We start from the raw sequence: 144179 nt of genomic DNA on the forward strand, positions 1-144179 counted from the left end.
CTCCATAAACTCCCAGTGACACAGGAACGTACCAACGCAGAACTCCACACAAATATACCCTTAACATTTACCCTGCATAACCTCCCTGTCTCACTGGAACGTACCAATGCAGAACCCCACACAAATATGACCTGAATCTGTACCCCTCCATAACCTCCCTGTCTCACAGGAACGTACCAATGCAGAACTCCACACAAATATGCCCTGAACCTCTACCCTCCATATCCACCCTGTCTCACAGGAACGTACCAATACAGAATTCCACACAAATATGCCCTGAACCTGTACCCGCCCATAACCTCCTTGTCTCACTGGAACGTACCAATGCCAAACTCCACTCAAATATGCACTGAACCTGTACCCTGCAAAACCTCCCTGTCTCACTGGAACGTACCATTGCAGAACACCAGACAAATATGCCCTAAACCTGTAACACTCCATAACCTCCCTGTCTCACTGGAACGCACCAATGCCAAACTCCACTCAAATATGCACTGAACCTCTACCCTCCATATCCTCCCTGTCTCACAGGAACGTACCATTGCAGAACACTAGTCAAATATGCCCTAAACCTGTACCACTCCATAACCTCCCTGTCTCACTGGAACGTACCAATACAGAATTCCACACAAATATGCACTGAACCTGTACCCGCCCATAACCTCCTTGTCTCACTGGAACGTACCAATGCAGAACTCCACACAAATTTCCCCTGAACCTGTACCCCTCCATAACCTCCCTGTCTCACTGGATGGTACCAATGCAGAACTCCACACAAATATGCCCTGAACCTGTACTCCTCCATAACCTCACTGTCTCACCGGAACATACCACTGCAGAACTCCACACAAATATGCCCTGAACCTGTACCCATTGCATAAGCTCCCTGTTTCACTGGAACGCACCAATGCCGAACTCCACTCAAATATGCCCTGAACCTGTACCCTACAAAACCTCCCTGTCTCACTGGAACGTACCATTGCAGAACACCAGACAAATATGCCCTAAACCCTTAACCGTCCATAAACTCCCTGTCTCACTGGAACGTCCCACTGCAGAACTCCACACAAATATGCCATGAACCTGTACCATCTATAACCACCCTGACTCACTGGAACGTCCCACTGCAGAACTCCACACAAATATGCCATGAACCTGTACCCTCTATAACCACCCTGTCTCACTGGAACGTACCACTGCAGAACTCCACACAAATATGCCCTGAACCTGTACCATCCATAACCACCGTGTCTCACTGGAACGTACAAATGCAGAACTTCACACAAATATGCCCTGATCCTGTACCCTCCATAACCTCCCTGTCTCACTGGAACGTACCATTGCAGAACACCACACAAATATTCCCTGAACCTGTACCCCTCCATAACCTCCCTGTCTCACTGGAACGTACCAATGCAGAACTCCACACAAATATGCCATGAACCTGTACCCTCCATAAGCTCCCTGTCTCACTTGAGAGTACCAATGCAGTACTCCACACAAATATGCCCTGAACCTGTACACTCCATAACGTCATTGTCTCACTGGAACGTACCAATGGAGAACTCCCCACAAATATGCCCTGAACCTGCACCCCTCCATAACCTCCCTGTCTCACTGGAACGTACCAATGCAGAACTCCAAACAAATATGCCCTGAACCTGTACCCCTCCATAAACTCCCAGTGATACAGGAACGTACCAACGCAGAACTCCACACAAATATACCCTGAACATTTACCCTCCATAACCTCCCTGTCTCACTGGAACGTACCAATGCAGAACTCCACACAAATATGACCTGAATCTGTACCCCTCCATAACCTCCCTGTCTCACAGGAACGTACCAGTGCAGAACTCCACACAAATATGCCCTGAACCTCTACCCTCCATATCCTCCCTGTCTCACAGGAACGTACCAATACAGAATTCCACACAAATATGCCCTGAACCTGTACCCGCCCATAACCTCCTTGTCTCACTGGAACGTACCAATGCAGAACTCAACACAAATATGCCCTGAACCTGTACCCCTGCATAACCTCCCTGTTTCACTGGAACACACCAATGCCAAACTCCACTCAAATATGCCCTGAACCTGTACTCCTCCATAACCTCACTGTCTCACCGTAACATACCACTGCAGAACTCCACACAAATATGCCCTGAACCTGTACCCATTGCATAAGCTCCCTGTTTCACTGGAACGCACCAATGCCGAACTCCACTCAAATATGCCCTGAACCTGTACCCTACAAAACCTCCCTGTCTCACTGGAACGTACCATTGCAGAACACCAGACAAATATGCCCTGAACCTGTACCACTCCGTAACCTCCCTGTCTCACTGGAAGGTACCAATGCAGAACTCCACACAAATATGCCGTAAACCCTTAACCGTCCATAAACTCCCTGTCTCACTGGAACGTCCCACTGCAGAACTCCACACAAATATGCCATGAACCTGTACCATCTATAACCACCCTGACTCACTGGAACGTCCCACTGCAGAACTCCACACAAATATGCCATGAACCTGTACCCTCTATAACCACCCTGTCTCACTGGAACGTACCACTGCAGAACTCCACACAAATATGCCCTGAACCTGTACCATCCATAACCACCGTGTCTCACTGGAACGTACAAATGCAGAACTTCACACAAATATGCCCTGATCCTGTACCCTCCATAACCTCCCTGTCTCACTGGAACGTACCATTGCAGAACACCACACAAATATTCCCTGAACCTGTACCCCTCCATAACCTCCCTGTCTCACTGGAACGTACCAATGCAGAACTCCACACAAATATGCCATGAACCTGTACCCTCCATAAGCTCCCTGTCTCACTTGAGAGTACCAATGCAGTACTCCACACAAATATGCCCTGAACCTGTACACTCCATAACGTCATTGTCTCACTGGAACGTACCAATGGAGAACTCCCCACAAATATGCCCTGAACCTGCACCCCTCCATAACCTCCCTGTCTCACTGGAACGTACCAATGCAGAACTCCAAACAAATATGCCCTGAACCTGTACCCCTCCATAAACTCCCAGTGATACAGGAACGTACCAACGCAGAACTCCACACAAATATACCCTGAACATTTACCCTCCATAACCTCCCTGTCTCACTGGAACGTACCAATGCAGAACTCCACACAAATATGACCTGAATCTGTACCCCTCCATAACCTCCCTGTCTCACAGGAACGTACCAGTGCAGAACTCCACACAAATATGCCCTGAACCTCTACCCTCCATATCCTCCCTGTCTCACAGGAACGTACCAATACAGAATTCCACACAAATATGCCCTGAACCTGTACCCGCCCATAACCTCCTTGTCTCACTGGAACGTACCAATGCAGAACTCAACACAAATATGCCCTGAACCTGTACCCCTGCATAACCTCCCTGTTTCACTGGAACACACCAATGCCAAACTCCACTCAAATATGCACTGAACCTGTACCCTGCAAAACCTCCCTGTCTCACTGGAACGTACCATTGCAGAACACCAGACAAATATGCCCTAAACCTGTACCACTCCATAACCTCCCTGTCTCACTGGAACGTCCCACTGCAGAACTCCACACAAATATGCCATGAACCTGTACCCTCTATAACCACCCTGTCTCACTGGAACGTACCACTGCAGAACTCCACACAAATATGCCCTGAACCTGTACCATACATAACCACCGTGTCTCACTGGAACGTACCAATGCAGAACTTCACACAAATATGCCCTGATCCTGTACCCTGCATAACCTCCCTGTCTCACTGGAACGTACCATTGCAGAACACCACACAAATATTCCCTGAACCTGTACCCCTCCATAACCTCCCTGTCTCACTGGAACGTACCAATGCAGAACTCCACACAAATATGCCCTGAACCTTTACCCGTCCATAACCTCCCTGTCTCACTGGAACGTCCCACTGCAGAACTCCACACAAATATGCCATGAACCTGTACCCTCCATAAGCTCCCTGTCTCACTTGAGAGTACCAATGCAGTACTCCACACAAATATGCCCTGAACCTGTACACTCCATAACGTCATTGTCTCACTGGTACGTACCAATGGAGAACTCCCCACAAATATGCCCTGAACCTGCACCCCTCCATAACCTCCCTTTCTCACTGGAACGTACCAATGCAGAACTCCAAACAAATATGCCCTGAACCTGTACCCCTCCATAAACTCCCAGTGATACAGGAACGTACCAACGCAGAACTCCACATAAATATACCCTGAACATTTACCCTCCATAACCACCCTGTCTCACTGGAACGTACCAATGCAGAACTCCACACAAATATGACCTGAATCTGTACCCCTCCATAATCTCCCTGTCTCACAGGAACGTACCAGTGCAGAACTCCACACAAATATGCCCTGAACCTCTACCCTCCATATCCTCCCTGTCTCACAGGAACGTACCAATACAGAATTCCACACAAATATGCCCTGAACCTGTACCCGCCCATAACCTCCTTGTCTCACTGGAACGTACCAATGCCAAACTCCACTCAAATATGCACTGAACCTGTACCCTGCAAAACCTCCCTGTCTCACTGGAACGTACCATTGCAGAACACCAGACAAATATGCCCTAAACCTGTAACACTCCATAACCTCCCTGTCTCACTGGAACGCACCAATGCCAAACTCCACTCAAATATGCACTGAACCTCTACCCTCCATATCCTCCCTGTCTCACAGGAACGTACCATTGCAGAACACCAGTCAAATATGCCCTGAACCTGTACCACTCCATAACCTCCCTGTCTCACTGGAAGGTACCAATGCAGAACTCCACACAAATATGCCCTAAACCCTTAACCGTCCATAAACTCCCTGTCTCACTGGAACGTCCCACTGCAGAACTCCACACAAATATGCCATGAACCTGTACCATCTATAACCACCCTGACTCACTGGAACGTCCCACTGCAGAACTCCACACAAATATGCCATGAACCTGTACCCTCTATAACCACCCTGTCTCACTGGAACGTACCACTGCAGAACTCCACACAAATATGCCCTGAACCTGTACCATCCATAACCACCGTGTCTCACTGGAACGTACAAATGCAGAACTTCACACAAATATGCCCTGATCCTGTACCCTCCATAACCTCCCTGTCTCACTGGAACGTACCATTGCAGAACACCACACAAATATTCCCTGAACCTGTACCCCTCCATAACCTCCCTGTCTCACTGGAACGTACCAATGCAGAACTCCACACAAATATGCCATGAACCTGTACCCTCCATAAGCTCCCTGTCTCACTTGAGAGTACCAATGCAGTACTCCACTCAAATATGCCCTGAACCTGTACACTCCATAACGTCATTGTCTCACTGGAACGTACCAATGGAGAACTCCCCACAAATATGCCCTGAACCTGCACCCCTCCATAACCTCCCTGTCTCACTGGAACGTACCAATGCAGAACTCCAAACAAATATGCCCTGAACCTGTACCCCTCCATAAACTCCCAGTGATACAGGAACGTACCAACGCAGAACTCCACACAAATATACCCTGAACATTTACCCTCCATAACCTCCCTGTCTCACTGGAACGTACCAATGCAGAACTCCACACAAATATGACCTGAATCTGTACCCCTCCATAACCTCCCTGTCTCACAGGAACGTACCAGTGCAGAACTCCACACAAATATGCCCTGAACCTCTACCCTCCATATCCTCCCTGTCTCACAGGAACGTACCAATACAGAATTCCACACAAATATGCCCTGAACCTGTACCCGCCCATAACCTCCTTGTCTCACTGGAACGTACCAATGCAGAACTCAACACAAATATGCCCTGAACCTGTACCCCTGCATAACCTCCCTGTTTCACTGGAACACACCAATGCCAAACTCCACTCAAATATGCACTGAACCTGTACCCTGCAAAACCTCCCTGTCTCACTGGAACGTACCATTGCAGAACACCAGACAAATATGCCCTAAACCTGTACCACTCCATAACCTCCCTGTCTCACTGGAACGTCCCACTGCAGAACTCCACACAAATATGCCATGAACCTGTACCCTCTATAACCACCCTGTCTCACTGGAACGTACCACTGCAGAACTCCACACAAATATGCCCTGAACCTGTACCATACATAACCACCGTGTCTCACTGGAACGTACCAATGCAGAACTTCACACAAATATGCCCTGATCCTGTACCCTCCATAACCTCCCTGTCTCACTGGAACGTACCATTGCAGAACACCACACAAATATTCCCTGAACCTGTACCCCTCCATAACCTCCCTGTCTCACTGGAACGTACCAATGCAGAACTCCACACAAATATGCCCTGAACCTTTACCCGTCCATAACCTCCCTGTCTCACTGGAACGTCCCACTGCAGAACTCCACACAAACATGCCATGAACCTGTACCCTCCATAAGCTCCCTGTCTCACTTGAGAGTACCAATGCAGTACTCCACACAAATATGCCCTGAACCTGTACACTCCATAACGTCATTGTCTCACTGGAACGTACCAATGGAGAACTCCCCACAAATATGCCCTGAACCTGCACCCCTCCATAACCTCCCTTTCTCACTGGAACGTACCAATGCAGAACTCCAAACAAATATGCCCTGAACCTGTACCCCTCCATAAACTCCCAGTGATACAGGAACGTACCAACGCAGAACTCCACATAAATATACCCTGAACATTTACCCTCCATAACCTCCCTGTCTCACTGGAACGTACCAATGCAGAACTCCACACAAATATGACCTGAATCTGTACCCCTCCATAACCTCCCTGTCTCACAGGAACGTACCAGTGCAGAACTCCACACAAATATGCCCTGAACCTCTACCCTCCATATCCTCCCTGTCTCACAGGAACGTACCAATACAGAATTCCACACAAATATGCCCTGAACCTGTACCCGCCCATAACCTCCTTGTCTCACTGGAACGTACCAATGCAGAACTCAACACAAATATGCCCTGAACCTGTACCCCTGCATAACCTCCCTGTTTCACTGGAACACACCAATGCCAAACTCCACTCAAATATGCACTGAACCTGTACCCTGCAAAACCTCCCTGTCTCACTGGAACGTACCATTGCAGAACTCCAGACAAATATGCCCTAAACCTGTACCACTCCATAACCTCCCTGTCTCACTGGAACGTACCAATGCAGAACTCCACACAAATATGCCCTGAACCTGTAACCGTCCGTGAACTCCCTGTCTCACTGGAACGTCCCACTGCAGAACTCCACACAAATATGACATGAACCTGTACCCTCTATAACCTCCCTGTCTCACTGGAAAGTACCAATGCAGAACTCCACACAAATATGCCCTGAACATGTACCCATCCATAACCACCCTGTCTCACTGGAACGTACCATTGCAGAACGCCACACAAATATGCCCTGAACCTGTACCCTCCATAACCTCCCTGTCTCACTGGAATGTACCAAGGCAGAACTCCACACAAATATGCCCTGAACCTGTACACTCCATATCCTCCCTGTCTCACTGGAAAGTTCCATTGCAGAACACCACACAAATATGCCCTGAACCTGTACCCGTCCATAAACTCCCTGTCTCACTGGAACGTCCCACTGCAGAACTCCACACAAATATGCCATGAACATGTACCCTCCATAACCTCCCTGTCTCACTTGAAAGTACCAATGCAGAACTCCACACAAATATGCCCTGAACCTGTACACTCAATAAAGTCATTGTCTCACTGGAAAGTACCAATGCAGAGCTCCCCACAAATATGCCCTGAACCTGTACCCTCCATAACCTCCCTGTCTCACTGGAACGTACCAATGCAGAACTTCACACAAATATGCCCTGATCCTGTACCCTCCATAACCTCCCTGTCTCACTGGAACGTACCATTGCAGAACACCACACAAATATGCCCTGAACCTGTACCCCTCCATAACCTCCCTGTCTCACTGGAACGTACCAATGCAGAACTCCACAGAAATATGCCCTGAACCTTTACCCGTCCATAACCTCCCTGTCTCACTGGAACGTCCAACTGCAGAACTCCACACAAATATGCCATGAACCTGTACCCTCCATAAGCTCCCTGTCTCACTTGAAAGTACCAATGCAGTACTCCACACAAATATGCCCTGAACCTGTACACTCCATAACGTCATTGTCTCACTGGAACGTACCAATGGAGAACTCCCCACAAATATGTCCGGAACCTGCACCCCTCCATAACCTCCCTGTCTCACTGGAACGTACCAATGCAGAACTCCAAACAAATATGCCCTGAAGCTGTACCCCTCCATAAACTCCCAGTGACACAGGAACGTACCAACGCAGAACTCCACACAAATATACCCTTAACATTTACCCTGCATAACCTCCCTGTCTCACTGGAACGTACCAATGCAGAACTCCACACAAATATGACCTGAATCTGTACCCCTCCATAACCTCCCTGTCTCACAGGAACGTACCAATGCAGAACTCCACACAAATATGCCCTGAACCTCTACCCTCCATATCCACCCTGTCTCACAGGAACGTACCAATACAGAATTCCACACAAATATGCCCTGAACCTGTACCCGCCCATAACCTCCTTGTCTCACTGGAACGTACCAATGCAGAACTCAACACAAATATGCCCTGAACCTGTACCCCTGCAAAACCTCCCTGTTTCACTGGAACGCACCAATGCCAAACTCCACTCAAATATGCACTGAACTTCTACCCTCCATATCCTCCCTGTCTCACAGGAACGTACCATTGCAGAACACCAGTCAAATATGCCCTAAACCTGTACCACTCCATAACCTCCCTGTCTCACTGGAACGTACCAATACAGAATTCCACACAAATATGCACTGAACCTGTACCCGCCCATAACCTCCTTGTCTCACTGGAACGTACCAATGCAGAACTCCACACAAATTTCCCCTGAACCTGTACCCCTCCATAACCTCCCTGTCTCACTGGATGGTACCAATGCAGAACTCCACACAAATATGCCCTGAACCTGTACTCCTCCATAACCTCACTGTGTCACCGGAACATACCACTGCAGAACTCCACACAAATATGCCCTGAACCTGTACCCATTGCATAAGCTCCCTGTTTCACTGGAACGCACCAATGCCGAACTCCACTCAAATATGCCCTGAACCTGTACCCTACAAAACCTCCCTGTCTCACTGGAACGTACCATTGCAGAACACCACACAAATATGCCATAAAACCCTTAACCGTCCATAAACTCCCTGTCTCACTGGAACGTCCCACTGCAGAACTCCACACAAATATGCCATGAACCTGTACCATCTATAACCACCCTGACTCACTGGAACGTCCCACTGCAGAACTCCACACAAATATGCCATGAACCTGTACCCTCTATAACCACCCTGTCTCACTGGAACGTACCACTGCAGAACTCCACACAAATATGCCCTGATCCTGTACCCTCCATAACCTCCCTGTCTCACTGGAACGTACCATTGCAGAACACCACACAAATATTCCCTGAACCTGTACCCCTCCATAACCTCCCTGTCTCACTGGAACGTACCAATGCAGAACTCCACACAAATATGCCATGAACCTGTACCCTCCATAAGCTCCCTGTCTCACTTGAGAGTACCAATGCAGTACTCCACACAAATATGCCCTGAACCTGTATACTCCATAACGTCATTGTCTCACTGGAACGTACCAATGGAGAACTCCCCACAAATATGCCCTGAACCTGCACCCCTCCATAACCTCCCTGTCTCACTGGAACGTACCAATGCAGAACTCCAAACAAATATGCCCTGAACCTGTACCCCTCCATAAACTCCCAGTGATACAGGAACGTACCAACGCAGAACTCCACACAAATATACCCTGAACATTTACCCTCCATAACCTCCCTGTCTCACTGGAACGTACCAATGCAGAACTCCACACAAATATGACCTGAATCTGTACCCCTCCATAACCTCCCTGTCTCACAGGAACGTACCAGTGCAGAACTCCACACAAATATGCCCTGAACCTCTACCCTCCATATCCTCCCTGTCTCACAGGAACGTACCAATACAGAATTCCACACAAATATGCCCTGAACCTGTACCCGCCCATAACCTCCTTGTCTCACTGGAACGTACCAATGCAGAACTCAACACAAATATGCCCTGAACCTGTACCCCTGCATAACCTCCCTGTTTCACTGGAACACACCAATGCCAAACTCCACTCAAATATGCACTGAACCTGTACCCTGCAAAACCTCCCTGTCTCACTGGAACGTACCAATGCAGAACTCCACACAAATATGCCCTGAACCTGTAACCGTCCGTAAACTCCCTGTCTCACTGGAACGTCCCACTGCAGAACTCCACACAAATATGACATGAACCTGTACCCTCTATAACCTCCCTGTCTCACTGGACAGCACCAATGCAGAACTCCACACAAATATGCCCTGAACCTGTACCCATCCATAACCACCCTGTCTCACTGGAACGTACCATTGCAGAACGCCACACAAATATGCCCTGAACCTGTACCCTCCATAACCTCCCTGTCTCACTGGAATGTACCAAGGCAGAACTCCACACAAATATGCCCTGAACCTGTACACTCCATATCCTCCCTGTCTCACTGGAAAGTTCCATTGCAGAACACCATACAAATATGCCCTGAACCTGTACCCGTCCATAAACTCCCTGTCTCACTGGAACGTCCCACTGCAGAACTCCACACAAATATGCCATGAACATGTACCCTCCATAACCTCCCTGTCTCACTTGAAAGTACCAATGCAGAACTCCACACAAATATGCCCTGAACCTGTACACTCAATAAAGTCATTGTCTCACTGGAAAGTACCAATGCAGAGCTCCCCACAAATATGCCCTGAACCTGTACCCTCCATAACCTTCCTGTCTCACTGGAACGTACCATTGCAGAAGACCAGACAAATATGCCCTGAAACTGTACCACTCCATAACCTCTCTGTCTCACTGGAACGTACCAATGCAGAACACCACACAAATATGCCCGAAACCCTTAACCGTCCATAAACTCCCTGTCTCACTGGAACGTCCCACTGCAGAACTCCACACAAATATGCCATGAACCTGTACCATCTATAACCACCCTGACTCACTGGAACGTCCCAATGCAGAACTCCGCACAAATATGCCATGAACCTGTACCCTCTATAACCACCCTGTCTCACTGGAACGTACCACTGCAGAACTCCACACAAATATGCCCTGAACCTGTACCATCCATAACCACCGTGTCTCACTGGAACGTACCAATGCAGAACTTCACACAAATATGCCCTGATCCTGTACCCTCCATAACCTCCCTGTCTCACTGGAACGTACCATTGCAGAACACCACACAAATATGCCCTGAACCTGTACCCCTCCATAACCTCCCTGTCTCACTGGAACGTACCAATGCAGAACTCCACACAAATATGCCCTGAACCTGTACCCCTCCCCCTCCATAACCTCCCTGTCTCACTGGAACGTACCAATGCAGAACTCCACACAAATATGCCCTGAACCTGTAGCACTCCATAACCTCACTGTCTCACTGGAACGTACCAATGCAGAACTCCACTCAAATATGCCCTGAACCTGTACCCTACAAAACCTCCCTGTCTCACTGGAACGTACCATTGCAGAACACCAGACAGATATGCCCTGAACCTGTACCACTCCATAACCTCCCTGTCTCACTGGAACGTACCAATACAGAATTCCACACAAATATGCCCTGAACCTGTACCCGCCCATAACCTCCTTGTCTCACTGGAACGTACCAATGCAGAACTCAACACAAATATGCCCTGAACCTGTACCCCTGCATAACCTCCCTGTTTCACTGGAACACACCAATGCCAAACTCCACTCAAATATGCACTGAACCTGTACCCTGCAAAACCTCCCTGTCTCACTGGAACGTACCATTGCAGAACTCCAGACAAATATGCCCTAAACCTGTACCACTCCATAACCTCCCTGTCTCACTGGAACGTACCAATGCAGAACTCCACACAAATATGCCCTGAACCTGTAACCGTCCGTGAACTCCCTGTCTCACTGGAACGTCCCACTGCAGAACTCCACACAAATATGACATGAACCTGTACCCTCTATAACCTCCCTGTCTCACTGGAAAGTACCAATGCAGAACTCCACACAAATATGCCCTGAACATGTACCCATCCATAACCACCCTGTCTCACTGGAACGTACCATTGCAGAACGCCACACAAATATGCCCTGAACCTGTACCCTCCATAACCTCCCTGTCTCACTGGAATGTACCAAGGCAGAACTCCACACAAATATGCCCTGAACCTGTACACTCCATATCCTCCCTGTCTCACTGGAAAGTTCCATTGCAGAACACCACACAAATATGCCCTGAACCTGTACCCGTCCATAAACTCCCTGTCTCACTGGAACGTCCCACTGCAGAACTCCACACAAATATGCCATGAACATGTACCCTCCATAACCTCCCTGTCTCACTTGAAAGTACCAATGCAGAACTCCACACAAATATGCCCTGAACCTGTACACTCAATAAAGTCATTGTCTCACTGGAAAGTACCAATGCAGAGCTCCCCACAAATATGCCCTGAACCTGTACCCTCCATAACCTCCCTGTCTCACTGGAACGTACCAATGCAGAACTTCACACAAATATGCCCTGATCCTGTACCCTCCATAACCTCCCTGTCTCACTGGAACGTACCATTGCAGAACACCACACAAATATGCCCTGAACCTGTACCCCTCCATAACCTCCCTGTCTCACTGGAACGTACCAATGCAGAACTCCACAGAAATATGCCCTGAACCTTTACCCGTCCATAACCTCCCTGTCTCACTGGAACGTCCAACTGCAGAACTCCACACAAATATGCCATGAACCTGTACCCTCCATAAGCTCCCTGTCTCACTTGAAAGTACCAATGCAGTACTCCACACAAATATGCCCTGAACCTGTACACTCCATAACGTCATTGTCTCACTGGAACGTACCAATGGAGAACTCCCCACAAATATGTCCGGAACCTGCACCCCTCCATAACCTCCCTGTCTCACTGGAACGTACCAATGCAGAACTCCAAACAAATATGCCCTGAAGCTGTACCCCTCCATAAACTCCCAGTGACACAGGAACGTACCAACGCAGAACTCCACACAAATATACCCTTAACATTTACCCTGCATAACCTCCCTGTCTCACTGGAACGTACCAATGCAGAACTCCACACAAATATGACCTGAATCTGTACCCCTCCATAACCTCCCTGTCTCACAGGAACGTACCAATGCAGAACTCCACACAAATATGCCCTGAACCTCTACCCTCCATATCCACCCTGTCTCACAGGAACGTACCAATACAGAATTCCACACAAATATGCCCTGAACCTGTACCCGCCCATAACCTCCTTGTCTCACTGGAACGTACCAATGCAGAACTCAACACAAATATGCCCTGAACCTGTACCCCTGCAAAACCTCCCTGTTTCACTGGAACGCACCAATGCCAAACTCCACTCAAATATGCACTGAACTTCTACCCTCCATATCCTCCCTGTCTCACAGGAACGTACCATTGCAGAACACCAGTCAAATATGCCCTAAACCTGTACCACTCCATAACCTCCCTGTCTCACTGGAACGTACCAATACAGAATTCCACACAAATATGCACTGAACCTGTACCCGCCCATAACCTCCTTGTCTCACTGGAACGTACCAATGCAGAACTCCACACAAATTTCCCCTGAACCTGTACCCCTCCATAACCTCCCTGTCTCACTGGATGGTACCAATGCAGAACTCCACACAAATATGCCCTGAACCTGTACTCCTCCATAACCTCACTGTGTCACCGGAACATACCACTGCAGAACTCCACACAAATATGCCCTGAACCTGTACCCATTGCATAAGCTCCCTGTTTCACTGGAACGCACCAATGCCGAACTCCACTCAAATATGCCCTGAACCTGTACCCTACAAAACCTCCCTGTCTCACTGGAACGTACCATTGCAGAACACCACACAAATATGCCCTAAACCCTTAACCGTCCATAAACTCCCTGTCTCACTGGAACGTCCCACTGCAGAACTCCACACAAATATGCCATGAACCTGTACCATCTATAACCACCCTGACTCACTGGAACGTCCCACTGCAGAACTCCACACAAATATGCCATGAACCTGTACCCTCTATAACCACCCTGTCTCACTGGAACGTACCACTGCAGAACTCCACACAAATATGCCCTGATCCTGTACCCTCCATAACCTCCCTGTCTCACTGGAACGTACCATTGCAGAACACCACACAAATATTCCCTGAACCTGTACCCCTCCATAACCTCCCTGTCTCACTGGAACGTACCAATGCAGAACTCCACACAAATATGCCATGAACCTGTACCCTCCATAAGCTCCCTGTCTCACTTGAGAGTACCAATGCAGTACTCCACACAAATATGCCCTGAACCTGTACACTCCATAACGTCATTGTCTCACTGGAACGTACCAATGGAGAACTCCCCACAAATATGCCCTGAACCTGCACCCCTCCATAACCTCCCTGTCTCACTGGAACGTACCAATGCAGAACTCCAAACAAATATGCCCTGAACCTGTACCCCTCCATAAACTCCCAGTGATACAGGAACGTACCAACGCAGAACTCCACACAAATATACCCTGAACATTTACCCTCCATAACCTCCCTGTCTCACTGGAACGTACCAATGCAGAACTCCACACAAATATGACCTGAATCTGTACCCCTCCATAACCTCCCTGTCTCACAGGAACGTACCAGTGCAGAACTCCACACAAATATGCCCTGAACCTCTACCCTCCATATCCTCCCTGTCTCACAGGAACGTACCAATACAGAATTCCACACAAATATGCCCTGAACCTGTACCCGCCCATAACCTCCTTGTCTCACTGGAACGTACCAATGCAGAACTCAACACAAATATGCCCTGAACCTGTACCCCTGCATAACCTCCCTGTTTCACTGGAACACACCAATGCCAAACTCCACTCAAATATGCACTGAACCTGTACCCTGCAAAACCTCCCTGTCTCACTGGAACGTACCAATGCAGAACTCCACACAAATATGCCCTGAACCTGTAACCGTCCGTAAACTCCCTGTCTCACTGGAACGTCCCACTGCAGAACTCCACACAAATATGACATGAACCTGTACCCTCTATAACCTCCCTGTCTCACTGGACAGCACCAATGCAGAACTCCACACAAATATGCCCTGAACCTGTACCCATCCATAACCACCCTGTCTCACTGGAACGTACCATTGCAGAACGCCACACAAATATGCCCTGAACCTGTACCCTCCATAACCTCCCTGTCTCACTGGAATGTACCAAGGCAGAACTCCACACAAATATGCCCTGAACCTGTACACTCCATATCCTCCCTGTCTCACTGGAAAGTTCCATTGCAGAACACCATACAAATATGCCCTGAACCTGTACCCGTCCATAAACTCCCTGTCTCACTGGAACGTCCCACTGCAGAACTCCACACAAATATGCCATGAACATGTACCCTCCATAACCTCCCTGTCTCACTTGAAAGTACCAATGCAGAACTCCACACAAATATGCCCTGAACCTGTACACTCAATAAAGTCATTGTCTCACTGGAAAGTACCAATGCAGAGCTCCCCACAAATATGCCCTGAACCTGTACCCTCCATAACCTTCCTGTCTCACTGGAACGTACCATTGCAGAAGACCAGACAAATATGCCCTGAAACTGTACCACTCCATAACCTCTCTGTCTCACTGGAACGTACCAATGCAGAACACCACACAAATATGCCCGAAACCCTTAACCGTCCATAAACTCCCTGTCTCACTGGAACGTCCCACTGCAGAACTCCACACAAATATGCCATGAACCTGTACCATCTATAACCACCCTGACTCACTGGAACGTCCCAATGCAGAACTCCGCACAAATATGCCATGAACCTGTACCCTCTATAACCACCCTGTCTCACTGGAACGTACCACTGCAGAACTCCACACAAATATGCCCTGAACCTGTACCATCCATAACCACCGTGTCTCACTGGAACGTACCAATGCAGAACTTCACACAAATATGCCCTGATCCTGTACCCTCCATAACCTCCCTGTCTCACTGGAACGTACCATTGCAGAACACCACACAAATATGCCCTGAACCTGTACCCCTCCATAACCTCCCTGTCTCACTGGAACGTACCAATGCAGAACTCCACAGAAATATGCCCTGAACCTTTACCCGTCCATAACCTCCCTGTCTCACTGGAACGTCCAACTGCAGAACTCCACACAAATATGCCATGAACCTGTACCCTCCATAAGCTCCCTGTCTCACTTGAAAGTACCAATGCAGTACTCCACACAAATATGCCCTGAACCTGTACACTCCATAACGTCATTGTCTCACTGGAACGTACCAATGGAGAACTCCCCACAAATATGTCCGGAACCTGCACCCCTCCATAACCTCCCTGTCTCACTGGAACGTACCAATGCAGAACTCAACACAAATATGCCCTTAACATTTACCCTGCATAACCTCCCTGTCTCACTGGAACGTACCAATGCAGAACTCCACACAAATATGACCTGAATCTGTACCCCTCCATAACCTCCCTGTCTCACAGGAACGTACCAATGCAGAACTCCACACAAATATGCCCTGAACCTCTACCCTCCATATCCACCCTGTCTCACAGGAACGTACCAATACAGAATTCCACACAAATATGCCCTGAACCTGTACCCGCCCATAACCTCCTTGTCTCACTGGAACGTACCAATGCAGAACTCAACACAAATATGCCCTGAACCTGTACCCCTGCAAAACCTCCCTGTTTCACTGGAACGCACCAATGCCAAACTCCACTCAAATATGCACTGAACTTCTACCCTCCATATCCTCCCTGTCTCACAGGAACGTACCATTGCAGAACACCAGTCAAATATGCCCTAAACCTGTACCACTCCATAACCTCCCTGTCTCACTGGAACGTACCAATACAGAATTCCACACAAATATGCACTGAACCTGTACCCGCCCATAACCTCCTTGTCTCACTGGAACGTACCAATGCAGAACTCCACACAAATTTCCCCTGAACCTGTACCCCTCCATAACCTCCCTGTCTCACTGGATGGTACCAATGCAGAACTCCACACAAATATGCCCTGAACCTGTACTCCTCCATAACCTCACTGTGTCACCGGAACATACCACTGCAGAACTCCACACAAATATGCCCTGAACCTGTACCCATTGCATAAGCTCCCTGTTTCACTGGAACGCACCAATGCCGAACTCCACTCAAATATGCCCTGAACCTGTACCCTACAAAACCTCCCTGTCTCACTGGAACGTACCATTGCAGAACACCACACAAATATGCCCTAAACCCTTAACCGTCCATAAACTCCCTGTCTCACTGGAACGTCCCACTGCAGAACTCCACACAAATATGCCATGAACCTGTACCATCTATAACCACCCTGACTCACTGGAACGTCCCACTGCAGAACTCCACACAAATATGCCATGAACCTGTACCCTCTATAACCACCCTGTCTCACTGGAACGTACCACTGCAGAACTCCACACAAATATGCCCTGATCCTGTACCCTCCATAACCTCCCTGTCTCACTGGAACGTACCATTGCAGAACACCACACAAATATTCCCTGAACCTGTACCCCTCCATAACCTCCCTGTCTCACTGGAACGTACCAATGCAGAACTCCACACAAATATGCCATGAACCTGTACCCTCCATAAGCTCCCTGTCTCACTTGAGAGTACCAATGCAGTACTCCACACAAATATGCCCTGAACCTGTACACTCCATAACGTCATTGTCTCACTGGAACGTACCAATGGAGAACTCCCCACAAATATGCCCTGAACCTGCACCCCTCCATAACCTCCCTGTCTCACTGGAACGTACCAATGCAGAACTCCAAACAAATATGCCCTGAACCTGTACCCCTCCATAAACTCCCAGTGATACAGGAACGTACCAACGCAGAACTCCACACAAATATACCCTGAACATTTACCCTCCATAACCTCCCTGTCTCACTGGAACGTACCAATGCAGAACTCCACACAAATATGACCTGAATCTGTACCCCTCCATAACCTCCCTGTCTCACAGGAACGTACCAGTGCAGAACTCCACACAAATATGCCCTGAACCTCTACCCTCCATATCCTCCCTGTCTCACAGGAACGTACCAATACAGAATTCCACACAAATATGCCCTGAACCTGTACCCGCCCATAACCTCCTTGTCTCACTGGAACGTACCAATGCAGAACTCAACACAAATATGCCCTGAACCTGTACCCCTGCATAACCTCCCTGTTTCACTGGAACACACCAATGCCAAACTCCACTCAAATATGCACTGAACCTGTACCCTGCAAAACCTCCCTGTCTCACTGGAACGTACCAATGCAGAACTCCACACAAATATGCCCTGAACCTGTAACCGTCCGTAAACTCCCTGTCTCACTGGAACGTCCCACTGCAGAACTCCACACAAATATGACATGAACCTGTACCCTCTATAACCTCCCTGTCTCACTGGACAGCACCAATGCAGAACTCCACACAAATATGCCCTGAACCTGTACCCATCCATAACCACCCTGTCTCACTGGAACGTACCATTGCAGAACGCCACACAAATATGCCCTGAACCTGTACCCTCCATAACCTCCCTGTCTCACTGGAATGTACCAAGGCAGAACTCCACACAAATATGCCCTGAACCTGTACACTCCATATCCTCCCTGTCTCACTGGAAAGTTCCATTGCAGAACACCATACAAATATGCCCTGAACCTGTACCCGTCCATAAACTCCCTGTCTCACTGGAACGTCCCACTGCAGAACTCCACACAAATATGCCATGAACATGTACCCTCCATAACCTCCCTGTCTCACTTGAAAGTACCAATGCAGAACTCCACACAAATATGCCCTGAACCTGTACACTCAATAAAGTCATTGTCTCACTGGAAAGTACCAATGCAGAGCTCCCCACAAATATGCCCTGAACCTGTACCCTCCATAACCTTCCTGTCTCACTGGAACGTACCATTGCAGAAGACCAGACAAATATGCCCTGAAACTGTACCACTCCATAACCTCTCTGTCTCACTGGAACGTACCAATGCAGAACACCACACAAATATGCCCGAAACCCTTAACCGTCCATAAACTCCCTGTCTCACTGGAACGTCCCACTGCAGAACTCCACACAAATATGCCATGAACCTGTACCATCTATAACCACCCTGACTCACTGGAACGTCCCAATGCAGAACTCCGCACAAATATGCCATGAACCTGTACCCTCTATAACCACCCTGTCTCACTGGAACGTACCACTGCAGAACTCCACACAAATATGCCCTGAACCTGTACCATCCATAACCACCGTGTCTCACTGGAACGTACCAATGCAGAACTTCACACAAATATGCCCTGATCCTGTACCCTCCATAACCTCCCTGTCTCACTGGAACGTACCATTGCAGAACACCACACAAATATGCCCTGAACCTGTACCCCTCCATAACCTCCCTGTCTCACTGGAACGTACCAATGCAGAACTCCACACAAATATGCCCTGAACCTGTACCCCTCCCCCTCCATAACCTCCCTGTCTCACTGGAACGTACCAATGCAGAACTCCACACAAATATGCCCTGAACCTGTAGCACTCCGTAACCTCACTGTCTCACTGGAACGTACCAATGCAGAACTCCACTCAAATATGCCCTGAACCTGTACCCAACAAAACCTCCCTGTCTCACTGGAACGTACCATTGCAGAACACCAGACAGATATGCCCTGAACCTGTACCACTCCATAACCTCCCTGTCTCACTGGAACGTACCAATGCAGAACTCCACACAAATATGCCCTAAACCCTTAACCGTCCATAAACTCCCTGTCTCACTGGAAATTTCCAGTGCAGAACACCACACAAATATGCCCTGAACCTGTACCCGTGCATAAACTCCCTGTCTCACTGGAACGTCCCACTGCAGAACTCCACACAAATATGCCCTGAACCTGTACACTCAATAAAGTCATTGTCTCACTGGAAAGTACCAATGCAGAGCTCCCCACAAATATGCCCTGAACCTGTACCCCTCCATAACCTTCCTGTCTCACTGGAACGTACCATTGCAGAACACCAGACAAATATGCCCTGAACCTGTACCACTCCATAACCTCCCTGTCTCACTGGAAGGTAACAATGCAGAACTCCACACAAATATGCCCTAAACCCTTAACCGTCCATAAACTCCCTGTCTCACTGGAACGTCCCACTGCAGAACTCCACACAAATATGCCATGAACCTGTACCATCTATAACCACCCTGACTCACTGGAACGTCCCACTGCAGAACTCCACACAAATATGCCATGAACCTGTACCCTCTATAACCACCCTGTCTCACTGGAACGTACCACTGCAGAACTCCACACAAATATGCCCTAAACCTGTACCATCCATAACCACCGTGTTTCACTGGAACGTACAAATGCAGAACTTCACACAAATATGCCCTGATCCTGTACCCTCCATAACCTCCCTGTCTCACTGGAACGTACCATTGCAGAACACCACACAAATATTCCCTGAACCTGTACCCCTCCATAACCTCCCTGTCTCACTGGAACGTACCAATGCAGAACTCCACACAAATATGCCATGAACCTGTACCCTCCATAAGCTCCCTGTCTCACTTGAGAGTACCAATGCAGTACTCCACACAAATATGCCCTGAACCTGTACACTCCATAACGTCATTGTCTCACTGGAACGTACCAATGGAGAACTCCCCACAAATATGCCCTGAACCTGCACCCCTTCATAACCTCCGTGTCTCACTGGAACGTACCAATGCAGAACTCCAAACAAATATGCCCTGAACCTGTACCCCTCCATAAACTCCCAGTGATACAGGAACGTACCAACGCAGAACTCCACACAAATATACCCTGAACATTTACCCTCCATAACCTCCCTGTCTCACTGGAACGTACCAATGCAGAACTCAACACAAATATGCCCTGAACCTGTACCCCTGCATAACCTCCCTGTTTCACTGGAACACACCAATGCCAAACTCCACTCAAATATGCACTGAACCTGTACCCTGCAAAACCTCCCTGTCTCACTGGAACGTACCAATGCAGAACTCCACACAAATATGCCCTGAACCTGTACCCATCCATAACCACCCTGTCTCACTGGAACGTACCATTGCAGAACGCCACACAAATATGCCCTGAACCTGTACCCTCCATAACCTCCCTGTCTCACTGGAATGTACCAAGGCAGAACTCCACACAAATATGCCCTGAACCTGTACACTCCATATCCTCCCTGTCTCACTGGAAAGTTCCATTGCAGAACACCATACAAATATGCCCTGAACCTGTACCCGTCCATAAACTCCCTGTCTCACTGGAACGTCCCACTGCAGAACTCCACACAAATATGCCATGAACATGTACCCTCCATAACCTCCCTGTCTCACTTGAAAGTACCAATGCAGAACTCCACACAAATATGCCCTGAACCTGTACACTCAATAAAGTCATTGTCTCACTGGAAAGTACCAATGCAGAGCTCCCCACAAATATGCCCTGAACCTGTACCCTCCATAACCTTCCTGTCTCACTGGAACGTACCATTGCAGAACACCAGACAAATATGCCCTGAAACTGTACCACTCCATAACCTCTCTGTCTCACTGGAACGTACCAATGCAGAACTCCACACAAATATGCCCGAAACCCTTAACCGTCCATAAACTCCCTGTCTCACTGGAACGTCCCACTGCAGAACTCCACTCAAATATGCCATGAACCTGTACCATCTATAACCACCCTGACTCACTGGAACGTCCCACTGCAGAACTCCACACAAATATGCCATGAACCTGTACCCTCTATAACCACCCTGTCTCACTGTAACGTACCACTGCAGAACTCCACACAAATATGCCCTGAACCTGTACCATCCATAACCACCGTGTCTCACTGGAACGTACCAATGCAGAACTTCACACAAATATGCCCTGATCCTGTACCCTCCATAACCTCCCTGTCTCACTGGAACGTACCATTGCAGAACACCACACAAATATGCCCTGAACCTGTACCCCTCCATAACCTCCCTGTCTCACTGGAACGTACCAATGCAGAACTCCACACAAATATGCCATGAACCTGTACCCTCCATAAGCTCCCTGTCTCACTTGAGAGTACCAATGCAGTACTCCACTCAAATATGCCCTGAACCTGTACACTCCATAACGTCATTGTCTCACTGGAACGTACCAATGGAGAACTCCCCACAAATATGCCCTGAACCTGCACCCCTCCATAACCTCCCTGTCTCACTGGAACGTACCAATGCAGAACTCCAAACAAATATGCCCTGAACCTGTACCCCTCCATAAACTCCCAGTGATACAGGAACGTACCAACGCAGAACTCCACACAAATATACCCTGAACATTTACCCTCCATAACCTCCCTGTCTCACTGGAACGTACCAATGCAGAACTCCACACAAATATGACCTGAATCTGTACCCCTCCATAACCTCCCTGTCTCACAGGAACGTACCAGTGCAGAACTCCACACAAATATGCCCTGAACCTCTACCCTCCATATCCTCCCTGTCTCACAGGAACGTACCAATACAGAATTCCACACAAATATGCCCTGAACCTGTACCCGCCCATAACCTCCTTGTCTCACTGGAACGTACCAATGCAGAACTCAACACAAATATGCCCTGAACCTGTACCCCTGCATAACCTCCCTGTTTCACTGGAACACACCAATGCCAAACTCCACTCAAATATGCACTGAACCTGTACCCTGCAAAACCTCCCTGTCTCACTGGAACGTACCAATGCAGAACTCCACACAAATATGCCCTGAACCTGTAACCGTCCGTAAACTCCCTGTCTCACTGGAACGTCCCACTGCAGAACTCCACACAAATATGACATGAACCTGTACCCTCTATAACCTCCCTGTCTCACTGGACAGCACCAATGCAGAACTCCACACAAATATGCCCTGAACCTGTACCCATCCATAACCACCCTGTCTCACTGGAACGTACCATTGCAGAACGCCACACAAATATGCCCTGAACCTGTACCCTCCATAACCTCCCTGTCTCACTGGAATGTACCAAGGCAGAACTCCACACAAATATGCCCTGAACCTGTACACTCCATATCCTCCCTGTCTCACTGGAAAGTTCCATTGCAGAACACCATACAAATATGCCCTGAACCTGTACCCGTCCATAAACTCCCTGTCTCACTGGAACGTCCCACTGCAGAACTCCACACAAATATGCCATGAACATGTACCCTCCATAACCTCCCTGTCTCACTTGAAAGTACCAATGCAGAACTCCACACAAATATGCCCTGAACCTGTACACTCAATAAAGTCATTGTCTCACTGGAAAGTACCAATGCAGAGCTCCCCACAAATATGCCCTGAACCTGTACCCTCCATAACCTTCCTGTCTCACTGGAACGTACCATTGCAGAAGACCAGACAAATATGCCCTGAAACTGTACCACTCCATAACCTCTCTGTCTCACTGGAACGTACCAATGCAGAACACCACACAAATATGCCCGAAACCCTTAACCGTCCATAAACTCCCTGTCTCACTGGAACGTCCCACTGCAGAACTCCACACAAATATGCCATGAACCTGTACCATCTATAACCACCCTGACTCACTGGAACGTCCCAATGCAGAACTCCGCACAAATATGCCATGAACCTGTACCCTCTATAACCACCCTGTCTCACTGGAACGTACCACTGCAGAACTCCACACAAATATGCCCTGAACCTGTACCATCCATAACCACCGTGTCTCACTGGAACGTACCAATGCAGAACTTCACACAAATATGCCCTGATCCTGTACCCTCCATAACCTCCCTGTCTCACTGGAACGTACCATTGCAGAACACCACACAAATATGCCCTGAACCTGTACCCCTCCATAACCTCCCTGTCTCACTGGAACGTACCAATGCAGAACTCCACACAAATATGCCCTGAACCTGTACCCCTCCCCCTCCATAACCTCCCTGTCTCACTGGAACGTACCAATGCAGAACTCCACACAAATATGCCCTGAACCTGTAGCACTCCATAACCTCACTGTCTCACTGGAACGTACCAATGCAGAACTCCACTCAAATATGCCCTGAACCTGTACCCTACAAAACCTCCCTGTCTCACTGGAACGTACCATTGCAGAACACCAGACAGATATGCCCTGAACCTGTACCACTCCATAACCTCCCTGTCTCACTGGAACGTACCAATACAGAATTCCACACAAATATGCCCTGAACCTGTACCCGCCCATAACCTCCTTGTCTCACTGGAACGTACCAATGCAGAACTCAACACAAATATGCCCTGAACCTGTACCCCTGCATAACCTCCCTGTTTCACTGGAACACACCAATGCCAAACTCCACTCAAATATGCACTGAACCTGTACCCTGCAAAACCTCCCTGTCTCACTGGAACGTACCATTGCAGAACTCCAGACAAATATGCCCTAAACCTGTACCACTCCATAACCTCCCTGTCTCACTGGAACGTACCAATGCAGAACTCCACACAAATATGCCCTGAACCTGTAACCGTCCGTGAACTCCCTGTCTCACTGGAACGTCCCACTGCAGAACTCCACACAAATATGACATGAACCTGTACCCTCTATAACCTCCCTGTCTCACTGGAAAGTACCAATGCAGAACTCCACACAAATATGCCCTGAACATGTACCCATCCATAACCACCCTGTCTCACTGGAACGTACCATTGCAGAACGCCACACAAATATGCCCTGAACCTGTACCCTCCATAACCTCCCTGTCTCACTGGAATGTACCAAGGCAGAACTCCACACAAATATGCCCTGAACCTGTACACTCCATATCCTCCCTGTCTCACTGGAAAGTTCCATTGCAGAACACCACACAAATATGCCCTGAACCTGTACCCGTCCATAAACTCCCTGTCTCACTGGAACGTCCCACTGCAGAACTCCACACAAATATGCCATGAACATGTACCCTCCATAACCTCCCTGTCTCACTTGAAAGTACCAATGCAGAACTCCACACAAATATGCCCTGAACCTGTACACTCAATAAAGTCATTGTCTCACTGGAAAGTACCAATGCAGAGCTCCCCACAAATATGCCCTGAACCTGTACCCTCCATAACCTTCCTGTCTCACTGGAACGTACCATTGCAGAAGACCAGACAAATATGCCCTGAAACTGTACCACTCCATAACCTCTCTGTCTCACTGGAACGTACCAATGCAGAACACCACACAAATATGCCCGAAACCCTTAACCGTCCATAAACTCCCTGTCTCACTGGAACGTCCCACTGCAGAACTCCACACAAATATGCCATGAACCTGTACCATCTATAACCACCCTGACTCACTGGAACGTCCCAATGCAGAACTCCGCACAAATATGCCATGAACCTGTACCCTCTATAACCACCCTGTCTCACTGGAACGTACCACTGCAGAACTCCACACAAATATGCCCTGAACCTGTACCATCCATAACCACCGTGTCTCACTGGAACGTACCAATGCAGAACTTCACACAAATATGCCCTGATCCTGTACCCTCCATAACCTCCCTGTCTCACTGGAACGTACCATTGCAGAACACCACACAAATATGCCCTGAACCTGTACCCCTCCATAACCTCCCTGTCTCACTGGAACGTACCAATGCAGAACTCCACACAAATATGCCCTGAACCTGTACCCCTCCCCCTCCATAACCTCCCTGTCTCACTGGAACGTACCAATGCAGAACTCCACACAAATATGCCCTGAACCTGTAGCACTCCATAACCTCACTGTCTCACTGGAACGTACCAATGCAGAACTCCACTCAAATATGCCCTGAACCTGTACCCTACAAAACCTCCCTGTCTCACTGGAACGTACCATTGCAGAACACCAGACAGATATGCCCTGAACCTGTACCACTCCATAACCTCCCTGTCTCACTGGAACGTACCAATACAGAATTCCACACAAATATGCCCTGAACCTATACCCGCCCATAACCTCCTTGTCTCACTGGAACGTACCAATGCAGAACTCAACACAAATATGCCCTGAACCTGTACCCCTGCATAACCTCCCTGTTTCACTGGAACACACCAATGCCAAACTCCACTCAAATATGCACTGAACCTGTACCCTGCAAAACCTCCCTGTCTCACTGGAACGTACCATTGCAGAACTCCAGACAAATATGCCCTAAACCTGTACCACTCCATAACCTCCCTGTCTCACTGGAACGTACCAATGCAGAACTCCACACAAATATGCCCTGAACCTGTAACCGTCCGTGAACTCCCTGTCTCACTGGAACGTCCCACTGCAGAACTCCACACAAATATGACATGAACCTGTACCCTCTATAACCTCCCTGTCTCACTGGAAAGTACCAATGCAGAACTCCACACAAATATGCCCTGAACATGTACCCATCCATAACCACCCTGTCTCACTGGAACGTACCATTGCAGAACGCCACACAAATATGCCCTGAACCTGTACCCTCCATAACCTCCCTGTCTCACTGGAATGTACCAAGGCAGAACTCCACACAAATATGCCCTGAACCTGTACACTCCATATCCTCCCTGTCTCACTGGAAAGTTCCATTGCAGAACACCACACAAATATGCCCTGAACCTGTACCCGTCCATAAACTCCCTGTCTCACTGGAACGTCCCACTGCAGAACTCCACACAAATATGCCATGAACATGTACCCTCCATAACCTCCCTGTCTCACTTGAAAGTACCAATGCAGAACTCCACACAAATATGCCCTGAACCTGTACACTCAATAAAGTCATTGTCTCACTGGAAAGTACCAATGCAGAGCTCCCCACAAATATGCCCTGAACCTGTACCCTCCATAACCTCCCTGTCTCACTGGAACGTACCAATGCAGAACTTCACACAAATATGCCCTGATCCTGTACCCTCCATAACCTCCCTGTCTCACTGGAACGTACCATTGCAGAACACCACACAAATATGCCCTGAACCTGTACCCCTCCATAACCTCCCTGTCTCACTGGAACGTACCAATGCAGAACTCCACAGAAATATGCCCTGAACCTTTACCCGTCCATAACCTCCCTGTCTCACTGGAACGTCCAACTGCAGAACTCCACACAAATATGCCATGAACCTGTACCCTCCATAAGCTCCCTGTCTCACTTGAAAGTACCAATGCAGTACTCCACACAAATATGCCCTGAACCTGTACACTCCATAACGTCATTGTCTCACTGGAACGTACCAATGGAGAACTCCCCACAAATATGTCCGGAACCTGCACCCCTCCATAACCTCCCTGTCTCACTGGAACGTACCAATGCAGAACTCCAAACAAATATGCCCTGAAGCTGTACCCCTCCATAAACTCCCAGTGACACAGGAACGTACCAACGCAGAACTCCACACAAATATACCCTTAACATTTACCCTGCATAACCTCCCTGTCTCACTGGAACGTACCAATGCAGAACTCCACACAAATATGACCTGAATCTGTACCCCTCCATAACCTCCCTGTCTCACAGGAACGTACCAATGCAGAACTCCACACAAATATGCCCTGAACCTCTACCCTCCATATCCACCCTGTCTCACAGGAACGTACCAATACAGAATTCCACACAAATATGCCCTGAACCTGTACCCGCCCATAACCTCCTTGTCTCACTGGAACGTACCAATGCAGAACTCAACACAAATATGCCCTGAACCTGTACCCCTGCAAAACCTCCCTGTTTCACTGGAACGCACCAATGCCAAACTCCACTCAAATATGCACTGAACTTCTACCCTCCATATCCTCCCTGTCTCACAGGAACGTACCATTGCAGAACACCAGTCAAATATGCCCTAAACCTGTACCACTCCATAACCTCCCTGTCTCACTGGAACGTACCAATACAGAATTCCACACAAATATGCACTGAACCTGTACCCGCCCATAACCTCCTTGTCTCACTGGAACGTACCAATGCAGAACTCCACACAAATTTCCCCTGAACCTGTACCCCTCCATAACCTCCCTGTCTCACTGGATGGTACCAATGCAGAACTCCACACAAATATGCCCTGAACCTGTACTCCTCCATAACCTCACTGTGTCACCGGAACATACCACTGCAGAACTCCACACAAATATGCCCTGAACCTGTACCCATTGCATAAGCTCCCTGTTTCACTGGAACGCACCAATGCCGAACTCCACTCAAATATGCCCTGAACCTGTACCCTACAAAACCTCCCTGTCTCACTGGAACGTACCATTGCAGAACACCACACAAATATGCCCTAAACCCTTAACCGTCCATAAACTCCCTGTCTCACTGGAACGTCCCACTGCAGAACTCCACACAAATATGCCATGAACCTGTACCATCTATAACCACCCTGACTCACTGGAACGTCCCACTGCAGAACTCCACACAAATATGCCCTGATCCTGTACCCTCCATAACCTCCCTGTCTCACTGGAACGTACCATTGCAGAACACCACACAAATATTCCCTGAACCTGTACCCCTCCATAACCTCCCTGTCTCACTGGAACGTACCAATGCAGAACTCCACACAAATATGCCATGAACCTGTACCCTCCATAAGCTCCCTGTCTCACTTGAGAGTACCAATGCAGTACTCCACACAAATATGCCCTGAACCTGTACACTCCATAACGTCATTGTCTCACTGGAACGTACCAATGGAGAACTCCCCACAAATATGCCCTGAACCTGCACCCCTCCATAACCTCCCTGTCTCACTGGAACGTACCAATGCAGAACTCCAAACAAATATGCCCTGAACCTGTACCCCTCCATAAACTCCCAGTGATACAGGAACGTACCAACGCAGAACTCCACACAAATATACCCTGAACATTTACCCTCCATAACCTCCCTGTCTCACTGGAACGTACCAATGCAGAACTCCACACAAATATGACCTGAATCTGTACCCCTCCATAACCTCCCTGTCTCACAGGAACGTACCAGTGCAGAACTCCACACAAATATGCCCTGAACCTCTACCCTCCATATCCTCCCTGTCTCACAGGAACGTACCAATACAGAATTCCACACAAATATGCCCTGAACCTGTACCCGCCCATAACCTCCTTGTCTCACTGGAACGTACCAATGCAGAACTCAACACAAATATGCCCTGAACCTGTACCCCTGCATAACCTCCCTGTTTCACTGGAACACACCAATGCCAAACTCCACTCAAATATGCACTGAACCTGTACCCTGCAAAACCTCCCTGTCTCACTGGAACGTACCAATGCAGAACTCCACACAAATATGCCCTGAACCTGTAACCGTCCGTAAACTCCCTGTCTCACTGGAACGTCCCACTGCAGAACTCCACACAAATATGACATGAACCTGTACCCTCTATAACCTCCCTGTCTCACTGGACAGCACCAATGCAGAACTCCACACAAATATGCCCTGAACCTGTACCCATCCATAACCACCCTGTCTCACTGGAACGTACCATTGCAGAACGCCACACAAATATGCCCTGAACCTGTACCCTCCATAACCTCCCTGTCTCACTGGAATGTACCAAGGCAGAACTCCACACAAATATGCCCTGAACCTGTACACTCCATATCCTCCCTGTCTCACTGGAAAGTTCCATTGCAGAACACCATACAAATATGCCCTGAACCTGTACCCGTCCATAAACTCCCTGTCTCACTGGAACGTCCCACTGCAGAACTCCACACAAATATGCCATGAACATGTACCCTCCATAACCTCCCTGTCTCACTTGAAAGTACCAATGCAGAACTCCACACAAATATGCCCTGAACCTGTACACTCAATAAAGTCATTGTCTCACTGGAAAGTACCAATGCAGAGCTCCCCACAAATATGCCCTGAACCTGTACCCTCCATAACCTTCCTGTCTCACTGGAACGTACCATTGCAGAAGACCAGACAAATATGCCCTGAAACTGTACCACTCCATAACCTCTCTGTCTCACTGGAACGTACCAATGCAGAACACCACACAAATATGCCCGAAACCCTTAACCGTCCATAAACTCCCTGTCTCACTGGAACGTCCCACTGCAGAACTCCACACAAATATGCCATGAACCTGTACCATCTATAACCACCCTGACTCACTGGAACGTCCCAATGCAGAACTCCGCACAAATATGCCATGAACCTGTACCCTCTATAACCACCCTGTCTCACTGGAACGTACCACTGCAGAACTCCACACAAATATGCCCTGAACCTGTACCATCCATAACCACCGTGTCTCACTGGAACGTACCAATGCAGAACTTCACACAAATATGCCCTGATCCTGTACCCTCCATAACCTCCCTGTCTCACTGGAACGTACCATTGCAGAACACCACACAAATATGCCCTGAACCTGTACCCCTCCATAACCTCCCTGTCTCACTGGAACGTACCAATGCAGAACTCCACACAAATATGCCCTGAACCTGTACCCCTCCCCCTCCATAACCTCCCTGTCTCACTGGAACGTACCAATGCAGAACTCCACACAAATATGCCCTGAACCTGTAGCACTCCATAACCTCACTGTCTCACTGGAACGTACCACTGCAGAACTCCACACAAATATGCCCTAAACCTGTACCATCCATAACCACCGTGTTTCACTGGAACGTACAAATGCAGAACTTCACACAAATATGCCCTGATCCTGTACCCTCCATAACCTCCCTGTCTCACTGGAACGTACCATTGCAGAACACCACACAAATATTCCCTGAACCTGTACCCCTCCATAACCTCCCTGTCTCACTGGAACGTACCAATGCAGAACTCCACACAAATATGCCATGAACCTGTACCCTCCATAAGCTCCCTGTCTCACTTGAGAGTACCAATGCAGTACTCCACACAAATATGCCCTGAACCTGTACACTCCATAACGTCATTGTCTCACTGGAACGTACCAATGGAGAACTCCCCACAAATATGCCCTGAACCTGCACCCCTTCATAACCTCCCTGTCTCACTGGAACGTACCAATGCAGAACTCCAAACAAATATGCCCTGAACCTGTACCCCTCCATAAACTCCCAGTGATACAGGAACGTACCAACGCAGAACTCCACACAAATATACCCTGAACATTTACCCTCCATAACCTCCCTGTCTCACTGGAACGTACCAATGCAGAACTCAACACAAATATGCCCTGAACCTGTACCCCTGCATAACCTCCCTGTTTCACTGGAACACACCAATGCCAAACTCCACTCAAATATGCACTGAACCTGTACCCTGCAAAACCTCCCTGTCTCACTGGAACGTACCAATGCAGAACTCCACACAAATATGCCCTGAACCTGTAACCGTCCGTAAACTCCCTGTCTCACTGGAACGTCCCACTGCAGAACTCCACACAAATATGACATGAACCTGTACCCTCTATAACCTCCCTGTCTCACTGGACAGCACCAATGCAGAACTCCACACAAATATGCCCTGAACCTGTACCCATCCATAACCACCCTGTCTCACTGGAACGTACCATTGCAGAACGCCACACAAATATGCCCTGAACCTGTACCCTCCATAACCTCCCTGTCTCACTGGAATGTACCAAGGCAGAACTCCACACAAATATGCCCTGAACCTGTACACTCCATATCCTCCCTGTCTCACTGGAAAGTTCCATTGCAGAACACCATACAAATATGCCCTGAACCTGTACCCGTCCATAAACTCCCTGTCTCACTGGAACGTCCCACTGCAGAACTCCACACAAATATGCCATGAACATGTACCCTCCATAACCTCCCTGTCTCACATGAAAGTACCAATGCAGAACTCCACACAAATATGCCCTGAACCTGTACACTCAATAAAGTCATTGTCTCACTGGAAAGTACCAATGCAGAGCTCCCCACAAATATGCCCTGAACCTGTACCCTCCATAACCTTCCTGTCTCACTGGAACGTACCATTGCAGAACACCAGACAAATATGCCCTGAAACTGTACCACTCCATAACCTCTCTGTCTCACTGGAACGTACCAATGCAGAACTCCACACAAATATGCCCGAAACCCTTAACCGTCCATAAACTCCCTGTCTCACTGGAACGTCCCACTGCAGAACTCCACTCAAATATGCCATGAACCTGTACCATCTATAACCACCCTGACTCACTGGAACGTCCCACTGCAGAACTCCACACAAATATGCCATGAACCTGTACCCTCTATAACCACCCTGTCTCACTGTAACGTACCACTGCAGAACTCCGCACAAATATGCCCTGAACCTGTACCATCCATAACCACCGTGTCTCACTGGAACGTACCAATGCAGAACTTCACACAAATATGCCCTGATCCTGTACCCTCCATAACCTCCCTGTCTCACTGGAACGTACCATTGCAGAACACCACACAAATATGCCCTGAACCTGTACCCCTCCATAACCACCCTGTCTCACTGGAACGTACCAATGCAGAACTCCACACAAATATGCCCTGAACCTGTACCCCTCCCCCTCCATAACCTCCCTGTCTCACTGGAACGTACCAATGCAGAACTCCACACAAATATGCCCTGAACCTGTAGCACTCCATAACCTCACTGTCTCACTGGAACGTACCAATGCAGAACTCCACTCAAATATGCCGTGAACCTGTACCCTACAAAACCTCCCTGTCTCACTGGAACGTACCATTGCAGAACACCAGACAGATATGCCCTGAACCTGTACCACTCCATAACCTCCCTGTCTCACTGGAACGTACCAATGCAGAACTCCACACAAATATGCCCTAAACCCTTAACCGTCCATAAACTCCCTGTCTCACTGGAACGTACCACTGCAGAACTCCACACAAATATGCCATGAACCTGTACCCTCCATAAGCTCCCTGTCTCACTTGAGAGTACCAATGCAGTACTCCACACAAATATGCCCTGAACCTGTACCCCTCCATAACCTCCCTGTCTCACTGGAACGCACCAATGCAGAACTCCAAACAAATATGCCCTGAACCTGTACCCCTCCATAAACTCCCAGTGATACAGGAACGTACCAACGCAGAACTCCACACAAATATACCCTGAACATTTACCCTCCATAACCTCCCTGTCTCACTGGAACGTACCAATGCAGAACTCCACACAAATATACCCTGAACATTTACCCTCCATAACCTCCCTGTTTCACTGGAACACACCAATGCCAAACTCCACTCAAATATGCACTGAACCTGTACCCTGCAAAACCTCCCTGTCTCACTGGAACGTACCATTGCAGAACACCAGACAAATATGCCCTAAACCTGTACCACTCCATAACCTCCCTGTCTCAATGGAACGTACCAATGCAGAACTCCACACAAATATGCCCTGAACCTGTAACCGTCCGTAAACTCCCTGTCTCACTGGAACGTCCCACTGCAGAACTCCACACAAATATGACATGAACCTGTACCCTCTATAACCTCCCTGTCTCACTGGAAAGTACCAATGCAGAACTCCACACAAATATGCCCTGAACCTGTACCACTCCATAACCTCCCTGTCTCACTGGAACGTACCAATGCAGAACTCCACACAAATATGCCCTAAACCTTTAACCGTCCATAAACTCCCTGTCTCACTGGAACGTCCCACTGCAGAACTCCACACAAATATGCCATGAACCTGTACCATCTATAACGACCCTGACTCACTGGAACGTCCCACTGCAGAACTCCACACAAATATGCCATGAACCTGTACCCTCTATAACCACCCTGTCTCACTGGAACGTACCACTGCAGAACTCCACACAAATATGCCCTGAACCTGTACCCCCCCATAACCTCCCTGTCTCACTGGAACGTACCAATGCAGAACTCCACACAAATATGCCATGAACCTGTACCCTCCATAAGCTCCCTGTCTCACTTGAGAGTACCAATGCAGTACTCCACACAAATATGCCCTGAACCTGTACACTCCATAACGTCATTGTCTCACTGGAACGTACCAATGGAGAACTCCCCACAAATATGCCCTGAACCTGCACCCCTCCAAAACCTCCCTGTCTCACTGGAACGTACCAATGCAGAACTCCAAACAAATATGCCCTGAACCTGTACCCCTCCATAAACTCCCAGTGATACAGGAACGTACCAACGCAGAACTCCACACAAATATACCCTGAACATTTACCCTCCATAACCTCCCTGTCTCACTGGAACGTACCAATGCAGAACTCCACACAAATATGACCTGAATCTGTACCCCTCCATAACCTCCCTGTCTCACAGGAACGTACCAGTGCAGAACTCCACACAAATATGCCCTGAACCTCTACCCTCCATATCCTCCCTGTCTCACAGGAACGTACCAATACAGAATTCCACACAAATATGCCCTGAACCTGTACCCGCCCATAACCTCCTTGTCTCACTGGAACGTACCAATGCAGAACTCAACACAAATATGCCCTGAACCTGTACCCCTGCATAACCTCCCTGTTTCACTGGAACACACCAATGCCAAACTCCACTCAAATATGCACTGAACCTGTACCCTGCAAAACCTCCCTGTCTCACTGGAACGTAGCAATGCAGAACTCCACACAAATATGCCCTGAACCTGTAACCGTCCGTAAACTCCCTGTCTCACTGGAACGTCCCACTGCAGACCTCCACTCAAATATGACATGAACCTGTACCCTCTATAACCTCCCTGTCTCACTGCACAGCACCAATGCAGAACTCCACACAAATATGCCCTGAACCTGTACCCATCCATAACCACCCTGTCTCACTGGAACGTACCATTGCAGAACGCCACACAAATATGCCCTGAACCTGTACCCTCCATAACCTCCCTGTCTCACTGGAATGTACCAAGGCAGAACTCCACACAAATATGCCCTGAACCTGTACACTCCATATCCTCCCTGTCTCACTGGAAAGTTCCATTGCAGAACACCATACAAATATGCCCTGAACCTGTACCCGTCCATAAACTCCCTGTCTCACTGGAGCGTCCCACTGCAGAACTCCACACAAATATGCCATGAACATGTACCCTCCATAACCTCCCTGTCTCACTTGAAAGTACCAATGCAGAACTCCACACAAATATGCCCTGAACCTGTACACTCAATAAAGTCATTGTCTCACTGGAAAGTACCAATGCAGAGCTCCCCACAAATATGCCCTGAACCTGTACCCTCTATAACCTTCCTGTCTCACTGGAACGTACCATTGCAGAACACCAGACAAATATGCCCTGAAACTGTACCACTCCATAACCTCTCTGTCTCACTGGAACGTACCAATGCAGAACTCCACACAAATATGCCCGAAACCCTTAACCGTCCATAAATTCCCTGTCTCACTGGAACGTCCCACTGCAGAACTCCACACAAATATGCCATGAACCTGTACCATCTATAACCACCCTGACTCACTGGAACGTCCCACTGCAGAACTCCACACAAATATGCCATGAACCTGTACCCTCTATAACCACCCTGTCTCACTGGAACGTACCACTGCAGAACTCCACACAAATATGCCCTGAACCTGTACCATCCATAACCTCCCTGTCTCACTGGAACGTACCATTGCAGAACACCACACAAATATGCCCTGAACCTGTACCCCTCCATAACCTCCCTGTCTCACTGGAACGTACCAATGCAGAACTCCACACAAATATGCCCTGAACCTGTACCCCTCCCCCTCCATAACCTCCCTTTCTCACTGGAACGTACCAATGCAGAACTCCACACAAATATGCCCTGAACCTGTAGCACTCCATAACCTCACTGTCTCACTGGAACGTACCAATGCAGAACTCCACTCAAATATGCCCTGAACCTGTACCCTACAAAACCTCCCTGTCTCACTGGAACGTACCATTGCAGAACACCAGACAGATATGCCCTGAACCTGTACCACTCCATAACCTCCCTGTCTCACTGGAACGTACAAAAGCAGAACTCCACACAAATATGCCCTAAACCCTTAACCGTCCATAAACTCCCTGTCTCACTGGAACGTCCCACTGCAGAACTCCACACAAATATGCCATGAACCTGTACCCTCTATAACCACCCTGTCTCACTGGAACGTACCACTGCAGAACTCCACACAAATATGCCCTGAACCTGTACCATACATAACCACCGTGTCTCACTGGAACGTACCAATGCAGAACTTCACACAAATATGCCCTGATCCTGTACCCTCCATAACCTCCCTGTCTCACTGGAACGTACCATTGCAGAACACCACACAAATATTCCCTGAACCTGTACCCCTCCATAACCTCCCTGTCTCACTGGAACGTACCAATGCAGAACTCCACACAAATATGCCCTGAACCTTTACCCGTCCATAACCTCCCTGTCTCACTGGAACGTCCCACTGCAGAACTCCACACAAATATGCCATGAACCTGTACCCCTCCATAAACTCCCAGTGATACAGGAACGTACCAACGCAGAACTCCACACAAATATACCCTGAACATTTACCCTCCATAACCTCCCTGTCTCACTGGAACGTACCAATGCAGAACTCCACACAAATATACCCTGAACATTTACCCTCCATAACCTCCCTGTTTCACTGGAACACACCAATGCCAAACTCCACTCAAATATGCACTGAACCTGTACCCTGCAAAACCTCCCTGTCTCACTGGAACGTACCATTGCAGAACACCAGACAAATATGCCCTAAACCTGTACCACTCCATAACCTCCCTGTTTCACTGGAACGTACCAATGCAGAACTCCACACAAATATGCCCTGAACCTGTAACCGTCCGTAAACTCCCTGTCTCACTGGAACGTCCCACTGCAGAACTCCACACAAATATGACATGAACCTGTACCCTCTATAACCACCCTGACTCACTGGAACGTCCCACTGCAGAACTCCACACAAATATGCCATGAACCTGTACCCTCTATAACCACCCTGTCTCACTGGAACGTACCACTGCAGAACTCCACACAAATATGCCCTGATCCTGTACCCTCCATAACCTCCCTGTCTCACTGGAACGTACCATTGCAGAACACCACACAAATATTCCCTGAACCTGTACCCCTCCATAACCTCCCTGTCTCACTGGAACGTACCAATGCAGAACTCCACACAAATATGCCATGAACCTGTACCCTCCATAAGCTCCCTGTCTCACTTGAGAGTACCAATGCAGTACTCCACACAAATATGCCCTGAACCTGTACACTCCATAACGTCATTGTCTCACTGGAACGTACCAATGGAGAACTCCCCACAAATATGCCCTGAACCTGCACCCCTCCATAACCTCCCTGTCTCACTGGAACGTACCAATGCAGAACTCCAAACAAATATGCCCTGAACCTGTACCCCTCCATAAACTCCCAGTGATACAGGAACGTACCAACGCAGAACTCCACACAAATATACCCTGAACATTTACCCTCCATAACCTCCCTGTCTCACTGGAACGTACCAATGCAGAACTCCACACAAATATGACCTGAATCTGTACCCCTCCATAACCTCCCTGTCTCACAGGAACGTACCAGTGCAGAACTCCACACAAATATGCCCTGAACCTCTACCCTCCATATCCTCCCTGTCTCACAGGAACGTACCAATACAGAATTCCACACAAATATGCCCTGAACCTGTACCCGCCCATAACCTCCTTGTCTCACTGGAACGTACCAATGCAGAACTCAACACAAATATGCCCTGAACCTGTACCCCTGCATAACCTCCCTGTTTCACTGGAACACACCAATGCCAAACTCCACTCAAATATGCACTGAACCTGTACCCTGCAAAACCTCCCTGTCTCACTGGAACGTACCAATGCAGAACTCCACACAAATATGCCCTGAACCTGTAACCGTCCGTAAACTCCCTGTCTCACTGGAACGTCCCACTGCAGAACTCCACACAAATATGACATGAACCTGTACCCTCTATAACCTCCCTGTCTCACTGGACAGCACCAATGCAGAACTCCACACAAATATGCCCTGAACCTGTACCCATCCATAACCACCCTGTCTCACTGGAACGTACCATTGCAGAACGCCACACAAATATGCCCTGAACCTGTACCCTCCATAACCTCCCTGTCTCACTGGAATGTACCAAGGCAGAACTCCACACAAATATGCCCTGAACCTGTACACTCCATATCCTCCCTGTCTCACTGGAAAGTTCCATTGCAGAACACCATACAAATATGCCCTGAACCTGTACCCGTCCATAAACTCCCTGTCTCACTGGAACGTCCCACTGCAGAACTCCACACAAATATGCCATGAACATGTACCCTCCATAACCTCCCTGTCTCACTTGAAAGTACCAATGCAGAACTCAAAACAAATATGCCCTGAACCTGTACACTCAATAAAGTCATTGTCTCACTGGAAAGTACCAATGCAGAGCTCCCCACAAATATGCCCTGAACCTGTACCCTCCATAACCTTCCTGTCTCACTGGAACGTACCATTGCAGAAGACCAGACAAATATGCCCTGAAACTGTACCACTCCATAACCTCTCTGTCTCACTGGAACGTACCAATGCAGAACACCACACAAATATGCCCGAAACCCTTAACCGTCCATAAACTCCCTGTCTCACTGGAACGTCCCACTGCAGAACTCCACACAAATATGCCATGAACCTGTACCATCTATAACCACCCTGACTCACTGGAACGTCCCAATGCAGAACTCCGCACAAATATGCCATGAACCTGTACCCTCTATAACCACCCTGTCTCACTGGAACGTACCACTGCAGAACTCCACACAAATATGCCCTGAACCTGTACCATCCATAACCACCGTGTCTCACTGGAACGTACCAATGCAGAACTTCACACAAATATGCCCTGATCCTGTACCCTCCATAACCTCCCTGTCTCACTGGAACGTACCATTGCAGAACACCACACAAATATGCCCTGAACCTGTACCCCTCCATAACCTCCCTGTCTCACTGGAACGTACCAATGCAGAACTCCACACAAATATGCCCTGAACCTGTACCCCTCCCCCTCCATAACCTCCCTGGCTCACTGGAACGTACCAATGCAGAACTCCACACAAATATGCCCTGAACCTGTAGCACTCCATAACCTCACTGTCTCACTGGAACGTACCAATGCAGAACTCCACTCAAATATGCCCTGAACCTGTACCCTACAAAACCTCCCTGTCTCACTGGAACGTACCATTGCAGAACACCAGACAGATATGCCCTGAACCTGTACCACTCCATAACTCCCTGTCTCACTGGAACGTACCAATGCAGAACTCCACACAAATATGCCCTAAACCCTTAACCGTCCATAAACTCCCTGTCTCACTGGAAATTTCCAGTGCAGAACACCACACAAATATGCCCTGAACCTGTACCCGTGCATAAACTCCCTGTCTCACTGGAACGTCCCACTGCAGAACTCCACACAAATATGCCCTGAACCTGTACACTCAATAAAGTCATTGTCTCACTGGAAAGTACCAATGCAGAGCTCCCCACAAATATGCCCTGAACCTGTACCCCTCCATAACCTTCCTGTCTCACTGGAACGTACCATTGCAGAACACCAGACAAATATGCCCTGAACCTGTACCACTCCATAACCTCCCTGTCTCACTGGAAGGTAACAATGCAGAACTCCACACAAATATGCCCTAAACCCTTAACCGTCCATAAACTCCCTGTCTCACTGGAACGTCCCACTGCAGAACTCCACACAAATATGCCATGAACCTGTACCATCTATAACCACCCTGACTCACTGGAACGTCCCACTGCAGAACTCCACACAAATATGCCATGAACCTGTACCCTCTATAACCACCCTGTCTCACTGGAACGTACCACTGCAGAACTCCACACAAATATGCCCTAAACCTGTACCATCCATAACCACCGTGTTTCACTGGAACGTACAAATGCAGAACTTCACACAAATATGCCCTGATCCTGTACCCTCCATAACCTCCCTGTCTCACTGGAACGTACCATTGCAGAACACCACACAAATATTCCCTGAACCTGTACCCCTCCATAACCTCCCTGTCTCACTGGAACGTACCAATGCAGAACTCCACACAAATATGCCATGAACCTGTACCCTCCATAAGCTCCCTGTCTCACTTGAGAGTACCAATGCAGTACTCCACACAAATATGCCCTGAACCTGTACACTCCATAACGTCATTGTCTCACTGGAACGTACCAATGGAGAACTCCCCACAAATATGCCCTGAACCTGCACCCCTTCATAACCTCCCTGTCTCACTGGAACGTACCAATGCAGAACTCCAAACAAATATGCCCTGAACCTGTACCCCTCCATAAACTCCCAGTGATACAGGAACGTACCAACGCAGAACTCCACACAAATATACCCTGAACATTTACCCTCCATAACCTCCCTGTCTCACTGGAACGTACCAATGCAGAACTCAACACAAATATGCCCTGAACCTGTACCCCTGCATAACCTCCCTGTTTCACTGGAACACACCAATGCCAAACTCCACTCAAATATGCACTGAACCTGTACCCTGCAAAACCTCCCTGTCTCACTGGAACGTACCAATGCAGAACTCCACACAAATATGCCCTGAACCTTTAACCGTCCGTAAACTCCCTGTCTCACTGGAACGTCCCACTGCAGAACTCCACACAAATATGACATGAACCTGTACCCTCTATAACCTCCCTGTCTCACTGGACAGCACCAATGCAGAACTCCACACAAATATGCCCTGAACCTGTACCCATCCATAACCACCCTGTCTCACTGGAACGTACCATTGCAGAACGCCACACAAATATGCCCTGAACCTGTACCCTCCATAACCTCCCTGTCTCACTGGAATGTACCAAGGCAGAACTCCACACAAATATGCCCTGAACCTGTACACTCCATATCCTCCCTGTCTCACTGGAAAGTTCCATTGCAGAACACCATACAAATATGCCCTGAACCTGTACCCGTCCATAAACTCCCTGTCTCACTGGAACGTCCCACTGCAGAACTCCACACAAATATGCCATGAACATGTACCCTCCATAACCTCCCTGTCTCACTTGAAAGTACCAATGCAGAACTCCACACAAATATGCCCTGAACCTGTACACTCAATAAAGTCATTGTCTCACTGGAAAGTACCAATGCAGAGCTCCCCACAAATATGCCCTGAACCTGTACCCTCCATAACCTTCCTGTCTCACTGGAACGTACCATTGCAGAACACCAGACAAATATGCCCTGAAACTGTACCACTCCATAACCTCTCTGTCTCACTGGAACGTACCAATGCAGAACTCCACACAAATATGCCCGAAACCCTTAACCGTCCATAAACTCCCTGTCTCACTGGAACGTCCCACTGCAGAACTCCACTCAAATATGCCATGAACCTGTACCATCTATAACCACCCTGACTCACTGGAACGTCCCACTGCAGAACTCCACACAAATATGCCATGAACCTGTACCCTCTATAACCACCCTGTCTCACTGGAACGTACCACTGCAGAACTCCACACAAATATGCCCTGAACCTGTACCATCCATAACCACCGTGTCTCACTGGAACGTACCAATGCAGAACTTCACACAAATATGCCCTGATCCTGTACCCTCCATAACCTCCCTGTCTCACTGGAACGTACCATTGCAGAACACCACACAAATATGCCCTGAACCTGTACCCCTCCATAACCACCCTGTCTCACTGGAACGTACCAATGCAGAACTCCACACAAATATGCCCTGAACCTGTACCCCTCCCCCTCCATAACCTCCCTGTCTCACTGGAACGTACCAATGCAGAACTCCACACAAATATGCCCTGAACCTGTAGCACTCCATAACCTCACTGTCTCACTGGAACGTACCAATGCAGAACTCCACTCAAATATGCCGTGAACCTGTACCCTACAAAACCTCCCTGTCTCACTGGAACGTACCATTGCAGAACACCAGACAGATATGCCCTGAACCTGTACCACTCCATAACCTCCCTGTCTCACTGGAACGTACCAATGCAGAACTCCACACAAATATGCCCTAAACCCTTAACCGTCCATAAACTCCCTGTCTCACTGGAACGTACCACTGCAGAACTCCACACAAATATGCCATGAACCTGTACCCTCCATAAGCTCCCTGTCTCACTTGAGAGTACCAATGCAGTACTCCACACAAATATGCCCTGAACCTGTACACTCCATAACGTCATTGTCTCACTGGAACGTACCAATGGAGAACTCCCCACAAATATGCCCTGAACCTGTACCCCTCCATAAACTCCCAGTGATACAGGAACGTACCAACGCAGAACTCCACACAAATATACCCTGAACATTTACCCTCCATAACCTCCCTGTCTCACTGGAACGTACCAATGCAGAACTCCACACAAATATACCCTGAACATTTACCCTCCATAACCTCCCTGTTTCACTGGAACACACCAATGCCAAACTCCACTCAAATATGCACTGAACCTGTACCCTGCAAAACCTCCCTGTCTCACTGGAACGTACCAATGCAGAACTCCACACAAATATGCCCTGAACCTTTAACCGTCCGTAAACTCCCTGTCTCACTGGAACGTCCCACTGCAGAACTCCACACAAATATGACATGAACCTGTACCCTCTATAACCTCCCTGTCTCACTGGACAGCACCAATGCAGAACTCCACACAAATATGCCCTGAACCTGTACCCATCCATAACCACCCTGTCTCACTGGAACGTACCATTGCAGAACGCCACACAAATATGCCCTGAACCTGTACCCTCCATAACCTCCCTGTCTCACTGGAATGTACCAAGGCAGAACTCCACACAAATATGCCCTGAACCTGTACACTCCATATCCTCCCTGTCTCACTGGAAAGTTCCATTGCAGAACACCATACAAATATGCCCTGAACCTGTACCCGTCCATAAACTCCCTGTCTCACTGGAACGTCCCACTGCAGAACTCCACACAAATATGCCATGAACATGTACCCTCCATAACCTCCCTGTCTCACTTGAAAGTACCAATGCAGAACTCCACACAAATATGCCCTGAACCTGTACACTCAATAAAGTCATTGTCTCACTGGAAAGTACCAATGCAGAGCTCCCCACAAATATGCCCTGAACCTGTACCCTCCATAACCTTCCTGTCTCACTGGAACGTACCATTGCAGAACACCAGACAAATATGCCCTGAAACTGTACCACTCCATAACCTCTCTGTCTCACTGGAACGTACCAATGCAGAACTCCACACAAATATGCCCGAAACCCTTAACCGTCCATAAACTCCCTGTCTCACTGGAACGTCCCACTGCAGAACTCCACTCAAATATGCCATGAACCTGTACCATCTATAACCACCCTGACTCACTGGAACGTCCCACTGCAGAACTCCACACAAATATGCCATGAACCTGTACCCTCTATAACCACCCTGTCTCACTGGAACGTACCACTGCAGAACTCCACACAAATATGCCCTGAACCTGTACCATCCATAACCACCGTGTCTCACTGGAACGTACCAATGCAGAACTTCACACAAATATGCCCTGATCCTGTACCCTCCATAACCTCCCTGTCTCACTGGAACGTACCATTGCAGAACACCACACAAATATGCCCTGAACCTGTACCCCTCCATAACCACCCTGTCTCACTGGAACGTACCAATGCAGAACTCCACACAAATATGCCCTGAACCTGTACCCCTCCCCCTCCATAACCTCCCTGTCTCACTGGAACGTACCAATGCAGAACTCCACACAAATATGCCCTGAACCTGTAGCACTCCATAACCTCACTGTCTCACTGGAACGTACCAATGCAGAACTCCACTCAAATATGCCGTGAACCTGTACCCTACAAAACCTCCCTGTCTCACTGGAACGTACCATTGCAGAACACCAGACAGATATGCCCTGAACCTGTACCACTCCATAACCTCCCTGTCTCACTGGAACGTACCAATGCAGAACTCCACACAAATATGCCCTAAACCCTTAACCGTCCATAAACTCCCTGTCTCACTGGAACGTACCACTGCAGAACTCCACACAAATATGCCATGAACCTGTACCCTCCATAAGCTCCCTGTCTCACTTGAGAGTACCAATGCAGTACTCCACACAAATATGCCCTGAACCTGTACACTCCATAACGTCATTGTCTCACTGGAACGTACCAATGGAGAACTCCCCACAAATATGCCCTGAACCTGTACCCCTCCATAAACTCCCAGTGATACAGGAACGTACCAACGCAGAACTCCACACAAATATACCCTGAACATTTACCCTCCATAACCTCCCTGTCTCACTGGAACGTACCAATGCAGAACTCCACACAAATATACCCTGAACATTTACCCTCCATAACCTCCCTGTTTCACTGGAACACACCAATGCCAAACTCCACTCAAATATGCACTGAACCTGTACCCTGCAAAACCTCCCTGTCTCACTGGAACGTACCATTGCAGAACACCAGACAAATATGCCCTAAACCTGTACCACTCCATAACCTCCCTGTCTCACTGGAACGTACCAATGCAGAACTCCACACAAATATGCCCTGAACCTGTAACCGTCCGTAAACTCCCTGTCTCACTGGAACGTCCCACTGCAGAACTCCACACAAATATGACATGAACCTGTACCCTCTATAACCTCCCTGTCTCACTGGAAAGTACCAATGCAGAACTCCACACAAATATGCCCTGAACCTGTACCCATCCATAACCACCCTGTCTCACTGGAACGTACCATTGCAGAACGCCACACAAATATGCCCTGAACCTGTACCCTCCATAACCTCCCTGTCTCACTGGAATGTACCAAGGCAGAACTCCACACAAATATGCCCTGAACCTGTACACTCCATATCCTCCCTGTCTCACTGGAAATTTCCAGTGCAGAACACCACACAAATATGCCCTGAACCTGTACCCGTCCATAAACTCCCTGTCTCACTGGAACGTCCCACTGCAGAACTCCACACAAATATGCCCTGAACCTGTACACTCAATAAAGTCATTGTCTCACTGGAAAGTACCAATGCAGAGCTCCCCACAAATATGCCCTGAACCTGTACCCCTCCATAACCTTCCTGTCTCACTGGAACGTACCATTGCAGAACACCAGACAAATATGCCCTGAACCTGTACCACTCCATAACCTCCCTGTCTCACTGGAACGTACCAATGCAGAACTCCACACAAATATGCCCTAAACCTTTAACCGTCCATAAACTCCCTGTCTCACTGGAACGTCCCACTGCAGAACTCCACACAAATATGCCATGAACCTGTACCATCTATAACGACCCTGACTCACTGGAACGTCCCACTGCAGAACTCCACACAAATATGCCATGAACCTGTACCCTCTATAACCACCCTGTCTCACTGGAACGTACCACTGCAGAACTCCACACAAATATGCCCTGAACCTGTACCCCCCCATAACCTCCCTGTCTCACTGGAACGTACCAATGCAGAACTCCACACAAATATGCCATGAACCTGTACCCTCCATAAGCTCCCTGTCTCACTTGAGAGTACCAATGCAGTACTCCACACAAATATGCCCTGAACCTGTACACTCCATAACGTCATTGTCTCACTGGAACGTACCAATGGAGAACTCCCCACAAATATGCCCTGAACCTGCACCCCTCCAAAACCTCCCTGTCTCACTGGAACGTACCAATGCAGAACTCCAAACAAATATGCCCTGAACCTGTACCCCTCCATAAACTCCCAGTGATACAGGAACGTACCAACGCAGAACTCCACACAAATATACCCTGAACATTTACCCTCCATAACCTCCCTGTCTCACTGGAACGTACCAATGCAGAACTCCACACAAATATGATCTGAATCTGTACCCCTCCATAACCTCCCTGTCTCACAGGAACGTACCAGTGCAGAACTCCACACAAATATGCCCTGAACCTCTACCCTCCATATCCTCCCTGTCTCACAGGAACGTACCAATACAGAATTCCACACAAATATGCCCTGAACCTGTACCCGCCCATAACCTCCTTGTCTCACTGGAACGTACCAATGCAGAACTCAACACAAATATGCCCTGAACCTGTACCCCTGCATAACCTCCCTGTTTCACTGGAACACACCAATGCCAAACTCCACTCAAATATGCACTGAACCTGTACCCTGCAAAACCTCCCTGTCTCACTGGAACGTAGCAATGCAGAACTACACACAAATATGCCCTGAACCTGTAACCGTCCGTAAACTCCCTGTCTCACTGGAACGTCCCACTGCAGACCTCCACTCAAATATGACATGAACCTGTACCCTCTATAACCTCCCTGTCTCACTGCACAGCACCAATGCAGAACTCCACACAAATATGCCCTGAACCTGTACCCATCCATAACCACCCTGTCTCACTGGAACGTACCATTGCAGAACGCCACACAAATATGCCCTGAACCTGTACCCTCCATAACCTCCCTGTCTCACTGGAATGTACCAAGGCAGAACTCCACACAAATATGCCCTGAACCTGTACACTCCATATCCTCCCTGTCTCACTGGAAAGTTCCATTGCAGAACACCATACAAATATGCCCTGAACCTGTACCCGTCCATAAACTCCCTGTCTCACTGGAACGTCCCACTGCAGAACTCCACACAAATATGCCATGAACATGTACCCTCCATAACCTCCCTGTCTCACTTGAAAGTACCAATGCAGAACTCCACACAAATATGCCCTGAACCTGTACACTCAATAAAGTCATTGTCTCACTGGAAAGTACCAATGCAGAGCTCCCCACAAATATGCCCTGAACCTGTACCCTCTATAACCTTCCTGTCTCACTGGAACGTACCATTGCAGAACACCAGACAAATATGCCCTGAAACTGTACCACTCCATAACCTCTCTGTCTCACTGGAACGTACCAATGCAGAACTCCACACAAATATGCCCGAAACCCTTAACCGTCCATAAATTCCCTGTCTCACTGGAACGTCCCACTGCAGAACTCCACACAAATATGCCATGAACCTGTACCATCTATAACCACCCTGACTCACTGGAACGTCCCACTGCAGAACTCCACACAAATATGCCATGAACCTGTACCCTCTATAACCACCCTGTCTCACTGGAACGTACCACTGCAGAACTCCACACAAATATGCCCTGAACCTGTACCATCCATAACCTCCCTGTCTCACTGGAACGTACCATTGCAGAACACCACACAAATATGCCCTGAACCTGTACCCCTCCATAACCTCCCTGTCTCACTGGAACGTACCAATGCAGAACTCCACACAAATATGCCCTGAACCTGTACCCCTCCCCCTCCATAACCTCCCTTTCTCACTGGAACGTACCAATGCAGAACTCCACACAAATATGCCCTGAACCTGTAGCACTCCATAACCTCACTGTCTCACTGGAACGTACCAATGCAGAACTCCACTCAAATATGCCCTGAACCTGTACCCTACAAAACCTCCCTGTCTCACTGGAACGTACCATTGCAGAACACCAGACAGATATGCCCTGAACCTGTACCACTCCATAACCTCCCTGTCTCACTGGAACGTACCAAAGCAGAACTCCACACAAATATGCCCTAAACCCTTAACCGTCCATAAACTCCCTGTCTCACTGGAACGTCCCACTGCAGAACTCCACACAAATATGCCATGAACCTGTACCCTCTATAACCACCCTGTCTCACTGGAACGTACCACTGCAGAACTCCACACAAATATGCCCTGAACCTGTACCATACATAACCACCGTGTCTCACTGGAACGTACCAATGCAGAACTTCACACAAATATGCCCTGATCCTGTCGCCTCCATAACCTCCCTGTCTCACTGGAACGTACCATTGCAGAACACCACACAAATATTCCCTGAACCTGTACCCCTCCATAACCTCCCTGTCTCACTGGAACGTACCAATGCAGAACTCCACACAAATATGCCCTGAACCTTTACCCGTCCATAACCTCCCTGTCTCACTGGAACGTCCCACTGCAGAACTCCACACAAATATGCCATGAACCTGTACCCTCCATAAGCTCCCTGTCTCACTTGAGAGTACCAATGCAGTACTCCACACAAATATGCCCTGAACCTGTACACTCCATAACGTCATTGTCTCACTGGAACGTACCAATGGAGAACTCCCCACAAATATGCCCTGAACCTGTACCCCTCCATAAACTCCCAGTGATACAGGAACGTACCAACGCAGAACTCCACACAAATATACCCTGAACATTTACCCTCCATAACCTCCCTGTCTCACTGGAACGTACCAATGCAGAACTCCACACAAATATACCCTGAACATTTACCCTCCATAACCTCCCTGTTTCACTGGAACACACCAATGCCAAACTCCACTCAAATATGCACTGAACCTGTACCCTGCAAAACCTCCCTGTCTCACTGGAACGTACCATTGCAGAACACCAGACAAATATGCCCTAAACCTGTACCACTCCATAACCTCCCTGTTTCACTGGAACGTACCAATGCAGAACTCCACACAAATATGCCCTGAACCTGTAACCGTCCGTAAACTCCCTGTCTCACTGGAACGTCCCACTGCAGAACTCCACACAAATATGACATGAACCTGTACCCTCTATAACCTCCCTGTCTCACTGGAAAGTACCAATGCAGAACTCCACACAAATATGCCCTGAACCTGTACCCATCCATAACCACCCTGTCTCACTGGAACGTACCATTGCAGAACGCCACACAAATATGCCCTGAACCTGTACCCTCCATAACCTCCCTGTCTCACTGGAAATTTCCAGTGCAGAACACCACACAAATATGCCCTGAACCTGTACCCGTCCATAAACTCCCTGTCTCACTGGAACGTCCCACTGCAGAACTCCACACAAATATGCCCTGAACCTGTACACTCAATAAAGTCATTGTCTCACTGGAAAGTACCAATGCAGAGCTCCCCACAAATATGCCCTGAACCTGTACCCCTCCATAACCTTCCTGTCTCACTGGAACGTACCATTGCAGAACACCAGGCAAATATGCCCTGAACCTGTACCACTCCATAACCTCCCTGTCTCACTGGAACGTACCAATGCAGAACTCCACACAAATATGCCCTAAACCCTTAACCGTCCATAAACTCCCTGTCTCACTGGAACGTCCCACTGCAGAACTCCACAAAAATATGCCATGAACCTGTACCATCTATAACCACCCTGACTCACTGGAACGTCCCACTGCAGAACTCCACACAAATATGCCATGAACCTGTACCCTCTATAACCACCCTGTCTCACTGGAACGTACCACTGCAGAACTCCACACAAATATGCCCTGAACCTGTACCATCCATAACCACCGTGTCTCACTGGAACGTACCAATGCAGAACTTCACACAAATATGCCCTGATCCTGTACCCTCCATAACCTCCCTGTCTCACTGGAACGTACCATTGCAGAACACCCCACAAATATGCCCTGAACCTGTACCCTCTATAACCTTCCTGTCTCACTGGAACGTACCATTGCAGAACACCAGACAAATATGCCCTGAAACTGTACCACTCCATAACCTCTCTGTCTCACTGGAACGTACCAATGCAGAACTCCACACAAATATGCCCGAAACCCTTAACCGTCCATAAATTCCCTGTCTCACTGGAACGTCCCACTGCAGAACTCCACACAAATATGCCATGAACCTGTACCATCTATAACCACCCTGACTCACTGGAACGTCCCACTGCAGAACTCCACACAAATATGCCATGAACCTGTACCCTCTATAACCACCCTGTCTCACTGGAACGTACCACTGCAGAACTCCACACAAATATGCCCTGAACCTGTACCATCCATAACCTCCCTGTCTCACTGGAACGTACCATTGCAGAACACCACACAAATATGCCCTGAACCTGTACCCCTCCATAACCTCCCTGTCTCACTGGAACGTACCAATGCAGAACTCCACACAAATATGCCCTGAACCTGTACCCCTCCCCCTCCATAACCTCCCTTTCTCACTGGAACGTACCAATGCAGAACTCCACACAAATATGCCCTGAACCTGTAGCACTCCATAACCTCACTGTCTCACTGGAACGTACCAATGCAGAACTCCACTCAAATATGCCCTGAACCTGTACCCTACAAAACCTCCCTGTCTCACTGGAACGTACCATTGCAGAACACCAGACAGATATGCCCTGAACCTGTACCACTCCATAACCTCCCTGTCTCACTGGAACGTACCAAAGCAGAACTCCACACAAATATGCCCTAAACCCTTAACCGTCCATAAACTCCCTGTCTCACTGGAACGTCCCACTGCAGAACTCCACACAAATATGCCATGAACCTGTACCCTCTATAACCACCCTGTCTCACTGGAACGTACCACTGCAGAACTCCACACAAATATGCCCTGAACCTGTACCATACATAACCACCGTGTCTCACTGGAACGTACCAATGCAGAACTTCACACAAATATGCCCTGATCCTGTCGCCTCCATAACCTCCCTGTCTCACTGGAACGTACCATTGCAGAACACCACACAAATATTCCCTGAACCTGTACCCCTCCATAACCTCCCTGTCTCACTGGAACGTACCAATGCAGAACTCCACACAAATATGCCCTGAACCTTTACCCGTCCATAACCTCCCTGTCTCACTGGAACGTCCCACTGCAGAACTCCACACAAATATGCCATGAACCTGTACCCTCCATAAGCTCCCTGTCTCACTTGAGAGTACCAATGCAGTACTCCACACAAATATGCCCTGAACCTGTACACTCCATAACGTCATTGTCTCACTGGAACGTACCAATGGAGAACTCCCCACAAATATGCCCTGAACCTGTACCCCTCCATAAACTCCCAGTGATACAGGAACGTACCAACGCAGAACTCCACACAAATATACCCTGAACATTTACCCTCCATAACCTCCCTGTCTCACTGGAACGTACCAATGCAGAACTCCACACAAATATACCCTGAACATTTACCCTCCATAACCTCCCTGTTTCACTGGAACACACCAATGCCAAACTCCACTCAAATATGCACTGAACCTGTACCCTGCAAAACCTCCCTGTCTCACTGGAACGTACCATTGCAGAACACCAGACAAATATGCCCTAAACCTGTACCACTCCATAACCTCCCTGTTTCACTGGAACGTACCAATGCAGAACTCCACACAAATATGCCCTGAACCTGTAACCGTCCGTAAACTCCCTGTCTCACTGGAACGTCCCACTGCAGAACTCCACACAAATATGACATGAACCTGTACCCTCTATAACCTCCCTGTCTCACTGGAAAGTACCAATGCAGAACTCCACACAAATATGCCCTGAACCTGTACCCATCCATAACCACCCTGTCTCACTGGAACGTACCATTGCAGAACGCCACACAAATATGCCCTGAACCTGTACCCTCCATAACCTCCCTGTCTCACTGGAAATTTCCAGTGCAGAACACCACACAAATATGCCCTGAACCTGTACCCGTCCATAAACTCCCTGTCTCACTGGAACGTCCCACTGCAGAACTCCACACAAATATGCCCTGAACCTGTACACTCAATAAAGTCATTGTCTCACTGGAAAGTACCAATGCAGAGCTCCCCACAAATATGCCCTGAACCTGTACCCCTCCATAACCTTCCTGTCTCACTGGAACGTACCATTGCAGAACACCAGGCAAATATGCCCTGAACCTGTACCACTCCATAACCTCCCTGTCTCACTGGAACGTACCAATGCAGAACTCCACACAAATATGCCCTAAACCCTTAACCGTCCATAAACTCCCTGTCTCACTGGAACGTCCCACTGCAGAACTCCACAAAAATATGCCATGAACCTGTACCATCTATAACCACCCTGACTCACTGGAACGTCCCACTGCAGAACTCCACACAAATATGCCATGAACCTGTACCCTCTATAACCACCCTGTCTCACTGGAACGTACCACTGCAGAACTCCACACAAATATGCCCTGAACCTGTACCATCCATAACCACCGTGTCTCACTGGAACGTACCAATGCAGAACTTCACACAAATATGCCCTGATCCTGTACCCTCCATAACCTCCCTGTCTCACTGGAACGTACCATTGCAGAACACCACACAAATATGCCCTGAACCTGTACCCCTCCATAACCTCCCTGTCAAACTGGAACGTACCAATGCAGAACTCCACACAAATATGCCCTGAACCTTTACCCTCCATAACCTCCCTGTCTCACTGGAACGTACCAATGCAGAACTCCACACAAATATGACCTGAATCTGTACCCCTCCATAACCTCCCTGTCTCACAGGAACGTACCATTGCAGAACACCAGACAAATATGCCCTGAACCTGTACCACTCCATAACCTCCCTGTCTCACTGGAACGTACCAATGCAGAACTCCACACAAATATGCCCTAAACCCTTAACCGTCCATAAACTGCCTGTCTCACTGGAACATCCCACTGCAGAACTCCACACAAATATGCCATGAACCTGTACCATCTATAACCACCCTGACTCACTGGAATGTCCCACTGCAGAACTGCACATAAATATGCCATGAACCTGTACCCTCTATAACCACCCTGTCTCACTGGAACGTACCACTGCAGAACTCCACACAAATATGCCCTGAACCTGTACGCCTCCATAACCTCCCTGTCTCACAGGAACGTACCAGTGCAGAACTCCACACAAATATGCCCTGAACCTCTACCCTCCATATCCTCCCTGTCTCACAGGAACGTACCAATACAGAATTCCACACAAATATGCCCTGAACCTGTACCCGCCCATAACCTCCTTGTCTCACTGGAACGTACCAATGCAGAACTCAACACAAATATGCCCTGAACCTGTACCCCTGCATAACCTCCCTGTTTCACTGGAACACACCAATGCCAAACTCCACTCAAATATGCACTGAACCTGTACCCTGCAAAACCTCCCTGTCTCACTGGAACGTACCATTGCAGAACACCAGACAAATATGCCCTAAACCTGTACCACTCCATAACCTCCCTGTCTCACTGGAACGTACCAATGCAGAACTCCACAAAAATATGCCCTGAACCTGTAACCGTCCGTAAACTCCCTGTCTCACTGGAACGTCCCACTGCAGAACTCCACACAAATATGACATGAACCTGTACCCTCTATAACCTCCCTGTCTCACTGGAAAGTACCAATGCAGAACTCCACACAAATATGCCCTGAACCTGTACCCATCCATAACCACCCTGTCTCACTGGAACGTACCATTGCAGAACGCCACACAAATATGCCCTGAACCTGTACCCTCCATAACCTCCCTGTCTCACTGGAATGTACCAAGGCAGAACTCCACACAAATATGCCCTGAACCTGTACACTCCATATCCTCCCTGTCTCACTGGAAATTTCCAGTGCAGAACACCACACAAATATGCCCTGAACCTGTACCCGTCCATAAACTCCCTGTCTCACTGGAACGTCCCACTGCAGAACTCCACACAAATATGCCCTGAACCTGTACACTCAATAAAGTCATTGTCGCACTGGAAAGTACCAATGCAGAGCTCCCCACAAATATGCCCTGAACCTGTACCCCTCCATAACCTTCCTGTCTCACTGGAACGTACCATTGCAGAACACCAGACAAATATGCCCTGAACCTGTACCACTCCATAACATCCCTGTCTCACTGGAACGTACCAATGCAGAACTCCACACAAATATGCCCTAAACCCTTAACCGTCCATAAACTCCCTGTCTCACTGGAACGTCCCACTGCAGAACTCCACACAAATATGCCATGAACCTGTACCAGCTATAACCATCCTGACTCACTGGAACGTCCCACTGCAGAACGCCACACAAATATGCCATGAACCTGTACCCTCTATAACCACCCTGTCTCACTGGAACGTACCACTGCAGAACTCCACACAAATATGCCCTGAACCTGTACCATCCATAACCACCGTGTCTCACTGGAACGTACCAATGCAGAACTTCACACAAATATGCCCTGATCCTGTACCCTCCATAACCTCCCTGTCTCACTGGAACGTACCATTGCAGAACACCACACAAATATGCCCTGAACCTGTACCCCTCCATAACCTCCCTGTCAAACTGGAACGTACCATTGCAGAACGCCACACAAATATGCCCTGAACCTGTACCCTCCATAACCTCCCTGTCTCACTGGAATGTACCAAGGCAGAACTCCACACAAATATGCCCTGAACCTGTACACTCCATATCCTCCCTGTCTCACTGGAAATTTCCAGTGCAGAACACCACACAAATATGCCCTGAACCTGTACCCGTCCATAAACTCCCTGTCTCACTGGAACGTCCCACTGCAGAACTCCACACAAATATGCCCTGAACCTGTACACTCAATAAAGTCATTGTCTCACTGGAAAGTACCAATGCAGAGCTCCCCACAAATATGCCCTGAACCTGTACCCCTCCATAACCTTCCTGTCTCACTGGAACGTACCATTGCAGAACACCAGACAAATATGCCCTGAACCTGTACCACTCCATAACCTCCCTGTCTCACTGGAACGTACCAATGCAGAACTCCACACAAATATGCCCTAAACCCTTAACCGTCCATAAACTCCCTGTCTCACTGGAACGTCCCACTGCAGAACTCCACACAAATATGCCATGAACCTGTACCATCTATAACCATCCTGACACACTGGAACGTCCCACTGCAGAACGCCACACAAATATGCCATGAACCTGTACCCTCTATAACCACCCTGTCTCACTGGAACGTACCACTGCAGAACTCCACACAAATATGCCCTGAACCTGTACCATCCATAACCACCGTGTCTCACTGGAACGTACCAATACAGAATTCCACACAAATATGCCCTGAACCTGTACCCGCCCATAACCTCCTTGTCTCACTGGAACGTACCAATGCAGAACTCAACACAAATATGCCCTGAACCTGTACCCCGGCAAAACCTCCCTGTTTCACTGGAACGCACCAATGCCAAACTCCACTCAAATATGCACTGAACCTCTACCCTCCATATCCTCCCTGTCTCACAGGAACGTACCATTGCAGAACACCAGTCAAATATGCCCTAAACCTGTACCACTCCATAACCTCCCTGTCTCACTGGAACGTACCATTGCAGAACACCAGACAAATATGCCCTGAAACTGTACCACTCCATAACCTCTCTGTCTCACTGGAACGTACCAATGCAGAACTCCACACAAATATGCCCGAAACCCTTAACCGTCCATAAACTCCCTGTCTCACTGGAACGTCCCACTGCAGAACTCCACTCAAATATGCCATGAACCTGTACCATCTATAACCACCCTGACTCACTGGAACGTCCCACTGCAGAACTCCACACAAATATGCCATGAACCTGTACCCTCTATAACCACCGTGTCTCACTGGAACGTACCAATGCAGAACTTCACACAAATATGCCCTGATCCTGTACCCTCCATAACCTCCCTGTCTCACTGGAACGTACCATTGCAGAACACCACACAAATATGCCCTGAACCTGTACCCCTCCATAACCTCCCTGTCTCACTGGAACGTACCAATGCAGAACTCCACACAAATATGCCCTGAACCTGTACCCCTCCCCCTCCATAACCTCCCTGTCTCACTGGAACGTACCAATGCAGAACTCCACTCAAATATGCCCTGAACCTGTACCCTACAAAACCTCCCTGTCTCACTGGAACGTACCATTGCAGAACACCAGACAGATATGCCCTGAACCTGTACCACTCCATAACCTCCCTGTCTCACTGGAACGTACCAATGCAGAACTCCACACAAATATGCCCTAAACCCTTAACCGTCCATAAACTCCCTGTCTCACTGGAACGTCCCACTGCAGAACTCCACACAAATATGCCATGAACCTGTACCCTCCATAAGCTCCCTGTCTCACTTGAGAGTACCAATGCAGTACTCCACACAAATATGCCCTGAACCTGTACACTCCATAACGTCATTGTCTCACTGGAACGTACCAATGGAGAACTCCCCACAAATATGCCCTGAACCTGTACCCCTCCATAAACTCCCAGTGATACAGGAACGTACCAACGCAGAACTCCACACAAATATACCCTGAACATTTACCCTCCATAACCTCCCTGTCTCACTGGAACGTACCAATGCAGAACTCCACACAAATATACCCTGAACATTTACCCTCCATAACCTCCCTGTTTCACTGGAACACACCAATGCCAAACTCCACTCAAATATGCACTGAACCTGTACCCTGCAAAACCTCCCTGTCTCACTGGAACGTATCATTGCAGAACACCAGACAAATATGCCCTAAACCTGTACCACTCCATAACCTCCCTGTCTCACTGGAACGCACCAATGCAGAACTCCACACAAATATGCCCTGAACCTGTAACCGTCCGTAAACTCCCTGTCTCACTGGAACGTCCCACTGCAGAACTCCACACAAATATGACATGAACCTGTACCCTCTATAACCTCCCTGTCTCACTGGAAAGTACCAATGCAGAACTCCACACAAATATGCCCTGAACCTGTACCCATCCATAACCACCCTGTCTCACTGGAACGTACCATTGCAGAACGCCACACAAATATGCCCTGAACCTGTACCCTCCATAACCTCCCTGTCTCACTGGAATGTACCAAGGCAGAACTCCACACAAATATGCCCTGAACCTGTACACTCCATATCCTCCCTGTCTCACTGGAAATTTCCAGTGCAGAACACCACACAAATATGCCCTGAACCTGTACCCGTCCATTTACTCCCTGTCTCACTGGAACGTCCCACTGCAGAACTCCACACAAATATGCCCTGAACCTGTACACTCAATAAAGTCATTGTCTCACTGGAAAGTACCAATGCAGAGCTCCCCACAAATATGCCCTGAACCTGTACCCCTCCATAACCTTCCTGTCTCACTGGAACGTACCATTGCAGAACACCAGACAAATATGCCCTGAACCTGTACCACTCCATAACCTCCCTGTCTCACTGGAACGTACCAATGCAGAACTCCACACAAATATGCCCTAAACCTTTAACCGTCCATAAACTCCCTGTCTCACTGGAACGTCCCACTGCAGAACTCCACACAAATATGCCATGAACCTGTACCATCTATAACCACCCTGACTCACTGGAACGTCCCACTGCAGAACTCCACACAAATATGCCATGAACCTGTACCCTCTATAACCACCCTGTCTCACTGGAACGTACCACTGCAGAACTCCACACAAATATGCCCTGAACCTGTACCATCCATAACCACCGTGTCTCACTGGAACGTACAAATGCAGAACTTCACACAAAAATGCCCTGATCCTGTACCCTCCATAACCTCCCTGTCTCACTGGAACGTACCATTGCAGAACACCACACAAATATTCCCTGAACCTGTACCCCCCCCATAACCTCCCTGTCTCACTGGAACGTACCAATGCAGAACTCCACACAAATATGCCATGAACCTGTACCCTCCATAAGCTCCCTGTCTCACTTGAGAGTACCAATGCAGTACTCCACACAAATATGCCCTGAACCTGTACACTCCATAACGTCATTGTCTCACTGGAACGTACCAATGGAGAACTCCCCACAAATATGCCCCGAACCTGCACCCCTCCGTAACCTCCCTGTCTCACTGGAACGTACCAATGCAGAACTCCAAACAAATATGCCCTGAACCTGTACCCCTCCATAAACTCCCTGTGATACAGGAACGTACCAACGCAGAACTCCACACAAATATACCCTGAACATTTACCCTCCATAACCTCCCTGTCTCACTGGAACGTACCAATGCAGAACTCCACACAAATATGACCTGAATCTGTACCCCTCCATAACCTCCCTGTCTCACAGGAACGTACCAGTGCAGAACTCCACACAAATATGCCCTGAACCTCTACCCTCCATATCCTCCCTGTCTCACAGGAACGTACCAATACAGAATTCCACACAAATATGCCCTGAACCTGTACCCGCCCATAACCTCCTTGTCTCACTGGAACGTACCAATGCAGAACTCAACACAAATATGCCCTGAACCTGTACCCCTGCATAACCTCCCTGTTTCACTGGAACACACCAATGCCAAACTCCACTCAAATATGCACTGAACCTGTACCCTGCAAAACCTCCCTGTCTCACTGGAACGTACCAATGCAGAACTCCACACAAATATGCCCTGAACATGTAACCGTCCGTAAACTCCCTGTCTCACTGGAACGTCCCACTGCAGAACTCCACACAAATATGACATGAACCTGTACCCTCTATAACCTCCCTGTCTCACTGGACAGCACCAATGCAGAACTCCACACAAATATGCCCTGAACCTGTACCCCTCCATAACCTCCCCGTCTCACTGGAATGTACCAAGGCAGAACTCCACACAAATATGCCCTGAACCTGTACACTCCATATCCTCCCTGTCTCACTGGAAAGTTCCATTGCAGAACACCATACAAATATGCCCTGAACCTGTACCCGTCCATAAACTCCCTGTCTCACTGGAACGTCCCACTGCAGAACTCCACACAAATATGCCATGAACATGTACCCTCCATAACCTCCCTGTCTCACTTGAAAGTACCAATGCAGAACTCCACACAAATATGCCCTGAACCTGTACACTCAATAAAGTCATTGTCTCACTGGAAAGTACCAATGCAGAACTCCACACAAATATGCCCGAAACCCTTAACCGTCCATAAACTCCCTGTCTCACTGGAACGTCCCACTGCAGAACTCCACACAAATATGCCATGAACCTGTACCATCTATAACCACCCTGACTCACTGGAACGTCCCACTGCAGAACTCCACACAAATATGCCATGAACCTGTACCCTCTATAACCACCCTGTCTCACTGGAACGTACCACTGCAGAACTCCACACAAATATGCCCTGAACCTGTACCATCCATAACCTCCCTGTCTCACTGGAACGTACCATTGCAGAACACCACACAAAAATATGCCCTGAACCTGTACCCCTCCATAACCTCCCTGTCTCACTGGAACGTACCAATGCAGAACTCCACACAAATATGCCCTGAACCTGTACCCCTCCCCCTCCATAACCTCCCTGTCTCACTGGAACGTACCAATGCAGAACTCCACACAAATATGCCCTGAACCTGTAGCACTCCATAACCTCACTGTCTCACTGGAACGTACAAATGCAGAACTCCACTCAAATATGCCCTGAACCTGTACCCTACAAAACCTCCCTGTCTCACTGGAACGTACCATTGCAGAACACCAGACAGATATGCCCTGAACCTGTACCACTCCATAACCTCCCTGTCTCACTGGAACGTACCAATGCAGAACTCCACACAAATATGCCCTAAACCCTTAACCGTCCATAAACTCCCTGTCTCACTGGAACGTCCCACTGCAGAACTCCACACAAATATGCCATGAACCTGTACCCTCTATAACCACCCTGTCTCACTGGAACGTACCACTGCAGAACTCCACACAAATATGCCCTGAACCTGTACCATACATAACCACCGTGTCTCACTGGAACGTACCAATGCAGAACTTCACACAAATATGCCCTGATCCTGTACCCTCCATAACCTCCCTGTCTCACTGGAACGTACCATTGCAGAACACCACACAAATATTCCCTGAACCTGTACCCCTCCATAACCTCCCTGTCTCACTGGAACGTACCAATGCAGAACTCCACACAAATATGCCCTGAACCTTTACCCGTCCATAACCTCCCTGTCTCACTGGAACGTCCCACTGCAGAACTCCACACAAATATGCCATGAACCTGTACCCTCCATAAGCTCCCTGTCTCACTTGAGAGTACCAATGCAGTACTCCACACAAATATGCCCTGAACCTGTACAATCCATAACGTCATTGTCTCACTGGAACGTACCAATGGAGAACTCCCCACAAATATGCCCTGAACCTGTACCCCTCCATAAACTCCCAGTGATACAGGAACGTACCAACGCAGAACTCCACACAAATATACCCTGAACATTTACCCTCCATAACCTCCCTGTCTCACTGGAACGTACCAATGCAGAACTCCACACAAATATACCCTGAACATTTACCCTCCATAACCTCCCTGTTTCACTGGAACACACCAATGCCAAACTCCACTCAAATATGCACTGAACCTGTACCCTGCAAAACCTCCCTGTCTCACTGGAACGTACCATTGCAGAACACCAGACAAATATGCCCTAAACCTGTACCACTCCATAACCTCCCTGTCTCACTGGAACGTACCAATGCAGAACTCCACACAAATATGCCCTGAACCTGTAACCGTCCGTAAACTCCCTGTCTCACTGGAACGTCCCACTGCAGAACTCCACACAAATATGACATGAACCTGTACCCTCTATAACCTCCCTGTCTCACTGGAAAGTACCAATGCAGAACTCCACACAAATATGCCCTGAACCTGTACCCATCCATAACCACCCTGTCTCACTGGAACGTACCATTGCAGAACGCCACACAAATATGCCCTGAACCTGTACCCTCCATAACCTCCCTGTCTCACTGGAATGTACCAAGGCAGAACTCCACACAAATATGCCCTGAACCTGTACACTCCATATCCTCCCTGTCTCACTGGAAATTTCCAGTGCAGAACACCACACAAATATGCCCTGAACCTGTACCCGTCCATAAACTCCCTGTCTCACTGGAACGTCCCACTGCAGAACTCCACACAAATATGCCCTGAACCTGTACACTCAATAAAGTCATTGTCTCACTGGAAAGTACCAATGCAGAGCTCCCCACAAATATGCCCTGAACCTGTACCCCTCCATAACCTTCCTGTCTCACTGGAACGTACCATTGCAGAACACCAGACAAATATGCCCTGAACCTGTACCACTCCATAACCTCCCTGTCTCACTGGAACGTACCAATGCAGAACTCCACACAAATATGCCCTAAACCCTTAACCGTCCATAAACTCCCTGTCTCACTGGAACGTCCCACTGCAGAACTCCACACAAATATGCCATGAACCTGTACCATCTATAACCACCCTGACTCACTGGAACGTCCCACTGCAGAACTCCACACAAATATGCCATGAACCTGTACCCTCTATAACCACCCTGTCTCACTGGAACGTACCACTGCAGAACTCCACACAAATATGCCCTGAACCTGTACCATCCATAACCACCGTGTCTCACTGGAACGTACCAATGCAGAACTTCACACAAATATGCCCTGATCCTGTACCCTCCATAACCTCCCTGTCTCACTGGAACGTACCTTTGCAGAACACCACACAAATATGCCCTGAACCTGTACCCCTCCATAACCTCCCTGTCAAACTGGAACGTACCAATGCAGAACTCCACACAAATATGCCCTGAACCTTTACCCTCCATAACCTCCCTGTCTCACTGGAACGTACCAATGCAGAACTCCACACAAATATGACCTGAATCTGTACCCCTCCATAACCTCCCTGTCTCACAGGAACGTACCATTGCAGAACACCAGACAAATATGCCCTGAACCTGTACCACTCCATAACCTCCCTGTCTCACTGGAACGTACCAATGCAGAACTCCACACAAATATGCCCTAAACCCTTAACCGTCCATAAACTGCCTGTCTCACTGGAACATCCCACTGCAGAACTCCACACAAATATGCCCTGAACCTGTACGCCTCCATAACCACCCTGTCTCACAGGAACGTACCAGTGCAGAACTCCACACAAATATGCCCTGAACCTCTACCCTCCATATCCTCCCTGTCTCACAGGAACGTACCAATACAGAATTCCACACAAATATGCCCTGAACCTGTACCCGCCCATAACCTCCTTGTCTCACTGGAACGTACCAATGCAGAACTCAACACAAATATGCCCTGAACCTGTACCCCTGCATAACCTCCCTGTTTCACTGGAACACACCAATGCCAAACTCCACTCAAATATGCCCTGAACCTGTACCCTCCATAACCTTCCTGTCTCACTGGAATGTACCAAGGCAGAACTCCACACAAATATGCCCTGAACCTGTACACTCCATATCCTCCCTGTCTCACTGGAAATTTCCAGTGCAGAACACCACACAAATATGCCCTGAACCTGTACCCGTCCATAAACTCCCTGTCTCACTGGAACGTCCCACTGCAGAACTCCACACAAATATGCCCTGAACCTGTACACTCAATAAAGTCATTGTCTCACTGGAAAGTACCAATGCAGAGCTCCCCACAAATATGCCCTGAACCTGTACCCCTCCATAACCTTCCTGTCTCGCTGGAACGTACCATTGCGGAACACCAGACAAATATGCCCTGAACCTGTACCACTCCATAACCTCCCTGTCTCACTGGAACGTACCAATGCAGAACTCCACACAAATATGCCCTAAACCCTTAACCGTCCATAACCACCGTGTCTCACTGGAACGTACCAATGCAGAACTTCACACAAATATGCCCTGATCCTGTACCCTCCATAACCTCCCTGTCTCACTGGAACGTACCATTGCAGAACACCACACAAATATGCCCTGAAACTGTACCCCTCCATAACCTCCCTGTCAAACTGGAACGTACCAATGCAGAACTCCACACAAATATGCCCTGAACCTTTACCCTCCATAACCTCCCTGTCTCACTGAACGTACCAATGCAGAACTCTACACAAATATGACCTGAATCTCTACCCCTCCATAACCTCCCTGTCTCACAGGAACGTACCATTGCAGAACACCAGACAAATATGCCCTGAACCTGTACCACTCCATAACCTCCCTGTCTCACTGGAACGTACCAATGCAGAACTCCACACAAATATGCCCTAAACCCTTAACCGTCCATAAACTGCCTGTCTCACTGGAACATCCCACTGCAGAACTCCACACAAATATGCCATGAACCTGTACCATCTATAACCACCCTGACTCACTGGAATGTCCCACTGCAGAACTGCACACAAATATGCCATGAACCTGTACCCTCTATAACCAGCCTGTCTCACTGGAACGTACCACTGCAGAACTCCACACAAATATGCCCTGAACCTGTACCATCCATAACCACCGTGTCTCACTGGAACGTACCAATGCAGAACTTCACACAAATATGCCCTGATCCTGTACCCTCCATAACCTCCCTGTCTCACTGGAACGTACCATTGCAGAACACCACACAAATATGCCCTGAACCTGTACCCCTCCATAACCTCCCTGTCTCACTGGAACGTACCAATGCAGAACTCCACAGAAATATGCCCTGAACCTTTACCCGTCCATAACCTCCCTGTCTCACTGGAACGTCCAACTGCAGAACTCCACACAAATATGCCATGAACCTGTACCCTCCATAAGCTCCCTGTCTCACTTGAAAGTACCAATGCAGTACTCCACACAAATATGCCCTGAACCTGTACACTCCATAACGTCATTGTCTCACTGGAACGTACCAATGGAGAACTCCCCACAAATATGTCCGGAACCTGCACCCCTCCATAACCTCCCTGTCTCACTGGAACGTACCAATGCAGAACTCCAGACAAATATGCCCTGAAGCTGTACCCCTCCATAAACTCCCAGTGACACAGGAACGTACCAACGCAGAACTCCACACAAATATACCCTTAATATTTACCCTGCATAACCTCCCTGTCTCACTGGAACGTACCAATGCAGAACTCCACACAAATATGACCTGAATCTGTACCCCTCCATAACCTCCCTGTCTCACAGGAACGTACCAGTGCAGAACTCCACACAAATATGCCCTGAACCTCTACCCTCCATATCCTCCCTGTCTCACAGGAACGTACCAATACAGAATTCCACACAAATATGCCCTGAACCTGTACCCGCCCATAACCTCCTTGTCTCACTGGAACGTACCAATGCAGAACTCAACACAAATATGCCCTGAACCTGTACCCCTGCATAACCTCCCTGTTTCACTGGAACACACCAATGCCAAACTCCACTCAAATATGCCCTGAACCTGTACCCTCCATAACCTTCCTGTCTCACTGGAATGTACCAAGGCAGAACTCCACACAAATATGCCCTGAACCTGTACACTCCATATCCTCCCTGTCTCACTGGAAATTTCCAGTGCAGAACACCACACAAATATGCCCTGAACCTGTACCCGTCCATAAACTCCCTGTCTCACTGGAACGTCCCACTGCAGAACTCCACACAAATATGCCCTGAACCTGTACACTCAATAAAGTCATTGTCTCACTGGAAAGTACCAATGCAGAGCTCCCCACAAATATGCCCTGAACCTGTACCCCTCCATAACCTTCCTGTCTCGCTGGAACGTACCATTGCGTAACACCAGACAAATATGCCCTGAACCTGTACCACTCCATAACCTCCCTGTCTCACTGGAACGTACCAATGCAGAACTCCACACAAATATGCCCTAAACCCTTAACCGTCCATAACCACCGTGTCTCACTGGAACGTACCAATGCAGAACTTCACACAAATATGCCCTGATCCTGTACCCTCCATAACCTCCCTGTCTCACTGGAACGTACCATTGCAGAACACCACACAAATATGCCCTGAACCTGTACCCCTCCATAACCTCCCTGTCAAACTGGAACGTACCAATGCAGAACTCCACACAAATATGCCCTGAACCTTTACCCTCCATAACCTCCCTGTCTCACTGAACGTACCAATGCAGAACTCTACACAAATATGACCTGAATCTCTACCCCTCCATAACCTCCCTGTCTCACAGGAACGTACCATTGCAGAACACCAGACAAATATGCCCTGAACCTGTACCACTCCATAACCTCCCTGTCTCACTGGAACGTACCAATGCAGAACTCCACACAAATATGCCCTAAACCCTTAACCGTCCATAAACTGCCTGTCTCACTGGAACATCCCACTGCAGAACTCCACACAAATATGCCATGAACCTGTACCATCTATAACCACCCTGACTCACTGGAATGTACCACTGCAGAACTGCACACAAATATGCCATGAACCTGTCCCCTCTATAACCAGCCTGTCTCACTGGAACGTACCACTGCAGAACTCCACACAAATATGCCCTGAACCTGTACCATCCATAACCACCGTGTCTCACTGGAACGTACCAATGCAGAACTTCACACAAATATGCCCTGATCCTGTACCCTCCATAACCTCCCTGTCTCACTGGAACGTACCATTGCAGAACACCACACAAATATGCCCTGAACCTGTACCCCTCCATAACCTCCCTGTCTCACTGGAACGTACCAATGCAGAACTCCACAGAAATATGCCCTGAACCTTTACCCGTCCATAACCTCCCTGTCTCACTGGAACGTCCAACTGCAGAACTCCACACAAATATGCCATGAACCTGTACCCTCCATAAGCTCCCTGTCTCACTTGAAAGTACCAATGCAGTACTCCACACAAATATGCCCTGAACCTGTACACTCCATAACGTCATTGTCTCACTGGAACGTACCAATGGAGAACTCCCCACAAATATGCCCTGAACCTGTACCCCTCCATAAACTCCCAGTGATACAGGAACGTACCAACGCAGAACTCCACACAAATATACCCTGAACATTTACCCTCCATAACCTCCCTGTCTCACTGGAACGTACCAATGCAGAACTCCACACAAATATACCCTGAACATTTACCCTCCATAACCTCCCTGTTTCACTGGAACACACCAATGCCAAACTCCACTCAAATATGCACTGAACCTGTACCCTGCAAAACCTCCCTGTCTCACTGGAACGTACCATTGCAGAACACCAGACAAATATGCCCTAAACCTGTACCACTCCATAACCTCCCTGTCTCACTGGAACGTACCAATGCAGAACTCCACACAAATATGCCCTGAACCTGTAACCGTCCGTAAACTCCCTGTCTCACTGGAACGTCCCACTGCAGAACTCCACACAAATATGACATGAACCTGTACCCTCTATAACCTCCCTGTCTCACTGGAAAGTACCAATGCAGAACTCCACACAAATATGCCCTGAACCTGTACCCATCCATAACCACCCTGTCTCACTGGAACGTACCATTGCAGAACGCCACACAAATATGCCCTGAACCTGTACCCTCCATAACCTCCCTGTCTCACTGGAATGTACCAAGGCAGAACTCCACACAAATATGCCCTGAACCTGTACACTCCATATCCTCCCTGTCTCACTGGAAATTTCCAGTGCAGAACACCACACAAATATGCCCTGAACCTGTACCCGTCCATAAACTCCCTGTCTCACTGGAACGTCCCACTGCAGAACTCCACACAAATATGCCCTGAACCTGTACACTCAATAAAGTCATTGTCTCACTGGAAAGTACCAATGCAGAGCTCCCCACAAATATGCCCTGAACCTGTACCCCTCCATAACCTTCCTGTCTCACTGGAACGTACCATTGCAGAACACCAGACAAATATGCCCTGAACCTGTACCACTCCATAACCTCCCTGTCTCACTGGAACGTACCAATGCAGAACTCCACACAAATATGCCCTAAACCCTTAACCGTCCATAAACTCCCTGTCTCACTGGAACGTCCCACTGCAGAACTCCACACAAATATGCCATGAACCTGTACCATCTATAACCACCCTGACTCACTGGAACGTCCCACTGCAGAACTCCACACAAATATGCCATGAACCTGTACCCTCTATAACCACCCTGTCTCACTGGAACGTACCACTGCAGAACTCCACACAAATATGCCCTGAACCTGTACCATCCATAACCACCGTGTCTCACTGGAACGTACCAATGCAGAACTTCACACAAATATGCCCTGATCCTGTACCCTCCATAACCTCCCTGTCTCACTGGAACGTACCTTTGCAGAACACCACACAAATATGCCCTGAACCTGTACCCCTCCATAACCTCCCTGTCAAACTGGAACGTACCAATGCAGAACTCCACACAAATATGCCCTGAACCTTTACCCTCCATAACCTCCCTGTCTCACTGGAACGTACCAATGCAGAACTCCACACAAATATGACCTGAATCTGTACCCCTCCATAACCTCCCTGTCTCACAGGAACGTACCATTGCAGAACACCAGACAAATATGCCCTGAACCTGTACCACTCCATAACCTCCCTGTCTCACTGGAACGTACCAATGCAGAACTCCACACAAATATGCCCTAAACCCTTAACCGTCCATAAACTGCCTGTCTCACTGGAACATCCCACTGCAGAACTCCACACAAATATGCCCTGAACCTGTACGCCTCCATAACCACCCTGTCTCACAGGAACGTACCAGTGCAGAACTCCACACAAATATGCCCTGAACCTCTACCCTCCATATCCTCCCTGTCTCACAGGAACGTACCAATACAGAATTCCACACAAATATGCCCTGAACCTGTACCCGCCCATAACCTCCTTGTCTCACTGGAACGTACCAATGCAGAACTCAACACAAATATGCCCTGAACCTGTACCCCTGCATAACCTCCCTGTTTCACTGGAACACACCAATGCCAAACTCCACTCAAATATGCCCTGAACCTGTACCCTCCATAACCTTCCTGTCTCACTGGAATGTACCAAGGCAGAACTCCACACAAATATGCCCTGAACCTGTACACTCCATATCCTCCCTGTCTCACTGGAAATTTCCAGTGCAGAACACCACACAAATATGCCCTGAACCTGTACCCGTCCATAAACTCCCTGTCTCACTGGAACGTCCCACTGCAGAACTCCACACAAATATGCCCTGAACCTGTACACTCAATAAAGTCATTGTCTCACTGGAAAGTACCAATGCAGAGCTCCCCACAAATATGCCCTGAACCTGTACCCCTCCATAACCTTCCTGTCTCGCTGGAACGTACCATTGCGGAACACCAGACAAATATGCCCTGAACCTGTACCACTCCATAACCTCCCTGTCTCACTGGAACGTACCAATGCAGAACTCCACACAAATATGCCCTAAACCCTTAACCGTCCATAACCACCGTGTCTCACTGGAACGTACCAATGCAGAACTTCACACAAATATGCCCTGATCCTGTACCCTCCATAACCTCCCTGTCTCACTGGAACGTACCATTGCAGAACACCACACAAATATGCCCTGAAACTGTACCCCTCCATAACCTCCCTGTCAAACTGGAACGTACCAATGCAGAACTCCACACAAATATGCCCTGAACCTTTACCCTCCATAACCTCCCTGTCTCACTGAACGTACCAATGCAGAACTCTACACAAATATGACCTGAATCTCTACCCCTCCATAACCTCCCTGTCTCACAGGAACGTACCATTGCAGAACACCAGACAAATATGCCCTGAACCTGTACCACTCCATAACCTCCCTGTCTCACTGGAACGTACCAATGCAGAACTCCACACAAATATGCCCTAAACCCTTAACCGTCCATAAACTGCCTGTCTCACTGGAACATCCCACTGCAGAACTCCACACAAATATGCCATGAACCTGTACCATCTATAACCACCCTGACTCACTGGAATGTCCCACTGCAGAACTGCACACAAATATGCCATGAACCTGTACCCTCTATAACCAGCCTGTCTCACTGGAACGTACCACTGCAGAACTCCACACAAATATGCCCTGAACCTGTACCATCCATAACCACCGTGTCTCACTGGAACGTACCAATGCAGAACTTCACACAAATATGCCCTGATCCTGTACCCTCCATAACCTCCCTGTCTCACTGGAACGTACCATTGCAGAACACCACACAAATATGCCCTGAACCTGTACCCCTCCATAACCTCCCTGTCTCACTGGAACGTACCAATGCAGAACTCCACAGAAATATGCCCTGAACCTTTACCCGTCCATAACCTCCCTGTCTCACTGGAACGTCCAACTGCAGAACTCCACACAAATATGCCATGAACCTGTACCCTCCATAAGCTCCCTGTCTCACTTGAAAGTACCAATGCAGTACTCCACACAAATATGCCCTGAACCTGTACACTCCATAACGTCATTGTCTCACTGGAACGTACCAATGGAGAACTCCCCACAAATATGTCCGGAACCTGCACCCCTCCATAACCTCCCTGTCTCACTGGAACGTACCAATGCAGAACTCCAGACAAATATGCCCTGAAGCTGTACCCCTCCATAAACTCCCAGTGACACAGGAACGTACCAACGCAGAACTCCACACAAATATACCCTTAATATTTACCCTGCATAACCTCCCTGTCTCACTGGAACGTACCAATGCAGAACTCCACACAAATATGACCTGAATCTGTACCCCTCCATAACCTCCCTGTCTCACAGGAACGTACCAGTGCAGAACTCCACACAAATATGCCCTGAACCTCTACCCTCCATATCCTCCCTGTCTCACAGGAACGTACCAATACAGAATTCCACACAAATATGCCCTGAACCTGTACCCGCCCATAACCTCCTTGTCTCACTGGAACGTACCAATGCAGAACTCAACACAAATATGCCCTGAACCTGTACCCCTGCATAACCTCCCTGTTTCACTGGAACACACCAATGCCAAACTCCACTCAAATATGCCCTGAACCTGTACCCTCCATAACCTTCCTGTCTCACTGGAATGTACCAAGGCAGAACTCCACACAAATATGCCCTGAACCTGTACACTCCATATCCTCCCTGTCTCACTGGAAATTTCCAGTGCAGAACACCACACAAATATGCCCTGAACCTGTACCCGTCCATAAACTCCCTGTCTCACTGGAACGTCCCACTGCAGAACTCCACACAAATATGCCCTGAACCTGTACACTCAATAAAGTCATTGTCTCACTGGAAAGTACCAATGCAGAGCTCCCCACAAATATGCCCTGAACCTGTACCCCTCCATAACCTTCCTGTCTCGCTGGAACGTACCATTGCGTAACACCAGACAAATATGCCCTGAACCTGTACCACTCCATAACCTCCCTGTCTCACTGGAACGTACCAATGCAGAACTCCACACAAATATGCCCTAAACCCTTAACCGTCCATAACCACCGTGTCTCACTGGAACGTACCAATGCAGAACTTCACACAAATATGCCCTGATCCTGTACCCTCCATAACCTCCCTGTCTCACTGGAACGTACCATTGCAGAACACCACACAAATATGCCCTGAACCTGTACCCCTCCATAACCTCCCTGTCAAACTGGAACGTACCAATGCAGAACTCCACACAAATATGCCCTGAACCTTTACCCTCCATAACCTCCCTGTCTCACTGAACGTACCAATGCAGAACTCTACACAAATATGACCTGAATCTCTACCCCTCCATAACCTCCCTGTCTCACAGGAACGTACCATTGCAGAACACCAGACAAATATGCCCTGAACCTGTACCACTCCATAACCTCCCTGTCTCACTGGAACGTACCAATGCAGAACTCCACACAAATATGCCCTAAACCCTTAACCGTCCATAAACTGCCTGTCTCACTGGAACATCCCACTGCAGAACTCCACACAAATATGCCATGAACCTGTACCATCTATAACCACCCTGACTCACTGGAATGTACCACTGCAGAACTGCACACAAATATGCCATGAACCTGTCCCCTCTATAACCAGCCTGTCTCACTGGAACGTACCACTGCAGAACTCCACACAAATATGCCCTGAACCTGTACCATCCATAACCACCGTGTCTCACTGGAACGTACCAATGCAGAACTTCACACAAATATGCCCTGATCCTGTACCCTCCATAACCTCCCTGTCTCACTGGAACGTACCATTGCAGAACACCACACAAATATGCCCTGAACCTGTACCCCTCCATAACCTCCCTGTCTCACTGGAACGTACCAATGCAGAACTCCACAGAAATATGCCCTGAACCTTTACCCGTCCATAACCTCCCTGTCTCACTGGAACGTCCAACTGCAGAACTCCACACAAATATGCCATGAACCTGTACCCTCCATAAGCTCCCTGTCTCACTTGAAAGTACCAATGCAGTACTCCACACAAATATGCCCTGAACCTGTACACTCCATAACGTCATTGTCTCACTGGAACGTACCAATGGAGAACTCCCCACAAATATGTCCGGAACCTGCACCCCTCCATAACCTCCCTGTCTCACTGGAACGTACCAATGCAGAACTCCAAACAAATATGCCCTGAAGCTGTACCCCTCCATAAACTCCCAGTGACAGAGGAACGTACCAACGCAGAACTCCACACAAATATACCCTTAATATTTACCCTGCATAACCTCCCTGTCTCACTGGAACGTACCAATGCAGAACTCCACACAAATATGACCTGAATCTGTACCCCTCCATAACCTCCCTGTCTCACAGGAACGTACCAGTGCAGAACTCCACACAAATATGCCCTGAACCTCTACCCTCCATATCCTCCCTGTCTCACAGGAACGTACCAATACAGAATTCCACACAAATATGCCCTGAACCTGTACCCGCCCATAACCTCCTTGTCTCACTGGAACGTACCAATGCAGAACTCAACACAAATATGCCCTGAACCTGTACCCCTGCATAACCTCCCTGTTTCACTGGAACACACCAATGCCAAACTCCACTCAAATATGCCCTGAACCTGTACCCTCCATAACCTTCCTGTCTCACTGGAATGTACCAAGGCAGAACTCCACACAAATATGCCCTGAACCTGTACACTCCATATCCTCCCTGTCTCACTGGAAATTTCCAGTGCAGAACACCACACAAATATGCCCTGAACCTGTACCCGTCCATAAACTCCCTGTCTCACTGGAACGTCCCACTGCAGAACTCCACACAAATATGCCCTGAACCTGTACACTCAATAAAGTCATTGTCTCACTGGAAAGTACCAATGCAGAGCTCCCCACAAATATGCCCTGAACCTGTACCCCTCCATAACCTTCCTGTCTCGCTGGAACGTACCATTGCGTAACACCAGACAAATATGCCCTGAACCTGTACCACTCCATAACCTCCCTGTCTCACTGGAACGTACCAATGCAGAACTCCACACAAATATGCCCTAAACCCTTAACGGTCCATAACCACCGTGTCTCACTGGAACGTACCAATGCAGAACTTCACACAAATATGCCCTGATCCTGTACCCTCCATAACCTCCCTGTCTCACTGGAACGTACCATTGCAGAACACCACACAAATATGCCCTGAACCTGTACCCCTCCATAACCTCCCTGTCAAACTGGAACGTACCAATGCAGAACTCCACACAAATATGCCCTGAACCTTTACCCTCCATAACCTCCCTGTCTCACTGAACGTACCAATGCAGAACTCTACACAAATATGACCTGAATCTCTACCCCTCCATAACCTCCCTGTCTCACAGGAACGTACCATTGCAGAACACCAGACAAATATGCCCTGAACCTGTACCACTCCATAACCTCCCTGTCTCACTGGAACGTACCAATGCAGAACTCCACACAAATATGCCCTAAACCCTTAACCGTCCATAAACTGCCTGTCTCACTGGAACATCCCACTGCAGAACTCCACACAAATATGCCATGAACCTGTACCATCTATAACCACCCTGACTCACTGGAATGTCCCACTGCAGAACTGCACACAAATATGCCATGAACCTGTACCCTCTATAACCAGCCTGTCTCACTGGAACGTACCACTGCAGAACTCCACACAAATATGCCCTGAACCTGTACCATCCATAACCACCGTGTCTCACTGGAACGTACCAATGCAGAACTTCACACAAATATGCCCTGATCCTGTACCCTCCATAACCTCCCTGTCTCACTGGAACGTACCATTGCAGAACACCACACAAATATGCCCTGAACCTGTACCCCTCCATAACCTCCCTGTCTCACTGGAACGTACCAATGCAGAACTCCACAGAAATATGCCCTGAACCTTTACCCGTCCATAACCTCCCTGTCTCACTGGAACGTCCAACTGCAGAACTCCACACAAATATGCCATGAACCTGTACCCTCCATAAGCTCCCTGTCTCACTTGAAAGTACCAATGCAGTACTCCACACAAATATGCCCTGAACCTGTACACTCCATAACGTCATTGTCTCACTGGAACGTACCAATGGAGAACTCCCCACAAATATGTCCGGAACCTGCACCCCTCCATAACCTCCCTGTCTCACTGGAACGTACCAATGCAGAACTCCAAACAAATATGCCCTGAAGCTGTACCCCTCCATAAACTCCCAGTGACACAGGAACGTACCAACGCAGAACTCCACACAAATATACCCTTAATATTTACCCTCCATAACCTCCCTGTCTCACTGGAACGTACCACTGCAGAACACCACACAAATATGCCCTGAACCTGTACCCCTCCATAACCTCCCTGTCTCACTGGAACGTACCAATGCAGAACTCCACACAAATATGCCCTGAACCTTTACCCGTCCATAACCTCCCTGTCTCACTGGAACGTCCCACTGCAGAACTTCACACAAATATGCCATGAACCTGTTCCCTCCATAACCTCCCTGTCTCACTGAACGTACCAATGCAGAACTCTACACAAATATGACCTGAATCTCTACCCCTCCATAACCTCCCTGTCTCACAGGAACGTACCATTGCAGAACACCAGACAAATATGCCCTGAACCTGTACCACTCCATAACCTCCCTGTCTCACTGGAACGTACCAATGCAGAACTCCACACAAATATGCCCTAAACCCTTAACCGTCCATAAACTGCCTGTCTCACTGGAACATCCCACTGCAGAACTCCACACAAATATGCCATGAACCTGTACCATCTATAACCACCCTGACTCACTGGAATGTCCCACTGCAGAACTGCACACAAATATGCCATGAACCTGTACCCTCTATAACCAGCCTGTCTCACTGGAACGTACCACTGCAGAACTCCACACAAATATGCCCTGAACCTGTACCATCCATAACCACCGTGTCTCACTGGAACGTACCAATGCAGAACTTCACACAAATATGCCCTGATCCTGTACCCTCCATAACCTCCCTGTCTCACTGGAACGTACCATTGCAGAACACCACACAAATATGCCCTGAACCTGTACCCCTCCATAACCTCCCTGTCTCACTGGAACGTACCAATGCAGAACTCCACAGAAATATGCCCTGAACCTTTACCCGTCCATAACCTCCCTGTCTCACTGGAACGTCCAACTGCAGAACTCCACACAAATATGCCATGAACCTGTACCCTCCATAAGCTCCCTGTCTCACTTGAAAGTACCAATGCAGTACTCCACACAAATATGCCCTGAACCTGTACACTCCATAACGTCATTGTCTCACTGGAACGTACCAATGGAGAACTCCCCACAAATATGTCCGGAACCTGCACCCCTCCATAACCTCCCTGTCTCACTGGAACGTACCAATGCAGAACTCCAGACAAATATGCCCTGAAGCTGTACCCCTCCATAAACTCCCAGTGACACAGGAACGTACCAACGCAGAACTCCACACAAATATACCCTTAATATTTACCCTGCATAACCTCCCTGTCTCACTGGAACGTACCAATGCAGAACTCCACACAAATATGACCTGAATCTGTACCCCTCCATAACCTCCCTGTCTCACAGGAACGTACCAGTGCAGAACTCCACACAAATATGCCCTGAACCTCTACCCTCCATATCCTCCCTGTCTCACAGGAACGTACCAATACAGAATTCCACACAAATATGCCCTGAACCTGTACCCGCCCATAACCTCCTTGTCTCACTGGAACGTACCAATGCAGAACTCAACACAAATATGCCCTGAACCTGTACCCCTGCATAACCTCCCTGTTTCACTGGAACACACCAATGCCAAACTCCACTCAAATATGCCCTGAACCTGTACCCTCCATAACCTTCCTGTCTCACTGGAATGTACCAAGGCAGAACTCCACACAAATATGCCCTGAACCTGTACACTCCATATCCTCCCTGTCTCACTGGAAATTTCCAGTGCAGAACACCACACAAATATGCCCTGAACCTGTACCCGTCCATAAACTCCCTGTCTCACTGGAACGTCCCACTGCAGAACTCCACACAAATATGCCCTGAACCTGTACACTCAATAAAGTCATTGTCTCACTGGAAAGTACCAATGCAGAGCTCCCCACAAATATGCCCTGAACCTGTACCCCTCCATAACCTTCCTGTCTCGCTGGAACGTACCATTGCGTAACACCAGACAAATATGCCCTGAACCTGTACCACTCCATAACCTCCCTGTCTCACTGGAACGTACCAATGCAGAACTCCACACAAATATGCCCTAAACCCTTAACCGTCCATAACCACCGTGTCTCACTGGAACGTACCAATGCAGAACTTCACACAAATATGCCCTGATCCTGTACCCTCCATAACCTCCCTGTCTCACTGGAACGTACCATTGCAGAACACCACACAAATATGCCCTGAACCTGTACCCCTCCATAACCTCCCTGTCAAACTGGAACGTACCAATGCAGAACTCCACACAAATATGCCCTGAACCTTTACCCTCCATAACCTCCCTGTCTCACTGAACGTACCAATGCAGAACTCTACACAAATATGACCTGAATCTCTACCCCTCCATAACCTCCCTGTCTCACAGGAACGTACCATTGCAGAACACCAGACAAATATGCCCTGAACCTGTACCACTCCATAACCTCCCTGTCTCACTGGAACGTACCAATGCAGAACTCCACACAAATATGCCCTAAACCCTTAACCGTCCATAAACTGCCTGTCTCACTGGAACATCCCACTGCAGAACTCCACACAAATATGCCATGAACCTGTACCATCTATAACCACCCTGACTCACTGGAATGTACCACTGCAGAACTGCACACAAATATGCCATGAACCTGTCCCCTCTATAACCAGCCTGTCTCACTGGAACGTACCACTGCAGAACTCCACACAAATATGCCCTGAACCTGTACCATCCATAACCACCGTGTCTCACTGGAACGTACCAATGCAGAACTTCACACAAATATGCCCTGATCCTGTACCCTCCATAACCTCCCTGTCTCACTGGAACGTACCATTGCAGAACACCACACAAATATGCCCTGAACCTGTACCCCTCCATAACCTCCCTGTCTCACTGGAACGTACCAATGCAGAACTCCACAGAAATATGCCCTGAACCTTTACCCGTCCATAACCTCCCTGTCTCACTGGAACGTCCAACTGCAGAACTCCACACAAATATGCCATGAACCTGTACCCTCCATAAGCTCCCTGTCTCACTTGAAAGTACCAATGCAGTACTCCACACAAATATGCCCTGAACCTGTACACTCCATAACGTCATTGTCTCACTGGAACGTACCAATGGAGAACTCCCCACAAATATGTCCGGAACCTGCACCCCTCCATAACCTCCCTGTCTCACTGGAACGTACCAATGCAGAACTCCAAACAAATATGCCCTGAAGCTGTACCCCTCCATAAACTCCCAGTGACAGAGGAACGTACCAACGCAGAACTCCACACAAATATACCCTTAATATTTACCCTGCATAACCTCCCTGTCTCACTGGAACGTACCAATGCAGAACTCCACACAAATATGACCTGAATCTGTACCCCTCCATAACCTCCCTGTCTCACAGGAACGTACCAGTGCAGAACTCCACACAAATATGCCCTGAACCTCTACCCTCCATATCCTCCCTGTCTCACAGGAACGTACCAATACAGAATTCCACACAAATATGCCCTGAACCTGTACCCGCCCATAACCTCCTTGTCTCACTGGAACGTACCAATGCAGAACTCAACACAAATATGCCCTGAACCTGTACCCCTGCATAACCTCCCTGTTTCACTGGAACACACCAATGCCAAACTCCACTCAAATATGCCCTGAACCTGTACCCTCCATAACCTTCCTGTCTCACTGGAATGTACCAAGGCAGAACTCCACACAAATATGCCCTGAACCTGTACACTCCATATCCTCCCTGTCTCACTGGAAATTTCCAGTGCAGAACACCACACAAATATGCCCTGAACCTGTACCCGTCCATAAACTCCCTGTCTCACTGGAACGTCCCACTGCAGAACTCCACACAAATATGCCCTGAACCTGTACACTCAATAAAGTCATTGTCTCACTGGAAAGTACCAATGCAGAGCTCCCCACAAATATGCCCTGAACCTGTACCCCTCCATAACCTTCCTGTCTCGCTGGAACGTACCATTGCGTAACACCAGACAAATATGCCCTGAACCTGTACCACTCCATAACCTCCCTGTCTCACTGGAACGTACCAATGCAGAACTCCACACAAATATGCCCTAAACCCTTAACGGTCCATAACCACCGTGTCTCACTGGAACGTACCAATGCAGAACTTCACACAAATATGCCCTGATCCTGTACCCTCCATAACCTCCCTGTCTCACTGGAACGTACCATTGCAGAACACCACACAAATATGCCCTGAACCTGTACCCCTCCATAACCTCCCTGTCAAACTGGAACGTACCAATGCAGAACTCCACACAAATATGCCCTGAACCTTTACCCTCCATAACCTCCCTGTCTCACTGAACGTACCAATGCAGAACTCTACACAAATATGACCTGAATCTCTACCCCTCCATAACCTCCCTGTCTCACAGGAACGTACCATTGCAGAACACCAGACAAATATGCCCTGAACCTGTACCACTCCATAACCTCCCTGTCTCACTGGAACGTACCAATGCAGAACTCCACACAAATATGCCCTAAACCCTTAACCGTCCATAAACTGCCTGTCTCACTGGAACATCCCACTGCAGAACTCCACACAAATATGCCATGAACCTGTACCATCTATAACCACCCTGACTCACTGGAATGTCCCACTGCAGAACTGCACACAAATATGCCATGAACCTGTACCCTCTATAACCAGCCTGTCTCACTGGAACGTACCACTGCAGAACTCCACACAAATATGCCCTGAACCTGTACCATCCATAACCACCGTGTCTCACTGGAACGTACCAATGCAGAACTTCACACAAATATGCCCTGATCCTGTACCCTCCATAACCTCCCTGTCTCACTGGAACGTACCATTGCAGAACACCACACAAATATGCCCTGAACCTGTACCCCTCCATAACCTCCCTGTCTCACTGGAACGTACCAATGCAGAACTCCACAGAAATATGCCCTGAACCTTTACCCGTCCATAACCTCCCTGTCTCACTGGAACGTCCAACTGCAGAACTCCACACAAATATGCCATGAACCTGTACCCTCCATAAGCTCCCTGTCTCACTTGAAAGTACCAATGCAGTACTCCACACAAATATGCCCTGAACCTGTACACTCCATAACGTCATTGTCTCACTGGAACGTACCAATGGAGAACTCCCCACAAATATGTCCGGAACCTGCACCCCTCCATAACCTCCCTGTCTCACTGGAACGTACCAATGCAGAACTCCAAACAAATATGCCCTGAAGCTGTACCCCTCCATAAACTCCCAGTGACACAGGAACGTACCAACGCAGAACTCCACACAAATATACCCTTAATATTTACCCTGCATAACCTCCCTGTCTCACTGGAACGTACCAATGCAGAACTCCACACAAATATGACCTGAATCTGTACCCCTCCATAACCTCCCTGTCTCACAGGAACGTACCAATGCAGAACTCCACACAAATATGCCCTGAACCTCTACCCTCCATATCCTCCCTGTCTCACAGGAACGTACCAATACAGAATTCCACACAAATATGCCCTGAACCTGTACCCGCCCATAACCTCCTTGTCTCACTGGAACGTACCAATGCAGAACTCAACACAAATATGCCCTGAACCTGTACCCCGGCAAAACCTCCCTGTTTCACTGGAACGCACCAATGCCAAACTCCACTCAAATATGCACTGAACCTCTACCCTCCATATCCTCCCTGTCTCACAGGAACGTACCATTGCAGAACACCAGTCAAATATGCCCTAAACCTGTACCACTCCATAACCTCCCTGTCTCACTGGAACGTACCAATACAGAATTCCACACAAATATGCACTGAACCTGTACCCGCCCATAACCTCCTTGTCTCACTGGAAAGTACCAATGCAGAACTCCACACAAATTTCCCCTGAACCTGTACCCCTCCATAACCTCCCTGTCTCACTGGATGGTACCAATGCAGAACTCCACACAAATATGCCCTGAACCTGTACTCCTCCATAACCTCACTGTCTCACCGGAACATACCACTGCAGAACTCCACACAAATATGCCCTGAACCTGGACCCATTGCATAAGCTCCCTGTTTCACTGGAACGCACCAATGCCGAACTCCACTCAAATATGCCCTGAACCTGTACCCTAAAAAACCTCCCTGTCTCACTGGAACGTACCATTGCAGAACACCAGACAAATATGCCCTGAACCTGTACCACTCCATAACCTCCCTGTCTCACTGGAACGTACCAATGCAGAACTCCACACAAATATGCCCTAAACCCTTAACCGTCCATAAACTCCCTGTCTCACTGGAACGTCCCACAGCAGAACTCCGCACAAATATGCCATGAACCTGTACCATCTATAACCACCCTGACTCACTGGAACGTCCCACTGCAGAACTCCACACAAATATGCCATGAACCTGTACCCTCTATAAACACCCTGTCTCACTGGAACGTACCACTGCAGAACTCCACACAAATATGCCCTGAACCAGTACCATCCATAACCACCGTGTCTCACTGGAACGTACAAATGCAGAACTTCACACAAATATGCCCTGATCCTGTACCCTCCATAACCTCCCTGTCTCTCTGGAACGTACCATTGCAGAACACCACACAAATATTCCCTGAACCTGTACCCCTCCATAACCTCCCTGTCTCACTGGAAAGTTCCATTGCAGAACACCACACAAATATGCCCTGAACCTGTACACGTCCATAAACTCCCTGTCTCACTGGAACGTCCCACTGCAGAACTCCACACAAATATGCCATGAACATGTACCCTCCATAACCTCCCTGTCTCACTTGAAAGTACCAATGCAGAACTCCACACAAATATGCCCTGAACCTGTACACTCAATAATGTCATTGTCTCACTGGAAAGTACCAATGCAGAGCTCCCCACAAATATGCCCTGAACCTGTACCCTCCATAACCTTCCTCTCTCACTGGAACGTACCATTGCAGAACACCAGACAAATATGCCCTGAACCTGTACCACTCCATAACCTCCCTGTCTCACTGGAACGTACCAATGCAGAACTCCACACAAATATGCCCTAAACCCTTAACCGTCCATAAACTCCCTGTCTCACTGGAACGTCCCACTGCAGAACTCCACACAAATATGCCATGAACCTGTACCATCTATAACCACCCTGACTCACTGGAACGTCCCACTGCAGAACTCCACACAAATATGCCATGAACCTGTACCCTCTATAACCACCCTGTCTCACTGGAACGTACCACTGCAGAACTCCACACAAATATGCCCTGAACCTGTTCCATCCATAACCACCGTGTCTCACTGGAACGTACCAATGCAGAACTTCACACAAATATGCCCTGATCCTCTACCCTCCATAACCTCCCTGTCTCACTGGAACGTACCACTGCAGAACACCACACAAATATGCCCTGAACCTGTACCCCTCCATAACCTCCCTGTCTCACTGGAACGTACCAATGCAGAACTCCACACAAATATGCCCTGAACCTTTACCCGTCCATAACCTCCCTGTCTCACTGGAACGTCCCACTGCAGAACTTCACACAAATATGCCATGAACCTGTTCCCTCCATAACCTCCCTGTCTCACTGGAACGTACCAATGCAGAACTCCACACAAATTTGCCCTGAACCTGTACCCCTCCCCCTCCATAACCTCCCTGTCTCACTGGAACGTACCAATGCAGAACTCCACACAAATATGCCCTGAACCTGTAGCACTCCATAACCTCACTGTCTCACTGGAACGTACCAATGCAGAACTCCACTCAAATATGCCCTGAACCTGTACCCTACAAAACCTCCCTGTCTCACTGGAACGTACCAATGCAGAACTCCAAACAAATATGCCCTGAACCTGTACCCCTCCATAAACTCCCAGTGATACAGGAACGTACCAACGCAGAACTCCACATAAATATACCCTGAACATTTACCCTCCATAACCTCCCTGTCTCACTGGAACGTACCAATGCAGAACTCCACACAAATATGACCTGAATCTGTACCCCTCCATAACCTCCCTGTCTCACAGGAACGTACCAGTGCAGAACTCCACACAAATATGCCCTGAACCTCTACCCTCCATATCCTCCCTGTCTCACAGGAACGTACCAATACAGAATTCCACACAAATATGCCCTGAACCTGTACCCGCCCATAACCTCCTTGTCTCACTGGAACGTACCAATGCAGAACTCAACACAAATATGCCCTGAACCTGTACCACTCCATAACCTCCCTGTCTCACTGGAACGTACCAATGCAGAACTCCACACAAATATGCCCTAAACCCTTAACCGTCCATAAACTGCCTGTCTCACTGGAACATCCCACTGCAGAACTCCACACAAATATGCCATGAACCTGTACCATCTATAACCACCCTGACTCACTGGAATGTCCCACTGCAGAACTGCACACAAATATGCCATGAACCTGTACCCTCTATAACCAGCCTGTCTCACTGGAACGTACCAATGCAGAACTCCACACAAATATGCCCTGAACCTGTACCATCCATAACCACCGTGTCTCACTGGAACGTACCAATGCAGAACTTCACACAAATATGCCCTGATCCTGTACCCTCCATAACCTCCCTGTCTCACTGGAACGTACCATTGCAGAACACCACACAAATATGCCCTGAACCTGTACCCCTCCATAACCTCCCTGTCTCACAGGAACGTACCAATGCAGAGCTCCACACAAATATGCCCTGAACCTCTACCCTCCATATCCTCCCTGTCTCACAGGAACGTACCAATACAGAATTCCACACAAATATGCCCTGAACCTGTACCCGCCCATAACCTCCTTGTCTCACTGGAACGTACCAATGCAGAACTCAACACAAATATGCCCTGAACCTGTACCCCGGCAAAACCTCCCTGTTTCACTGGAACGCACCAATGCCAAACTCCACTCAAATATGCACTGAACCTCTACCCTCCATATCCTCCCTGTCTCACAGGAACGTACCATTGCAGAACACCAGTCAAATATGCCCTAAACCTGTACCACTCCATAACCTCCCTGTCTCACTGGAACGTACCAATACAGAATTCCACACAAATATGCACTGAACCTGTACCCGCCCATAACCTCCTTGTCTCACTGGAAAGTACCAATGCAGAACTCCACACAAATTTCCCCTGAACCTGTACCCCTCCATAACCTCCCTGTCTCACTGGATGGTACCAATGCAGAACTCCACACAAATATGCCCTGAACCTGTACTCCTCCATAACCTCACTGTCTCACCGGAACATACCACTGCAGAACTCCACACAAATATGCCCTGAACCTGGACCCATTGCATAAGCTCCCTGTTTCACTGGAACGCACCAATGCCGAACTCCACTCAAATATGCCCTGAACCTGTACCCTAAAAAACCTCCCTGTCTCACTGGAACGTACCATTGCAGAACACCAGACAAATATGCCCTGAACCTGTACCACTCCATAACCTCCCTGTCTCACTGGAACGTACCAATGCAGAACTCCACACAAATATGCCCTAAACCCTTAACCGTCCATAAACTCCCTGTCTCACTGGAACGTCCCACAGCAGAACTCCGCACAAATATGCCATGAACCTGTACCATCTATAACCACCCTGACTCACTGGAACGTCCCACTGCAGAACTCCACACAAATATGCCATGAACCTGTACCCTCTATAAACACCCTGTCTCACTGGAACGTACCACTGCAGAACTCCACACAAATATGCCCTGAACCAGTACCATCCATAACCACCGTGTCTCACTGGAACGTACAAATGCAGAACTTCACACAAATATGCCCTGATCCTGTACCCTCCATAACCTCCCTGTCTCTCTGGAACGTACCATTGCAGAACACCACACAAATATTCCCTGAACCTGTACCCCTCCATAACCTCCCTGTCTCACTGGAAAGTTCCATTGCAGAACACCACACAAATATGCCCTGAACCTGTACACGTCCATAAACTCCCTGTCTCACTGGAACGTCCCACTGCAGAACTCCACACAAATATGCCATGAACATGTACCCTCCATAACCTCCCTGTCTCACTTGAAAGTACCAATGCAGAACTCCACACAAATATGCCCTGAACCTGTACACTCAATAATGTCATTGTCTCACTGGAAAGTACCAATGCAGAGCTCCCCACAAATATGCCCTGAACCTGTACCCTCCATAACCTTCCTCTCTCACTGGAACGTACCATTGCAGAACACCAGACAAATATGCCCTGAACCTGTACCACTCCATAACCTCCCTGTCTCACTGGAACGTACCAATGCAGAACTCCACACAAATATGCCCTAAACCCTTAACCGTCCATAAACTCCCTGTCTCACTGGAACGTCCCACTGCAGAACTCCACACAAATATGCCATGAACCTGTACCATCTATAACCACCCTGACTCACTGGAACGTCCCACTGCAGAACTCCACACAAATATGCCATGAACCTGTACCCTCTATAACCACCCTGTCTCACTGGAACGTACCACTGCAGAACTCCACACAAATATGCCCTGAACCTGTTCCATCCATAACCACCGTGTCTCACTGGAACGTACCAATGCAGAACTTCACACAAATATGCCCTGATCCTCTACCCTCCATAACCTCCCTGTCTCACTGGAACGTACCACTGCAGAACACCACACAAATATGCCCTGAACCTGTACCCCTCCATAACCTCCCTGTCTCACTGGAACGTACCAATGCAGAACTCCACACAAATATGCCCTGAACCTTTACCCGTCCATAACCTCCCTGTCTCACTGGAACGTCCCACTGCAGAACTTCACACAAATATGCCATGAACCTGTTCCCTCCATAACCTCCCTGTCTCACTGGAACGTACCAATGCAGAACTCCACACAAATTTGCCCTGAACCTGTACCCCTCCCCCTCCATAACCTCCCTGTCTCACTGGAACGTACCAATGCAGAACTCCACACAAATATGCCCTGAACCTGTAGCACTCCATAACCTCACTGTCTCACTGGAACGTACCAATGCAGAACTCCACTCAAATATGCCCTGAACCTGTACCCTACAAAACCTCCCTGTCTCACTGGAACGTACCAATGCAGAACTCCAAACAAATATGCCCTGAACCTGTACCCCTCCATAAACTCCCAGTGATACAGGAACGTACCAACGCAGAACTCCACATAAATATACCCTGAACATTTACCCTCCATAACCTCCCTGTCTCACTGGAACGTACCAATGCAGAACTCCACACAAATATGACCTGAATCTGTACCCCTCCATAACCTCCCTGTCTCACAGGAACGTACCAGTGCAGAACTCCACACAAATATGCCCTGAACCTCTACCCTCCATATCCTCCCTGTCTCACAGGAACGTACCAATACAGAATTCCACACAAATATGCCCTGAACCTGTACCCGCCCATAACCTCCTTGTCTCACTGGAACGTACCAATGCAGAACTCAACACAAATATGCCCTGAACCTGTACCACTCCATAACCTCCCTGTCTCACTGGAACGTACCAATGCAGAACTCCACACAAATATGCCCTAAACCCTTAACCGTCCATAAACTGCCTGTCTCACTGGAACATCCCACTGCAGAACTCCACACAAATATGCCATGAACCTGTACCATCTATAACCACCCTGACTCACTGGAATGTCCCACTGCAGAACTGCACACAAATATGCCATGAACCTGTACCCTCTATAACCAGCCTGTCTCACTGGAACGTACCAATGCAGAACTCCACACAAATATGCCCTGAACCTGTACCATCCATAACCACCGTGTCTCACTGGAACGTACCAATGCAGAACTTCACACAAATATGCCCTGATCCTGTACCCTCCATAACCTCCCTGTCTCACTGGAACGTACCATTGCAGAACACCACACAAATATGCCCTGAACCTGTACCCCTCCATAACCTCCCTGTCTCACAGGAACGTACCAATGCAGAACTCCACACAAATATGCCCTGAACCTCTACCCTCCATATCCTCCCTGTCTCACAGGAACGTACCAATACAGAATTCCACACAAATATGCCCTGAACCTGTACCCGCCCATAACCTCCTTGTCTCACTGGAACGTACCAATGCAGAACTCAACACAAATATGCCCTGAACCTGTACCCCGGCAAAACCTCCCTGTTTCACTGGAACGCACCAATGCCAAACTCCACTCAAATATGCACTGAACCTCTACCCTCCATATCCTCCCTGTCTCACAGGAACGTACCATTGCAGAACACCAGTCAAATATGCCCTAAACCTGTACCACTCCATAACCTCCCTGTCTCACTGGAACGTACCAATACAGAATTCCACACAAATATGCACTGAACCTGTACCCGCCCATAACCTCCTTGTCTCACTGGAAAGTACCAATGCAGAACTCCACACAAATTTCCCCTGAACCTGTACCCCTCCATAACCTCCCTGTCTCACTGGATGGTACCAATGCAGAACTCCACACAAATATGCCCTGAACCTGTACTCCTCCATAACCTCACTGTCTCACCGGAACATACCACTGCAGAACTCCACACAAATATGCCCTGAACCTGGACCCATTGCATAAGCTCCCTGTTTCACTGGAACGCACCAATGCCGAACTCCACTCAAATATGCCCTGAACCTGTACCCTAAAAAACCTCCCTGTCTCACTGGAACGTACCATTGCAGAACACCAGACAAATATGCCCTGAACCTGTACCACTCCATAACCTCCCTGTCTCACTGGAACGTACCAATGCAGAACTCCACACAAATATGCCCTAAACCCTTAACCCTCCATAAACTCCCTGTCTCACTGGAACGTCCCACAGCAGAACTCCGCACAAATATGCCATGAACCTGTACCATCTATAACCACCCTGACTCACTGGAACGTCCCACTGCAGAACTCCACACAAATATGCCATGAACCTGTACCCTCTATAAACACCCTGTCTCACTGGAACGTACCACTGCAGAACTCCACACAAATATGCCCTGAACCAGTACCATCCATAACCACCGTGTCTCACTGGAACGTACAAATGCAGAACTTCACACAAATATGCCCTGATCCTGTACCCTCCATAACCTCCCTGTCTCTCTGGAACGTACCATTGCAGAACACCACACAAATATTCCCTGAACCTGTACCCCTCCATAACCTCCCTGTCTCACTGGAAAGTTCCATTGCAGAACACCACACAAATATGCCCTGAACCTGTACACGTCCATAAACTCCCTGTCTCACTGGAACGTCCCACTGCAGAACTCCACACAAATATGCCATGAACATGTACCCTCCATAACCTCCCTGTCTCACTTGAATGTACCAATGCAGAACTCCACACAAATATGCCCTGAACCTGTACACTCAATAATGTCATTGTCTCACTGGAAAGTACCAATGCAGAGCTCCCCACAAATATGCCCTGAACCTGTACCCTCCATAACCTTCCTCTCTCACTGGAACGTACCATTGCAGAACACCAGACAAATATGCCCTGAACCTGTACCACTCCATAACCTCCCTGTCTCACTGGAAAGTTCCATTGCAGAACACCACACAAATATGCCCTGAACCTGTACACGTCCATAAACTCCCTGTCTCACTGGAACGTCCCACTGCAGAACTCCACACAAATATGCCATGAACATGTACCCTCCATAACCTCCCTGTCTCACTTGAAAGTACCAATGCAGAACTCCACACAAATATGCCCTGAACCTGTACACTCAATAATGTCATTGTCTCACTGGAAAGTACCAATGCAGAGCTCCCCACAAATATGCCCTGAACCTGTACCCTCCATAACCTTCCTCTCTCACTGGAACGTACCATTGCAGAACACCAGACAAATATGCCCTGAACCTGTACCACTCCATAACCTCCCTGTCTCACTGGAACGTACCAATGCAGAACTCCACACAAATATGCCCTAAACCCTTAACCGTCCATAAACTCCCTGTCTCACTGGAACGTCCCACTGCAGAACTCCACACAAATATGCCATGAACCTGTACCATCTATAACCACCCTGACTCACTGGAACGTCCCACTGCAGAACTCCACACAAATATGCCATGAACCTGTACCCTCTATAACCACCCTGTCTCACTGGAACGTCCAACTGCAGAACTCCACACAAATATGCCATGAACCTGTACCCTCCATAAGCTCCCTGTCTCACTTGAAAGTACCAATGCAGTACTCCACACAAATATGCCCTGAACCTGTACACTCCATAACGTCATTGTCTCACTGGAACGTACCAATGGAGAACTCCCCACAAATATGTCCGGAACCTGCACCCCTCCATAACCTCCCTGTCTCACTGGAACGTACCAATGCAGAACTCCAAACAAATATGCCCTGAAGCTGTACCCCTCCATAAACTCCCAGTGACACAGGAACGTACCAACGCAGAACTCCACACAAATATACCCTTAATATTTACCCTGCATAACCTCCCTGTCTCACTGGAACGTACCAATGCAGAACTCCACACAAATATGACCTGAATCTGTACCCCTCCATAACCTCCCTGTCTCACAGGAACGTACCAATGCAGAACTCCACACAAATATGCCCTGAACCTCTACCCTCCATATACTCCCTGTCTCACAGGAACGTACCAATACAGAATTCCACACAAATATGCCCTGAACCTGTACCCGCCCATAACCTCCTTGTCTCACTGGAACGTACCAATGCAGAACTCAACACAAATATGCCCTGAACCTGTACCCCGGCAAAACCTCCCTGTTTCACTGGAACGCACCAATGCCAAACTCCACTCAAATATGCACTGAACCTCTACCCTCCATATCCTCCCTGTCTCACAGGAACGTACCATTGCAGAACACCAGACAAATATGCCCTGAACCTGTACCACTCCATAACCTCCCTGTCTCACTGGAACGTACCAATGCAGAACTCCACACAAATATGCCCTAAACCCTTAACCGTCCATAAACTGCCTGTCTCACTGGAACATCCCACTGCAGAACTCCACACAAATATGCCATGAACCTGTACCATCTATAACCACCCTGACTCACTGGAATGTCCCACTGCAGAACTGCACACAAATATGCCATGAACCTGTACCCTCTATAACCAGCCTGTCTCACTGGAACGTACCACTGCAGAACTCCACACAAATATGCCCTGAACCTGTACCATCCATAACCACCGTGTCTCACTGGAACGTACCAATGCAGAACTTCACACAAATATGCCCTGATCCTGTACCCTCCATAACCTCCCTGTCTCACTGGAACGTACCATTGCAGAACACCACACAAATATGCCCTGAACCTGTACCCCTCCATAACCTCCCTGTCTCACTGGAACGTACCAATGCAGAACTCCACAGAAATATGCCCTGAACCTTTACCCGTCCATAACCTCCCTGTCTCACTGGAACGTCCAACTGCAGAACTCCACACAAATATGCCATGAACCTGTACCCTCCATAAGCTCCCTGTCTCACTTGAAAGTACCAATGCAGTACTCCACACAAATATGCCCTGAACCTGTACACTCCATAACGTCATTGTCTCACTGGAACGTACCAATGGAGAACTCCCCACAAATATGTCCGGAACCTGCACCCCTCCATAACCTCCCTGTCTCACTGGAACGTACCAATGCAGAACTCCAAACAAATATGCCCTGAAGCTGTACCCCTCCATAAACTCCCAGTGACACAGGAACGTACCAACGCAGAACTCCACACAAATATACCCTTAATATTTACCCTGCATAACCTCCCTGTCTCACTGGAACGTACCAATGCAGAACTCCACACAAATATGACCTGAATCTGTACCCCTCCATAACCTCCCTGTCTCACAGGAACGTACCAATGCAGAACTCCACACAAATATGCCCTGAACCTCTACCCTCCATATCCTCCCTGTCTCACAGGAACGTACCAATACAGAATTCCACACAAATATGCCCTGAACCTGTACCCGCCCATAACCTCCTTGTCTCACTGGAACGTACCAATGCAGAACTCAACACAAATATGCCCTGAACCTGTACCCCGGCAAAACCTCCCTGTTTCACTGGAACGCACCAATGCCAAACTCCACTCAAATATGCAATGAACCTCTACCCTCCATATCCTCCCTGTCTCACAGGAACGTACCATTGCAGAACACCAGTCAAATATGCCCTAAACCTGTACCACTCCATAACCTCCCTGTCTCACTGGAACGTACCAATACAGAATTCCACACAAATATGCACTGAACCTGTACCCGCCCATAACCTCCTTGTCTCACTGGAAAGTACCAATGCAGAACTCCACACAAATTTCCCCTGAACCTGTACCCCTCCATAACCTCCCTGTCTCACTGGATGGTACCAATGCAGAACTCCACACAAATATGCCCTGAACCTGTACTCCTCCATAACCTCACTGTCTCACCGGAACATACCACTGCAGAACTCCACACAAATATGCTCTGAACCTGGACCCATTGCATAAGCTCCCTGTTTCACTGGAACGCACCAATGCCGAACTCCACTCAAATATGCCCTGAACCTGTACCCTAAAAAACCTCCCTGTCTCACTGGAACGTACCATTGCAGAACACCAGACAAATATGCCCTGAACCTGTACCACTCCAAAACCTCCCTGTCTCACTGGAACGTACCAATGCAGAACTCCACACAAATATGCCCTAAACCCTTAACCGTCCATAAACTCCCTGTCTCACTGGAACGTCCCACAGCAGAACTCCGCACAAATATGCCATGAACCTGTACCATCTATAACCACCCTGACTCACTGGAACGTCCCACTGCAGAACTCCACACAAATATGCCATGAACCTGTACCCTCTATAAACACCCTGTCTCACTGGAACGTACCACTGCAGAACTCCACACAAATATGCCCTGAACCAGTACCATCCATAACCACCGTGTCTCACTGGAACGTACAAATGCAGAACTTCACACAAATATGCCCTGATCCTGTACCCTCCATAACCTCCCTGTCTCTCTGGAACGTACCATTGCAGAACACCACACAAATATTCCCTGAACCTGTACCCCTCCATAACCTCCCTGTCTCACTGGAAAGTTCCATTGCAGAACACCACACAAATATGCCCTGAACCTGTACACGTCCATAAACTCCCTGTCTCACTGGAACGTCCCACTGCAGAACTCCACACAAATATGCCATGAACATGTACCCTCCATAACCTCCCTGTCTCACTTGAAAGTACCAATGCAGAACTCCACACAAATATGCCCTGAACCTGTACACTCAATAATGTCATTGTCTCACTGGAAAGTACCAATGCAGAGCTCCCCACAAATATGCCCTGAACCTGTACCCTCCATAACCTTCCTCTCTCACTGGAACGTACCATTGCAGAACACCAGACAAATATGCCCTGAACCTGTACCACTCCATAACCTCCCTGTCTCACTGGAACGTACCAATGCAGAACTCCACACAAATATGCCCTAAACCCTTAACCGTCCATAAACTCCCTGTCTCACTGGAACGTCCCACTGCAGAACTCCACACAAATATGCCATGAACCTGTACCATCTATAACCACCCTGACTCACTGGAACGTCCCACTGCAGAACTCCACACAAATATGCCATGAACCTGTACCCTCTATAACCACCCTGTCTCACTGGAACGTACCACTGCAGAACTCCACACAAATATGCCCTGAACCTGTTCCATCCATAACCACCGTGTCTCACTGGAACGTACCAATGCAGAACTTCACACAAATATGCCCTGATCCTCTACCCTCCATAACCTCCCTGTCTCACTGGAACGTACCACTGCAGAACACCACACAAATATGCCCTGAACCTGTACCCCTCCATAACCTCCCTGTCTCACTGGAACGTACCAATGCAGAACTCCACACAAATATGCCCTGAACCTTTACCCGTCCATAACCTCCCTGTCTCACTGGAACGTCCCACTGCAGAACTTCACACAAATATGCCATGAACCTGTTCCCTCCATAACCTCCCTGTCTCACTGGAACGTACCAATGCAGAACTCCACACAAATTTGCCCTGAACCTGTACCCCTCCCCCTCCATAACCTCCCTGTCTCACTGGAACGTACCAATGCAGAACTCCACACAAATATGCCCTGAACCTGTAGCACTCCATAACCTCACTGTCTCACTGGAACGTACCAATGCAGAACTCCACTCAAATATGCCCTGAACCTGTACCCTACAAAACCTCCCTGTCTCACTGGAACGTACCAATGCAGAACTCCAAACAAATATGCCCTGAACCTGTACCCCTCCATAAACTCCCAGTGATACAGGAACGTACCAACGCAGAACTCCACATAAATATACCCTGAACATTTACCCTCCATAACCTCCCTGTCTCACTGGAACGTACCAATGCAGAACTCCACACAAATATGACCTGAATCTGTACCCCTCCATAACCTCCCTGTCTCACAGGAACGTACCAGTGCAGAACTCCACACAAATATGCCCTGAACCTCTACCCTCCATATCCTCCCTGTCTCACAGGAACGTACCAATACAGAATTCCACATAAATATGCCCTGAACCTGTACCCGCCCATAACCTCCTTGTCTCACTGGAACGTACCAATGCAGAACTCAACACAAATATGCCCTGAACCTGTACCACTCCATAACCTCCCTGTCTCACTGGAACGTACCAATGCAGAACTCCACACAAATATGCCCTAAACCCTTAACCGTCCATAAACTGCCTGTCTCACTGGAACATCCCACTGCAGAACTCCACACAAATATGCCATGAACCTGTACCATCTATAACCACCCTGACTCACTGGAATGTCCCACTGCAGAACTGCACACAAATATGCCATGAACCTGTACCCTCTATAACCAGCCTGTCTCACTGGAACGTACCAATGCAGAACTCCACACAAATATGCCCTGAACCTGTACCATCCATAACCACCGTGTCTCACTGGAACGTACCAATGCAGAACTTCACACAAATATGCCCTGATCCTGTACCCTCCATAACCTCCCTGTCTCACTGGAACGTACCATTGCAGAACACCACACAAATATGCCCTGAACCTGTACCCCTCCATAACCTCCCTGTCTCACTGGAACGTACCAATGCAGAACTCCACAGAAATATGCCCTGAACCTTTACCCGTCCATAACCTCCCTGTCTCACTGGAACGTCCAACTGCAGAACTCCACACAAATATGCCATGAACCTGTACCCTCCATAAGCTCCCTGTCTCACTTGAAAGTACCAATGCAGTACTCCACACAAATATGCCCTGAACCTGTACACTCCATAACCTCCCTGTCTCACTGGAACGTACCAATACAGAATTCCACACAAATATGCCCTGAACCTGTACCCGCCCATAACCTCCTTGTCTCACTGGAACGTACCAATGCAGAACTCAACACAAATATGCCCTGAACCTGTACCCCGGCAAAACCTCCCTGTTTCACTGGAACGCACCAATGCCAAACTCCACTCAAATATGCACTGAACCTCTACCCTCCATATCCTCCCTGTCTCACAGGAACGTACCATTGCAGAACACCAGTCAAATATGCCCTAAACCTGTACCACTCCATAACCTCCCTGTCTCACTGGAACGTACCAATACAGAATTCCACACAAATATGCACTGAACCTGTACCCGCCCATAACCTCCTTGTCTCACTGGAAAGTACCAATGCAGAACTCCACACAAATTTCCCCTGAACCTGTACCCCTCCATAACCTCCCTGTCTCACTGGATGGTACCAATGCAGAACTCCACACAAATATGCCCTGAACCTGTACTCCTCCATAACCTCACTGTCTCACCGGAACATACCACTGCAGAACTCCACACAAATATGCCCTGAACCTGGACCCATTGCATAAGCTCCCTGTTTCACTGGAACGCACCAATGCCGAACTCCACTCAAATATGCCCTGAACCTGTACCCTAAAAAACCTCCCTGTCTCACTGGAACGTACCATTGCAGAACACCAGACAAATATGCCCTGAACCTGTACCACTCCATAACCTCCCTGTCTCACTGGAACGTACCAATGCAGAACTCCACACAAATATGCCCTAAACCCTTAACCCTCCATAAACTCCCTGTCTCACTGGAACGTCCCACAGCAGAACTCCGCACAAATATGCCATGAACCTGTACCATCTATAACCACCCTGACTCACTGGAACGTCCCACTGCAGAACTCCACACAAATATGCCATGAACCTGTACCCTCTATAAACACCCTGTCTCACTGGAACGTACCACTGCAGAACTCCACACAAATATGCCCTGAACCAGTACCATCCATAACCACCGTGTCTCACTGGAACGTACAAATGCAGAACTTCACACAAATATGCCCTGATCCTGTACCCTCCATAACCTCCCTGTCTCTCTGGAACGTACCATTGCAGAACACCACACAAATATTCCCTGAACCTGTACCCCTCCATAACCTCCCTGTCTCACTGGAAAGTTCCATTGCAGAACACCACACAAATATGCCCTGAACCTGTACACGTCCATAAACTCCCTGTCTCACTGGAACGTCCCACTGCAGAACTCCACACAAATATGCCATGAACATGTACCCTCCATAACCTCCCTGTCTCACTTGAATGTACCAATGCAGAACTCCACACAAATATGCCCTGAACCTGTACACTCAATAATGTCATTGTCTCACTGGAAAGTACCAATGCAGAGCTCCCCACAAATATGCCCTGAACCTGTACCCTCCATAACCTTCCTCTCTCACTGGAACGTACCATTGCAGAACACCAGACAAATATGCCCTGAACCTGTACCACTCCATAACCTCCCTGTCTCACTGGAAAGTTCCATTGCAGAACACCACACAAATATGCCCTGAACCTGTACACGTCCATAAACTCCCTGTCTCACTGGAACGTCCCACTGCAGAACTCCACACAAATATGCCATGAACATGTACCCTCCATAACCTCCCTGTCTCACTTGAAAGTACCAATGCAGAACTCCACACAAATATGCCCTGAACCTGTACACTCAATAATGTCATTGTCTCACTGGAAAGTACCAATGCAGAGCTCCCCACAAATATGCCCTGAACCTGTACCCTCCATAACCTTCCTCTCTCACTGGAACGTACCATTGCAGAACACCAGACAAATATGCCCTGAACCTGTACCACTCCATAACCTCCCTGTCTCACTGGAACGTACCAATGCAGAACTCCACACAAATATGCCCTAAACCCTTAACCGTCCATAAACTCCCTGTCTCACTGGAACGTCCCACTGCAGAACTCCACACAAATATGCCATGAACCTGTACCATCTATAACCACCCTGACTCACTGGAACGTCCCACTGCAGAACTCCACACAAATATGCCATGAACCTGTACCCTCTATAACCACCCTGTCTCACTGGAACGTCCAACTGCAGAACTCCACACAAATATGCCATGAACCTGTTCCCTCCATAAGCTCCCTGTCTCACTTGAAAGTACCAATGCAGTACTCCACACAAATATGCCCTGAACCTGTACACTCCATAACGTCATTGTCTCACTGGAACGTACCAATGGAGAACTCCCCACAAATATGTCCGGAACCTGCACCCCTCCATAACCTCCCTGTCTCACTGGAACGTACCAATGCAGAACTCCAAACAAATATGCCCTGAAGCTGTACCCCTCCATAAACTCCCAGTGACACAGGAACGTACCAACGCAGAACTCCACACAAATATACCCTTAATATTTACCCTGCATAACCTCCCTGTCTCACTGGAACGTACCAATGCAGAACTCCACACAAATATGACCTGAATCTGTACCCCTCCATAACCTCCCTGTCTCACAGGAACGTACCAATGCAGAACTCCACACAAATATGCCTTGAACCTCTACCCTCCATATCCTCCCTGTCTCACAGGAACGTACCAATACAGAATTCCACACAAATATGCCCTGAACCTGTACCCGCCCATAACCTCCTTGTCTCACTGGAACGTACCAATGCAGAACTCAACACAAATATGCCCTGAACCTGTACCCCGGCAAAACCTCCCTGTTTCACTGGAACGCACCAATGCCAAACTCCACTCAAATATGCACTGAACCTCTACCCTCCATATCCTCCCTGTCTCACAGGAACGTACCATTGCAGAACACCAGTCAAATATGCCCTAAACCTGTACCACTCCATAACCTCCCTGTCTCACTGGAACGTACCAATACAGAATTCCACACAAATATGCACTGAACCTGTACCCGCCCATAACCTCCTTGTCTCACTGGAAAGTACCAATGCAGAACTCCACACAAATTTCCCCTGAACCTGTACCCCTCCATAACCTCCCTGTCTCACTGGATGGTACCAATGCAGAACTCCACACAAATATGCCCTGAACCTGTACTCCTCCATAACCTCACTGTCTCACCGGAACATACCACTGCAGAACTCCACACAAATATGCCCTGAACCTGGACCCATTGCATAAGCTCCCTGTTTCACTGGAACGCACCAATGCCGAACTCCACTCAAATATGCCCTGAACCTGTACCCTAAAAAACCTCCCTGTCTCACTGGAACGTACCATTGCAGAACACCAGACAAATATGCCCTGAACCTGTACCACTCCATAACCTCCCTGTCTCACTGGAACGTACCAATGCAGAACTCCACACAAATATGCCCTAAACCCTTAACCGTCCATAAACTCCCTGTCTCACTGGAACGTCCCACTGCAGAACTCCACACAAATATGCCATGAACCTGTACCATCTATAACCACCCTGACTCACTGGAACGTCCCACTGCAGAACTCCACACAAATATGCCATGAACCTGTACCCTCTATAACCACCCTGTCTCACTGGAACGTCCAACTGCAGAACTCCACACAAATATGCCATGAACCTGTACCCTCCATAAGCTCCCTGTCTCACTTGAAAGTACCAATGCAGTACTCCACACAAATATGCCCTGAACCTGTACACTCCATAACGTCATTGTCTCACTGGAACGTACCAATGGAGAACTCCACACAAATATGCCCTGAACCTGGACCCATTGCATAAGCTCCCTGTTTCACTGGAACGCACCAATGCCGAACTCCACTCAAATATGCCCTGAACCTGTACCCTCCATAACCTTCCTCTCTCACTGGAACGTACCATTGCAGAACACCAGACAAATATGCCCTGAACCTGTACCACTCCATAACCTCCCTGTCTCACTGGAACGTACCAATGCAGAACTCCACACAAATATGCCCTAAACCCTTAACCGTCCATAAACTCCCTGTCTCACTGGAACGTCCCACTGCAGAACTCCACACAAATATGCCATGAACCTGTACCATCTATAACCACCCTGACTCACTGGAACGTCCCACTGCAGAACTCCACACAAATATGCCATGAACCTGTACCCTCTATAACCACCCTGTCTCACTGGAACGTCCAACTGCAGAACTCCACACAAATATGCCATGAACCTGTACCCTCCATAAGCTCCCTGTCTCACTTGAAAGTACCAATGCAGTACTCCACACAAATATGCCCTGAACCTGTACACTCCATAACGTCATTGTCTCACTGGAACGTACCAATGGAGAACTCCCCACAAATATGTCCGGAACCTGCACCCCTCCATAACCTCCCTGTCTCACTGGAACGTACCAATGCAGAACTCCAAACAAATATGCCCTGAAGCTGTACCCCTCCATAAACTCCCAGTGACACAGGAACGTACCAACGCAGAACTCCACACAAATATACCCTTAATATTTACCCTGCATAACCTCCCTGTCTCACTGGAACGTACCAATGCAGAACTCCACACAAATATGACCTGAATCTGTACCCCTCCATAACCTCCCTGTCTCACAGGAACGTACCAATGCAGAACTCCACACAAATATGCCCTGAACCTCTACCCTCCATATCCTCCCTGTCTCACAGGAACGTACCAATACAGAATTCCACACAAATATGCCCTGAACCTGTACCCGCCCATAACCTCCTTGTCTCACTGGAACGTACCAATGCAGAACTCAACACAAATATGCCCTGAACCTGTACCCCGGCAAAACCTCCCTGTTTCACTGGAACGCACCAATGCCAAACTCCACTCAAATATGCACTGAACCTCTACCCTCCATATCCTCCCTGTCTCACAGGAACGTACCATTGCAGAACACCAGTCAAATATGCCCTAAACCTGTACCACTCCATAACCTCCCTGTCTCACTGGAACGTACCAATACAGAATTCCACACAAATATGCACTGAACCTGTACCCGCCCATAACCTCCTTGTCTCACTGGAAAGTACCAATGCAGAACTCCACACAAATTTCCCCTGAACCTGTACCCCTCCATAACCTCCCTGTCTCACTGGATGGTACCAATGCAGAACTCCACACAAATATGCCCTGAACCTGTACTCCTCCATAACCTCACTGTCTCACCGGAACATACCACTGCAGAACTCCACACAAATATGCCCTGAACCTGGACCCATTGCATAAGCTCCCTGTTTCACTGGAACGCACCAATGCCGAACTCCACTCAAATATGCCCTGAACCTGTACCCTAAAAAACCTCCCTGTCTCACTGGAACGTACCATTGCAGAACACCAGACAAATATGCCCTGAACCTGTACCACTCCATAACCTCCCTGTCTCACTGGAACGTACCAATGCAGAACTCCACACAAATATGCCCTAAACCCTTAACCCTCCATAAACTCCCTGTCTCACTGGAACGTCCCACAGCAGAACTCCGCACAAATATGCCATGAACCTGTACCATCTATAACCACCCTGACTCACTGGAACGTCCCACTGCAGAACTCCACACAAATATGCCATGAACCTGTACCCTCTATAAACACCCTGTCTCACTGGAACGTACCACTGCAGAACTCCACACAAATATGCCCTGAACCAGTACCATCCATAACCACCGTGTCTCACTGGAACGTACAAATGCAGAACTTCACACAAATATGCCCTGATCCTGTACCCTCCATAACCTCCCTGTCTCTCTGGAACGTACCATTGCAGAACACCACACAAATATTCCCTGAACCTGTACCCCTCCATAACCTCCCTGTCTCACTGGAAAGTTCCATTGCAGAACACCACACAAATATGCCCTGAACCTGTACACGTCCATAAACTCCCTGTCTCACTGGAACGTCCCACTGCAGAACTCCACACAAATATGCCATGAACATGTACCCTCCATAACCTCCCTGTCTCACTTGAATGTACCAATGCAGAACTCCACACAAATATGCCCTGAACCTGTACACTCAATAATGTCATTGTCTCACTGGAAAGTACCAATGCAGAGCTCCCCACAAATATGCCCTGAACCTGTACCCTCCATAACCTTCCTCTCTCACTGGAACGTACCATTGCAGAACACCAGACAAATATGCCCTGAACCTGTACCACTCCATAACCTCCCTGTCTCACTGGAATGTTCCATTGCAGAACACCACACAAATATGCCCTGAACCTGTACACGTCCATAAACTCCCTGTCTCACTGGAACGTCCCACTGCAGAACTCCACACAAATATGCCATGAACATGTACCCTCCATAACCTCCCTGTCTCACTTGAAAGTACCAATGCAGAACTCCACACAAATATGCCCTGAACCTGTACACACAATAATGTCATTGTCTCACTGGAAAGTACCAATGCAGAGCTCCCCACAAATATGCCCTGAACCTGTACCCTCCATAACCTTCCTCTCTCACTGGAACGTACCATTGCAGAACACCAGACAAATATGCCCTGAACCTGTACCACTCCATAACCTCCCTGTCTCACTGGAACGTACCAATGCAGAACTCCACACAAATATGCCCTAAACCCTTAACCGTCCATAAACTCCCTGTCTCACTGGAACGTCCCACTGCAGAACTCCACACAAATATGCCATGAACCTGTACCATCTATAACCACCCTGACTCACTGGAACGTCCCACTGCAGAACTCCACACAAATATGCCATGAACCTGTACCCTCTATAACCACCCTGTCTCACTGGAACGTACCACTGCAGAACTCCACACAAATATGCCCTGAACCTGTACCATCCATAACCACCGTGTCTCACTGGAACGTACCAATGCAGAACTTCACACAAATATGCCCTGATCCTCTACCCTCCATAACCTCCCTGTCTCACTGGAACGTACCACTGCAGAACACCACACAAATATGCCCTGAACCTGTACCCCTCCATAACCTCCCTGTCTCACTGGAACGTACCAATGCAGAACTCCACACAAATATGCCCTGAACCTTTACCCGTCCATAACCTCCCTGTCTCACTGGAACGTCCCACTGCAGAACTTCACACAAATATGCCATGAACCTTTTCCCTCCATAACCTCCCTGTCTCACTGGAACGTACCAATGCAGAACTCCACACAAATTTGCCCTGAACCTGTACCCCTCCCCCTCCATAACCTCCCTGTCTCACTGGAACGTACCAATGCAGAACTCCACACAAATATGCCCTGAACCTGTAGCACTCCATAACCTCACTGTCTCACTGGAACGTACCAATGCAGAACTCCACTCAAATATGCCCTGAACCTGTACCCTACAAAACCTCCCTGTCTCACTGGAACGTACCAATGCAGAACTCCAAACAAATATGCCCTGAACCTGTACTCCTCCATAAACTCCCAGTGATACAGGAACGTACCAACGCAGAACTCCACATAAATATACCCTGAACATTTACCCTCCATAACCTCCCTGTCTCACTGGAACGTACCAATGCAGAACTCCACACAAATATGACCTGAATCTGTACCCCTCCATAACCTCCCTGTCTCACAGGAACGTACCAGTGCAGAACTCCACACAAATATGCCCTGAACCTCTACCCTCCATATCCTCCCTGTCTCACAGGAACGTACCAATACAGAATTCCACACAAATATGCCCTGAACCTGTACCCGCCCATAACCTCCTTGTCTCACTGGAACGTACCAATGCAGAACTCAACACAAATATGCCCTGAACCTGTACCCCTGCATAACCTCCCTGTTTCACTGGAACACACCAATGCCAAACTCCACTCAAATATGCACTGAACCTGTACCCTGCAAAACCTCCCTGTCTCACTGGAACGTACCATTGCAGAACACCAGACAAATATGCCCTAAACCTGTACCACTCCATAACCTCCCTGTCTCACTGGAACGTACCAATACAGAATTCCACACAAATATGCACTGAACCTGTACCCGCCCATAACCTCCTTGTCTCACTGGAAAGTACCAATGCAGAACTCCACACAAATTTCCCCTGAACCTGTACCCCTCCATAACCTCCCTGTCTCACTGGATGGTACCAATGCAGAACTCCACACAAATATGCCCTGAACCTGTACTCCTCCATAACCTCACTGTCTCACCGGAACATACCACTGCAGAACTCCACACAAATATGCCCTGAACCTGGACCCATTGCATAAGCTCCCTGTTTCACTGGAACGCACCAATGCCGAACTCCACTCAAATATGCCCTGAACCTGTACCCTAAAAAACCTCCCTGTCTCACTGGAACGTACCATTGCAGAACACCAGACAAATATGCCCTGAACCTGTACCACTCCATAACCTCCCTGTCTCACTGGAACGTACCAATGCAGAACTCCACACAAATATGCCCTAAACCCTTAACCGTCCATAAACTCCCTGTCTCACTGGAACGTCCCACAGCAGAACTCCGCACAAATATGCCATGAACCTGTACCATCTATAACCACCCTGACTCACTGGAACGTCCCACTGCAGAACTCCACACAAATATGCCATGAACCTGTACCCTCTATAAACACCCTGTCTCACTGGAACGTACCACTGCAGAACTCCACACAAATATGCCCTGAACCAGTACCATCCATAACCACCGTGTCTCACTGGAACGTACAAATGCAGAACTTCACACAAATATGCCCTGATCCTGTACCCTCCATAACCTCCCTGTCTCTCTGGAACGTACCATTGCAGAACACCACACAAATATTCCCTGAACCTGTACCCCTCCATAACCTCCCTGTCTCACTGGAAAGTTCCATTGCAGAACACCACACAAATATGCCCTGAACCTGTACACGTCCATAAACTCCCTGTCTCACTGGAACGTCCCACTGCAGAACTCCACACAAATATGCCATGAACATGTACCCTCCATAACCTCCCTGTCTCACTTGAAAGTACCAATGCAGAACTCCACACAAATATGCCCTGAACCTGTACACTCAATAATGTCATTGTCTCACTGGAAAGTACCAATGCAGAGCTCCCCACAAATATGCCCTGAACCTGTACCCTCCATAACCTTCCTCTCTCACTGGAACGTACCATTGCAGAACACCAGACAAATATGCCCTGAACCTGTACCACTCCATAACCTCCCTGTCTCACTGGAACGTACCAATGCAGAACTCCACACAAATATGCCCTAAACCCTTAACCGTCCATAAACTCCCTGTCTCACTGGAACGTCCCACTGCAGAACTCCACACAAATATGCCATGAACCTGTACCATCTATAACCACCCTGACTCACTGGAACGTCCCACTGCAGAACTCCACACAAATATGCCATGAACCTGTACCCTCTATAACCACCCTGTCTCACTGGAACGAACCACTGCAGAACTCCACACAAATATGCCCTGAACCTGTACCATCCATAACCACCGTGTCTCACTGGAACGTACCAATGCAGAACTTCACACAAATATGCCCTGATCCTCTACCCTCCATAACCTCCCTGTCTCACTGGAACGTACCACTGCAGAACACCACACAAATATGCCCTGAACCTGTACCCCTCCATAACCTCCCTGTCTCACTGGAACGTACCAATGCAGAACTCCACACAAATATGCCCTGAACCTTTACCCGTCCATAACCTCCCTGTCTCACTGGAACGTCCCACTGCAGAACTTCACACAAATATGCCATGAACCTGTTCCCTCCATAACCTCCCTGTCTCACAGGAACGTACCAATGCAGAACTCCACACAAATTTGCCCTGAACCTGTACCCCTCCCCCTCCATAACCTCCCTGTCTCACTGGAACGTACCAATGCAGAACTCCACACAAATATGCCCTGAACCTGTAGCACTCCATAACCTCACTGTCTCACTGGAACGTACCAATGCAGAACTCCACTCAAATATGCCCTGAACCTGTACCCTACAAAACCTCCCTGTCTCACTGGAACGTACCAATGCAGAACTCCAAACAAATATGCCCTGAACCTGTACCCCTCCATAAACTCCCAGTGATACAGGAACGTACCAACGCAGAACTCCACATAAATATACCCTGAACATTTACCCTCCATAACCTCCCTGTCTCACTGGAACGTACCAATGCAGAACTCCACACAAATATGACCTGAATCTGTACCCCTCCATAACCTCCCTGTCTCACAGGAACGTACCAGTGCAGAACTCCACACAAATATGCCCTGAACCTCTACCCTCCATATCCTCCCTGTCTCACAGGAACGTACCAATACAGAATTCCACACAAATATGCCCTGAACCTGTACCCGCCCATAACCTCCTTGTCTCACTGGAACGTACCAATGCAGAACTCAACACAAATATGCCCTGAACCTGTAACCCTGCATAACCTCCCTGTTTCACTGGAACACACCAATGCCAAACTCCACTCAAATATGCACTGAACCTGTACCCTGCAAAACCTCCCTGTCTCACTGGAACGTACCATTGCAGAACACCAGACAAATATGCCCTAAACCTGTACCACTCCATAACCTCCCTGTCTCACTGGAACGTACCAATGCAGAACTCCACACAAATATGCCCTGAACCTGTAACCGTCCGTAAACTCCCTGTCTCACTGGAACGTCCCACTGCAGAACTCCACACAAATATGACATGAACCTGTACCCTCTATAACCTCCCTGTCTCACTGGAAAGTACCAATGCAGAACTCCACACAAATATGCCCTGAACCTGTACCCATCCATAACCACCCTGTCTCACTGGAACGTACCATTGCAGAACGCCACACAAATATGCCCTGAACCTGTACCCTCCATAACCTCCCTGTCTCACTGGAATGTACCAAGGCAGAACTCCACACAAATATGCCCTGAACCTGTACACTCCATATCCTCCCTGTCTCACTGGAAAGTTCCATTGCAGAACACCACACAAATATGCCCTGAACCTGTACCCGTCCATTAACTCCCTGTCTCACTGGAACGTCCCACTGCAGAACTCCACACAAATATGCCATGAACATGTACCCTCCATAACCTCCCTGTCTCACTTGAAAGTACCAATGCAGAACTCCACACAAATATGCCCTGACCCTGTACACTCAATAAAGTCATTGTCTCACTGGAAAGTACCAATGCAGAGCTCCCCACAAATATGCCCTGAACCTGTACCCCTCCATAACCTTCCTGTCTCACTGGAACGTACCATTGCAGAACACCAGACAAATATGCCCTGAACCTGTACCACTCCATAACCTCCCTGTCTCACTGGAACGTACCAATGCAGAACTCCACACAAATATGCCCTAAACCCTTAACCGTCCATAAACTCCCTGTCTCACTGGAACGTCCCACTGCAGAACTCCACACAAATATGCCATGAACCTGTACCATCTATAACCACCCTGACTCACTGGAACGTCCCACTGCAGAACTCCACACAAATATGCCATGAACCTGTACCCTCTATAAACACCCTGTCTCACTGGAACGTACCACTGCAGAACTCCACACAAATATGCCCTGAACCTGTACCATCCATAACCACCGTGTCTCACTGGAACGTACCAATGCAGAACTTCACACAAATATGCCCTGATCCTGTACCCTCCATAACCTCCCTGTCTCACTGGAACGTACCATTGCAGAACACCACACAAATATGCCCAGAACCTGTACCCCTCCATAACCTCCCTGTCAAACTGGAACGTACCAATGCAGAACTCCACACAAATATGCCCTGAACCTTTACCCTCCATAACCTCCCTGTCTCACTGGAACGTACCAATGCAGAACTCCATACAAATATGACCTGAATCTGTACCCCTCCATAACCTCACTGTCTCACAGGAACGTACCAGTGCAGAACCCCACACAAATATGCCCTGAACCTCTACCCTCCATATCCTCCCTGTCTCACAGGAACGTACCAATACAGAATTCCACACAAATATGCCCTGAACCTGTACCCGCCCATAACCTCCTTGTGTCACTGGAACGTACCAATGCAGAACTCAACACAAATATGCCCTGAACCTGTACCCCTGCATAACCTCCCTGTTTCACTGGAACACACCAATGCCAAACTCCACTCAAATATGCACTGAACCTGTACCCTGCAAAACCTCCCTGTCTAACTGGAACGTACCATTGCAGAACACCAGACAAATATGCCCTAAACCTGTACCACTCCATAACCTCCCTGTCTAACTGGAACGTACCAATGCAGAACTCCACACAAATATGCCCTGAACCTGTAACCGTCCGTAAACTCCCTGTCTCACTGGAACGTCCCACTGCAGAACTCAACACAAATATGACATGAACCTGTACCCTCTATAACCCCCCTGTCTCACTGGAAAGTACCAAGGCAGAACTCCACACAAATATGCCCTGAACCTGTACCCATCCATAACCACCCTGTCTCACTGGAAAGTACCATTGCAGAACGCCACACAAATATGCCCTGAACCTGTACCCTCCATAACCTCCCTGTCTCACTGGAATGTACCAAGGCAAAACTCCACACAAATATGCCCTGAACCTGTACACTCCATATCCTCCCTGTCTCACTGGAAAGTTCCATTGCAGAACACCACACAAATATGCCCTGAACCTGTACCCGTCCATAAACTCCCTGTCTCACTGGAACGTCCCACTGCAGAACTCCACACAAATATGCCATGAACATGTACCCTCCATAACCTCCCTGTCTCACTTGAAAGTACCAATGCAGAACTCCACACAAATATGCTCTGAACCTGTACACTCAATAAAGTCATTGTCTCACTGGAAAGTACCAATGCAGAGCTCCCCACAAATATGCCCTGAACCTGTACCCTCCATAACCTTCCTGTCTCACTGGAACGTACCATTGCAGAACACCAGACAAATATGCCCTGAACCTGTACCACTCCATAACCTCCCTGTCTCACTGGAACGTACCAACGCAGAACTCCACACAAATATGCCCTAAACCCTTAACCGTCCATAAACTCCCTGTCTCACTGGAACGTCCCACTGCAGAACTCCACACAAATATGCCATGAACGTGTACCATCTATAACCACCCTGACTCACTGGAACGTCCCACTGCAGAACTCCACACAAATATGCCATGAACCTGTACCCTCTATAACCACCCTGTCTCACTGGAACGTACCACTGCAGAACTCCACACAAATATGCCCTGAACCTGTACCATCCATAACCACCGTGTCTCACTGGAACGTACCAATGCAGAACTTCACACAAATATGCCCTGATCCTGTACCCTCCATAACCTCCCTGTCTCACTGGAACGTACCATTGCAGAACACCACACAAATATGCCCTGAACCTGTACCCCTCCATAACCTCCCTGTCTCACTGGAACGTACCAATGCAGAATTCCAAACAAATATGCCCTGAACCTTTACCCGTCCATAACCTCCCTGTCTCACTGGAACGTCCCACTGCAGAACTCCACACAAATATGCCATGAACCTGTTCCCTCCATAACCTCCCTGTCTCACTGGAACGTACCAATGCAGAACTCCACACAAATATGCCCTGAACCTGTAGCACTCCATAACCTCTCTGTCTCACTGGAACGTACCAATGCAGAACTCCACTCAAATATGCCCTGAACCTGTACCCTACAAAATCTCCCTGTCTCACTGGAACGTACCATTGCAGAACAACAGACAAATATGCCCTGAACCTGTACCACTCCATAACCTCCCTGTCTCACTGGAACGTACCAATGCAGAACTCCACACAAATATGCCCTAAACCCTTAACCGTCCATAAACTCCCTGTCTCACTGGAACGTCCACCTGCAGAACTCCACTCAAATATGCCCTGAACCTGTACCCTCCATAACCTCCCTGTTTCACTGGAACACACCAATGCCAAACTCCACTCAAATATGCACTGAACCTGTACCCTGCAAAACCTCCCTGTCTCACTGGAACGTACCATTGCAGAACACCAGACAAATATGCCCTGAACCTGTAACCGTCCGTAAACTCCCTGTCTCACTGGAACGTCCCACTGCAGAACTCCACACAAATATGACATGAACCTGTACCCTCTATAACCTCCCTGTCTCACTGGAAAGTACCAATGCAGAACTCCACACAAATATGCCCTGAACCTGTACCCATCCATAACCACCCTGTCTCACTGGAACGTACCACTGCAGAACGCAACACAAATATGCCCTGAACCTGTACCCTCCATAACCTCCCTGTCTCACTGGAATGTACCAAGGCAGAACTCCACACAAATATGCCCTGAACCTGTACACTCCATATCCTCCCTGTCTCACTGGAAAGTTCCATTGCAGAACACTACACAAATATGCCCTGAACCTGTACCCGTCCATAAACTCCCTGTCTCACTGGAACGTCCCACTGCAGAACTCCACACAAATATGCCATGAACATGTACCCTCCATAACCTCACTGTCTCACTTGAAAGTACCAATGCAGAACTCCACACAAATATGCCCTGAACCTGTACACTCAATAAAGTCATTGTCTCACTGGAAAGTACCAATGCAGAGCTCCCCACAAATATGCCCTGAACCTGTACCCTCCATAACCTTCCTGTCTCACTGGAACGTACCATTGCAGAACACCAGACAAATATGCCCTGAACCTGTACCACTCCATAACCTCCCTGTCTCACTGGAACGTACCAATGCAGAACTACACACAAATATGCCCTAAACCCTTAACCGTCCATAAACTCCCTGTCTCACTGGAACGTCCCACTGCAGAACTCCACACAAATATGCCATGAACCTGTACCATCCATAACCACCGTGTCTCACTGGAACGTACCAATGCAGAGCTCCCCACAAATATGCCCTGAACCTGTACCCTCCATAACCTTCCTGTCTCACTGGAACGTACCATTGCAGAACACCAGACAAATATGCCCTGAACCTGTACCACTCCATAACCTCCCTGTCTCACTGGAACGTACCAATGCAGAACTACACACAAATATGCCCTAAACCCTTAACCGTCCATAAACTCCCTGTCTCACTGGAACGTCCCACTGCAGAACTCCACACAAATATGCCATGAACCTGTACCCTCTATAACCACCCTGTCTCACTGGAACGTACCACTGCAGAACTCCACACAAATATGCCCTGAACCTGTACCATCCATAACCACCGTGTCTCACTGGAACGTACCAATGCAGAACTTCACACAAATATGCCCTGATCCTGTACCCTCCATAACCTCCCTGTCTCACTGGAACGTACCATTGCAGAACACCACACAAATATGCCCTGAACCTGTACCCCTCCATAACCTCCCTGTCTCACTGGAACGTACCAATGCAGAATTCCACACAAATATGCCCTGAACCTTTACCCGTCCATAACCTCCCTGTCTCACTGGAACGTCCCACTGCAGAACTCCACACAAATATGCCATGAACCTGTTCCCTCCATAACCTCCCTGTCTCACTGGAACGTACCAATGCAGAACTCCACACAAATATGCCCTGAACCTGTAGCACTCCATAACCTCACTGTCTCACTGGAACGTAACAATGCAGAACTCCACTCAAATATGCCCTGAACCTGTACCCTACAAAACCTCCCTGTCTCACTGGAACGTACCATTGCAGAACACCAGACAAATATGCCCTGAACCTGTACCACTCCATAACCTCCCTGTCTCACTGCAACGTACCAATGCAGAACTCCACACAAATATGCCCTAAACCCTTAACTGTCCATAAACTCCCTGTCTCACTGGAACGTCCACCTGCAGAACTCCACACAAATATGCCATGAACCTGTACCATCTATAACCACCCTGACTCACTGGAACGTCCCACTGCAGAACTCCACACAAATATGCCATGAACCTGTACCCTCTATAACCACCCAGTCTCACTGGAACGTACCAATGCAGAACTCCACACAAATATGCCCTGAACCTGTACCCTCCATAACCTCCCTGTCTCACTGGAACGTACCATTGCAGAACACCACACAAATATACCCTGAACCTGTACCATCCATAACCACCGTGTCTCACTGGAACGTACCAATGCAGAACTTCACACAAATATGCCCTGATCCTGTACCCTCCATAACCTCCCTGTCTCACTGGAACGTACCATTGCAGAACACCACACAAATATTCCCTGAACCTGTACCCCTCCATAACCTCCCTGTCTCACTGGAACGTACCAATGCAGAACTCCACACAAATATGCCCTGAACCTTTACCCGTCCATAACCTCCCTGTCTCACTGGAACGTCCCACTGCAGAACTCCACACTAATATGCCATGAACCTCTACCCTCCATAACCTCCCTGTCTCACTGGAACGTCCCAATGCAGTACTCCACACAAATATGCCCTGAACCTGTACACTCCATAACGTCATTGTCTCACTGGAACGTACCAATGGAGAACTCCCCACAAATATGCCCTGAACCTGCACCCCTCCATAACCTCCCTGTCTCACTGGAACGTACCAATGCAGAACTCCAAACAAATTTGCCCTGAACCTGTACCCCTCCATAAACTCCCAGTGATACAGGCACGTACCAACGCAGAACTCCACACAAATATACCCTGAACATTTACCCTCCATAACCTCCCTGTCTCACTGGAACGTACCAATGCAGAACTCCACACAAATATGACCTGAATCTGTACCCCTCCATAACCTCCCTGTCTCACAGGAACGTACCAGTGCAGAACTCCACACAAATATGCCCTGAACCTCTACCCTCCATATCCTCCCTGTCTCACAGGAACGTAACAATACAGAATTCCACACAAATATGCCCTGAACCTGTACCCGCCCATAACCTCCTTGTCTCACTGGAAAGTACCAATGCAGAACTCAACACAAATATGCCCTGAACCTGTACCCCTGCATTACCTCCCTGTTTCACTGGAACACACCAATGCCAAACTCCATTCAAATATGCACTGATCCTGTACCCTGCAAAACCTCCCTGTCTCACTGGAACGTACCATTGCAGAACACCAGACAAATATGCCCTAAACCTGTACCACTCCATAACCTCCCTGTCTCACTGGAACGTCCCACTGCAGAACTCCACACAAATATGACATGAAACTGTACCCTCTATAACCTCCCTGTCTCACTGGAAAGTTCCATTGCAGAACACCACACAAATATGCCCTGAACCTGTACCCGTCCATAAACTCCCTGTCTCACTGGAACGTCCCACTGCAGAACTCCACACAAATATGCCATGAACATGTACCCTCCATAACCTCCCTGTCTCACTTGAAAGTACCAATGCAGAACTCCACACAAATATGCCCTGAACCTGTACACTCAATAATGTCATTGTCTCACTGGAAAGTACCAATGCAGAGCTCCCCACAAATATGCCCTGAACCTGTACTCCTCCATAACCTTCCTGTCTCACTGGAACGTACCATTGCAGAACACCAGACAAATATGCCCTGAACCTGTACCACTCCATAACCTCCCTGTCTCACTGGAACGTACCAATGCAGAACTCCACACAAATATGCCCTAAACCCTTAACCGTCCATAAACTCCTTGTCTCACTGGAACGTCCCACTGCAGAACTCCACACAAATATGCCATGAACCTGTACCATCTATAACCACCCTGACTCACTGGAACGTCCCACTGCAGAACTCCACACAAATATGCCATGAACCTGTACCCTCTATAACCACCCTGTCTCACTGGAACGTACCACTGCAGAACTCCACACAAATATGCCCTGAACCTTTACCATCCATAACCACCGTGTCTCACTGGAACGTACCAATGCAGAACTGCACACAAATATGCCCTGATCCTGTACCCTCCATAACCTCCCTGTCTCACTGGAACGTACCATTGCAGAACACCACACAAATATGCCCTGAACCTGTACCCCTCCATAACCTCCCTGTCAAACTGGAACGTACCAATGCAGAACTCCACACAAATATGCCCTGAACCTTTACCCTCCATAACCTCCCTGTCTCACTGGAACGTACCAATGCAGAACTCCACACAAATATGCCCTGAACCTGTAACCGTCCGTAAACTCCCTGTCTCACTGGAACGTCCCACTGCAGAACTCCACACAAATATGACATGAACCTGTACCCTCTATAACCTCCCTGTCTCACTGGAAAGTACCATTGCAGAACTCCACACAAATATGCCCTGAACCTGTACCCATCCATAACCACCCTGTCTCACTGGAACGTACCATTGCAGAACGCCACACAAATATACCCTGAACCTGTACCCTCCATAACCTCCCTGTCTCACTGGAATGTACCAAGGCAGAACTCCACACAAATATGCCCTGAACCTGTACCCCTCCATATCCTCCCTGTCTCACTGGAATGTACCACTGCAGAACTCCACACAAATATGCCATGAACCTGTACCATCTATAACCACCCTGACTCACTGGAACGTCCCACTGCAGAACTCCACACAAATATGCCATGAACCTGTACCCTCTATAACCACCCTGTCTCACTGGAACGTACCACTGCAGAACTCCACACAAATATGCCCTGAACCTGTACCATCCATAACCACCGTGTCTCACTGGAACGTACCAATGCAGAACTGCACACAAATATGCCCTGATCCTGTACCCTCCATAACCTCCCTGTCTCTCTGGAACGTACCATTGCAGAACACCACACAAATATGCCCTGAACCTGTACCCCTCCATAAACTCCCAGTGATACAGGCACGTACCAGCGCAGAACTCCACACAAATATACCCTGAACATTTACCCTCCATAACCTCCCTGTCTCACTGGAACGTACCAATGCAGAACTCCACACAAATATGACGTGAATCTGTACCCCTCCATAACCTCCCTGTCTCACAGGAACGTACCAGTGCAGAACTCCACACAAATATGCCCTGAACCTCTACCCTCCATATCCTCCCTGTCTCACAGGAACGTAACAATACAGAATTCCACACAAATATGCCCTGAACCTGTACCCGCCCATAACCTCCTTGTCTCACTGGAACGTACCAATGCAGAACTCAACACAAATATGCCCTGAACCTGTACCCCTGCATTACCTCCCTGTTTCACTGGAACACACCAATGCCAAACTCCACTCAAATACGCACTGAACCTGTACCCTGCAAAACCTCCCTGTCTCACTGGAACGTACCATTGCAGAACACCAGACAAATATGCTGTAAACCTGTACCACTCCATAACCTCCCTGTCTCACTGGAACGTCCCACTGCAGAACTCCACACAAATATGCCATGAACATGTACCCTCCATAACCTCCCTGTCTCACTTGAAAGTACCAATGCAGAACTCCACACAAATATGCCCTGAACCTGTACACTCAATAAAGTCATTGTCTCACTGGAAAGTACCAATGCAGAGCTCCCCACAAATATGCCCTGAACCTGTACCCCTCCATAACCTTCCTGTCTCACTGGAACGTACCATTGCAGAACACCAGACAAATATGCCCTGAACCTGTACCACTCCATAACCTCCCTGTCTCACTGGAACGTACCAATGCAGAACTCCACACAAATATGCCCTAAACCCTTAACCGTCCATAAACTCCCTGTCTCACTGGAACGTCCCACTGCAGAACTCCACACAAATATGCCATGAACCTGTACCATCTATAACCACCCTGACTCACTGGAACGTCCCACTGCAGAACTCCACACAAATATGCCATGAACCTGTACCCTCTATAACCACCCTGTCTCACTGGAACGTACCACTGCAGAACTCCACACAAATATGCCCTGAACCTGTACCATCCATAACCACCGTGTCTCACTGGAACGTACCAATGCAGAACTTCACACAAATATGCCCTGATCCTGTACCCTCCATAACCTCCCTGTCTCACTGGAACGTACCATTGCAGAACACCACACAAATATGCCCTGAACCTGTACCCCTCCATAACCTCCCTGTCAAACTGGAACGTACCAATGCAGAACTCCACACAAATATGCCCTGAACCTTTACCCGTCCATAACATCCCTGTCTCACTGGAACGTCCCACTGCAGAACTCCACACAAATATGCCATGAACCTGTTCCCTCCATAACCTCCCTGTCTCACTGGAACGTACCAATGCAGAACTCCACACAAATATGCCCTGAACCTGTAGCATTCCATAACCTCACTGTCTCACTGGAACGTACCAATGCAGAACTCCACACAAATATGCCCTGAACCTGTACCCCTGCATAACCTCCCTGTTTCACTGGAACGCACCAATGCCAATCTCCACTCAAATATGCCCTGAACCTGTACCCTTCCATAAACTCCCTGTCTCACTGGAACGTACCAATGCAGAACTCCACAAAAATATGACATGAACCTGTACCCTCTATAACCTCCCTGTCTCACTGGAAAGTACCTCTGCAGAACTCCACACAAATATGCCCTGAAGTTGTACCCCTCCATAACCTCCCTGTCTCACTGGAACGTACCAATGCAGAACTCCACACAAATATGCCCTGAACCAGTACCCTCCATAAACTCTCAGTCTCACTGGGAAGTACCAATGCAGAACTCCACACAAATATGCCCTGAATCTGTACACTCCATAACGTCATTATCTCACTGGAAAGTACCAATGCAGAACTCCCCACAAATATGTCCTGAACCTGTACCCCTCCATAACCTTCTTGTCTCACTGGAACGTACCAATGCAGAACTCCACACAAATATGCCCTGAACCTCTACCCTCCATATCCTCCCTGTCTCACAGGAACGTACCAATACAGAATTCCACACAAATATGCCATGAACCTGTACCATCTATAACCACCCTGACTCACTGGAACGTCCCACTGCAGAACTCCACACAAATATGCCATGAACCTGTACCCTCTATAACCACCCTGTCTCACTGGAACGTACCACTGCAGAACTCCACACAAATATGCCCTGAACCTGTACCATCCATAACCACCGTGTCTCACTGGAACGTACCAATGCAGAACTGCACACAAATATGCCCTGATCCTGTACCCTCCATAACCTCCCTGTCTCACTGGAACGTACCATTGCAGAACACCACACAAATATGCCCTGAACCTGTACCCCTCCATAAACTCCCAGTGATACAGGCACGTACCAGCGCAGAACTCCACACAAATATACCCTGAACATTTACCCTCCATAACCTCCCTGTCTCACTGCAACGTACCAATGCAGAACTCCACACAAATATGACCTGAATCTGTACCCCTCCATAACCTCCCTGTCTCACAGGAACGTACCAGTGCAGAACTCCACACAAATATGCCCTGAACCTCTACCCTCCATATCCTCCCTGTCTCACAGGAACGTAACAATACAGAATTCCACACAAATATGCCCTGAACCTGTACCCGCCCATAACCTCCTTGTCTCACTGGAACGTACCAATGCAGAACTCAACACAAATATGCCCTGAACCTGTACCCCTGCATTACCTCCCTGTTTCACTGGAACACACCAATGCCAAACTCCACTCAAATATGCACTGAACCTGTACCCTGCAAAACCTCCCTGTCTCACTGGAACGTACCATTGCAGAACACCAGACAAATATGCCCTAAACCTGTACCACTCCATAACCTCCCTGTCTCACTGGAACGTCCCACTGCAGAACTCCACACAAATATGCCATGAACATGTACCCTCCATAACCTCCCTGTCTCACTTGAAAGTACCAATGCAGAACTCCACACAAATATGCCCTGAACCTGTACACTCAATAAAGTCATTGTCTCTCTGGAAAGTACCAATGCAGAGCTCCCCACAAATATGCCCTGAACCTGTACCCCTCCATAACCTTCCTGTCTCACTGGAACGTACCATTGCAGAACACCAGACAAATATGCCCTGAACCTGTACCACTCCATAACCTCCCTGTCTCACTGGAACGTACCAATGCAGAACTCCACACAAATATGCCCTAAACCCTTAACCGTCCATAAACTCCCTGTCTCACTGGAACGTCCCACTGCAGAACTCCACACAAATATGCCATGAACCTGTACCATCTATAACCACCCTGACTCACTGGAACGTCCCACTGCAGAACTCCACACAAATATGCCATGCACCTGTACCCTCTATAACCACCCTGTCTCACTGGAACGTACCACTGCAGAACTCCACACAAATATGCCCTGAACCTGTACCATCCATAACCACCGTGTCTCACTGGAACGTACCAATGCAGAACTTCACACAAATATGCCCTGATCCTGTACCCTCCATAACCTCCCTGTCTCACTGGAACGTACCATTGCAGAACACCACACAAATATGCCCTGAACCTGTACCCCTCCATAACCTCCCTGTCAAACTGGAACGTACCAATGCAGAACTCCACACAAATATGCCCTGAACCTTTACCCGTCCATAACATCCCTGTCTCACTGGAACGTCCCACTGCAGAACTCCACACAAATATGCCATGAACCTGTTCCCTCCATAACCTCCCTGTCTCACTGGAACGTACCAATGCAGAACTCCACACAAATATGCCCTGAACCTGTAGCATTCCATAACCTCACTGTCTCACTGGAACGTACCAATGCAGAACTCCACACAAATATGCCCTGAACCTGTACCCCTGCATAACCTCCCTGTTTCACTGGAACGCACCAATGCCAATCTCCACTCAAATATGCCCTGAACCTGTACCCTTCCATAAACTCCCTGTCTCACTGGAACGTACCAATGCAGAACTCCACACAAATATGACATGAACCTGTACCCTCTATAACCTCCCTGTCTCACTGGAAAGTACCACTGCAGAACTCCACACAAATATGCCCTGAAGCTGTACCCCTCCATAACCTCCCTGTCTCACTGGAACGTACCAATGCAGAACTCCACACAAATATGCCCTGAACCAGTACCCTCCATAAACTCCCAGTCTCACTGGGAAGTACCAATGCAGAACTCCACACAAATATGCCCTGAATCTGTACACTCCATAACGTCATTATCTCACTGGAAAGTACCAATGCAGAACTCCCCACAAATATGTCCTGAACCTGTACCCCTCCATAACCTTCTTGTCTCACTGGAACGTACCAATGCAGAACTCCACACAAATATGCCCTGAACCTCTACCCTCCATATCCTCCCTGTCTCACAGGAACGTACCAATACAGAATTCCACAGAAATATGCCATGAACCTGTTCCCTCTATAACCACCCTGTCTCACTGGAACGTACCACTGCAGAACTCCACACAAATATGTCCTGAACCTGTACCATCCATAACCACCGTGTCTCACTGGAACGTACCAATGCAGAACTTCACACAAATATGCCCTGATCCTGTACCCTCCATAACCTCCCTGTCTCACTGGAACGTACCATTGCAGAACACCACACAAATATGCCCTGAACCTGTACCCCTCCATAACCTCCCTGTCAAACTGGAACGTACCAATGCAGAACTCCACACAAATATGCCCTGAACCTTTACCCTCCATAACCTCCCTGTCTCACTGGAACGTACCAATGCAGAACTCCACACAAATATGACCTGAATCTGTACCCCTCCATAAACTCCCTGTCTCACAGGAACGTACCAGTGCAGAACTCCACACAAATATGCCCTGAACCTCTACCCTCCATATCCTCCCTGTCTCACAGGAACGTACCAATACAGAATTCCACACAAATATGCCCTGAACCTGTACCCGCCCATAACCTCCTTGTCTCACTGGAACGTACCAATGCAGAACTCAACACAAATATGCCCTGAACCTGTACCCCTGCATAACCTCCCTGTTTCACTGGAACACACCAATGCCAAACTCCACTCAAATATGCACTGAACCTGTACCCTGCAAAACCTCCCTGTCTCACTGGAACGTACCATTGCAGAACACCAGACAAATATGCCCTAAACCTGTACCACTCCATAACCTCCCTGTCTCACTGGAACGTACCAATGCAGAACTCCACACAAATATGCCCTGAACCTGTAACCGTCCGTAAACTCCCTGTCTCACTGGAACGTCCCACTGCAGAACTCCACACAAATATGACATGAACCTGTACCCTCTATAACCTCCCTGTCTCACTGGAAAGTACCAATGCAGAACTCCACACAAATATGCCCTGAACCTGAACCCATCCATAACCACCCTGTCTCACTGGAACGTACCACTACAGAACTCCACACAAATATGCCCTGAACCTTTACCCTCCATAACCTCCCTGTCTCACTGGAACGTACCATTGCAGAACACCACACAAATATGCCCTGAACCTGTACACCTCCATAACCTCCCTGTCAAACTGGAACGTACCAATGCAGAACTCCACACAAATATGACCTGAATCTGTACCCCTCCATAACCTCCCTGTCTCACAGGAACGTACCAGTGCAGAACTCCACACAAATATGCCCTGAACCTCTACCCTCCATATCCTCCCTGTCTCACAGGAACGTACCAATACAGAATTCCACACAAATATGCCCTGAACCTGTACCCGCCCATAACCTCCTTGTCTCACTGGAACGTACCAATGCAGAACTCAACACATATATGCCCTGAACCTGTACCCCTGCATAACCTCCCTGTTTCACTGGAACACACCAATGCCAAACTCCACTCAAATATGCACTGAACCTGTACCCTGCAAAACCTCCCTGTCTCACTGGAACGTACCATTGCAGAACACCAGACAAATATGCCCTAAACCTGTACCACTCCATAACCTCCCTGTCTGACTGGAACGTACCAATGCAGAACTCCACACAAATATGCCCTGAACCTGTAACCGTCCGTAAACTCCCTGTCTCACTGGAACGTCCCACTGCAGAACTCCACACAAATATGACATAAACCTGTACCCTCTATAACCTCCCTGTCTCACTGGAAAGTACCATTGCAGAACTCCACACAAATATGCCCTGAACCTGTACCCATCCATAACCACCCTGTCTCACTGGAACGTACCATTGCAGAACGCCACACAAATATGCCCTGAACCTGTACCCTCCATAACCTCCCTGTCTCACTGGAATGTACCAAGGCAGAACTCCACACAAATATGCCCTGAACCTGTACACTCCATATCCTCCCTGTCTCACTGGAAATTTCCATTGCAGAACACCACACAAATATGTCCTGAACCTGTACCCGTCCATAAACTCCCTGTCTCACTGGAACGTCCCACTGCAGAACTCCACACAAATATGCCATGAACATGTACCCTCCATAACCTCCCTGTCTCACTTGAAAGTACCAATGCAGAACTCCACACAAATATGCCCTGAACCTGTACACTCCATAACCTCACTGTCTCACTGGAACGTACCAATGCAGAACTCCACTCAAATATGCCCTGAACCTGTACCCTACAAAACCTCCCTGTCTCACTGGAACGTACCATTGCAGAACACCAGACAAATATGCCCTGAACCTGTACCACTCCATAACCTCCCTGTCTCACTGGAACGTACCAATGCAGAACTCCACACAAATATGCCCTAAACCTGTACCACTCCATAACCTCCCTGTCTCACTGGAACGTACCAATGCAGAACTCCACACAAATATGCCCTAAACCCTTAACCGTCCATAAACTCCCTGTCTCACTGGAACGTCCCACTGCAGAACTCCACACAAATATGCCATGAACCTGTACCATCTATAACCACCCTGACTCACTGGAACGTCCCACTGCAGAACTCCACACAAATATGCCATGAACCTGTACCCTTTATAACCACCCTGTCTCACTGGAACGTACCACTGCAGAACTCCACACAAATATGCCCTGAACCTGTACCATCCATAACCACCGTGTCTCACTGGAACGTACCAATGCAGAACTTCACACAAATATGCCCTGATCCTGTACCCTCCATAACCTCCCTGTCTCACTGGAACGTACCATTGCAGAACACCACACAAATATGCCCTGAACCTGTACCCCTCCATAACCTCCCTGTCAAACTGGAACGTACCAATGCAGAACACCACACAAATATGCCCTGAACCTGTACCCGTCCATAAACTCCCTGTCTCACTGGAACGTCCCACTGCAGAACTCCACACAAATATGCCATGAACCTGTACCATCTATAACCACCCTGACTCACTGGAACGTCCCACTGCAGAACTCCACACAAATATGCCATGAACCTGTACCCTCTATAACCACCCTGTCTCACTGGAACGTACCACTGCAGAACTCCACACAAATATGCCCTGAACCTGTACCATCCATAACCACCGTGTCTCACTGGAACGGACCAATGCAGAACTGCACACAAATATGCCCTGATCCTGTACCCTCCATAACCTCCCTGTCTCACTGGAACGTACCATTGCAGAACACCACACAAATATGCCCTGAACCTGTACCCCTCCATAAACTCCCAGTGATACAGGCACGTACCAGCGCAGAACTCCACACAAATATACCCTGAACATTTACCCTCCATAACCTCCCTGTCTCACTGGAACGTACCAATGCAGAACTCCACACAAATATGACGTGAATCTGTACCCCTCCATAACCTCCCTGTCTCACAGGAACGTACCAATGCAGAACTCCACACAAATATGCCCTGAACCTCTACCCTCCATATCCTCCCTGTCTCACAGGAACGTAACAATACAGAATTCCACACAAATATGCCCTGAACCTGTACCCGCCCATAACCTCCTTGTCTCACTGGAACGTACCAATGCAGAACTCAACACAAATATGCCCTGAACCTGTACCCCTGCATTACCTCCCTGTTTCACTGGAACACACCAATGCCAAACTCCACTCAAATATGCACTGAACCTGTACCCTGCAAAACCTCCCTGTCTCACTGGAACGTACCATTGCAGAACACCAGACAAATATGCCCTAAACCTGTACCACTCCATAACCTCCCTGTCTCACTGGAACGTCCCACTGCAGAACTCCACACAAATATGCCATGAACATGTACCCTCCATAACCTCCCTGTCTCACTTGAAAGTACCAATGCAGAACTCCACACAAATATGCCCTGAACCTGTACACTCAATAAAGTCATTGTCTCACTGGAAAGTACCAATGCAGAGCTCCCCACAAATATGCCCTGAACCTGTACCCCTCCATAACCTTCCTGTCTCACTGGAACGTACCATTGCAGAACACCAGACAAATATGCCCTGAACCTGTACCACTCCATAACCTCCCTGTCTCACTGGAACGTACCAATGCAGAACTCCACACAAATATGCCCTAAACCCTTAACCGTCCATAAACTCCCTGTCTCACTGGAACGTCCCACTGCAGAACTCCACACAAATATGCCATGAACCTGTACCATCTATAACCACCCTGACTCACTGGAACGTCCCACTGCAGAACTCCACACAAATATGCCATGAACCTGTACCCTCTATAACCACCCTGTCTCACTGGAACGTACCACTGCAGAACTCCACACAAATATGCCCTGAACCTGTACCATCCATAACCACCGTGTCTCACTGGAACGTACCAATGCAGAACTTCACACAAATATGCCCTGATCCTGTACCCTCCATAACCTCCCTGTCTCACTGGAACGTACCATTGCAGAACACCACACAAATATGCCCTGAACCTGTACCCCTCCATAACCTCCCTGTCAAACTGGAACGTACCAATGCAGAACTCCACACAAATATGCCCTGAACCTTTACCCGTCCATAACATCCCTGTCTCACTGGAACGTCCCACTGCAGAACTCCACACAAATATGCCATGAACCTGTTCCCTCCATAACCTCCCTGTCTCACTGGAACGTACCAATGCAGAACTCCACACAAATATGCCCTGAACCTGTAGCATTCCATAACCTCACTGTCTCACTGGAACGTACCAATGCAGAACTCCACACAAATATGCCCTGAACCTGTACCCCTGCATAACCTCCCTGTTTCACTGGAACGCACCAATGCCAATCTCCACTCAAATATGCCCTGAACCTGTACCCTTCCATAAACTCCCTGTCTCACTGGAACGTACCAATGCAGAACTCCACACAAATATGACATGAACCTGTACCCTCTATAACCTCCCTGTCTCACTGGAAAGTACCACTGCAGAACTCCACACAAATATGCCCTGAAGCTGTACCCCTCCATAACCTCCCTGTCTCACTGGAACGTACCAATGCAGAACTCCACACAAATATGCCCTGAACCAGTACCCTCCATAAACTCCCAGTCTCACTGGGAAGTACCAATGCAGAACTCCACACAAATATGCCCTGAATCTGTACACTCCATAACGTCATTATCTCACTGGAAAGTACCAATGCAGAACTCCCCACAAATATGTCCTGAACCTGTACCCCTCCATAACCTTCTTGTCTCACTGGAACGTACCAATGCAGAACTCCACACAAATATGCCCTGAACCTCTACCCTCCATATCCTCCCTGTCTCACAGGAACGTACCAATACAGAATTCCACACAAATATGCCATGAACCTGTACCATCTATAACCACCCTGACTCACTGGAACGTCCCACTGCAGAACTCCACACAAATATGCCATGAACCTGTACCCTCTATAACCACCCTGTCTCACTGGAACGTACCACTGCAGAACTCCACACAAATATGCCCTGAACCTGTACCATCCATAACCACCGTGTCACACTGGAACGTACCAATGCAGAACTGCACACAAATATGCCCTGATCCTGTACCCTCCATAACCTCCCTGTCTCACTGGAACGTACCATTGCAGAACACCACACAAATATGCCCTGAACCTGTACCCCTCCATAAACTCCCAGTGATACAGGCACGTACCAGCGCAGAACTCCACACAAATATACCCTGAACATTTACCCTCCATAACCTCCCTGTCTCACTGGAACGTACCAATGCAGAACTCCACACAAATATGACCTGAATCTGTACCCCTCCATAACCTCCCTGTCTCACAGGAACGTACCAGTGCAGAACTCCACACAAATATGCCCTGAACCTCTACCCTCCATATCCTCCCTGTCTCACAGGAACGTAACAATACAGAATTCCACACAAATATGCCCTGAACCTGTACCCGCCCATAACCTCCTTGTCTCACTGGAACGTACCAATGCAGAACTCAACACAAATATGCCCTGAACCTGTACCCCTGCATTACCTCCCTGTTTCACTGGAACACACCAATGCCAAACTCCACTCAAATATGCACTGAACCTGTACCCTGCAAAACCTCCCTGTCTCACTGGAACGTACCATTGCAGAACACCAGACAAATATGCCCTAAACCTGTACCACTCCATAACCTCCCTGTCTCACTGGAACGTCCCACTGCAGAACTCCACACAAATATGCCATGAACATGTACCCTCCATAACCTCCCTGTCTCACTTGAAAGTACCAATGCAGAACTCCACACAAATATGCCCTGAACCTGTACACTCAATAAAGTCATTGTCTCACTGGAAAGTACCAATGCAGAGCTCCCCACAAATATGCCCTGAACCTGTACCCCTCCATAACCTTCCTGTCTCACTGGAACGTACCATTGCAGAACACCAGACAAATATGCCCTGAACCTGTACCACTCCATAACCTCCCTGTCTCACTGGAACGTACCAATGCAGAACTCCACACAAATATGCCCTAAACCCTTAACCGTCCATAAACTCCCTGTCTCACTGGAACGTCCCACTGCAGAACTCCACACAAATATGCCATGAACCTGTACCATCTATAACCACCCTGACTCACTGGAACGTCCCACTGCAGAACTCCACACAAATATGCCATGAACCTGTACCCTCTATAACCACCCTGTCTCACTGGAACGTACCACTGCAGAACTCCACACAAATATGCCCTGAACCTGTACCATCCATAACCACCGTGTCTCACTGGAACGTACCAATGCAGAACTTCACACAAATATGCCCTGATCCTGTACCCTCCATAACCTCCCTGTCTCACTGGAACGTACCATTGCAGAACACCACACAAATATGCCCTGAACCTGTACCCCTCCATAACCTCCCTGTCAAACTGGAACGTACCAATGCAGAACTCCACACAAATATGCCCTGAACCTTTACCCGTCCATAACATCCCTGTCTCACTGGAACGTCCCACTGCAGAACTCCACACAAATATGCCATGAACCTGTTCCCTCCATAACCTCCCTGTCTCACTGGAACGTACCAATGCAGAACTCCACACAAATATGCCCTGAACCTGTAGCATTCCATAACCTCACTGTCTCACTGGAACGTACCAATGCAGAACTCCACACAAATATGCCCTGAACCTGTACCCCTGCATAACCTCCCTGTTTCACTGGAACGCACCAATGCCAATCTCCACTCAAATATGCCCTGAACCTGTACCCTTCCATAAACTCCCTGTCTCACTGGAACGTACCAATGCAGAACTCCACACAAATATGACATGAACCTGTACCCTCTATAACCTCCCTGTCTCACTGGAAAGTACCACTGCAGAACTCCACACAAATATGCCCTGAAGCTGTACCCCTCCATAACCTCCCTGTCTCACTGGAACGTACCAATGCAGAACTCCACACAAATATGCCCTGAACCAGTACCCTCCATAAACTCCCAGTCTCACTGGGAAGTACCAATGCAGAACTCCACACAAATATGCCCTGAATCTGTACACTCCATAACGTCATTATCTCACTGGAAAGTACCAATGCAGAACTCCCCACAAATATGTCCTGAACCTGTACCCCTCCATAACCTTCTTGTCTCACTGGAACGTACCAATGCAGAACTCCACACAAATATGCCCTGAACCTCTACCCTCCATATCCTCCCTGTCTCACAGGAACGTACCAATACAGAATTCCACAGAAATATGCCATGAACCTGTTCCCTCTATAACCACCCTGTCTCACTGGAACGTACCACTGCAGAACTCCACACAAATATGTCCTGAACCTGTACCATCCATAACCACCGTGTCTCACTGGAACGTACCAATGCAGAACTTCACACAAATATGCCCTGATCCTGTACCCTCCATAACCTCCCTGTCTCACTGGAACGTACCATTGCAGAACACCACACAAATATGCCCTGAACCAGTACCCCTCCATAACCTCCCTGTCAAACTGGAACGTACCAATGCAGAACTCCACACAAATATGCCCTGAACCTTTACCCTCCATAACCTCCCTGTCTCACTGGAACGTACCAATGCAGAACTCCACACAAATATGACCTGAATCTGTACCCCTCCATAACCTCCCTGTCTCACAGGAACGTACCAGTGCAGAACTCCACACAAATATGCCCTGAACCTCTACCCTCCATATCCTCCCTGTCTCACAGGAACGTACCAATACAGAATTCCACACAAATATGCCCTGAACCTGTACCCGCCCATAACCTCCTTGTCTCACTGGAACGTACCAATGCAGAACTCAACACAAATATGCCCTGAACCTGTACCCCTGCATAACCTCCCTGTTTCACTGGAACACACCAATGCCAAACTCCACTCAAATATGCACTGAACCTGTACCCTGCAAAACCTCCCTGTCTCACTGGAACGTACCATTGCAGAACACCAGACAAATATGCCCTAAACCTGTACCACTCCATAACCTCCCTGTCTCACTGGAACGTACCAATGCAGAACTCCACACAAATATGCCCTGAACCTGTAACCGTCCGTAAACTCCCTGCCTCACTGGAACGTCCCACTGCAGAACTCCACACAAATATGACATGAACCTGTACCCTCTATAACCTCCCTGTCTCACTGGAAAGTACCAATGCAGAACTCCACACAAATATGCCCTGAACCTGAACCCATCCATAACCACGCTGTCTCACTGGAACGTACCACTACAGAACTCCACACAAATATGCCCTGAACCTTTACCCTCCATAACCTCCCTGTCTCACTGGAACGTACCATTGCAGAACACCACACAAATATGCCCTGAACCTGTACACCTCCATAACCTCCCTGTCAAACTGGAACGTACCAATGCAGAACTCCACACAAATATGACCTGAATCTGTACCCCTCCATAACCTCCCTGTCTCACAGGAACGTACCAGTGCAGAACTCCACACAAATATGCCCTGAACCTCTACCCTCCATATCCTCCCTGTCTCACAGGAACGTACCAATACAGAATTCCACACAAATATGCCCTGAACCTGTACCCGCCCATAACCTCCTTGTCTCACTGGAACGTACCAATGCAGAACTCAACACAAATATGCCCTGAACCTGTCCCCTGCATAACCTCCCTGTTTCACTGGAACACACCAATGCCAAACTCCACTAAAATATGCACTGAACCTGTACCCTGCAAAACCTCCCTGTCTCACTGGAACGTACCATTGCAGAACACCAGACAAATATGCCCTAAACCTGTACCACTCCATAACCTCCCTGTCTGACTGGAACGTACCAATGCAGAACTCCACACAAATATGCCCTGAACCTGTAACCGTCCGTAAACTCCCTGTCTCACTGGAACGTCCCACTGCAGAACTCCACACAAATATGACATAAACCTGTACCCTCTATATCCTCCCTGTCTTACTGGAAAGTACCATTGCAGAACTCCACACAAATATGCCCTGAACCTGTACCCATCCATAACCACCCTGTCTCACTGGAACGTACCATTGCAGAACGCCACACAAATATGCCCTGAACCTGTACCCTCCATAACCTCCCTGTCTCACTGGAATGTACCAAGGCAGAACTCCACACAAATATGCCCTGAACCTGTACACTCCATATCCTCCCTGTCTCACTGGAACGTACCACTGCAGAACTCCACACAAATATGTCCTGAACCTGTACCATCCATAACCACCGTGTCTCACTGGAACGTACCAATGCAGAACTTCACACAAATATGCCCTGATCCTGTACCCTCCATAACCTCCCTGTCTCACTGGAACGTACCATTGCAGAACACCACACAAATATGCCCTGAACCAGTACCCCTCCATAACCTCCCTGTCAAACTGGAACGTACCAATGCAGAACTCCACACAAATATGCCCTGAACCTTTACCCTCCATAAACTCCCTGTCTCACTGGAACGTACCAATGCAGAACTCCACACAAATATGACCTGAATCTGTACCCCTCCATAACCTCCCTGTCTCACAGGAACGTACCAGTGCAGAACTCCACACAAATATGCCCTGAACCTCTACCCTCCATATCCTCCCTGTCTCACAGGAACGTACCAATACAGAATTCCACACAAATATGCCCTGAACCTGTACCCGCCCATAACCTCCTTGTCTCACTGGAACGTACCAATGCAGAACTCAACACAAATATGCCCTGAACCTGTACCCCTGCATAACCTCCCTGTTTCACTGGAACACACCAATGCCAAACTCCACTCAAATATGCACTGAACCTGTACCCTGCAAAACCTCCCTGTCTCACTGGAACGTACCATTGCAGAACACCAGACAAATATGCCCTAAACCTGTACCACTCCATAACCTCCCTGTCTCACTGGAACGTACCAATGCAGAACTCCACACAAATATGCCCTGAACCTGTAACCGTCCGTAAACTCCCTGTCTCACTGGAACGTCCCACTGCAGAACTCCACACAAATATGACATGAACCTGTACCCTCTATAACCTCCCTGTCTCACTGGAAAGTACCAATGCAGAACTCCACACAAATATGCCCTGAACCTGAACCCATCCATAACCACGCTGTCTCACTGGAACGTACCACTACAGAACTCCACACAAATATGCCCTGAACCTTTACCCTCCATAACCTCCCTGTCTCACTGGAACGTACCATTGCAGAACACCACACAAATATGCCCTGAACCTGTACACCTCTATAACCTCCCTGTCAAACTGGAACGTACCAATGCAGAACTCCACACAAATATGACCTGAATCTGTACCCCTCCATAACCTCCCTGTCTCACAGGAACGTACCAGTGCAGAACTCCACACAAATATGCCCTGAACCTCTACCCTCCATATCCTCCCTGTCTCACAGGAACGTACCAATACAGAATTCCACACAAATATGCCCTGAACCTGTACCCGCCCATAACCTCCTTGTCTCACTGGAACGTACCAATGCAGAACTCAACACAAATATGCCCTGAACCTGTACCCCTGCATAACCTCCCTGTTTCACTGGAACACACCAATGCCAAACTCCACTCAAATATGCACTGAACCTGTACCCTGCAAAACCTCCCTGTCTCACTGGAACGTACCATTGCAGAACACCAGACAAATATGCCCTAAACCTGTACCACTCCATAACCTCCCTGTCTGACTGGAACGTACCAATGCAGAACTCCACACAAATATGCCCTGAACCTGTAACCGTCCGTAAACTCCCTGTCTCACTGGAACGTCCCACTGCAGAACTCCACACAAATATGACATAAACCTGTACCCTCTATAACCTCCCTGTCTTACTGGAAAGTACCATTGCAGAACTCCACACAAATATGCCCTGAACCTGTACCCATCCATAACCACCCTGTCTCACTGGAACGTACCATTGCAGAACGCCACACAAATATGCCCTGAACCTGTACCCTCCATAACCTCCCTGTCTCACTGGAATGTACCAAGGCAGAACTCCACACAAATATGCCCTGAACCTGTACACTCCATATCCTCCCTGTCTCACTGGAAAGTTCCATTGCAGAACACCACACAAATATGTCCTGAACCTGTACCCGTCCATAAACTCCCTGTCTCACTGGAACGTCCCACTGCAGAACTCCACACAAATATGCCATGAACATGTACCCTCCATAACCTCCCTGTCTCACTTGAAAGTACCAATGCAGAACTCCACACAAATATGCCCTGAACCTGTACACTCCATAACCTCACTGTCTCACTGGAACGTATCAATGCAGAACTCCACTCAAATATGCCCTGAACCTGTACCCTACAAAACCTCCCTGTCTCACTGGAACGTACCATTGCAGAACACCAGACAAATATGCCCTGAACCTGTACCACTCCATAACCTCCCTGTCTCACTGGAACGTACCAATGCAGAACTCCACACAAATATGCCCTAAACCTGTACCACTCCATAACCTCCCTGTCTCACTGGAACGTACCAATGCAGAACTCCACACAAATATGCCCTAAACCCTTAACCGTCCATAAACTCCCTGTCTCACTGGAACGTCCCACTGCAGAACTCCACACAAATATGCCATGAACCTGTACCATCTATAACCACCCTGACTCACTGGAACGTCCCACTGCAGAACTCCACACAAATATGCCATGAACCTGTACCCTTTATAACCACCCTGTCTCACTGGAACGTACCACTGCAGAACTCCACACAAATATGCCCTGAACCTGTACCATCCATATCCAACGTGTCTCACTGGAACGTACCAATGCAGAACTTCACACATATATGCCCTGATCCTGTACCCTCCATAACCTCCCTGTCTCACTGGAACGTACCATTGCAGAACACCACACAAATATGCCCTGAACCTGTACCCCTCCATAACCTCCCTGTCAAACTGGAACGTACCAATGCAGAACTCCACACAAATATGCCCTGAACCTTTACCCGTCCATAACATCCCTGTCTCACTGGAACGTCCCACTGCAGAACTCCACACAAATATGCCATGAACCTGTTCCCTCCATAACCTCCCTGTCTCACTGGAACGTACCAATGCAGAACTCCACACAAATTTGCCCTGAACCTGTACCCCTCCCCCTCCATAACCTCCCTGTCTCACTGGAACGTACCAATGCAGAACTCCACACAAATATGCCCTGAACCTGTAGCACTCCATAACCTCACTGTCTCACTGGAACGTACCAATGCAGAACTCCACACAAATATGCCCTGAACCTGTACCCCTGCATAACCTCCCTGTTTCACTGGAACGCACCAATGCCAATCTCCACTCAAATATGCCCTGAACCTGTACCCTTCCATAAACTCCCTGTCTCACTGGAACGTACCAATGCAGAACTCCACACAAATATGACATGAACCTGTACCCTCTATAACCTCCTTGTCTCACTGGAAAGCACCAATGCAGAACACCACACAAATATGCCCTGAACCTGTACCCGTCCATAACCTCCCTGTCTCACTGGAAAGTACCAATGACGAACTCCACACAAATATGCCCTGAACCTGTACACTCCATAACGTCATTATCTCACTGGAAAGTACCAATGCAGAACTCCACTCAAATATGACCTGAACCTGTACCCCTCCATAACCTTCCTGTCTCACTGGAACGTACCAATGCAGAACTCCAAACAAATATGCCCTGAACCTGTACCCCTCCATAACCTCCCAGTCACACTGGAACGTACCAACGCAGAACTCCACAAAAATATACCCTGAACATGTACCCTCCATAACCTTCCTGTCTCACTGGAACGTACCAATGCAGAACTCCACACAAATATGCCCTGAACCTCTACCCTCCATATCCTCCCTGTCTCACAGGAACGTACCAATACAGAATTCCACACAAATATGCCCTGAACCAGTACCCTCCATAAACTCCCAGTCTCACTGGGAAGTACCAATGCAGAACTCCACACAAATATGCCCTGAATCTGTACACTCCATAACGTCATTATCTCACTGGAAAGTACCAATGCAGAACTCCCCACAAATATGTCCTGAACCTGTACCCCTCCATAACCTTCTTGTCTCACTGGAACGTACCAATGCAGAACTCCACACAAATATGCCCTGAACCTCTACCCTCCATATCCTCCCTGTCTCACAGGAACGTACCAATACAGAATCTCACAGAAATATGCCATGAACCTGTTCCCTCTATAACCACCCTGTCTCACTGGAACGTACCACTGCAGAACTCCACACAAATATGTCCTGAACCTGTACCATCCATAACCACCGTGTCTCACTGGAACGTACCAATGCAGAACTTCACACAAATATGCCCTGATCCTGTACCCTCCATAACCTCCCTGTCTCACTGGAACGTACCATTGCAGAACACCACACAAATATGCCCTGAACCTGTACCCCTCCATAACCTCCCTGTCTCACTGGAACGTACCAATGCAGAATTCCACACAAATATGCCCTGAACCTTTACCCGTCCATAACCTCCCTGTCTCACTGGAACGTCCCACTGCAGAACTCCACACAAATATGCCATGAACCTGTTCCCTCCATAACCTCCCTGTCTCACTGGAACGTACCAATGCAGAACTCCACACAAATATGCCCTGAACCTGTAGCACTCCATAACCTCACTGTCTCACTGGAACGTAACAATGCAGAACTCCACTCAAATATGCCCTGAACCTGTACCCTACAAAACCTCCCTGTCTCACTGGAACGTACCATTGCAGAACACCAGACAAATATGCCCTGAACCTGTACCACTCCATAACCTCCCTGTCTCACTGCAACGTACCAATGCAGAACTCCACACAAATATGCCCTAAACCCTTAACCGTCCATAAACTCCCTGTCTCACTGGAACGTCCACCTGCAGAACTCCACACAAATATGCCATGAACCTGTACCATCTATAACCACCCTGACTCACTGGAACGTCCCACTGCAGAACTCCACACAAATATGCCATGAACCTGTACCCTCTATAACCACCCAGTCTCACTGGAACGTACCAATGCAGAACTCCACACAAATATGCCCTGAACCTGTACCCTCCATAACCTCCCTGTCTCACTGGAACGTACCATTGCAGAACACCACACAAATATTCCCTGAACCTGTACCATCCATAACCACCGTGTCTCACTGGAACGTACCAATGCAGAACTTCACACAAATATGCCCTGATCCTGTACCCTCCATAACCTCCCTGTCTCACTGGAACGTACCATTGCAGAACACCACACAAATATGCCCTGAACCTGTACCCCTCCATAACCTCCCTGTCTCACTGGAACGTACCAATGCAGAATTCCACACAAATATGCCCTGAACCTTTACCCGTCCATAACCTCCCTGTCTCACTGGAACGTCCCACTGCAGAACTCCACACAAATATGCCATGAACCTGTTCCCTCCATAACCTCCCTGTCTCACTGGAACGTACCAATGCAGAACTCCACACAAATATGCCCTGAACCTGTAGCACTCCATAACCTCACTCTCTCACTGGAACGTAACAATGCAGAACTCCACTCAAATATGCCCTGAACCTGTACCCTACAAAACCTCCCTGTCTCACTGGAACGTACCATTGCAGAACACCAGACAAATATGCCCTGAACCTGTACCACTCCATAACCTCCCTGTCTCACTGCAACGTACCAATGCAGAACTCCACACAAATATGCCCTAAACCCTTAACCTTCCATAAACTCCCTGTCTCACTGGAACGTCCACCTGCAGAACTCCACACAAATATGCCATGAACCTGTACCATCTATAACCACCCTGACTCACTGGAACGTCCCACTGCAGAACTCCACACAAATATGCCATGAACCTGTACCCTCTATAACCACCCAGTCTCACTGGAACGTACCAATGCAGAACTCCACACAAATATGCCCTGAACCTGTACCCTCCATAACCTCCCTGTCTCACTGGAACGTACCATTGCAGAACACCACACAAATATTCCCTGAACCTGTACCATCCATAACCACCGTGTCTCACTGGAACGTACCAATGCAGAACTTCACACAAATATGCCCTGATCCTGTACCCTCCATAACCTCCCTGTCTCACTGGAACGTACCATTGCAGAACACCACACAAATATTCCCTGAACCTGTACCCCTCCATAACCTCCCTGTCTCACTGGAACGTACCAATGCAGAACTCCACACAAATATGCCCTGAACCTTTACCCGTCCATAACCTCCCTGTCTCACTGGAACGTCCCACTGCAGAACTCCACACTAATATGCCATGAACCTCTACCCTCCATAACCTCCCTGTCTCACTGGAACGTCCCAATGCAGTACTCCACACAAATATGCCCTGAACCTGTACACTCCATAACGTCATTGTCTCACTGGAACGTACCAATGGAGAACTCCCCACAAATATGCCCTGAACCTGCACCCCTCCATAACCTCCCTGTCTCACTGGAACGTACCAATGCAGAACTCCAAACAAATTTGCCCTGAACCAGTACCCCTCCATAAACTCCCAGTGATACAGGCACGTACCAACGCAGAACTCCACACAAATATACCCTGAACATTTACCCTCCATAACCTCCCTGTCTCACTGGAACGTACCAATGCAGAACTCCACACAAATATGACCTGAATCTGTACCCCTCCATAACCTCCCTGTCTCACAGGAACGTACCAGTGCAGAACTCCACACAAATATGCCCTGAACCTCTACCCTCCATATCCTCCCTGTCTCACAGGAACGTAACAATACAGAATTCCACACAAATATGCCCTGAACCTGTACCCGCCCATAACCTCCTTGTCTCACTGGAAAGTACCAATGCAGAACTCAACACAAATATGCCCTGAACCTGTACCCCTGCATTACCTCCCTGTTTCACTGGAACACACCAATGCCAAACTCCATTCAAATATGCACTGATCCTGTACCCTGCAAAACCTCCCTGTCTCACTGGAACGTACCATTGCAGAACACCAGACAAATATGCCCTAAACCTGTACCACTCCATAACCTCCCTGTCTCACTGGAACGTCCCACTGCAGAACTCCACACAAATATGACATGAAACTGTACCCTCTATAACCTCCCTGTCTCACTGGAAATTTCCATTGCAGAACACCACACAAATATGCCCTGAACCTGTACCCGTCCATAAACTCCCTGTCTCACTGGAACGTCCCACTGCAGAACTCCACACAAATATGCCATGAACATGTACCCTCCATAACCTCCCTGTCTCACTTGAAAGTACCAATGCAGAACTCCACACAAATATGCCCTGAACCTGTACACTCAATAATGTCATTGTCTCACTGGAAAGTACCAATGCAGAGCTCCCCACAAATATGCCCTGAACCTGTACCCCTCCATAACCTTCCTGTCTCACTGGAACGTACCATTGCAGAACACCAGACAAATATGCCCTGAACCTGTACCACTCCATAACCTCCCTGTCTCACTGGAACGTACCAATGCAGAACTCCACACAAATATGCCCTAAACCCTTAACCGTCCATAAACTCCTTGTCTCACTGGAACGTCCCACTGCAGAACTCCACACAAATATGCCATGAACCTGTACCATCTATAACCACCCTGACTCACTGGAACGTCCCACTGCAGAACTCCACACAAATATGCCATGAACCTGTACCCTCTATAACCACCCTGTCTCACTGGAACGTACCACTGCAGAACTCCACACAAATATGCCCTGAACCTTTACCATCCATAACCACCGTGTCTCACTGGAACGTACCAATGCAGAACTGCACACAAATATGCCCTGATCCTGTACCCTCCATAACCTCCCTGTCTCACTGGAACGTACCATTGCAGAACACCACACAAATATGCCCTGAACCTGTACCCCTCCATAACCTCCCTGTCAAACTGGAACGTACCAATGCAGAACTCCACACAAATATGCCCTGAACCTTTACCCTCCATAACCTCCCTGTCTCACTGGAACGTACCAATGCAGAACTCCACACAAATATGCCCTGAACCTGTAACCGTCCGTAAACTCCCTGTCTCACTGGAACGTCCCACTGCAGAACTCCACACAAATATGACATGAACCTGTACCCTCTATAACCTCCCTGTCTCACTGGAAAGTACCATTGCAGAACTCCACACAAATATGCCCTGAACCTGTACCCATCCATAACCACCCTGTCTCACTGGAACGTACCATTGCAGAACGCCACACAAATATACCCTGAACCTGTACCCTCCATAACCTCCCTGTCTCACTGGAATGTACCAAGGCAGAACTCCACACAAATATGCCCTGAACCTGTACACTCCATATCCTCCCTGTCTCACTGGAATGTACCACTGCAGAACTCCACACAAATATGCCATGAACCTGTACCATCTATAACCACCCTGACTCACTGGAACGTCCCACTGCAGAACTCCACACAAATATGCCATGAACCTGTACCCTCTATAACCACCCTGTCTCACTGGAACGTACCACTGCAGAACTCCACACAAATATGCCCTGAACCTGTACCATCCATAACCACCGTGTCTCACTGGAACGTACCAATGCAGAACTGCACACAAATATGCCCTGATCCTGTACCCTCCATAACCTCCCTGTCTCACTGGAACGTACCATTGCAGAACACCACACAAATATGCCCTGAACCTGTACCCCTCCATAAACTCCCAGTGATACAGGCACGTACCAGCGCAGAACTCCACACAAATATACCCTGAACATTTACCCTCCATAACCTCCCTGTCTCACTGGAACGTACCAATGCAGAACTCCACACAAATATGACGTGAATCTGTACCCCTCCATAACCTCCCTGTCTCACAGGAACGTACCAGTGCAGAACTCCACACAAATATGCCCTGAACCTCTACCCTCCATATCCTCCCTGTCTCACAGGAACGTAACAATACAGAATTCCACACAAATATGCCCTGAACCTGTACCCGCCCATAACCTCCTTGTCTCACTGGAACGTACCAATGCAGAACTCAACACAAATATGCCCTGAACCTGTACCCCTGCATTACCTCCCTGTTTCACTGGAACACACCAATGCCAAACTCCACTCAAATATGCACTGAACCTGTACCCTGCAAAACCTCCCTGTCTCACTGGAACGTACCATTGCAGAACACCAGACAAATATGCCCTAAACCTGTACCACTCCATAACCTCCCTGTCTCACTGGAACGTCCCACTGCAGAACTCCACACAAATATGCCATGAACATGTACCCTCCATAACCTCCCTGTCTCACTTGAAAGTACCAATGCAGAACTCCACACAAATATGCCCTGAACCTGTACACTCAATAAAGTCATTGTCTCACTGGAAAGTACCAATGCAGAGCTCCCCACAAATATGCCCTGAACCTGTACCCCTCCATAACCTTCCTGTCTCACTGGAACGTACCATTGCAGAACACCAGACAAATATGCCCTGAACCTGTACCACTCCATAACCTCCCTGTCTCACTGGAACGTACCAATGCAGAACTCCACACAAATATGCCCTAAACCCTTAACCGTCCATAAACTCCCTGTCTCACTGGAACGTCCCACTGCAGAACTCCACACAAATATGCCATGAACCTGTACCATCGATAACCACCCTGACTCACTGGAACGTCCCACTGCAGAACTCCACACAAATATGCCATGAACCTGTACCCTCTATAACCACCCTGTCTCACTGGAACGTACCACTGCAGAACTCCACACAAATATGCCCTGAACCTGTACCATCCATAACCACCGTGTCTCACTGGAACGTACCAATGCAGAACTTCACACAAATATGCCCTGATCCTGTACCCTCCATAACCTCCCTGTCTCACTGGAACGTACCATTGCAGAACACCACACAAATATGCCCTGAACCTGTACCCCTCCATAACCTCCCTGTCAAACTGGAACGTACCAATGCAGAACTCCACACAAATATGCCCTGAACCTTTACCCGTCCATAACATCCCTGTCTCACTGGAACGTCCCACTGCAGAACTCCACACAAATATGCCATGAACCTGTTCCCTCCATAACCTCCCTGTCTCACTGGAACGTACCAATGCAGAACTCCACACAAATATGCCCTGAACCTGTAGCATTCCATAACCTCACTGTCTCACTGGAACGTACCAATGCAGAACTCCACACAAATATGCCCTGAACCTGTACCCCTGCATAACCTCCCTGTTTCACTGGAACGCACCAATGCCAATCTCCACTCAAATATGCCCTGAACCTGTACCCTTCCATAAACTCCCTGTCTCACTGGAACGTACCAATGCAGAACTCCACACAAATATGACATGAACCTGTACCCTCTATAACCTCCCTGTCTCACTGGAAAGTACCACTGCAGAACTCCACACAAATATGCCCTGAAGCTGTACCCCTCCATAACCTCCCTGTCTCACTGGAACGTACCAATGCAGAACTCCACACAAATATGCCCTGAACCAGTACCCTCCATAAACTCCCAGTCTCACTGGGAAGTACCAATGCAGAACTCCACACAAATATGCCCTGAATCTGTACACTCCATAACGTCATTATCTCACTGGAAAGTACCAATGCAGAACTCCCCACAAATATGTCCTGAACCTGTACCCCTCCATAACCTTCTTGTCTCACTGGAACGTACCAATGCAGAACTCCACACAAATATGCCCTGAACCTCTACCCTCCATATCCTCCCTGTCTCACAGGAACGTACCAATACAGAATTCCACACAAATATGCCATGAACCTGTACCATCTATAACCACCCTGACTCACTGGAACGTCCCACTGCAGAACTCCACACAAATATGCCATGAACCTGTACCCTCTATAACCACCCTGTCTCACTGGAACGTACCACTGCAGAACTCCACACAAATATGCCCTGAACCTGTACCATCCATAACCACCGTGTCACACTGGAACGTACCAATGCAGAACTGCACACAAATATGCCCTGATCCTGTACCCTCCATAACCTCCCTGTCTCACTGGAACGTACCATTGCAGAACACCACACAAATATGCCCTGAACCTGTACCCCTCCATAAACTCCCAGTGATACAGGCACGTACCAGCGCAGAACTCCACACAAATATACCCTGAACATTTACCCTCCATAACCTCCCTGTCTCACTGGAACGTACCAATGCAGAACTCCACACAAATATGACCTGAATCTGTACCCCTCCATAACCTCCCTGTCTCACAGGAACGTACCAGTGCAGAACTCCACACAAATATGCCCTGAACCTCTACCCTCCATATCCTCCCTGTCTCACAGGAACGTAACAATACAGAATTCCACACAAATATGCCCTGAACCTGTACCCGCCCATAACCTCCTTGTCTCACTGGAACGTACCAATGCAGAACTCAACACAAATATGCCCTGAACCTGTACCCCTGCATTACCTCCCTGTTTCACTGGAACACACCAATGCCAAACTCCACTCAAATATGCACTGAACCTGTACCCTGCAAAACCTCCCTGTCTCACTGGAACGTACCATTGCAGAACACCAGACAAATATGCCCTAAACCTGTACCACTCCATAACCTCCCTGTCTCACTGGAACGTCCCACTGCAGAACTCCACACAAATATGCCATGAACATGTACCCTCCATAACCTCCCTGTCTCACTTGAAAGTACCAATGCAGAACTCCACACAAATATGCCCTGAACCTGTACACTCAATAAAGTCATTGTCTCACTGGAAAGTACCAATGCAGAGCTCCCCACAAATATGCCCTGAACCTGTACCCCTCCATAACCTTCCTGTCTCACTGGAACGTACCATTGCAGAACACCAGACAAATATGCCCTGAACCTGTACCACTCCATAACCTCCCTGTCTCACTGGAACGTACCAATGCAGAACTCCACACAAATATGCCCTAAACCCTTAACCGTCCATAAACTCCCTGTCTCACTGGAACGTCCCACTGCAGAACTCCACACAAATATGCCATGAACCTGTACCATCTATAACCACCCTGACTCACTGGAACGTCCCACTGCAGAACTCCACACAAATATGCCATGAACCTGTACCCTCTATAACCACCCTGTCTCACTGGAACGTACCACTGAAGAACTCCACACAAATATGCCCTGAACCTGTACCATCCATAACCACCGTGTCTCACTGGAACGTACCAATGCAGAACTTCACACAAATATGCCCTGATCCTGTACCCTCCATAACCTCCCTGTCTCACTGGAACGTACCATTGCAGAACACCACACAAATATGCCCTGAACCTGTACCCCTCCATAACCTCCCTGTCAAACTGGAACGTACCAATGCAGAACTCCACACAAATATGCCCTGAACCTTTACCCGTCCATAACATCCCTGTCTCACTGGAACGTCCCACTGCAGAACTCCACACAAATATGCCATGAACCTGTTCCCTCCATAACCTCCCTGTCTCACTGGAACGTACCAATGCTGAACTCCACACAAATATGCCCTGAACCTGTAGCATTCCATAACCTCACTGTTTCACTGGAACGTACCAATGCAGAACTCCACACAAATATGCCCTGAACCTGTACCCCTGCATAACCTCCCTGTTTTACTGGAACGCACCAATGCCAATCTCCACTCAAATATGCCCTGAACCTGTACCCTTCCATAAACTCCCTGTCTCACTGGAACGTACCAATGCAGAACTCCACACAAATATGACATGAACCTGTACCCTCTATAACCTCCCTGTCTCACTGGAAAGTACCACTGCAGAACTCCACACAAATATGCCCTGAAGCTGTACCCCTCCATAACCTCCCTGTCTCACTGGAACGTACCAATGCAGAACTCCACACAAATATGCCCTGAACCAGTACCCTCCATAAACTCCCAGTCTCACTGGGAAGTACCAATGCAGAACTCCACACAAATATGCCCTGAATCTGTACACTCCATAACGTCATTATCTCACTGGAAAGTACCAATGCAGAACTCCCCACAAATATGTCCTGAACCTGTACCCCTCCATAACCTTCTTGTCTCACTGGAACGTACCAATGCAGAACTCCACACAAATATGCCCTGAACCTCTACCCTCCATATCCTCCCTGTCTCACAGGAACGTACCAATACAGAATTCCACAGAAATATGCCATGAACCTGTTCCCTCTATAACCACCCTGTCTCACTGGAACGTACCACTGCAGAACTCCACACAAATATGTCCTGAACCTGTACCATCCATAACCACCGTGTCTCACTGGAACGTACCAATGCAGAACTTCACACAAATATGCCCTGATCCTGTACCCTCCATAACCTCCCTGTCTCACTGGAACGTACCATTGCAGAACACCACACAAATATGCCCTGAACCAGTACCCCTCCATAACCTCCCTGTCAAACTGGAACGTACCAATGCAGAACTCCACACAAATATGCCCTGAACCTTTACCCTCCATAACCTCCCTGTCTCACTGTAACGTACCAATGCAGAACTCCACACAAATATGACCTGAATCTGTACCCCTCCATAACCTCCCTGTCTCACAGGAACGTACCAGTGCAGAACTCCACACAAATATGCCCTGAACCTCTACCCTCCATATCCTCCCTGTCTCACAGGAACGTACCAATACAGAATTCCACACAAATATGCCCTGAACCTGTACCCGCCCATAACCTCCTTGTCTCACTGGAACGTACCAATGCAGAACTCAACACAAATATGCCCTGAACCTGTACCCCTGCATAACCTCCCTGTTTCACTGGAACACACCAATGCCAAACTCCACTCAAATATGCACTGAACCTGTACCCTGCAAAACCTCCCTGTCTCACTGGAACGTACCAATGCAGAACTCCACACAAATATGCCCTGAACCTGTAACCGTCCGTAAACTCCCTGTCTCACTGGAACGTCCCACTGCAGAACTCCACACAAATATGACATGAACCTGTACCCTCTATAACCTCCCTGTCTCACTGGAAAGTACCAATGCAGAACTCCACACAAATATGCCCTGAACCTGAACCCATCCATAACCACGCTGTCTCACTGGAACGTACCACTACAGAACTCCACACAAATATGCCCTGAACCTTTACCCTCCATAACCTCCCTGTCTCACTGGAACGTACCATTGCAGAACACCACACAAATATGCCCTGAACCTGTACACCTCCATAACCTCCCTGTCAAACTGGAACGTACCAATGCAGAACTCCACACAAATATGACCTGAATCTGTACCCCTCCATAACCTCCCTGTCTCACAGGAACGTACCAGTGCAGAACTCCACACAAATATGCCCTGAACCTCTACCCTCCATATCCTCCCTGTCTCACAGGAACGTACCAATACAGAATTCCACACAAATATGCCCTGAACCTGTACCCGCCCATAACCTCCTTGTCTCACTGGAACGTACCAATGCAGAACTCAACACAAATATGCCCTGAACCTGTACCCCTGCATAACCTCCCTGTTTCACTGGAACACACCAATGCCAAACTCCACTCAAATATGCACTGAACCTGTACCCTGCAAAACCTCCCTGTCTCACTGGAACGTACCATTGCAGAACACCAGACAAATATGCCCTAAACCTGTACCACTCCATAACCTCCCTGTCTGACTGGAACGTACCAATGCAGAACTCCACACAAATATGCCCTGAACCTGTAACCGTCCGTAAACTCCCTGTCTCACTGGAACGTCCCACTGCAGAACTCCACACAAATATGACATAAACCTGTACCCTCTATAACCTCCCTGTCTTACTGGAAAGTACCATTGCAGAACTCCACACAAATATGCCCTGAACCTGTACCCATCCATAACCACCCTGTCTCACTGGAACGTACCATTGCAGAACGCCACACAAATATGCCCTGAACCTGTACCCTCCATAACCTCCCTGTCTCACTGGAATGTACCAAGGCAGAACTCCACACAAATATGCCCTGAACCTGTACACTCCATATCCTCCCTGTCTCACTGGAAAGTTCCATTGCAGAACACCACACAAATATGTCCTGAACCTGTACCCGTCCATAAACTCCCTGTCTCACTGGAACGTCCCACTGCAGAACTCCACACAAATATGCCATGAACATGTACCCTCCATAACCTCCCTGTCTCACTTGAAAGTACCAATGCAGAACTCCACACAAATATGCCCTGAACCTGTACACTCCATAACCTCACTGTCTCACTGGAACGTATCAATGCAGAACTCCACTCAAATATGCCCTGAACCTGTACCCTACAAAACCTCCCTGTCTCACTGGAACGTACCATTGCAGAACACCAGACAAATATGCCCTGAACCTGTACCACTCCATAACCTCCCTGTCTCACTGGAACGTACCAATGCAGAACTCCACACAAATATGCCCTAAACCTGTACCACTCCATAACCTCCCTGTCTCACTGGAACGTACCAATGCAGAACTCCACACAAATATGCCCTAAACCCTTAACCGTCCATAAACTCCCTGTCTCACTGGAACGTCCCACTGCAGAACTCCACACAAATATGCCATGAACCTGTACCATCTATAACCACCCTGACTCACTGGAACGTCCCACTGCAGAACTCCACACAAATATGCCATGAACCTGTACCCTTTATAACCACCCTGTCTCACTGGAACGTAACACTGCAGAACTCCACACAAATATGCCCTGAACCTGTACCATCCATAACCACCGTGTCTCACTGGAACGTACCAATGCAGAACTGCACACAAATATGCCCTGATCCTGTACCCTCCATAACCTCCCTGTCTCACTGGAACGTACCATTGCAGAACACCACACAAATATGCCCTGAACCTGTACCCCTCCATAACCTCCCTGTCAAACTGGAACGTACCAATGCAGAACTCCACACAAATATGCCCTGAACCTTTACCCGTCCATAACATCCCTGTCTCACTGGAACGTCCCACTGCAGAACTCCACACAAATATGCCATGAACCTGTTCCCTCCATAACCTCCCTGTCTCACTGGAACGTACCAATGCAGAACTCCACACAAATTTGCCCTGAACCTGTACCCCTCCCCCTCCATAACCTCCCTGTCTCACTGGAACGTACCAATGCAGAACTCCACACAAATATGCCCTGAACCTGTAGCACTCCATAACCTCACTGTCTCACTGGAACGTACCAATGCAGAACTCCACACAAATATGCCCTGAACCTGTACCCCTGCATAACCTCCCTGTTTCACTGGAACGCACCAATGCCAATCTCCACTCAAATATGCCCTGAACCTGTACCCTTCCATAAACTCCCTGTCTCACTGGAACGTACCAATGCAGAACTCCACACAAATATGACATGAACCTGTACCCTCTATAACCTCCTTGTCTCACTGGAAAGCACCAATGCAGAACACCACACAAATATGCCCTGAACCTGTACCCGTCCATAACCTCCCTGTCTCACTGGAAAGTACCAATGACGAACTCCACACAAATATGCCCTGAACCTGTACACTCCATAACGTCATTATCTCACTGGAAAGTACCAATGCAGAACTCCACTCAAATATGACCTGAACCTGTACCCCTCCATAACCTTCCTGTCTCACTGGAACGTACCAATGCAGAACTCCAAACAAATATGCCCTGAACCTGTACCCCTCCATAACCTCCCAGTCACACTGGAACGTACCAACGCAGAACTCCACAAAAATATACCCTGAACATGTACCCTCCATAACCTTCCTGTCTCACTGGAACGTACCAATGCAGAACTCCACACAAATATGCCCTGAACCTCTACCCTCCATATCCTCCCTGTCTCACAGGAACGTACCAATACAGAATTCCACACAAATATGCCCTGAACCAGTACCCTCCATAAACTCCCAGTCTCACTGGGAAGTACCAATGCAGAACTCCACACAAATATGCCCTGAATCTGTACACTCCATAACGTCATTATCTCACTGGAAAGTACCAATGCAGAACTCCCCACAAATATGTCCTGAACCTGTACCCCTCCATAACCTTCTTGTCTCACTGGAACGTACCAATGCAGAACTCCACACAAATATGCCCTGAACCTCTACCCTCCATATCCTCCCTGTCTCACAGGAACGTACCAATACAGAATCTCACAGAAATATGCCATGAACCTGTTCCCTCTATAACCACCCTGTCTCACTGGAACGTACCAATGCAGAACTCCACACAAATATGCCCTGAACCTTTACCCTCCATAACCTCCCTGTCTCACTGGAACGTACCAATGCAGAACTCCACACAAATATGACCTGAATCTGTACCCCTCCATAACCTCCCTGTCTCACAGGAACGTACCAGTGCAGAACTCCACACAAATATGCCCTGAACCTCTACCCTCCATATCCTCCCTGTCTCACAGGAACGTACCAATACAGAATTCCACACAAATATGCCCTGAACCTGTACCCGCCCATAACCTCCTTGTCTCACTGGAACGTACCAATGCAGAACTCAACACAAATATGCCCTGAACCTGTACCCCTGCATAACCTCCCTGTTTCACTGGAACACACCAATGCCAAACTCCACTCAAATATGCACTGAACCTGTACCCTGCAAAACCTCCCTGTCTCACTGGAACGTACCATTGCAGAACACCAGACAAATATGCCCTAAACCTGTACCACTCCATAACCTCCCTGTCTCACTGGAACGTACCAATGCAGAACTCCACACAAATATGCCCTGAACCTGTAACCGTCCGTAAACTCCCTGTCTCACTGGAACGTCCCACTGCAGAACTCCACACAAATATGACATGAACCTGTACCCTCTATAACCTCCCTGTCTCACTGGAAAGTACCAATGCAGAACTCCACACAAATATGCCCTGAACCTGAACCCATCCATAACCACGCTGTCTCACTGGAACTTACCACTACAGAACTCCACACAAATATGCCCTGAACCTTTACCCTCCATAACCTCCCTGTCTCACTGGAACGTACCATTGCAGAACACCACACAAATATGCCCTGAACCTGTACACCTCCATAACCTCCCTGTCAAACTGGAACGTACCAATGCAGAACTCCACACAAATATGACCTGAATCTGTACCCCTCCATAACCTCCCTGTCTCACAGGAACGTACCAGTGCAGAACTCCACACAAATATGCCCTGAACCTCTACCCTCCATATCCTCCCTGTCTCACAGGAACGTACCAATACAGAATTCCACACAAATATGCCCTGAACCTGTACCCGCCCATAACCTCCTTGTCTCACTGGAACGTACCAATGCAGAACTCAACACAAATATGCCCTGAACCTGTACCCCTGCATAACCTCCCTGTTTCACTGGAACACACCAATGCCAAACTCCACTCAAATATGCACTGAACCTGTACCCTGCAA

This window comes from Hemitrygon akajei, unplaced genomic scaffold, assembly GCF_048418815.1.
Source record: "Hemitrygon akajei unplaced genomic scaffold, sHemAka1.3 Scf000062, whole genome shotgun sequence".
Taxonomy (NCBI): Eukaryota; Metazoa; Chordata; class Chondrichthyes; order Myliobatiformes; family Dasyatidae; genus Hemitrygon; species Hemitrygon akajei.